The sequence below is a fragment of the Bos indicus x Bos taurus genome, chromosome 20, assembly GCF_003369695.1.
Source record: "Bos indicus x Bos taurus breed Angus x Brahman F1 hybrid chromosome 20, Bos_hybrid_MaternalHap_v2.0, whole genome shotgun sequence".
In the NCBI taxonomy this organism is placed as follows: Eukaryota; Metazoa; Chordata; class Mammalia; order Artiodactyla; family Bovidae; genus Bos; species Bos indicus x Bos taurus.
This window is the reverse complement of record NC_040095.1, coordinates 67,317,694-67,461,263: the sequence shown is the minus strand read 5'-3', so window position 1 is coordinate 67,461,263 and position 143,570 is coordinate 67,317,694. Positions and strand designations below refer to the sequence as shown.

The 143,570-nt window shown below is 48.2% G+C and overlaps 1 protein-coding gene across 2 annotated transcripts; it reads left to right on the top strand.

The window, feature by feature from the left end:
• Nucleotides 1–45,416: 45,416 nt before the first annotated feature.
• On the top strand, nt 45,417–108,623 carry ICE1 (interactor of little elongation complex ELL subunit 1). 2 transcript variants are annotated; one of them, XM_027519914.1, is made up of 19 exons: nt 45,419–45,746; nt 59,740–59,798; nt 60,483–60,517; nt 62,928–62,946; nt 63,721–63,832; nt 66,007–66,083; nt 67,033–67,070; nt 69,769–69,851; nt 70,063–70,102; nt 70,180–70,236; nt 77,292–77,378; nt 79,531–79,904; nt 81,922–86,484; nt 87,724–87,892; nt 93,179–93,339; nt 96,117–96,307; nt 98,124–98,230; nt 104,972–105,070; nt 107,350–108,623. In XM_027519914.1, the coding sequence occupies exons 1-19, from the start codon at nt 45,663–45,665 to the stop codon at nt 107,529–107,531; spliced, it is 6,537 nt and encodes a 2,178-aa protein (XP_027375715.1). In that variant the 5' UTR covers nt 45,419–45,662; the 3' UTR covers nt 107,532–108,623. The 2 variants fall into 2 exon arrangements, with proteins under 2 accessions (XP_027375716.1, XP_027375715.1); XM_027519915.1 differs by lacking the exons at nt 96,117–96,307; nt 98,124–98,230; nt 104,972–105,070; nt 107,350–108,623 and having other exon boundaries at nt 45,417–45,746; nt 81,922–86,483; nt 87,722–87,892.
• Nucleotides 108,624–143,570: the final 34,947 nt, after the last annotated feature.

The window sequence follows — 143,570 nt, the reverse complement described above, 5'->3', positions numbered from 1 at the left end:
TACACAATGGAATATTACTCAGCTATTAAAAAGAATGCATTTGAATCAGTTCGAATGAGGTGGATGAAACTGGAGCCTGTTATACAGAGTGAAGTAAGTCAGAAAGAAAAACACTAATACAGTATATTAACACATATACATGGAATTTAGAAAGATAGTAACGATGACCCTATATGTGAGACGGCAAAAGAGACAGAGATGTAAAGTCTGTTCTTTAACAGACTTTTGGACTCTGTGGGAGAAGGCGAGGGTAAGGATGATTTGAGAGAACAGCACTGAAACATGTATATTACCATAAGTGAAACAGATCACCAGGCCAGGTTCGATGCATGAGACAGGGTGCTCGGGGCTGGTGCACCGGGATGACCCTGAGGAATGGGATGGGGAGGGAGGCGGGAGGGGGGTTCAGGATGGGGGACACATGTACACCCATGGCTGATTCATGCCAGTGTATGGCAAAAACCACCACAGTATTGTAAAGCAATTAGCTTCCAATTAAATCAATAAATTAATTATTTAAAAAATACTGTGTTTTTTATGCCCACCAGTTTGTTAGCAATAAATAGCATTTTCCAAAGAAAGAATTTCAAAGCAGTAACAAGTCTGTATTCTAAAAGGATGCCAGATGCGGGCGTCTGCGGTTCACCTTGTGAGAAGCCATGTAAAGCAGAGGTGGGTGGTATGAGGCAATGAGGGGGCACTTTGACGCAGGGCATAGGTGCCCCGTCCTTCCTACAGAGAGGTGGGGAAGGGCTGCTGCCCAGGGACCGTCCAGTGAAGTCACAAATACAGCTGGGGGCAGGAGTCCCACCAGCGGGGCTGGTGCGACGGGTGATAACATCATTGAGAAAGACGCCAAGCGCGTCCGTCCCAGGGAGTCCGTCCCAGAGAAACCCGTTCGAGCACCTGAGCGTCCTGTCCCGCCGCGCTCCTGTCCCCTTGCCACTTTGGTGCCGACTCACACATCTGCTTCCGTGAGACGCTGAGCCGAGTTCTGCTTCGCACTTGTTCCGAGGCAGGGATGCAGGCACTTAGGCCCCTCGTGCTGCAGTGGACAGTCGTCCGCGCAAGAGGCCGGGGGTTACTCAGCCGTGTCTCCTGGCTTCCAGATTCATCAAATTTGAAATAAAATAGAAACCAGTCACCTCTGCTGTCAGTTTTCAGTTTCTCAGTAAAGGGAATGGTTTTCCTGGTTAAATATGACAAATCAGAAAAACCTAAGCATTTTTAACGAACCCAAGGGGGGAAAACCCAGAGAGCTGGGCTAAGAGCTCTCTGACCCTGAGATGGCAGGAGCTGATGGCAACCCCAGTTGGAAATAAGATGATTTCAGCCTAAGTGAATTCTCCCAAGCAGGAAGAACCGGTTTGGGAAGAGACTTGCAAGCCTTCCACAAACTGCCCAGATGTATTTGAGTGGCTTCCACTGCTTTTGCTGCATGATAATGGGCCTCCCATTATAATGGGGTTTCCCAGGTGGCTCAGTGGTAAAGAATCCGCTTGCAAGGCAGGAGACCCAGGTTCAATCCCTGGGTTGGAAAGATCCCCTGGAGAAAGAAATGGCAACCTACTCCAGCATTCTTGCCTGGAGAGCCTGGCATGCTACGCTCCATGGGGTCTAAAAGAGTCAGAGACGACTGAGAGACTAACACACACACACACACACACACACACACACACACACACGTGCCTCATAGGTGAACTTTTACGAAACCAAAAGGCAGACTTGAAGAAACAAGGCTGCTTGTCCAGAGTGAGGTCAAATCTGAAACTGGATTCCGTCCAATTGGCACTGTTAATTTAAAAGACCCACTGGACTTGGGGGCTGGAATGGCAAGGGCTCCTCTCTCTCCATCCCCTTCTCTCCCACACCACAGTTCAGGGTCTTAAGAGGAAGCCAAATTCAATAGGGACAGACATTTAAGAGGAAAAACCAATTTTATTTAAAACTTCATTTTATTAAACTCCAGGAATTTGTCTCTAGGTTTAAAGAGAGTTGATCCGATGACTCAAAGTTTTCGTGTTGACCTCCTCGGAGGGTTGGGGAGACCTCCCAGGCCTGCAGAGGGTGCAGCTGACAAAACAGACAGCTGCTGAGTCCACATCAGTGGGCACTTTCTGTCGATGCAGACGGCTTAGAAATCGCCCCCTTGGCATGGAATTCTCTGGCGCAGGAAAACAGAGAGGAGAGACATCAGGCTCACCCGCGAAGCCAGGCAGCATGTCCTGCCCTTCCATCACCTCCGCCTGTGACTGCTTCTAAATTTGAGAAAGTTGTCCCGCTGCCCAGGTGGACAGATTTCTCGCCACACCTTCCTGCAGTGTCAGCTCTGCATGGATGACAGTAACGGATGTCAGAGTGGACAGAACAGATCACACACATGGACAGGGTGTTGCACATGGACACATAGACCATCGGCAGAGTACAGCCTCAGCAAGAGGCGAAGCCATGCACAGAAAGGCAGCTCCCAGACTCCTGAGAGTTCCTCTGATTGCAAGGAGATCAAACCAGTCAATCCTAAAGGAAATCAACCCTGAATATCCATTGGAAGGACTGAGGCTGAAGCTGAAGCTCCAATACTTTGGCCACCTGATGTGAAGAACTAACTCATTGGGAAAGACCCTGATGATGGGAAAGACTGAGGGCAGGAGGATGAGATGGCTGGATAACATCACCAGCCCAAGGGACATGAGTCTGAGCAAACTCCAGGAGATAGTGCAGGACAGGGAAGCCTGGCATGCTGCAGTCCATGGGGTCGAGGAATCGGACACAACTTTAGCGACTGAGCAACCATCTGCCCCAGCTATGGTTCACACAGTGCCCCCCACCCTCACAGTCCCAGGCATAAGATTCGGTGGGAAGTTCTGTCTGGCAGCTGTTTGTGATCACCAGGAGAAACACACTCCTCAAAGCAAACACTGAGAGCTGCTGCGTATCTGTGGAGAGATGAAGTGCAGATGTCGACTGTTGTACAATGAATTCAATTATTGGAATTTTTGTCATCCTTAATCCCATAAACCATCCTCAAAGAGCACTCTTTTCAACCCAGAAAAAGCCGAGTGATGCCCGGGTTAGAGGTGTAGTTGAGACCATTTGCCTCTGTGCAGTGGGGAAAAGGAAATGTCTTTCTCCCTAAAATGACCTCGTAAGAGTGACTAGAGGTCATTTTCTTAGAAAGTTTAGTGTGAAACAAAACAATCTATTTGCTCAACACACAGACACACACACACACAGGTATAAGCATCCCATGCAAATGTCTGTGTCTTTTAATTACCATAAGTAATTAGGAGAGTAGATTTTACTCCCAAGAGGTTAGTTGAGACATTTGTTTGTGATGAGCATTTTCCCCTCTATGGAGCTAGAAATATCACAGTAAATGTGGTGATTAACAATGTCTCTATCTCCAGCTCAGGAAGTGTTGACACAGATGTTTGGCTAATCATTGATAGCAAATAGCTATTCCCATAAAGGCGAAGATTAGTCGGAATTGGCATGCATTTTGTTCTTCTGTGAGCCTCATTTGATTATAGATGATGTTTTGTTAGAGTGTATCCATGCAACCTCATAGTGATGTAAAACCCAAGAAAACAGGGACTCTGTGCCAAAACCAAATTAAATACACGTTTGAAAAATGCAAACTTGATTCGAGTTCAGGTACCACGAAGTTTGCCTTCATGTCTATTGTTGCTAAATCCTTCAGGGAAGCTATAAAAAGCAACCCTGAACATTAATATCAATTTAAAGTTGGTGTCACTGCCAACATTTCCTCCCCACGAAGCCCAGCTGCCGTATCGTCTCCAGCCCAACACGGAGTGGCAGCAGAGCCGCTCCCACAGGGCTGGGAAAGCTGCCCATAGACTGGGCAAGGAGAAGCCCTCTGCTCTGCACAAGCCCGCTGCACTGCCCTGGTTTCCCTGTGGGCAGCACGGACCCCTCTGGGAGCTGGATACAGAGCCCGTTCTCCGGGAGACCAGCTTCAGCGTCTCTGAGCTGTCATGCCCCTTCCTCCTTCTTCAGCAGCTTCCAAGAAGCACCTACATTCAGATGGCTCCCACCCGCTTGCCACCCCACTCACATGTGTGTTAGGCTGTTTTCATCTTGTCTGACTCTTTGCCACTCCATGGACTACAGCACACCAGGCTTGCCTGTCCTTCACTATCTCCCAGAGCTTGCTCAGACTCGTGTCCATACAATCGGTGATGCCATCCAACCATCTCATCCTCTGTCGCCCCCTTCTCCTATCTACCAAACACAGCTTAGCCTAGCCTACCTTAAACGTGAGCAGATCACGTATGTTAAAAGATGGCTGTGAAAAATCATCTAACACAAAGGCTATTTTTTAATAAAGTGTGGACTGTCTCAAGTAATTATTGAGCTCTGTCCTGGAAGTTATCTGGGCACAGGATGGTTGTCAGTGTATCGATTGTTGACCATCATGATTTTGAGGCTGACTGGCAGCTATGACTTGCAGCCGCTGACCAGCATCACAAGAGAGTACTGCGATATAGATCACCAGCCAGGGAAGAGATCCAAGTTCAAAGTATGGTTCCTACTGAACATAGAGACATTTTGTGCCATCATACAGTCAAAAAAATCATAGGTCAAACCATCCATCATAAGTCAGGAACCATCTGAATACGTCGATCTCGCCAAAGAACAAAAGCATCCTGCTCTTTGCCTTTAAGGAAGTGGGGAGAGGACGAGAGGCAGCAAACACAGAAGTCAGGGCTTTGCACGCCCTCCTGAGGTCCTCGATGTTTCCATTTGCTTCCAGGACACTCGGTAGTGTTAGCCCCTCGTTTCCACACTCAGTCTTACCCGACGGCTCCTCCTCTTTCTTGAAAACTCGGCTCAGAGTCAGCAAGGGCAGGATTCTGTGAACTTTGTGTCCTCAGGATTCGGGCACAGCTCAAGTCCTCAGCACCTGTGCCCACGTCTCTCAGGGATAATTAGATGGCATCCAGCCATCTGTCCTTCCCTGGTAGACTCTGAACTTCTTGAAGAGGAATTCTCTTCCTCCTCTTGCTAAGTCATTTCAGTCGTGTCTGACTCTGTGCAACTGTCTGTAGATGGCAGCCCACCAGGCTCCCCCGTCCCTGGGATTCTCCAGGCAAGAACACTGGAGTGGGTTGCCGCTGCCTTCTCCAGTGCATGAAAGTGAAAAGGGAAAGTGAAGTCGCTCAGTCGTGTCTGACTCGTAGCGACCCCATGGACCGCAGCCTACCAGGCCCCTCGGTCCATGGGATTTTCCAGGCAGGAGTACTGGAGTGGGTTGCCATTGCCTTCTCCTCTTACAAGGACACTAATCCCATCACAGGGGCCCCACTCTCATGACCTCGTCTCTACCTAATCACCTCAAAATACCATCCCAGTGGGTTAGGACTTCAACATGTGAATGGAGGGGGTGTGTGCAGGGAGGAACAAAACCATTTAGTCCACAATAGGCCACCACTAGCCACACGTGACTGCAGAGCGTCTGAAATGTGCTCAGTGTGGTAGAGGAACTGAATATTTACCTGCCTCTGTGTGTGTGTGTGTGTGTGTGTGTGTGTGTGTGTGTGTTAGTCGCGCAGTCCTGTCCGACTCTTTGTGACCCCATGCACTGTAGCCCGCCAGGCTTCTCTGTCCATGGGATTCTCCAGACAAGAATACTGGAGTGGGTTGCCTTTTACTTCTCCAGGGAATCTTCCCAACCCAGAGATCGAACCCAGGTCTCCTCCTGCATTGCAGGCAGATTCTTTACCATCTGAGCCACCAGAGAAGCCCAAGAAGATGAGTGGAAATTGTATTTTATGTTAATTGATTTAAGTTTATGTTTCAATAGCCAAACATGGCCAGTGGCAACCACACTGGACAACACAGCTCCAGGATCTCTTGCGTGCATGGGTACTGGGGAATGAAAACCGACCTGAGTTCAGGCTTGAGTGGTTAAACTTCCTGACTGTATCAGGGAAGTGAAAAGGCTTCCCAGGTGGTGCGCGTGGTAAAGACTCTGCCTGCCAATGCAGAACACATGGGTTTTGTCCTTGGGTCGGGAAGATCCCCTGGAGGAGGGCATGGCACCTCACTCCAGTGTTCTTGCCTGGAGAATCCCACGGGCAGAGGAGTCTGGGGGGATACGGTCCATGGGGTCTCAAAGAGTTGGACACGACTGAGCGAGCACAGACACACACATCAGGGAAGTTACTTACCATTTTCTCACCAAACCTCTGCAGGACCACCTGTACCAGACTAGATGCCGCCTTCCCTGGGGGCCCCTGCAGGCTCCCCCCCACACACAGTCAATGGTGGGAAGGAGCCTCCCTGGAGAGGAAACACTTGAACAGACACCTGCGTCCTTGGGGTGATCTGGAGGAAGTAGCTGCAGGTGGGGGGACGCAACCCACACCAGCCTGTGAACAGAAAGGGAGCCTGTGCTCTCAGCAGACAGGAGTAGGAAGATACAGGCACCCAAGCACGCAGGCCCACCCGCCATCGGAATATTTAAGTTTCCTTTCAAGCATCATGGGGAGTCGTTGCAGGCCTATGAGCAGGGGTGTAACATGATATTATTTAGGTTTCAAGCTTCCTCCTTGGACACCTCTGAGGACACCAGGTCTCAGAGGGCAAGAAGGACAGCAGAGATGCTGGGGTTTCGGGGGCGGGGAGGAGAAGCAGCCTGGTCAGAAGAAGAGACAAAGAGGGGGAGCCGAGAGGCCGTCCTGTCATTGGCACTGAGGACACAAGTGACCCATGGACACCGCCTGGGGTGAGGTCTGCGGCGAGGGGAGCTGCCGGCCGAGAAGGGCAAGGTTCCAGCTGTGCTCGGGTTGCCTGGATGAGATGCCCCCGGGATACCCACGTGGGCAGCTAAAGGGTAAACAAGCAGGGAAGAGCCTGCGCTGACTGACTGCTGAGCCAGTACCCTCTCCTCTGGAATAAGAAGTCTGCGGATGGGACAAGACACCGCATCAGAGGTGGTCCAGGAACGCTTCTGCTTTCTGGTCAGCGAAGACTGGGCAAGTCCTTTGGGCCACTCAGCGGAGACCACAGCAGCCTGTCCCGCGGCTGGAACATTTCTTTAGCAGCAAGGGGATGGCTGAAGCCCCTTAAACCACCCCACACTCTGCTTCCCATGTTTCAAACTGCTAGATGAAGTTGTTGAGAAATCCTGGAATGCCCCCCAAGTTTCCCTAAACTATATTTCTCACGGTGGACTCTCAGCAACGAGATAAATTTAGATTCCCCCCATTAAGCAAGCCCAGCACCAGGGCGATTGTATAGGCTGATGTTTTCAATTCCACTTTTATTATCTTGTATTTCTCTTCCAGGCTTAGAATCCCTCTTTCTCATCACCCTGCAGTTCTTCCCTGTCTGTATTCCTTTCTCCTCCTCAGAAGATGATCATGATACTGCTTCCGTCATCAGTAAATGGCGTAAAGAATGAATGAGCTTGGCTTTTAACACTCCTAAACAGACAGTTGGGAGGTGGTGGAAAATTAAAACCAGGCAGCTCCATGACATTAGTGAGTCCTGCTTGAGCGGAAGATCCCGACTCCAGTCTCCAGTCTCGTCGTACCAATGACATCAGAGCAGAGGGGCTGGCCAGGACGGGGAGCCCTGGAGCAGAGGACACCATAGAGCCGGGCTTGTCTCATCTGCCCCACAGGAGCCCAGCTTGTCTCATGCTGAAGTGGGAAATGGCAGCTTCCTCCAGCCGACGAGGAAGTTGACGGTTCCTGAAGAGAGGAGCTTGGTGTGAAGGCGAAGGGAGCAGGGACAGTGCTGTAGCATCCTCGGGGGTCAGCACTTTCCCCGCTACCCTGGCTGAAAATGGGGAGCTCCTTCCAGCCGATCACCAACCCCATGGAGCCTGGTTTGACTAAAAGCTTTCACTTGCTGGATTTTGTGAAAACTTTACCAAGTGACTTTCACAAACTTGAGGTCCAGAACTCAGAAGAGGAGATCAGGTTATAGCCTGGGGAGAAAAGCAGGTTGGAGCATGGGATGCTTCTCAGGTTAGCAAGTCTCTGGCTGGGGGGTTGGGGTGGGTGCTTTCTTTCCAAGCATCACTGAGGGCAGACGAAACGTGAATTGCGTCAGCACCGCGTAAAGGACATCAGTGCCATGGCTGGTGATTATTTCATCAGCCTCAATATATTAAGCATGTTCATCAGCCACAAATAACAGTGAAGCTTAAAATAGACTCTGATTAAAGCGTTCAGAGAAAAGGCAACCTCAGGGCCCACACACAGATTCTTTCCATCCCCAGAACAACAGGGCCAAACAGCTGTGGGGAACGTGGCCTTGCCAGACACGGGCAGAACCCTGCCAGGTTGTCAGCATCAGTCTCTTGGGCGGCTCTCTGGGTTTCCTGTGTGTTCTACTACCCCTAGCCAAGAGCAAAGGCTTTCCATGTGGCTCAGTGGTAAAGAATCTTTCTGCCAGTGCCGGGGCCATGGACTCGATCCCTGGGTTGGGAAGATCCCCTAGAGGAGGGCATGACAACTACCTCTAGTATTCTTGCCTGGAGAATCCCATGGACAGAGGAGCCTGGTGGGATACAGTCCTTGGGGTCACATAGAGTAGGGCACAACTCAGCACACACAGGCACCCAGGTCTGTCCTGACTCATTTTTATCTTCCCGGTCACACGTGGGACATCTCAGCAGCACAGAAAATGTCTAAAGCCAGTGCAGTCCAGCTGTGCGCATGCTCAGTTGTGTCTGGCTCTTTGTGACCCCAGGGACTGTAGCCGAGGGCTTCTCTGTCCATGGGATTTCCCCGGCAAGAACACTAGAGTAGGTTGCCATTTCTTTCTCCAGGGATCTTCCTGACCCAGGGAGCAAGCCCATGTCTTTGCCGTCTCCTGCACCGGCAGGTGGATTCTTTACCACTGAGCCACCTGGGAAGCCCAAATTCTTGGTACCCCCAATAAAAGGCATGAGCGTGGAGGTAGCTCTGAAACAGCCCCAGGTTCCCACCACAGCCCCCCGACCCTGTGGTGGACACTCATAGGCTCCCAGTTACTCAAACAGTAACCTAGGTACTGCTGTGATTGGATCTTGTTGATGGGATTCAGGTCAAAATAAATTGACTTCAAGATCTGGAGATTATCCAGGGTGAGCCTGACCTAATCAGGTGAGCCCATACAAGGGATAAGGTTCTTCCTGAAGAAAGAGATTGGAAGCATCAGGGGGACTCACATGAGGGGGTCCCTCTGATGCTGGCTTTGAAGATGGAAGGGCATTTCAGATGGCAGGGAATATGAACGGCTTCTGGGACCCAGAGTCCTCAGTCCTACAGCCATAAGGAAACGAAATCCACCAACAGCCTGCATAACTTGGAATCATAATCTTCCTTGAGCCTCTGGAAAGGAAGGAAGCCTAGCCAACAGCCCAATTTCCCCAGGTGGGACCCTGAGCAGAGAATGGCCCTCTGACCTGCAAAATTATGAGCTAAGGCAGTAAAGAATCTGCCTGCAACGCAGGAGATCTGGGTTCAATCCCCGGGTCGGGAAGATCCCCTGGAATAGGAAATGGCAACCCACTCTGGTATTCTCAGCCGGAGAATCCCATGGACAGATGAGCCTGGCGGGCTACAGTCCATGAGGTTGCAGAGTTGGACACGACTGAGTGACTACATTTTCACTTTCTTTCCAGCAGCTTTTGGTGACTTTACACAGCAAAGGAAAACTGACGGAATCTGCTGGGTAATGTTCAGATGCCGACTCCTGAGCAGGCCCCCACTGCACAGCTGCAGGATGTCAACGACCTCAGCAGAGAAGGATGACAGCTCCTGTCCTCCAGCCCCCTTGGGGAGAGTGGGGGCTGCCCAGAGAATGCACAGAGCTTGCTCGGAAGACTGGAAACTGCCTCTAAGATAGAGCAGATCCTGTTGCCTTCTTGTCAATGAGCATCGTTAATTACACTTGTTTTCATTTTCACTCTTGGAGATATCATTTCATTTTTTTTTTTTTACAGTTTTGCTTGAAAAATTATGGTATCGGGAGACTAGCTTTGCCTGGGCTGCTGAGCTTAGATAGCTGGTGTTCACAGGCGTGCTGATGGCTGTTGCTTGGAGAAGGTGCCAACTCTGCTGACCATCATGCTCTCGGAGAGTCACAGGATGTTCGCAGATTAAAAGCCCTGAGAAGTCTGGCTATGAAGGAATTTGCTCGACGTGATTTATTTAACCAGGCATCTTCCAATCCTTCTGCTCCAGAAAGCCCTTTCCTCCAGCTACTCTGATAAATTAGGGGGAGGAGCCTAGTGTGAAAAAACTGGTTCAGAGATTAATAAAGGCAAATAAGTAATAGACAAAGATGCACAGAGCCTGTGTTGTGTGCAATCTGATCGTGCTGTGTGTGATCATGAATGTGTGAGGGGCCTTCACTTGGCCAGATTTTGGACATCCCCCTTGATCTTAAAACTTGGTGGCTCAGGCAATAAAGAACCTACCTGCAATTCAGGAGATCTGTGTTCGATCCCTGGGTTGAGAAGATCCTCTGGAGGAGGGCATAGCAACCCACTCCAGTATCCTTGCCTGGAAATTTTCATGGATGGAGTCTGGCCAGGCTACGTTTCATAAGGTTGCAAGAGCCAGACATGACTGAGTGACTGATCACACCATGACCTTGAACCTAAACATTCTCAGACAATAAGGCATAGGGAAGGGAGCTTTGGTAAGAATATTTAAGACAGGGTTCATTGCCTTATATTGCACAGGAAGAAATTTCACTAAGTGAAAATATCTTTTTAATGGGAAAATAGCTTGATAAGAAAATGAAAAATCACTGTCCTTAGAAAAAAACTAAAGAATGCTGTTTTACTTACCTAAATCCTATACAAGTAGACACTCTATCGTTTGCAAATAAATGTTTTGATATTTAAAATGAGACCTACTCTGCCAGATGAAGAAGTCTATTATATATCAACAGTGACTTACGTTTTATGGTCTGGGGCCAAGACACAGGCAAATCTAGAGGCCGGAACAGACAGTCCAGAAACAGGCCCTCCTGTACCGGGCCTTCACATATGAGCAATAGGACTTAAAAAAATGAACTACTACAGTTTCTAGAGTCAAGAATGGGACAGCAGAGGATGAGATGGTTAGATGGCATCACGGACTTGATGGACATGACTTTGAGTGAACTCCAGGAGTTGGTGATGGACAGGGAGGCCTGGTGTGCTGCAATCCATGGGGTTGCAAAGAGTCAGACACGACTGAGTGACTGAACTGAACTGGAGTCAAGAAATCTGGCTAACTCCTTGGGGAAGAAACCTTATATCTCCAACTCTCATCCTATTTTAAAATGAACTGTAAGTAGAATACAAATTTAAATATAAAATAATAACTGCTAGATGTTTTGAAAGAAAGCACAGATAAATACAGCTGTCCCGCTACGCCCTTTGGTTACTGGTTCCAGGACACCCCCTCATCCCACGCAAATCCTTCTGAGGGTAATTGTGAGAATATCTATGACGATACTTATGACAGTCCTTATGAAACGGAGTCAGATGAGCCATGATCTTATTCTTGGACTATTTTTTCTTGCTAGTAAACTTCACTGATGTTCAAGTCTTTTATGTGAAATTGGCACAGTATTTGTATTTAAATTTGCACAGTATTTGTATATAACCTAGGCACATGCCCTGGTGGCTCAGAAGGTAAAGAATGTACCTACAATGCGGGACACCCTGTGTGGGGAAGATCCAATGGAAAAGGGAAAGGCAACCCACTCCAGTATTCTTGCCTGGAGAATTCCATGGACAGGAGAGTCTGGCAGGGTACAGTTCATGGGTTTGCAAAGAGTCAAACACGACTGAGTGACTAACACTTTCTCTCTCAGGCGTATACACCCCTATACTTTAAATCATTTCTAGGTTACTTGTGTTACTTAATGCAATGTAAATTCTATGAAAATCGTTGCAAATACAACCAGATGCTATGTGAAGTGTTGCAGTCCATGTGTGGCAAATTCAAGTTTTGCTTTCAGGAGCTTTCTGGACTATTTGTCCCAAATATTTTTGATCCACTGTTGGTTGAATCCAGACACAGAGCCAGTGGGTACTAAGGGTAACTGTATTTTATCCACGTTTAAGAAAGGCTGTTTCAACATAATCCCAGAGTTCAATCATAAGAAAGATAATGATCAACCCACTTATACATACATCTCTTTATAATTTTTTTTTTCTTTACTTTTGTCTGCATGGGGTCTTGGTTCCTGCCAGGGCTTTTCTCCAGTTGCATGGAGCAGGGGCTACTCTCTCGTTGCAGGGCGTGGGCTTCCATTGCAGTGCAACACAGACTCCAGGGCACCCGGGCTTCAGAAGCCGCAGCTCCCCGCTCTGGAGACAGGCTCAGTAGTCTCGTCACACAGGATTAGCTGCTCTGAGGCCTGAGGGGTCTTCCTGGATCAGAGATCGAACTTGCGTCTCCTTCACTGGCAGGCGGATTCTTTACCACTGAACCACCAGGGAAGCCCCTACAGACATTTCTGCAATAAAGAAAAACTAAACAAAAAGGCAAAGGAACATTTAGAAACATATCTCTAACATTTAAAAGAGACACATAACTGATGGATTGCAAACGAACGAGAAAAAGTTGACTCCTCTAAAAGGAGAATGGACAAAGGACCTGAACAGACAAATAAATTAGATCGTGAACGGACAGTAGGTGGAACTATTTGGCCTCAAAGGCAGTGAAATAAAGGGGGGAAAAGTAACGAGATATTCATATGATTGAATACAGTAAAAAAAAAGATTGAGAACCTACCCATTCATGCTGGGTATGGTTATGGGAGCTGGGTCAACTGAGATGAGAGCACGCTTTACAAAACTGCAGGAAGGCAATGTCAGGGGAAGAACAGTCAGAATCAGAAATGGCCAGTAGCCAGGTAAGACCCACCTGATTCACTAGGAGTAAGTACCTTTGGTTTGCCTACTATTACCTGTAGACTGGGGCATCCCCTGTGGCTCAGTGGTGAAGAATCCACCTGCAATGCCACAGAAGACACAGGTTCTATCCCCAGGTGGGGAAGATCCCTGGAGGAGGAAATGGCAATGAACTCCAGTATTCCTTTTTTTTTTTGGTGAAAGTTTTCTTTTTCTTTTTTATTTTTATTTTTTAATATTGTATTGGTTTTGCCATAAATCAACATGTATCTGCCATGGGTGTATACATGTTCCCATCCTGAACCCCCCTCCCACCTCCCTCCCCATACCATCCCTCTGGGTCATCCCAGTGCACCAGCCCCACGCTTCCTGTATCCTGCATCGAACCTGGACTGGAGATTCATTTCTTATATGATATTATACATGTTTTAATGCCATTCTCCCAAATCATCCCCCCCTCCATCTCCCACAGCAAAAGAGACACAGATGTATAGAACAGTCTTTTGCACTCCAGTGTTCTTGCCTGGAGAATTCCATGGACAGAGGAGCCTGGAGGGCTGCAGTCCTGAGGGTCTCCAAGAGTAGGACGCGAATGAACTGACCTAGCACACACGAATCTGTTGATTATAGTATTTCACAGCCTTGGAAGAGTCCGCATCCACACAAAGCAATGAATGATGCTGGTAGACTTGGAAAGGATTACAGCCCAAGGTTAGAGCTCACTTGTGTGCGTGATTGAATAACCTCCCTCTCCAGCATTTTTGCGATGCTCTGGGGCACCGTTTCTTCACTTCCTTCTGAACCAGCCTCCCCAGCCTGCTGGTTGTCTCACTAAATGAGACAAAGAAATCTCTGACACAGGTTCACTGTGCGTTTGTCTGAGAGTTGTGTTTCTAACTTAAAAAAAAAATGATACTTTGACAGAAATTTGGCAAAAGGATATTAAAGTTCTCAGATGGATGTTTCTGCTCTGAGACAGTAATTTAGCATTGAGGAATTTACCCTCTGGATAGAATTGGATAGAGATGGAAAGACAGCTATAAGGAAGTTCAGGCAACTTTGTGTAATGAGAGCTGGGGGGAAAAAAAATACATACATCACTGGTTCTCTGTCCAGGGTGATTCTGCCTCTAACAGATTTTGGGCCATGTCTGAAGACAGTTTTAATTGTCACAACTCAAAGGGCCGCTACTGGCATCTGGTGGCCTGAGACCAGAGATCTGCTCAGTGTCCCACCACAGAGAACGATCCAGCCCCAAATGCCAGTGGTGGCAAGCCTGAGAAACCCTAACCAAACTGTGCAACTGCAGGGACGAGGCTGAATCAAAGTGCAGTGCTTTGCAAGCGTAGGGAAAAATTATGATATTGCAGGTCTAGATTCATATTTATATTTAGAACTCGTTGCTAAGTGAAAAAAATATTTATAAAAATATACTTGAATCATCATATGGTTAGGAAATATAAATGTATTAATAAGATATTTATATATTTATAGACTATTGTCTCTCATGTTTCCCACGGACAGAATAGATTCATTATATGGGTCCATAGAAAGTGGCATATGAGTGAATACGTGCGTGCGTGTGTGTGTGCATAGTCATGTCTGACTCTTTGTAACCCCGTGGACTGTAGCCCGTCAGGCTCCTCTGTCCATGGAATTCTCCAGGCAAGGATACTGGAGTGGGTAGCCACTCCCTTCTCCAGGGGATCTTCCTGACTCAGGCATTGAACCTGGGTCTTCTGTGGCTCCTGCCCTGGCAGGTAGATTCTTTGCTACTAAGCCACCTGGGAAGCCATGTGTACATATTATAGTATTTATTATTCTGTATCTTTTGTCAGTTGACTTCTATATTGATTGGCTTCCTCTGTGGTGTGATGATGCCCGAGAGTCCTTCACTAAGGAGTCCCGTCTCTAAGACAGTTCAAGCTGTTATTATGCATGTGTCTGGACAGATAGCACATTGACACTTATAAGCCATGAACCCTGCCTAGGAAGCTCTTGATTAAATCGGGTGGCCTGCCTGTCACTCAGCTGAGGAGCAGACAGCTCGGGTGTTGAGCTGCAAGACCGCTTCTTAGAAAGGTGGACCTCTGAGCAGCCCAGGGAAAGGACACAGATGGAGCGGACAAGGGTCCTGTCGCTTTCCCTTAGGCCAGCCTCTTCCATCCACTCACTGAGCCAGCCTGAGAGTCTCAGGCCCAGTGAGATGGGCCCATGCAGGACTGTCCATCCCAAACCTGGCCGCCAGCCCTGGCTCTGTCACTGACTCCGGGTTCCTTGTCTGTGAAATTAGTGCACTAACCAGCAGCCTCCTGCAGTTTTCCAGGGCTCTGGTCCTCTGGATTCCCCATCACACATCTGTCCCTGCGATTTCACAACGAGTGGTGTCCACCCTGAACACTGACGTGCCTGTTGAAATTGTTCCCTTGTCTTGACAACTTTCTTCTGTTACTTTGGCATGATCACAGACCTCAGGGAGGAGAGTTTAGGTAAACCTCTTTCCAAGTTCTGGGCCCCAAAAATGCCCCCAGAACTTCCTCTTTGTGAAGCCTTCTCAAGGTCCTGTGACCGCGGAGATCTGGAGGGTCGGCCAGCTCTGCTGCTCCCTGGGGAGGAGGCTGGCCGTGTCCTGTGTTCTCCAATTTTTTGTGGGTTGCGAATCTTCACTTGATAACGTAATTTTCCCTTTTTTCCTTGAAGCCCAATAAATCTTCTCCCACCCTCCAGCAGTTTATTCTGGGAGTATACAATTTCTGCCTGATCTATGAGTGCATGCGACTATCTCCCTGAGATTGTCGTGTGACTTAAAGAATGCTGAATTCTGCAAATGCGCTGAAACCAGGTGGCTTTCACTCCTTACTTCCACTGGGTAGAGCTGTGCAGTATGGTTGAGAGAGAAAGGGACACCTTTGAAAAGAAACAAAACCCTGATTGAGGTGAGTCGTTAACCAGCAAGTGATGACTGGTACAGGCAGCTTCCTCTCTTTTGTGAATATATGAACCAAATAACCTTTGTAAGAGGTTTATAAAGAAAGCTGAGTGCGAAGAATTGATGCTTTTGAACTGTGGTGTTGGGACTCTTGAGAGTCCCTTGGACTGCAAGGAGATCCAACCAATCCATCCTAAAAGAATTCAGTCCTGAATATTAATTGGAAGGACTGATGCTTAAGCTGAAACTCCAATTCTTTGGCCACCTGATAAGAAGAGCTGACTTACTTGAAAAGACGATGATGAAAAGAAAGATTGAAAAGAAAAATAAAAAGAAAGACTGAAGGTGGGAGGAGAAGGGAACGACAGAGGATGAGATGGCTGGATGGCATCACCGACTCGATGGACATGAGTTTGAGCAAACTCCGGCAGTTGGTGATGGACAGGGAGGCCTGGCGTGCTGCAGTCCATGGGATCGTGAAGAGTCGGACACGACTGAGCGACTGAACTGAACTAAACTGAACTGAAGAGGCTTATTATCTCCATCAGAGTGTTCCTAAAATAAAAGTAAAATGCAGGGCAACTTGTAGCTGGTGAAGTCAGCTACCTGTCAGTGCTTCCTATCATCACTGATGTTTGGAATGAAGTGGTCAGCTAAAATACGAAGCTAATGAACTTCAATGTCATCAAATATCAAAGAATCAGCCAATAAACTCTATCCACATAGCATATATGTGCTGTGTGTGCTCTGCTCAGTGGCTCAGTCGTGTCCGACTCTTTGTGACCACATGGACTGGAGCCCGCCTGGCTCCTCTGTCCATAGGGGTTCTCTAGGCAAGAATACAGGAGTGGGTGGCCATATCCTCCTCCAGGGGATCTTCCCAACCCAGGGATGGAACCCAGGTCTCCCACGTTGCAGGCGGATTCTTCACTGTCTGAGCCATGGGGGAAGCCCTTAGTATATATACTGTACATTATACGTATATTATAATTACTGTGGCATCCGGTCCCATTACTTCATGGGAAATAGATGGGGAAACAGTAGAAACAGTGTCAGACTTTATTTTTTGGGGCTTCAAAATCACTGCAGATGGTGACTGCCGCCATGAAATTAAAAGACACTTACTCCTTGGAAGGAAAGTTATGTCCAACCTAGATAGCATATTCAAAAGCAGGGACATTACTTTGCCAACAAAGGTCCATCTAGTCAAGGCTATGGTTTTTCCTGTGGTCATGTATGGATGTGAGAGTTGGACTGTGAAGAAGGCTGAGCACTGAAGAATTGACGCTTTTGAACTGTGGTGTTGGAGAAGACTCTTGAGAGTCCCCTGGACTGCAAGGAGATCCAACCAGTCCATTCTGAAGGAGATCAGCCCTGGGATTTCTTTGGAAGGAATGATGCTAAAGCTGAAACTCCAGTACTTTGGCCACCTCATGCGAAGAGTTGACTCATTGGAAAAGACTCTGATGCTGGGAGGGATTGGGGGCAGGAGGAGAAGGGGATGACAGAGGATGAGATGGCTGGATGGCATCACTAACTCGATGGACGTGAGTCTGAGTGAACTCCGGGAGTTGGTGATGGACAGGGAGGCCTGGCATGCTGAGATTCATGGGGTCGAAAAGAGTTGGACACGACTGAGCGACTGAACTGAACTGAACTGATTGCATAAAGTAGGGCTTCCCAGGAGGCACTAGTGGTAAAGAACCCACCTGCCAATGCAGGGACACGTCAGAGAAGCGGTTTTGATCCCTGGTTAGGGAAGATTCCCTAAAGGAGGGCATGGCAACCCACTCTAGTATTCTTGCCTGAGAATCTCATGCACAGAGGAGCCTGGTGGGCTGCAGTTCACGGGGCCTCACAGAGTCGGATGACTGAAGTGACTCGGCATGTATGCATGCACTGTGGAAAACAGGAAATTGTACTGTGTATTTTGGAAAGATTTGGGCTGTAAAAGGAGGAAAGGTAGAGGATTGTTATCACGATCGCCACTTGCCCAAACATGTTAGTATGTCAGGAACGTGGTGTCCTACACAGAAACTGTTCGTGGATTTTGGACCTCGGCTCCATCCATCATTTCCCACCTAAATTCTCTGCAGTGGCGACAACCAGCTGTGCCTAAATCTTCAGGCAAGAGGACCTTCTGTGGCTGCTTTGGGATGTTCCCTGTTCACACATTCCAGGGATTCCCCGAGGCCCCCTTCCCCTGGGCCAGCACTCCCGGGCTTCAAGGAACAGCCTTGCTCCCCACTGCCAAGTCCGAGCTGCCCCTCTGCTGTCTCGGCGTCAGTCATCACCACCCCCTCACTGGCTCCAGCTCCTCACACTGTCCGCACACCCTCCTCCCCGGCCTGGTCAGCCAGTGACGGGTGAGACTCGGGCCATCTCCAGCTCTGGCCTCCTGCTGTCCCAGTCCAGCTCACTCAGTGTTCCGTGTCTCTGTTGTTGACCGCTGTGCTTGGGGGAGGCTCAGAACTGCTCACCATCGGAAGAAAAGAGGTACCCAGGGAAGGAGCCTGTCTTGCCTGGGAAGATAAGGGCCTCACCCCTTCCCAGAGGCACGTCTTCGGGGGTGGGTGGCCACCCAGCCCAGGGCCGCCTGTAGCACTGACGGAAGACGTCCCCAGTAACTCCAAAGCACGCGTTCAGTAAAGATTTTAAAATGCTGGTTGTTCCTACAATGGTGGGAAGTCTCTGTCTTACTGAGTCGGAGAGGAGATGGGTCTTTTTACAACACCATAGGGAAATAGAATTCTGGAAGCCTGCTTTGGAGAATGTCTTTTTTTAATTAAACAATTTCAGTAATTAGCACAATGTACTCAAGCCTAGAAAAATTTAGATCTTCAGAAAATTTATCAAATTTTTCTAAAACTAAAAAAAAAAGTATAGGATCAAAATCAGATTGTATATAAATGACTCATTAGAGAGGATTTTGTGAAGAATTTTCTCAAGAAAGGAGAACTTTGTGATAGAAAAAATATAGCTATAAAATCCCATGATTCCATGCATCCTCAGAGATCATTTATAACTGCTGCTATGTTTGAGATAAATTTGAGGAACCGGGTGATATGTGGAGGAGGGTGTCAAGCACGGAAAATGTGAGCTAAAGGCCGGGCAGAGTCTTGTGAATGGCCACTGTCGTCAGACTGATGGCCAGTCAAGGCTAAGGTCCTATTTGGGGAAAGTCCTGCGGCGCTCACTGGCGTGGGGACAGAAGAGGGAGACTGCCTTCGCGGCTGACTCCAGGAAGTCACGCTGCCTTCATTCTGCCTGCGTTCCCCTCACCAGCAAACCTCCCTCTTATACGAATACCTGAGGTTACTAGGGCCCTCCTGGGTAATCGAGGAAAATCTTCTCTCCCCAAATCCTTAATCTTATCACATCTGCAAAGTCCATTTTGCCATGCGAAGTAACAAGGATGGGAGATGGATAACTCTAGGAGCCGTTATTCAGCACTCCGCACCAACACGATAGCCAGGGACCGGGAGCTTCGTCAAGGATGACGATGCTGGTGAGCAGTGCAGTTGGGACATGATGCAATGACCATGTTTACAGCTCCTAGTGGTCCTCGGAGACACACGTCTTCAACATAGAGCCCAGAGCAGTGAGGCGACCAGATGGACCTGGGCACAGGAGCATCCGTGCAGTTGAACCCCCGCTCCTTGAAAGTCCCGCCAGTGCAGGCTCTTGGCAGAGCAAGGCTGAGTTTGTGGCTTGCCAAAGAGCAGGAGGACTCTACTTATGTAACTGGAAATGGGGTCCGGCTGATCGCAGTTCACAAGCCAACAAGTCGCAAGTTACTGGAAAGGAAAATTTGCCTTATTCTGGATGCTGGAGGGTGGGGGCGGGGGGCGGGGAAGGGCAGACTGTAGTCCAAAGCCCGACAGAATGAAGGCAGCGTGGCTTCTGGAAGTCAGCCGTGAAGGCAGTCTCCCTCTTCTGTCCCCACACCAGTGAGTATCGCAGGACTTTCCTCAAGTAGGACTTTAGCCTTGATTGGCCATCAGTCTGAAGACAGTGGCCCTTTGCAAGACTCTACTGGGTCAACCCCAAAGCTTTAGCTCACATTTTCTGTGCCTGATATCCTCTTCCGCATATCACCTGGCTTCTCAAATCTGTCTCAGACATGATAATAGTTATAAATGATATCTAAGAAGTAGGCTAGAGCTTTTGTAGATGCAGTGAGGGGGCTACTTGCAGAAACAGCAGTCAGCTCTGACGGTCATCTTGAAGTTGGTCATCAGTGGTCTGACCAGCATCATCTTGATTGTTTTAGGTACAGTTTACCTTCAGTTCCAGAGTTGGTTTGTTCCAATTTCTCTGAGGCCAGTTTCCAGAACTGTGGCAACTCCTATCATGGCTGCAGTGTGGTCATCATGCAGTTAATTTCTCCACTTGGTGGGGTTTTCAGTATCTGTAAGACAGCTCACAGGATGTGGTCCAGAATAATTTTCTGGAATTACAAGTCTTTGACTTTGCTTAATGAGTAAGCAATTGCTATTTGGTCTCCTTTGACTGTGTTCCTCTGTTTCTGCATTTCTGCCAGAAGCAGAATTTTAATAAAGCATTCGGACAGTAATTCGAAGTAGAGGATTTATTTGGCAAAAACAGAACTATGTTCAGCAACATGGAACTGAACATTATTTTTCATACAAAGTTAAAAGCACATTGTGTCTCCTTCCTGACCACTTGTCCAGTCCCCATCTCTTCAAGAGAGATAATGTTCATCTAAATTATTTCATCTGATTGACGATTGTCATTTATAACTTTATTGCCGCTTCTGTCTCAGGTATTCCTTTGGAAAAGGTATATGAATTCTTTACCTATTCTAATGTATTGTCTATAGATTGTAAGATAAAATCAAGCATGTATCTGCTGATGCTTTTTAAGTTGATCTGTCTTTATACTTGGAAATGTCTCTTAATAGTAGGCTTCTCTGATGGCTCAGATGGTAAAGAATCTGCCTGCAATGCAGGAGACCCGTGCTGGATCCCTGGGTGGGGAGGAGTCCCTAGAGAAGGGAATAGTTACCCACTCCAGTGTTCTTGCCTGGAGAATCCCATGGACAGAGGAGCCTGCTGGGCTACATGGGCTACACGGAGTCGAAAAGAGTCAGCTATGACTGACTGACTCACTCACATTACAGTTGCTCTTTGCCTAAAGTTTTCCCACTGACAAAGGGCAGGCAGGGCACATGGGGGTGGGAAGGACCATGGGGCGCTGCTCTGTTTCACTGTGAAGGCCTTGGACTCGTCTTGGAGGCGGGTGGGGCAAAGCTGGGACATTTATGAGATTTCTGGTGTCTGGGTTAAGGCTGGTCTTTCAAAGCAGAGTGGAGTGGGATTGGGATGGCTTAAAGTTCATGATAAAATATCTTGGGAGAAGCAGATTCAGCAAGGCTTGAGGACATATACACTATGATCCATTCCAGATTGGGTACATGAGTGTTCATTTAAATTAATATTGTGGAAATTCCTGAGATTGGTAGTCAAATTATTTGCAAGTTTACTCCTATCTGGAGAGAAGAAGTCAGGTTGATGGAGACCATGGGGTGGTAATCTGTTACAATGTAGACAGTCAGTTCTGTGGGTATGCATTCCCACACTCAGTTCAGTTTCCCAACACTCAGCCCACCACAAATTCCTAAATGAACCAGATTCAAGCAGAGCATGCTTTTGAGGAGCCCCCACAAGATAGAAAACCCAGAAGGCACCCCTCGACACAGTCAGACCAGTGGTGAGGACAGGAGGCAGTCCCCTGGGTCATTGGCAGCAAGGCCAGGGGTCAGAGAAGAACATTCTTTCTGCATGAGTTCCCAAACCCGCAGCCAGACGGCTTCCAAGGCTGCGTGAAGACGACAGGAAGTGTGGACATGGGCATGACAAGGGGGAAGAATTCCTTATGTGACAGCCACACACGTTGAAAGTGATGAGCACAGAGCTGGACGCCCTGCTGGGTGCCTTTCTGCTCTGAGGAGTGAGCAGGTCAGCCCAACACCGGGGTGAATTCCAGATGAAGGCAAAGTGGGAGGCTTTTTTGCAAAATTCGAATAAAACAAGGAGTTTTATTTGAATTTTTTTTTGGTTAACAAAACAAGCATTTTGTTAACCAGGTAGATCTGCTCCCAATGAGAGCTCAGCTGTGTGGCAGAGGAGTAGAGAGAAATTACCAAGTTCTGGACCTGTGAACACGAGATCTCCATGTTATAGCATCTACCACATACTAAGCATCCACTTGTAGGTCAGGTCTTAGGCATGCTCCTACATCATGGACAAAAGGGAAGTCTCATTGCCCCAGCTTAGAGAAGCATGAAGAAAGGTCCTCTCTCAGAGCTCAAGCGGCCGGCCAAGGCATCTCAGTGAGGGACCACGTCCTAAGGCTGCGAGTCTGCATGACCCCACGCTGCCCCCGGCATTCCTCAGAAGCTGCTGTAGGGGTCGCTGTTGACTCTGCAGGGTTTTGCGCACTTTGTGCACCTGATGTGTGCTGAGGCACCTGTGCAGCTCGGCATCAAGCATCCGTGATGCTGTGCGTGCTTTTGTCTGTCCTGCAGAGGAGAGAAGAAATCCACCTGAGAAGTTCCTCCTTTCCCAGTCCAGCAAGTTAGACAAAACCCTTCTCCTCCCTGACTCTCGACAACACACAAAATCCTTGGGGCCCAGACCGGTTTTTGGTAACTTAAGCACCCCACCACCCACCTCTTGTTCCGTCTTCCTTCACTTGGCCCTACCCGCCTTCCCTCCGGCCACGTGCTATTACTCATCTCCGCTCAGAAAGCCGATACTCTCATACCCAGTGACTTGGCCAAAGCTGTTTCCTCCCCTGGAGATGCGCTGGCCCTAATGGTTCTGTTCTTGGTAAAATCCTTTTTTAACGTCCATCCCTGAATTCTAAGCTCATCTCCTCCGTGCTGGTTCTTGAATATCTAGTAAAAATCCTTGCCCCACCCCCAACGCTGCTCCTCCCTGTTCTGCTCCTGGGGTGCGGGGGACAGAGCATCCCAGCGCGCAGGGCGCTCACCTGGCCAGGTGTGCGCCCCAGCCACCCCCACACCCAGAGCCGGGCCCAGTCTGGAGCAGACATGCTCAGTCCATGCTTGATCAGCAGACCAAAGTGGGGCAAACGTGCTGTTTCCAACACGGACCCTCACTTTCCTGGGGAGATATTTAGATGAGGAAATCATGCAATCTATTCCTGTAAAAAGTGGGAGTTTCATCAAACCTAGTGTGAAAAAGGAATTCCCCTCAAAAAGAATGAGAGAGACTTTTGGATAAGGGAGTTGAAAACATATACGCTGGCAACAATAAGGATTCTTTTTTTTTTCTTTGCCAAATTAGCACCACTTGGTTCAAAGACAATGGATCATATTTGTCAAGTTTAAAATTTGTTGGAACACTTTTACTTTTCTCAAATTTCAGATCTATGACTTAAACACACTTCATAAAGTAAATGACACCATTCTTTTCATGTTGCTACTTAGCAATGAGAAACAAGGTACTTCACAAATAACACTGCATTTTGCAGGATTCCTGTTAAGTGAGTCCATATACATGCCTCCATTTGGGGGCAGAAAACCTAAAACACACATTGAAAAAAAAATGTTTTAAGCACACACGCAATGCATACCCGGGTTGCTATTAGAACATAAAGCATTTAACACCACCCTCCAAGTTTGATGGCAGGAGTCACGGTTCCCCATCCATTATCTTCAAGTGTTGAGGTCAGTTAAGTCATTATGGATTAGAGCCCATCTTATGAATGGATTGTGATGTGCTTTGTGGAAGGTGGTGATAGCACGGACTTCTAAGCAGGAGGACCCTCCTGTTAGAGGGTAGAGAGACCCAGGGTAAAACAAAAGCAGCACAGCGCACTGCGGGTGGGGGCATGGCCCAGCCGCACTCTAAGTCCTGTAGGAGTCACGGGACAGAGCCATTCCCCCGAGCTAGATAAATTAGGAATTCCTTGTGGAAGGGATGGGCTTGGCCGGGAGATCAAAGGTGGTGGCATTTGGGTGGATGAAATTATGGGCGGGCGGCACTCCCGTGAAGGAATTGTGTGGCATGCAGGTACAAAGCGTGGCTGGGAGACCTGGGGGGGATTAAACGTACCAACTGGTAATAAAGCTTCAAGGAGGTGAGGGAAATGTGTGGGGAGGGGGAGGGAGCAGGCTTGAATCCCGTTCTATGACACCTAGACTTTGTCTTGTAGGTGACCTTAGCGACAGAGTTCTTAGGGAAAGAGAATAATTTGATTAAAAAAAAAAAACAAAAAAAAACGCTTTAAGAGAACAAAAGCGTCAATGTTGTTAAAGATGAGTGGAAGGAGATGTCTGAGGCTGTGTGAGTCGGCAGTAATCTGGGTGTAGATGTGTGATGATGGAGCCTGCAGGAGCCAGGCCGTGAGGAGGCGGTGAGGAGGCGTGGAGCAAGTGGGAGGGACTCAAGCCGGTGGGGGGGGGACAAGGGATCTTTGAGGAAAATAAGAAAGATGGCTGAGAAACCAGCTCAGGAATTAGGAGTCCAGGTGCCGTTTGCATTTCTGCCTCCAAAGTCAACCCTCATGCTAACAAACCAGACACCAGAACCACTCGGTATTTCTTTTAAATATATTTATTTTTATTTATTTATACGGTTGCGACTTCCCAGGTGGCTCAGGGGTAAAGAATCCACCTGCCAACGCAGGAGACACAAGTTCCATCCCTGAGTCAAGAAGATCCCCTGGAGGAGGAAAAGGTACCCCGCTCCAGTATTCTTGCCTGGGAAATCCCATGGACAGAGGAGCCTGAAGGGCTATATAGTCCATGGGGTCACAGAGAATCAGACATGACTTAGCAACTGAGAACCACGTATATGGTTGCACTGGATCTTAGCTGAAGCCCGTGGGATGTCATTGCAGCATGCGGGATCTATTTCCTTGCATGCATGATAAACGCGTGCATGCTCACTCAGTTGTATCTGACTCTTTGCGATCCTGTGGACTGTAGCCTACCAGGCTCTTCTGTCCTGGGATTTCTCAGGCAGAAGTACTGGAGTAAGTTGTTCTTTTATCCTCCAGGGGATCTTCCCAACCCAAGGATCACACCTGCATCTCTTGCCTTGCAGGTGGATTTTTACCCGCTGAGCCACCAGGGAAGATCTATATCCCTGACCAAGGACTAAACCCCGGCCCCCTGCATTGGGAGTGTGGAGTCTTAGCCACTGGACCATCAGGAAGTCCCCAAGAATCACTAGGTATTTTAAATGAAAAGGGATTTAGTGCAATGAATCATGTGCTTCCAGTAGGGTCAAAAGGAGAAGGGGTCTGTTCACCAACTGGGCTTGGAGAATAACTCGAAGTCCTTTCTGGCTTGCACTTCTGCTACAAAGAGGACTGGGGGCATCGCGATGGAATCGTGACTTCAGGAACCTGTGGCCTTCTCTGTGTTCCAGGCACCAGAAGACTCACCCTGCAGGTGCAGGAAGTGAGCGTCTAGACAGTGGACCAAGGCTGCAGAAGCTAGCGTCTTGGTCCTGAGTGTCAGCTGATGTGGCCACGGCGGCAGCAAGTCAAGCTCTCTGCCCTTCTTGCCTGGCAGTGGTCCTGGGAAGACAGCTGCTTCTCAGAAGCCAGTTTCATCCAGACTGTAACTGGAGAGGACGCAGAGAAACTCTGTCCCAACCTCGGCCCTCTAGGAAGGCACAGCTGGGGTTCAGGATGGACGTTGAGAGCGGCACCCCGAAACGTGCCATAGCAACCCATTCTGGCAGCCCTGGACGTGTGCCCACCACCCACAAGGAATCTTCTCAGCCACTGGAAGGACAAGAAAGCTCCCTCCCAACATAATGGATTTATTCTTCATACAAATGAAAACTAACTCCATCTTCACTGCACAAGAGGAGAGATCCATACTCTTGTCCATCAGCGCGTCCGTCATCAGACCACGGCCTCAGCGGTCACAGTCTCCCCTTCTGCAACTGGAGACTACGGCACTGACCACGGCCAACACAGCACGTGTAAAATAAAAACAGAAGGGCAAGCAATGGAAAAGGGACTTGGCTAAGCCACCTTCACAGAGCAGAAAAGAAACATCGTCATTACTATGGTGCTCACTCCTGCAAGTGCACACAAAGCCATAGATATTATTTCTACTTATGAAATTATTTACAAATGACTTCCTTTTCTCCACTTGGAAAATACTGCAGCTATTTACCTGGTCAATCGCACCTTTCCTCTTAGCAGACTTGAGCTCTTTGGGGTCCTATTTCGGTCAGTCGATTGAATTTTCCGTTAGCCTTTGCCACTGGCTCGGCGGTTCTAAGAGCCGTCCCTGAGGATAACTGGGTTTCAGCATTTCCTACCCGGGAATGAAAACCTTTGAACAAGGAAACCTGAAAGTTGGGGCAGCAGGAAGCAGTTTTGTGCGATGGTCATTATGGGTAATAACAAAAGGACCCAGCCCTACCTCCAAGGGCCTGGGGTACATATATTTTTGCCTTTGGGGAAACAGCACCAAGTACCAGGCACCATTCAAAGCAAACAGTGCTTTCTACAGGGCATCACCCACTCTCACATTACTCCCACTTCAGTAATGCCCCCAATGGATGTCTTGTCTGGGTACTTGATAGCCTATTCCAGCATTTTGAACATCCAGCTGCATGTGGATGTTTGGGTAGGAAGGGAAGACCACATAACTCCACAGGGATGTTGAGGTCAAATCTCACCTCTGCACCCCGACACGGAAATAAATCTTGGAGACAGAGATTTGGGTGAAATAGAAAATACAGCTTTATTGCTTTACCAGGGCAAAGGGGGTCCCAGGGGACAAAGCCCTGAAAATGGCATGTCCCCACCAGAGGGGCGAGTGTGGGGTTTTATAGAAATGCTTCAAAGAGGACATGATCAGCTTGTGAGCATTCTTCTGGTTGGCTGATGGTGAGTGAGTATGAGTCAGCATCATCGACCTTCAGGTTCCAAGGGTCTGGGGTCTGTGTGCTTGTGGGCAGCATACCGCAGTTAACTGTTAACCTCTCCTGCCTGAAGGGGGTTTCCAGGTTATATAGAAGTTTTACAACAAGGGGCAGGCAGTCTGAACATCAAAAGCTTATTGTTAATTAAAGGAAGCCAGACATCTCAGGTTAAGGAATTCAGTGGTTTCCTACGTATGGCAAGATGCGAGTCTGGGCTCACTGAAGCCAGTCCTTTGATCTGCACCTCAGCTGTCTGGGGCCAAGATCCCGTGCTTTCTCATCCCGAGCCTCCGCGGGCCGCCCGGTGGGTGGGGGTTGGTGGTTGATTCAGTGTGACAGGACTGGCCGGCATTCCTCCTGAGTTTCCATCCTGAGTTCCCTCAAGGCTCCCCAGGGGGTGGCCTCAATCGCTGATGGCTCTCACATCCTTTGTTTTCTGATACAGCGGGCAACATTCCATTTCCCATTCCCCGTGGAATGACACTGTCTCTGACACTCAGCCCTGTCAGCTCTTGGCCGGGGAAGCCCGTGGCAGGCTGACAGATCAGCTTGGTGAAGGAAAGCCCGGGCTGTTACTCATCTTCATCCAAGATACCATGGCCAGCTTGCTGCTGGAAAACCAAGGTGGTGTGGGGAGAGGGTAAGTGAGCCACACAGATAGGTCATCTGGGCTACCTGGATACTGAAAACTTTTGGGAGCAAAGCTTTTGTAAGAAGCAGATTCCGTAGCCGTGCCTGTGCTCCCGACCCCTTGTCACCAGGCCTCCAATCTGATTCCTTCCAAGTCCCTGAGCAGCCAAACTCCCTCGACTTCCCATGGATCAGTTAAGGTCTACACCTGCAGCCACAGCTCCTTCCAATAAAACTGAGACGTTACATGAACTGCTTGGTTTCCACCCCGGAGAGAAACTCCCTTGGCTACACATCAACAGGAACAAACCTGAGAGGAGATGTCATTCTGCAAAGACCTACCCTAGGCTGTTCCTGGCACACTATGCCTGAGCCTCTATTAACTGGTTTAATGGTTTTGCAATTTTAATTGACCTTCTAGGCCTGCTAATGCTCAAGCTCTCCAATGTCATCTCCCTTTGACCCAGTGCTGTTCTGGAATCCACACTTCATGACCGAATCTGTTAGATCATAAGGACATACGATGTCCCACGATCTCTTCCGTGATCCTGTAGCAATGAAGAGATATTTTAGAAAAAACATTGTGCTGAAACTCCAATCCTTACCCTGATGCTGGGAAAGATTGAGGGTGGGAAGAGAAGGGGGTGACAGAGGATGAGATGGTTGGATGGCATCACCGACTCAATGGACATGTGTCTGAGCAAACTCCAGGAAACAGTGAGGGACAGGGAAGCCTGGCATGCTGCCGTCCTTGGGGTCACAAAGAGTCAGACACGACTTAGTGAGTGAACAACAATTTCCATAAAAGGCATTACCTTTTGTGCCGAAAGTCTAAGGGCCTCACCAGTTCCTCCAGGAAGGTCTGCAGGAGGTTTGACGGCACATCTGGTCAGTCCTTCTGCGTCTGCTAGGAAGCCAGGTACCAGAGCATCTTGCCGTCTGCTTTGTATTCCTAAAAAGTTGGCTGTCTTTCAGGTTACTCAAATAAACGGGTCAAGGCTGCATTGAGGGGCCAAGGGGTCTGCAGCAGAGGCCCTGACACCGAATATAAGGGAATCTACTTTCTACAAGTGCTCCCCAAAATACCCACACGTAGTGTATTCTTCCTCAAAACAAAAAAAGAGTCTGACCAAGCCCTGAGCTTCTTCTCCGTGGTAGAGCCTCAAACACCCACACATCATGCTCTGCCCTCCCATGTAGGCTGTGTGAGCACCTGCAGCGAGTCCACTGCTGGTGGTGACCCCTGAACTTTTCATCAGTTCTCTCTTGCCTGCTCCTACATGCGATAGGCTATTTCTGGCTCCCCAAGTTCAACGAGCACAGCCATCAACAAATTGAATAAATATGGTACCCTAAGGGATGATGGTGGTGGTGGTGGTTTAATTGCTAAGTCATGTCCAACTCATTGCGACCCCATGGACTGTAGCCTGCCAGGCTCCTCTGTCCCTACAGGATGGTAAGATACTCAAATTTCCTGTGATTAATTGTCAGAGAATGAAAATGTTGACACAGATCAAAAGTGAGAGACTAGAACATCTGATACACTTTGCCCGAACTAAAGATATATTCCTTTTACTCTAGTTTATGTAGCGTGTTGCCAGACTATTCCAAAACATATTACCCAGGCTTCTCATGTCATTAAATACAATCCTTCCTAGATGTCTAACCCTTCCCTTCCCTTTAAAGAATCTGCCCGAAATGCAGGAGACCCTGGGTTTGATCCCTGGGTCGGGAAGATGCCCTGGAAAAGGGAATGGCAGCCCACTCCAGTATTCTCGCCTGGGGAATTCCATGGACAAAGGAGCCTGGAGAGCTACAGTCCATGGGGTCGCAAAGAGTTGAACATGACCGAGTGACTAACACTTCCTAGATATCCAAGAGGGATTGGTTCCAAGACCCCTCCCAGGATACAGAAGCATCTATGGATATTCAAGTAAAATGGTAAATGTAAAATGGTCTAGTGTTTGCCATATAAGCTACAGACATCTTCCAGCATGCTTTAAATCATCTCTAGACCTAATACCTAATGCAATGTAAACAACTGTAAGTATAATGTAAATCCTACGCAAAGAGCTCTAAATACGATGCAGTACTATGTACACAGCTGCCAGTGAGCGACACAAGCTTTGCTTTTTGGTGATTTCTAGAATATTTTCCCAAATATTTTCATATCGTGGTTGCTTGAATGCATGGATATGAAACCCACGGATACAGAAGGCTGACTGTATAAACAAATGGTAATTCTTTTGATCAGTATGTCTTCTCTTCCTGAGTCAGATTCTGTTCTTTGCCTCTGAAGCATGTGGGGATCTGATTCTAATTACAGGTCTAGGGCTGATGAGGAAGTAGGAAGAGGCAGGGAGAGACCCAGCATTCCTTTCCAGGAAACTATGTCAGATGTTGCTAAGATTGACCTCGTCAGACAAAGAAGGAGAAAGTTCTCTTAGCAAGGAAATCTCTCAACCAAAGTTCTCCAGTTCTAACTCGTAACCAAACAATCTCCTGTATTTCAAAGGAGCCCTGACAAGGCTTTGAATTCAGCTGACTCTGCAATTCAGCAACGAGAGTGATCATTTCAGCCATGTCCATGACTACCAGGAAGAAGCTCTACCTGCCAGACTGAGGAGCTCCTTGTCCGACTGCAACCACAGCACAGAATGTAAAAACCCGGGCTTAACACTTTCTTTCCCTGAAATCTCCAGTTTAGCCACATGCTGCCAGCCCGCGCACCACCTTACGCTGCTCATTCTGCCACGCACGAGGTTGTAGCGGCCGCTTGGTCCGCCAGTGCGTTGCTTTCAACAGGCTCTTTACTCCCGGACCCTTTGGGTGAGAATTTATGTAGCTTTTCCTACTGTCGGCCACACAGGTCCAATTTCTGTCACAGTGACTGAATCCTCACTGCCCTCAAATTCCACTGACAGATCACCTCACCATCTGAGTCCTCCAGGGTCTGTTGCCTATGACGACTTTGATTGCCAACTTCTGGATGAGTGAGAATTAAACTGCAAGGAATAAAAGACACCGCAACTATTTTAAGCATGAAAGGATTTAAAACAAGAATCTATACAGCTGTTGCACACTAAATTGGAAAAGTGTCTCCAGGCTGGGTGGGCCTCCAGGAATAGCCCAGTGCACCACAGACCCAGACTCAGCAGGAGCGGCCACCTGTGCCCATTGGGGAAGGTGCGGGGTCAGAGGGACGGTGTCAACCTGGCGTATCCAGGGACCTCTTTTCCTAGCTGTCCAAAGATGTTCCCGCTGTCACTGCTGCAGAGGGTTCTCAACAGCTAAGAAACTAGTCATAGCATCTTGGAATACTGCTGGAGAAAAATAAAAAAAAAACAAACCTTACCCAGTCACAGCAACAGAAACATGACCTCCCCCTTGCTTCCTTCTTCTGTGGCCACTTTTAATTGGCAGATGCTAATTCACATCCATCAGCCTAGCTGCAAGGACATACACGTACAGTTGTGTTAGCTTTCTAGACCCTCTAATCTGCGAAAGACACACCAGGGAGATCACGAGAGGGTGTGATGGCCAATCTCCTCGTTCTACCACGTGAAGTCACCTTTAAACAAACAGCATCTACTCTCATTTTATGCAGTCCATTTCCTTGCATGTCATCTAAATTTATTTACTATAATGTATCATTTTTCTCTCGACTCCATATAAAGATTTCCAAATGCAGGACCACTGGGGAATTTTGCTGTTTTCTTCTCTACTACTGAGTCTACAATCTGATTAAATCGCCATGATGTAAGTTTTGGTGTCCTGGTTTATAGCTTCTTAATCTGAACAACTAATCATTGTTGGGCAGTCAGCTAAACAAGTGCTGAGCAAGCATTTTTGCCTATCCTTTAAAAATAATTGCCTGTAAAGGGCCAAGCCCTTGGTTTTTATTTGATGTTCATATAAGTCTCTTGAAATAAATATCCAGGTATAACTCAATTTCCCAATGCTATTTGACCATTGGGCTTCTTTAAGACATCCTTTTTCTTGTATGGTTTCAATGACAGACACTCTTACCTCCTCTCAATTATGTGACCCAGAGGTGAGCTCCTGGGACAAGGTAAGATGAGCCTGCATCTCCTTATCCCAGCATAGCACACAGTACCTGCCACAGAGGAGGGTGGTGCCCTCCAAGATATACCCAATAAATGAACAGATGAAAAAAATCTGCTTTCATAATCACCCTTTCAAATCTGGTTTCCTTTTACTAAAGCCCCTGCTACCGTTAGTCACCTGAGGAATAAAAGGAGTCATTGCCCACCCACGAGACTACATCTCAGTCCGGTCCACAAAGTGGGAACCCACAGAGGGCAGTGCAGTCCTGTGCTGGAGGGCTGGACAGCCAGTATCCAGTATTCTTACATGCGTAGAAGCATCTGAGTCCATTTCAATATCTGGCCCCACACACCATGGCCACTCACTGGAAAAGACCCTGATGCTGGGAAAGACTGAGGGCAGGAGGAGAAGAAGCAATAGAAGATGAGCTGGTTGGATGGCATCACCGACTCAGTGGATGTGAGTTTGAGCAAGCTCCTGGAGATGGTGAAGGACAGAGAAGTCTGGTGGGCTGCCATCCAGGGGGTCACTAAGAGTCGGATATGACTGAGCGATTGAACAACAACACACCCCAGGCAGGTGGGCCTGCCTGGCTGTCCAGCAAGGCGTGTGACCCAGACCCAAGCTTCTCCCAGCCGCAGAGGCTGGTTCAGGTGCGTGCACCTGGCCTTAGGTAGCCAAGGTTTTGTTTGTAGGAGGAGCAACTTCGTTCCTAGTGCAGGAGAATCCTGAGGACACAGCCTATCATGTGCCTGGGCGGGGAGGGTCTGTCTGATCACTGACAGAGTTAAAAGCTCAGATCTGCTAACCCTGGATCAGACCAGTTGACGGGAGCCAAGACATTCTTTAAAAGTCAAATGAGATTACATTTCCTGTTCCTTACAACTGAATCATTCCCAAGTGACAGAGCTACCTGGCTTTAGCAGGGCCTTGAATCATTTGGCTCAGATGGTAACAGACCTGCCTATGATGCAGGAGACCTGGGTTCGATCCCTGTGTTGGGAAGATCCTCTGGAAAAGGAAATGGCACCCCACTCCAGTATTGTTGCCTGGAGAATCCCATGGACAGAAGAGTCTGGCGGGCCACAGTCCATGCGGTTGGAAAGAGTCATACACGACTGAGTGACTAACACTTTCAACACTTTCACTGAATCACTTTGCCTACTTGAAAGGCCCGTGGTTGTTTGTTTGCTGTTGTTCAGTCGATAACTTGTGTCTGACTCTTTGTGACCCCATGGACTGCAGCACGCCAGGCCTCCATCTTTCACTATCTCTCAGAGTTTACTCAAACTCACGCCTACTGAGTCAGTGATGTCACCCAACCATATCGTCCTGTGTTGCCCCCCATCTCCTCCTGCCCTCAATCTTACCCAGCAATGGGGTCTTTCCCATGAGTCAGTTCTTCGTATCACGTGGCCAAAGTATTGGAGCTTCAGCTTCAACATCAGTCCTTCCAATGAACATTCAGGGTTGATTTCCTTTAGGGTTGACTGGTGCAAGCTCTGGGAGCTGGTGATGCACAGGGAAGCCTGGTGTGCTGCAGTCCATGGGGTCACAAAGAGTCACACACAGCTGAGCGACTGAACTGAACTGAACTGACTGGTTTGATCTCCTCGTAGTCCAAGGAATTGCTTATATTTTCTGCAAAGAAAAAGGAAGCACCATCCCTCTCCTTGCCTCTTGCCTTCCACAAAAAATGGATGTCCTAGTTCTTGAGAACAAGGGTGGACTTGACAGCCTGCAACTTCTACTTCCAGAGTTAGATAGGCTGTAATCTGTCTTCATAACAGCACTTCTCAGGTTTTACTTCTGAATTTTCAAAGAAATTTCAACCTGTGCTTAAACAGATTTAAAATTTTTTTCCTCAGAAGCTATAAAGTTCCTTACTGGCTACAAAAGTTCTTTTTTAACTAGGAATTCAAAATGTAACAACAAATTCAATAGGATATGTCCTAGAGGCATTTGGAGTTCACACTTTCCTAGTTTTTAAGGAAGAACATGTAGCTATTTTTTCACTCTAGTATATGTTGAATGATTATCTCCAAGACTTGGAGCGTCTACCATGTATCTGGAATGTATTGTTAGAGTTTAGCACCATTTTTCCTTATGTCAGGGCTTGAGGATGAGGCCAAAGGAAAGTTTCTGGCCAAAGATGTTTGGTATCATTTTATCTAAAATTCAAACAATTGCTCAACATTTATTCTAAATGAAAGATATATATTTTTCCCTCCTTGGCAATCCTTTCCTGCCTGGATAAATTACAGAATGTGCTATATTCTCATGATCTTAGAATAAAACCATCCCAACTCACAATCTGGACCTTCAGGTTCAGAAATAAGAAAGTTTTGAGAATCACGGCTTCTTAGGGCCAGTTTGTTGTAGCTGTTTAGTCGCTAAGTCGTGTTTGACTCTTTTTATGGACTGTAGCCCACCAGGCTCCTCTGTCCATGGGATTTCCCAGACAAGAATACTGGAGTGGGTAGGCATTTCCTTCTCCAGATCTTCCTAACCCAGGGATTGAACCCATGTCTCCTGCATTGGCAGGCGGATTCTTTATTGCTCAGCCACCAGGGAAGCCACGTAAAGGCCTCAAAAAGGCCACATAAGGAACTCAAGATATTACTTTTCAAAATCTTTTTGTCATTCAGGGGCCCAGATAATTTTATCGTGTGATCTCTCTTGTGAAAGCCATAAACAACTTCTTAAGTTACATGCGTCTTTACAGGAACACATACTTGATTCTCTGCCCAAAGCTGATTACTCTATCCCAACTCAGGAAAGGACACCCAGTCTCCTAAGCTATTTCTATTTGACAGCCAGAATGAAATGTTTTTAATGTAAATCTTATCAGGCCACTCCATTTCTTAAAACCTTTAATGGCTGCCTACTCAAAGCTATGGTTTTTCCAATAGTCATGTATGGATGTGAGAGTTGGACCATAAAGAAAGCTGAGTGCTGAAGAATTGATGCTTTTGAACTGTGGTGTTGGAGAAGGCTCTTGAGAGTCCCTTGGACTGAAAGGAGATCAAACCAGTCCATCCTAAAGGAAAATAGTCCTGAATATTCATTGGAAGAACTGATGCTGAAGCTGAAGCTCCAATACTTTGGCCACCTAATGTGAAGAACTGACTCACCGGAAAAGACCCTGATGCTGGGAAAGATTGAAGGCAGGAGGAGAAGGGGACAACAGAGGATGAGATGGTTGGATGGCATCACTGACTTGATGGACATGAGTTTGAGCAGGCTCCTGGAGCTGGTGATGGACAGGGTGGCCTGGCATGCAGCAGTCCATGGGGTTGCAAGAGTCAGACACAACTGAACTGAATGACTTCCCATGGAATGGGCTGCCATTCCCCACCCAGAGATTGAATACGTCTCCTGAATTCCAGGCAGACTCTTTACCATCTGTGTTTTCATCAGGCTTCTCAGGTGGGACTAGAGGTAAAGAGGCTGCCTGCCAACGCAGGGGACCTAAGAGATGCAGGTGTGATCCCTGGGTGGGGAAAATCCCCTGGAGGAGGGCATGGCAATCCACTCCAATATTCTTGCCTGGAGAATCCCATGGACAGAGGAGCCTGGCAAGCTATAGTCCATGGGGTCACAAAGGGTCAGACTCGACTGAAGCCACTTGACATCTTTACCATCTGAGCCATCAGGGAAGCCCAGTGGCTGACCATTGCACTTCAAATCTAAAGCATTTCTACCCTGGCTTACCAGACTCTGTATGGTCTGTCTGTGCCCCTACCATCACTTCAATTAATCAGTATTGCTGGTCCCTGGCTCACTGCACTCCAGAGGCCCTGACTCGGAGACTTATTGTGAGTCCTACTGAAACTTCTTGCATATATGTATCACACACACACACATATATATATTAAACTTTAATTTTTAGACATTTTAGGTTCTCTGCAAAATAGAGTGGTAAGTACAGATGTATCCCCTGTCCCGCCCCACCTCCACACAGCCTCCCCCGTTGCCAACACCTCCCTCCATGTGGTACATTTGTTATAACTGAGGAAGCCACACCGATGAGTCATCATCACCGAAAGTCCGTACTTTATGTGAGTGTTCACTCTTGGTGATGAACGGCCTACGGATTTGGACAAACATAAGACATCTGACCGTTATTATCCTCTAACACATAAAAATATTTTAACTGCTCTAAAAATCCTCTGTGCTCCACCTGTTCACCTCCCCTCTCCCCAAGCCCTGGAAACCACAATCTTTTCACTGTCTCCATGCATGCGTGCTAAGTCACTTCAGTATTGTCTGACTCTTTGTGAGCCTATGGACCATAACCAGCTGGCTTCCTCTGTCACTGGAATTCTCCAGGCAAGAATACTGGAGTGGGTTGCCATTTCCTCCTCTAGCGGATCTTCCCGACCCAGGGATGGAAGCATGTCTTAAGCCTCCTGTATTGGCAGGCTGGTTCTTTGCCACTAGCACCACCCGGGAAGCCTTTATTGTCTGCATAGTTTGCCTTTTCCAGAATGTCTTAAGAGTCAGAATCATACAGGATGTAGCTCACTAACACTGGCTTATTTCACTTTGTAATGGGCACTTAAGTCTCCTCCATGTCTTTTCATAGACCCTGATGCTGGGAAGATTGAGGGCAGGAGGAGAAGGGGACGGCAGAGGATGAGATGGTTGGATGGCATCACTGACTCAGTGGACATGAGTTTGAGCAAGCTCCGGGAGTTGGTGATGGACAGGGAAGCCTGGAGTGCTGCAGTCCATGGGGTGGCAAAGAGTCAGACAGGACTGAGCGACTGAACTGAACTTTTCATGGCTTAACACACATTTTTTAGTACTGAATAGTATTCCACTGACTGGATGGACCACAGTTTATCTATTTATGCACCTACTGAGGGTCATCTGAGTTGCTTTCAAGTCTCAGCAATTACGAACAAAGCTGTTACGAATACCCACATGGTGACATGCATTTTTCAGCTCATTCAGCTGAGTGTCACGGGGCACAACTGTGGAGTTCCTGGTTTTTAATCTAACCTATATTTTTAAATCCAGGTATTTGTTAATTAATCACTCATTTGTTAATTAGTGATTAGTTAATTGTTAATTGATCACTCATTAATTCTTTCCACAGTGAGACCTGTTGAATAACAGGCATGTTAGGCACGTGAGGCAAGCTCTAGGTACTGGGGACCCAGAATGAATACAAAGTGCTTCTCCAGGAAGTGCCAGTTCCAGCCGAGTGAAGTTATCAGCACACAGGCAGGTCATGTCGGGTGGTGATGAGAGCTCAAAAGACTGACAGCCAAGCTGGTCTGGACAGACTCCCCTGGCAGACCCTCTGCTTGGGGGAGCGGGGGGCTGCAGCAGAGAAGTGAATGAGGTGGGGGAGGGGGCCCACAGATGTTGAGGGGAAGGAAGAGCCTCTCGAAGTGGGTCAGAGGTGCCTGGAGCCTCTCAGGGCATGTCTGGGAGGGGCGGGGGACAGTGAGAACACAGAGGCAGCAAGGTCGGCTGTGACTTCACTCTTTACCCGTCCGCTGGGGAATCTGAGATGACTCATCTGTCAAAGCTCTGCTGGGATGAGTAAAGGGGGACAGGCGCGGGGGAGGACGGTGGGCACGATGGGAGCCTGGGATGCATGCGCTTGGACTGCCCGGCTGCCCGCGAGCTGGACGTGCAGGAGAGAGGAGAGGAGGGAAGGGGCCTCCTCAGCTCTGGGCCTGTAAGTGGAGAACACGTGGCAGCTAACCCGGCCAGATGGTCAGGACGCCCCTTCCCCGCTGCGGGAGAGCGCACCGAGGCAGGGGACCTGCTCCTGTAGAGTTCAGGCCAGCGGACCAGGCTGCGTGGTGTCAGCTGGGACTGGAAGCCGGGCAGATGGAGGAGTTCACCGCACAGGGAGTGAATGTGGAGGGAGGGGAGGAGGCAGACCACTCCAGGTCTGCCCACACTGACACCCTGTAAGGGGCAGTCTGGGGGGCCAGTAAGAGAGACTGACGAGGAGCAGCCTGTGGGATGGGGGGTGTCCAGGGGAGAGGGTGTCTGGACCCCAGTAAGACCCCAGGGAAGGGGGAAAGGGTGACCAGCAGCTACGACAAAGGAAAGCGGTGCAGGCTGAGATGCGCATCCTCCGTCTTTAAGAAATCGCTCCCTCATCTCCACGTTTTCCCTTCCAGCCACCAAGAAAATTAAAGACACAACTTCCGTGAGGTAGTGCAGTGGTTCTCAAGGAGGGGTGGTTTTGTACCCCCCCCCACCTCCGCCCCGGGGATGTGAGCAAGGTCTGGAGGGAGTTTTGGTTTTCTCAAGGGTGACAGAGGGTGAGGGGCTCCTGGCTTCTGGTATACAGCCTGGGGGCTGCTGTTTAATAACCTGAGGCACAGGAAGGCCCCACCATCACAACTCTCCAGAATTACCCAGCCCCAGGGTTGCTGAAGCCGAAGCTCCAATACTTTGGCCACTTGATATGAAGAGCCGACTCACTGGAAAAGATCTTGATGCTGGGAAAAATTGAAGGCAGGAGGAGAAGGGGGCAACAGAGGATGAGATGGATGGAAGGCATCACCATCTCAATGGACATGAGTTTGAGCAAGCTCTGGAACATGGTGAAGGACAGGGAAGCTTGGAGGGCTGCAGTCCATGGGGTCACAGAGAGTTGGACATGACTCAGCAACTAAAGAAGAGAGCAGCTGGTGAGGCTGGGAAACTGACGTAGAGTGAGAATTTGCAGTGTGTGAAGCTGACACCCAGTGCCCCTCAGAGCAGGCTCCAGCTGGGACCCAGGCCCAGAGCAAGCTCACAGATGCGTAAAGACACTTCCCAGGATGGGACTGAGGCCACCAAGGGGCAGTGTCACGTCAAAGCTCTAGTGGGGCTCACCGGACCTTATAGTTAATAACCACGAAAAGATGATGGTGAAACATCGTTGAACACACATGCCAGTTTAGGAGAGGTTCGGGCTATGTTAGCAAGGATGGGCCCCTTTAAATAGTGATGAGGATGCTAAGAGCACAGGGGCCACGGGGATCCCAGGCATAACACGCCATTCCCAGAGTCGTTCCCCGATTGCTCAGGGATACCGGCCAGGCCAGCAGGGACTGTGAGGACCAAACCTCAGCTCAGAGCAGACTCTCAAGAGGGCGGGAGGGAAGTGAGGCCCTAGGGAAGGCACAGGAGGGAGTGGATCCCTCAGTCTCCATAAAACAGTGGGACACGGTATGACTTGCAGCAAAAATCGGGGCAGAGGGTTTCATGTGCCTGCTACGGAGGTGCCGGCAGGACTCCAGGGTGAGGACTGAGCCAGCAGTCGAGTGTGAAGGGCCAGGGGGAGAAGGGAGGCGCCCGCAGCATGTCCAGCTGGGAGGACAGCCTCCCAGGGCCTGGGGATGCTGCATCCGCATCAGCTTTGATTCCCATGAAATGGAAAAAGGAAGCCTGTCTCAAAGGAGCACCACTACCCTCAGACCGTGTCTGCCAGAGACCCTTCCTCCCTCTCATCTGCCCGAAAGGATCAGGGGTCAGAAGGCGCCACGGGTGGCCTGTGGTGACCTCTGTCTTCCCTCTCTCACCGTGCGTCCAGCCTTGCTGTCGTTGGTGCTGGGACCCACTGGCAGGCAGGCTTGAAGTGCTAACAGGGAAGGCTGTTCTCATTCAGAAATGCCCTGGTGGATTTGCCCTGGTAACTCAGGTGGTAAAGAATCTGCCTGCAATGCAGAAGACCCAGATTCGACCCCTGGGTCAGGAAGATCCCCGGGAGAAGGGAATGGCCACCCACTCCAGTATTCTTGCCTGAAGAATCCCATGGACAGAGGAGCCTGGCGGGCTACAGTCCACAGGGTCACAAAGAGTCGGACACGACTGAGCAACTAACATGACACGGAATGGCCTCAACAGAGCTCCCCTCGTTCTTGGGCTGAGTGGTGGCTCTGAGAGACAGGTCCCCAGGCTTCTTCCGGGAGAGAGCGCTTCGCTTCAGGTGACACGTGGAGGGGCGGGTGGAGCAGACCCCGGGAGCACGGCTGCTGCTGCCCACCAGGTCTCCCCTGCATAGGCCTCCTCCGAGCTGTCCTCTCAGTGTGGCCCTGACCCCCAGGCTTCAGGGCTCATCTCTGCCTGGTTGGATCTGAGCCAGAGTCTTGTTCAGTCACTTGGACCAGGAGGCCCCACCCTGGGCACAGGACCCGGAGACGTGTGATCACGTTCCCCATCTTCCACGTCCCCGACATGAGGTCTGACCACCCTGCCTGCCTGCAGCTAGAGTCCTGTCAGGAAGCTTTAGCCAGGATCCCTGTCCCCACTCCCCCACCCCCAGGCTGGATGTTTCTCTTAGAAATGCTCTGCCCCCTGCCCCACCCCCACCCCGCCCACCGCTCTGTGCTGCGGCTGCAAATCCCCACCTTCCCTCTTGGTCGCTGGCTCAGAGCCCAAGCCCTCTCTCCTGCCTCAAAAGCCCAGCAGGGCTCCCTATGGCTGTCACCAGGGCATAAATAAGGGCTTTGCTGTTCTTTGCCAAGTGTCGGAAATAACATGTTTTTTTCCTTCGACAGTTAGAACAACATTTTGAGCCCTCCTTCAGATTTTTCTTGGGGTCGCCCTGCAGTTATCCCAGGGCTCCGTGGAGTCTTACAATCACAGCCATAGGAGACAGGAGTGACCCACAACACGGGTGGCTGAGACCATGTGCAACCAGGATCATGAAGGGCCTGGACAGACGGACAGACAGGGAGGAGAGATGCGAGGCCTGGGATGAGAGCCTTCGGTGAAGCGAGAAGTCCACACACGATGTCTCTGGACTGGTCGGACTCTGTTGTCTCTTAGGACAGGAAGGGAGGACCACCTGGTGGGCTGAGTGTGGGAGCAGGGAGGACACAGCTCTGTGCTCCAAGGGTGGGAGGGTGGACCATGGCGGGAGGCGAGGGGAGCTGGGGGCAGGTCTGGTTCCAGACAGGGAGGCAGCGGGGCCACTTTCTCAGTGCGCTACCCATTGTCAAGACGGACCCTCGCTCACAAGAGGCCCGCCCCTGTTTGAGGCTTTGTTGTTGCATCTTAAAATTCATCAGAAGTTCTGAACACGGTGTCTGGCATTTTCATCTTATATCTGGCCCCCAAAACTGTGTAGATGATCCTGGTGCTGGAAGGGGCCAGAAGTTACTGGGTCTGTAGGGTGGGAACTTTCAGGAAGCAAATCCTGGAGACCACAGAAGAGTCCTAGGTGACCAGGAGTTACAGCTGCCAGATGTTCACAAAACACCTCACACTCCCCTGCAGAGGGCTTTAGCAACCAGGAAAGTCCTTTAAATTGCGCTTCATCTGTATCAGCTGTATCAGTTCTGCCTTCTATTCCAAATCACGCTTGTTTTAAAGCAAAAACTGGTTCTTCAGGTTTCCAGGTTGTTGTTCAGTCGCTCAGTCATGTGTGACTCTTTGTGACTCCATGGACTGCAGAGGCTCTCAGTCCTTCACCAACTCCCAGAGACTGCTCAAACTCATGTCTATCCCATCTTGTCCTCTGTCCCTTTCTCCTCCCGCCTTCAATCTTTCCCAGCCTCAGGGTGTCTTCCAAAAACTGGTTCTTCAGGTTTCTGAGTAAACTCAATCTTTCAGGTAAGACCCCTTGACTTAAGATGTAAAACTCATTCTTACCTGGCAGGCTGTGCAAAAACAAGTGTAGTTGTAGTTCATAATGGAAACTGGTGTTGGCCGATGGTTAGGGAATGCTGGAAATGACATTTTTCTCTCCTGTAAGAATGGCCACCCCTACTGTGTCATACTGTAGCTCCTGATGTGAAGAGCCCATTCATTGGAAAAGACCCCAGTGCTGGGAAAGAGACTTCCTGGTAGTCCAAAGGTTAAGAATCTGCCTCACAATGCAGGGGACACAGGTCTGATCCCTGGTCAGGGAACTATGACCCCCATGTGCTGCAAAGCAAACTAAATCTGCACACCAAAGCTGAAGAATGTCTGTTTGCAACGAAAGATCTTGCATAATGTGACGAAGATCTCGTGTGCTGCGATTAAGACCCACTGCTGCCGAATAGATAAATAGTTTTTAAAAAAGCAGCAAAGGCATAGAGCCCACCACTGATCCCCGGAGAAAACTCAAACTTCCCTCCCCACCCAGAAGGGACTGTTGCTTTGTTCAACCTCGGTCATGTTTGATTCGCTACAACCCCATGGACTGCAGAACTGCTGCCCTTCCTTCACCGTCTCCCCGAGTTGCTCAACTCATGTCCATTGAGTCCCTGATGCCATCCAACCATCTCATCCTCTGTCATCCCCTTTTCATCCTGCCTTCAATCTTTCCCAGCATCAGGGTCTTTTCCAATGAGTTGCCTCTTTGCATCAAGTGGCCAAAGTACTGCTGCTGCTAGTTAAGTCATAAACATGGTTGGAAATTCCATTTGGGTCTAAACCACAGACAGGGAAAGACAGCCATCTTGTGGGCTTATGGTAGCATTACATTGCAGATGCAGAAACTGGCACAACTTAGATAATACCACTGAACTGCAGACTGCTAGAGTTGCCATTATTCCCTAACACACCTCTCAGGAATTTAGAAGAAGGAAGAAACACAGTTTATTTTGCTTATGGGCAAATGCAGCAGGTGAAAGAATAGCTCTCCATAAAGCAAAATATCAGAACATTCAAAGAACAAACAGCTTTGCACTTTGAATTCTTGTGATATAAGCCTTGACTTCTAGACAAAACCTATTAGCCATTTCAGTGGAATCATGTTAATAAATTAAATAATCAATTCAATTAAACTTTATTTTGTTATTCTTCAAAGCATTAACTTTGAGAAGCTACCAAGGATATGGGGGGTGATGAGGAGGGTGTGGGCCAAGAACTGAGACTATTATACTTGGATTCTCTAAGTAGCTTCCTGGACTCCAGGCACAGGGGTCCCCAAAATCAGAACCAGAATCTAGACATCCTCCAGGTCTTAGGACAGTCTGACAGAAAAACAGTTTTCCTTGGAAGCTTGATCAAAATTTTAAAAATTGAAAAAAAAAAAAAAAAAAAAACCCAAAAACACACCTAAACCAAACCTCTTTTTTCCCTTTTCTATTATTTTTTTTACGTGAGTTGGATGGAGATATTATCTATTTTCCAAACTAGATGACACCATCAATAAACTGTGAATGCCTCTTCACTGTATGGTAGAGCCTATGGGCTTGGCCCTGCCCTTTTCATTTTACCCTTAAATTACAGCTACTCCTCTGTAAGGAAATAGCAGCTCAAAGAGATCACTTGCTTCAGAGTTTAAAGCCAGGTGCATGGTTCCAAAGCCTTTGCTTGCAGTTTTCTGCAATGTAGACATATGCTTGTTTGCTTCCATCACAATGACACAATGTTGCTGTCTCTCAGTTGCTAAGTTCTGTTGGACTCTTTGTGACCCCATGGACTGCATTATGCCAGGCTTCCCTGTCTTTCAGCATCTCCCAGAGTTTGTTCAAACTCGTGTCCATTGAGTCAGTGATTCTTTCCAACCATCTCATCCTCTGTGGTCCCCTTATCCTCCTGCCCTCAATCTTTCCCAGCATTGGGGGCTTTTCCAAGGAGTGGGCTCTTCACATCAGGGGCTACAGTATGACACAGTACGGGTGGCCATTCTTACAGGAGAGGAAAAATGTCATTTCCAGCATTCCCTAACCAGTGGCCAACACCAATTTCCATTATGAACTACAACTACACTTGTTTATGCACAGCCTGCCAGGTAAGAATGATTTTTACACCTGTAGACGGTTCCTCAAAAACAAACAAACAAAAAAAATGACATATGCAGTAAAGACCAGTATGTTCCCCAAATCCTAACATATTTACTGTGTGGCCGTTTATGGAAAGTTTGCCCACACGACATTACACAAAACGGACTGCTGCTATTGGGTTTTTTCCCCCTTTGAATATCTTATGAGAAATGTAGAAGATGGAGCAAATGCACTTTCACTTCTGAGCAGAAGTGCTTATTATTTTTCACTTTCAATTAGCTGCAGCAAATCTGACTCACTCTGACATTCATGGAGCACCTACTGTGTACAGCACTTTGCAGAGTTTCAAAGGAAAATTCACCTCTAAGACATAAAGACCACCATTATCCAAGTCAAAATGTGGTATTAATTTCAAAAAAAAATTAGTGCTAAGGGACAAAAACGGGCTTCCCTGACGGCTCAGCGATAAAGAATCTGCTTGCCAAGGCAGGAGACACAGTTTCAATTCCTGGGTCAGAAAGATCCCCTGGAGAAGGAAACGACAACCCATTCCAGTTTTCTTGCCTGGGAAACGCCGTGGACAGAGGAGCCTGGTGGGCTATAGTCCATGGGGTCACATATGTTAGGATATGACATAGTAAGTAAACAACAACAAGCGGACAAAAAAGGACATACATATTGTGGTCGTGGAGGTAAAACATGCGGCCTGGAAGGACAGGAGGGTTACAGAATGCCAAGCTGGCAGGAAGGGCGTTCCAGGCAGGTGCAGGGGACAGGAAGGCAGCAGTGAATTCCCAGTTCCTGCAGGGGTAGGGATGTCGTGTAGGCGGGTGGACAGTGCAGAGGGAGCCAATGCTGGAGTATAAGCTGGTGCCTCCCTAACTAAGATACCCTGGGGGGTAGGGGGGGGGGACTACATTTGGGGAACCTTAGATAAAAAGGAAGTTACTGTTAAGACCTGTTTGTCCGAGGTTGGAAGGCAGACATGGAAAGTCATCAGGACCACAGGGGTTCCTCTGCTCTTTCTCGCTTCTCCTTTCACTTTTAACCCTACTCCTGTTTTCTGCACATCCCACAGTAGCCCCTCGTGTACAGACGTGTCTTCAGTGCCAAGGACAGGCGATCTAAGCGACTGCTGGACACCTGGTCCCTCCACTTCACAGCCAGCTTCAACCGCAGAGCGTGTACAAGCAAGGACAGGGATGCCGGCGTTTGGAGAGGAGCACAGACTGCTTTCTTGGAAGGCGCGGGGGGGGGGGGGGGGACGGGGGGACGGGGAGGGGACGTGTTTTCAGTTGCAATTTCCATCCTGAAGATTTTAGGAAGGAGCTGATAGGGTCTGGGACGCCTCCTTAATGCATGCAGTTCTTGTATGGGACGCTAAGAATTCGGAGTTCCTAACCAGACGTCGAGAAGCGACGTCTGAGGCTTCCGAGCAAGGTAACCGATGGCAAGCTGGGATTATCAAAAAGATTCTGGTGGCAGCGGATATTGGGGAAAACTTCGATTCAAACAAGAGGATGAGGACTTCAGGGTATCCGGGAATTGCTGTAAAGTGAAGATTTTCTCTTTTTTCCCCTTTGAAGAGATTTTAAAAAGATTTGGTAGCAGCCGGCCACTGACGGGAGGCGGGGTCGCTCAGGATTCGGCCAGGCGCTGTGCTTGGCAGGACTTCCGGGGGGTGGAGGGGAAAGAGGCCGAGGAGCGCGGGGCCGGAAGGCAAGTGGACACGGAAGGAGAAGGAGCTGCGGAGAAGAAAGACGTCTGAGAAGAAGGGCTGGTCAGCGGCGACGACGACAACGCCTCAGGAGGCGAACCGCCCCCTCAGGCGCGCCCGCGGCGGCCGGAAGAACTGCTCGGGGTCCGCCCGGCGCGCGGGGACCGCCGGGAGATGTAGTCCTCGGGTCTCCGCCTGGGCCCGGCCGCAGTCTGACGGAGCGCGCCGCTCCAGTTAAAACTCGCGCACCAGCCCGTCAGCGTGCGGGGTCCTTCAGGGCCAGGAGGCGCCTGCAGTGACGTCACCTCAGGTCACCTCCCCCCCTCGGCGAAGGTTTTTGGTGTCTATCGAAAGCCGTCTACAAAGCAAGCCGGCAAAGGAAGACTAAACCCTACACGGCGAAAGAGGGGACCCGTCCGACGCCTCTCCGCCCTGTGCCGTTTCTTCGGGCGGTGTACCCCCGCCGCCGAGGCGCAGCCCCGCGCCCCGTTTTTCCTCAGGCGGCGCGGCGGGCAGCCCCGAGCCGCGGCATGGGGGCGGAACGAGCCGGGGCGGGGCGGGGTCCTGGCTGAGCGGCGTCGCACGCTCGGGGGGCCGCGCCGGGTGTATCGTTTCTGTCTGCAGCGCCTGAGGTGGCTCTGGCTCGGAGAGCCGTTCTCCCGGCTCCACGGGGACCTCGGTGCACGGATGGACCCGCCCGGACCCGGCGGGAAGCGGCCCGGTAGGGCCGGACGGCCCCGACGGCGTCAGCAGAGGCAGGACGGGGCCGAGGCCGCCGGCCCCTGAGGCGCGCGGGCTCCGCGGGCCCGGCGGCGGCACCATGATGCCGGGCGAGACCCACTCGGCGGCGCCGGGGACGGCGGCGGACCTCTCGCGTTGTCAGGGCTGCGCCTCTCTGCAGCAGGTGAGGCGTCTGCCCCTCAGGCCGAGGGCGCGGAGAGGTTGGGCAGGGCCGTGCGGGGCGCGGGGCGGGGGCGGGGGCGGGTCGGGGGTGGGAGTGAGGGTCGGGCGGAAGCCCCCCCCCCCCTCCCCGTATTGGGAATGGCTACGGCTTCCCTGGTGGCTCAGCTGTTGAAGAATCCGCCTGCAATGCAGGGGAGAGATTCTGGTTCGATTCCTGGGTCGGGAAGATCCGCTGGAGGAGGGAGAGTCTACCCACTCCAGTATTCTTGGACTGCCCTGGTGGCTCAGCTGGTAAAGAATCTGCCTGCAATGCGGGAGACCTGGGTTCGATCCCTGGGTCGGGAAGATCCCTTGGCGAAGGGAAAGGCTACCCATTACAGTATTCTGGTCTGGAGAATCCCATGGACACAGGAGCCTGGCAGGGTACAGTCCATGGGCTTGCAGGAACTGGGCATGTCTTAGCGACTTTCCGCTGCGTTCTTCAGGCTTAGAATCCGGGATTCATTTCCTAGATGCAGCGCTGGTGGAGGGTTGGGGGGCCCCCCGAGATTCCCTTCTCCAATCCCGGTGTTTCCCCCAAGGCTGACTCCGAGGGAGATGAGTGGTGGTCAGAATGCCAAGGGAAGCTAATCTCTCCCAGGAGAAGGTGGTTGATTTTTTACTGTGCCGGGCCGTCCTTCCGTATTTCTTGCTTGTGGGGGTGGTGGGGGCGGGTGCTCATGTGGCCTGCGGGTTGGCCAGGAGGGTCATTCGTTCCCCGAAGGCAGGCGGACAATGCAGGTCTCTGAAGTGTAGCGTGGAGTGTGCGTGCCCCTGGCAGAAGAGGAGCCGCTGCCAGCGTCTGCCTCAGGTCCTGCGGAGTGCTCCTCCCCAGCTGGACTTCTCGCAGCTGTCTGATATCAGGAGTCTCTCTTTTTGCTGCTGTCATCAATATTTTTCAGTGGTAAAGCAGTGCTGTGCACCGCCTGTGCCTGTGTCCTCAGTCGCGTCCAGCTCTTTGTGACCCCATGGGCTGTGTGTGTAGTCCTCCAGGCTCCTCTCTCTGTCCGTGGGGTTTTTTTTTCCAGGCAGGAATATACTGGAGGGGGTTGCCATTTCCTTCTCCAGGGGATCTTCCCAACCCAGGGATCGAATTTGTGTCTCCTGCATTTGGCAGGTGGATTCTTTACCATCTGAAGGTCGTAGTCCAGCACGGTATTGACATGTAATTAAATTACTCCTGTTCTACCTGGTGTTCTAGGCACTAGGGACATAGTGGTGAATAAAATAGTGGTGAACAGTAATCTTGTAGATAAGGTGTATGTGTGGACGAAAGAAGGTTTGAAGAGTTAGGAAAATAGAGGAGGAGTTGGAGTGGTGGTTTTTCCTCCGCTGGGGGCTGCCCGGAGGGCAGGTTGCTCTTGAGCTGGTGACATTCGGACACGTGAATGATGAGAAGCAGACTGGAAAAGGTGTGGGAGGAGCTTCCTAGGTAGAAGGTTTGACAGGTGATCGAGTTTTGGGGTGAAAAGGAGCGAGGTGTCAGGAACTGGAGGAGCTCTGGTTGGGGCAGAGGCAGAGCTCTGTGAAGGCAGGAAGGAGTGTAGGCCCCGAGGCTATCAGAGAAGCTGAGGGTTTGGGGTTTTATTTTTCTAACAGCATCATCTATGAGCTAATACCAGACATTTTAAGGGCTGGGAGCAGGGAGGGAGAGAAGAAAGTCCTGCCCTGGCACTCGGAAATAGAGGAGGAACTAATGGGAAAGTCACTGTCTGAGCTGAGATGTCTCATGGAGGCATTCATAATGTGCTTCTGTTTTTCCCTCAAAACCCAGGTCCATGAGGGAAGTTCTCTTGAATCTTTTGTAAGTTGTATTTGTTCTTTGGGCTCTTTACTCACTCAGCAAATGTTTTTTGATTCCCTCCTGTGTTTTAGGAAGTACAGGTTCAGCAGTGGGTGAAAAGGCAAATATTCTTTATCTCTTAGAGCCTGTATGTTAGGAGGTAGGGGGAGGAGATAGTCAACAAGTTATGTGAGAAGGTAATAAACATGTTGGAAATAAATTGAGCAGAGAAAGGAGGCAGAGGAATAAAAGGCTGAAGAAAGGGCCAGTATCTGGTAGAATTTAAGTAGGGAGTCCTGGAGGCCTCAGGGAGGTTGTCTTTGGGCAGAGAGGGTGAGGATAAGCTCTGGAGATGTCTTTGGAGAGGAGCACCCCAGACGGCAGAGAGGTCGCTGTGGTGGCCATTCACTCACGTGCTTGGGAAGACGTGGAGGCACGGCAGCTGGGGTGGAGCGCGTGCTGGGCTCTTGGTCGGTTTGGGGCCGCCCTGGCCAGGTGACTTCCAAGCGACAGGGATTCACTCCTCACAGTCACGGTGGCCGCCAAGTCCAGGATCCAGGGACTGGCGGATCTGCTCTCTGATTCCTTCCTGCTGTGCCCTCACTTGGCAGTGCTCTGGGGTCTCCTTCGTAAGAGCACAGGTTCCATCCCCAAAGGCTGTGCCGTTCTGACCTGTTTACCCAGCAGGGGACCACCCTGCTGTGCCCGTCCTATTGCTGATTATTCGTCAGTATATGAATTTGGTGGGGGCGCGATGACCTACAGAATTTGATGAAGTTAGAACAGAGGCTGACCGGGGACGCCCTTCGAGACTGTCATAAGGATGTTGGCTCTTCTTCTAAGAGGACAGTGAGTCACAGGCTTTTCTGTAGGAGGACGATGAATGTAAATAACCCACTGTCCAGTTGTGGGTTCGAATCTCCTTCAAAGACCCGGTCTTCATTCAGAGTAGCAACTGCATCCTCCTGGTGGCTCGGGCAGAAACTAGATGTCCCCCTTGGTTCCTCACTTTTCTCTCACACCTTGTGTCCAGCCTATCAGCTTACTGTCAGTTCTTCTCCTGGTCCACCCGTTTCTCCCTTTCCCCACTGCTTCCCCTCTCATGTGAACCCCTGTGATCTCTGGCCCAGAAGCTGTTGCAGTCGCCTCCTGGGCACCTCCCTCCTTCCTGCTGCGCCACATTCTTCTGTTGGTTCTCAAGCCAGCCAGCAGCCGTAGGGGTCGTCCTCTGAGGTCTCTAAGTATAGGAGTCTGCAGGACTTTTCCAAAAGGGGCAGGATTGTAAATAGTTAGGTGTTGTGGTCTCCTTCACCGACACTCAGCTCAGCCTGTGTAGTGTAGAGACACCCACGGGTAGCACTGGAGGGATGGGTGTGGTTATGCTCGGGGGAACCCTTGTTTGTGGGATGGGACAGGCACTGAAAGTGTGGACTGAAGCCCCAAGGGGTTTCAGCTGTGTTCGTGTCTGGATGTGGAGCCTCCAGGTACCACGATCCCCTCCGGGGAAAAAGCAAAGCGGCTAGGTCAGATGGGCTCTGAGCTCACTGTGAGAACCGCAGTTGGGGAGAAGTGGGGACAGGAGAGTGGAGGAGTGTGTTCTGTCCATGCCTGCTGGCCTCTAAGGTGGATATGGGGTCATGAGGCCAGGAGCAGCAAACAGACGGAGGTAAAGAGGACGCGTGTGGGAGATCAGGATGGGGGAGCCCCGAGGGTGAGAACAGGCGTTTGCCAGTCAGCAGGCCTGCGGTCGGCCCCGCAGCAAAGACATTTCTGCAGGATTGCGTAGCACCACAGCTCGTTGTGTGTCTCAGAGAGAGAGGGTATGTAGAGAGCACACTTTGCTGTGAGCTCTGGTGCACCGAGACTCCTGGGTCTTGCAGAAGTTTACCTCGCACGTCAGGGGTGTCTGCCTGCAGGAGCCCCCGAGCCAGCGCTGTGGCTCCCTCCTGAGCCCCGTGGAGGCCGGTTGTCCCCATGGAGCGGTGCTCTGTGTGGGCTGCGCGGCTTCCTCCCCGTCTCACTCCTCCCGGCCCTCTTCTCTCTCTCTCTCTCTCTTTCTTACTTTTGTCATGCCTCTGGGTTGCAGGATCTTAGTTCCCTGACCAGGGATTGACCCCGAGCCCTCAGAACTGAAACCCTGGAGTCTTAACCACTAGACTGCCAGGGAATTCCCTGCCCTCTTTTTCTTTAGCAGGTGCAGAGATACTGCTTTTGTGGCTTGATGTAGAAGTTTATAGATGGACCACGTTTTTCCCTAGCCTCTGACATCACGTCATCTGTTTTCTCACCCTTACTGGTTACGATGGTTGATCACTGACCTGTAGCCCAGTGTCCGTATGGGTTGCCACACTTTGGAAATCCTAAACCTGTGTGGATCCTCACACTGGTGATATTATGTACCGTTAAACAGATCTTACGCTGAGAGGTTTTAACTCAAGCTGGCGGAAGCCCCTTTTTTCTGGTGAAGGAGAGGGCCTCTCCACCCACCTCCCTGCCTTTTTTTTTTTTTTTTTTTTAACCAGTTTTGGTTATTGCAGAGCAAAACATTTTAATTCTCTGGAGAATCCAGATGAGAGTTTGAAGCACATAGTTATACTGTTTAGCTTATGTAACCAGAATAGATTCAGAATAAATGGTGTTTGGCTGTCCTTGGAGCAGGTTTGAGCCAATTGTTTATATAAATTTGTGTTGGACTTCCATTGATAATCACCAGTGCTTTCAACTTCCATTATTTGCAACTTGAAACATACTTGCCCCTATACATACCGATATGTAAGTGGTTATAGCAAATTCTCACAGAGTTGAGATTCAGTCAGTGAATGTTTTTCGAGCGTCACCATGTTTGTGAGACTGTGGTGTGTGTTGGAATTGAGTGTGAACAGAGGAGGCGTAGAGTGTGTGTTGTGGTTGAGGTTACAGATGAATGAAACAGCGTCCACAGCGTACGTGTCTTGTAATGAGTACTTACTGAGAAAATCTGAGTAAAAGGTGGGACCCACGCAGTTCAGACCGTGTTGGTCAGAGGTCAACTGTTCTCTTCCAGGGGACGTTCAGGGTAGGTGCTCTGGGAGCATCCAGGAGGGGCAGCTGAAGGCTTCATGGAGGAAGTGAGTCTAGGCCTGAAGAACCATTTGTGGTAAATGAGAGGGAAGAGATGGAAGGGGAGTGGCGTGGGCAGAGGAGGCATCCTGGGCAGAGACTAGGAGGGGAACGGCGGAGTCTCTGAATGATCAAGCCCCAAGAAGAGGCCCGCGAGGCTGAAGCCTGCCCTCCCCAGAGCCAGAGCCGCTCAGCGGCCCCCGCGGATGGGTGCAGGTGGAGGGGTAGGTGTTCCCACTGTGCCAGGGGGCATCACCTGGGGCCCTGGCTGACCGCTCAGGGGACAGGCTCAGCCCTCATGAAGCTCGACCAGACTCCATTCAGCCGCAGTTGGTAAAAAGGTAGCAAACAGGAGGAGGAAACACAGCTCATTGGAGAGGATTCAAGCTGGTCATTTAGCGAAGTCACCCACAGCACAGCAATCAGAGATTTGTGGTTTTTAAAAAGAGTTTATTTTGAAATAGTTTAGAACTTCCAGGAAAGTTGCCAGAAGAGTACAGAGAAGGCTGATATTCTGTTCATCCTATTCACAGGTGGTCAGGATGTTTGTGTTCAGGTCCTCGTTGGTCTACACACACACACACACACACACACACACTCCTACACACACACACTTTGTCCCCGCTCCACGTTCTCGTTGGTCTGTACACGCACACACTCCTACATACACACACACTTTGTCCCCACTCCACATTCTCGTTGGTCTACATACACACACACACACTCCCTCGCACATACACTTTCTCCCCGCTCTTCATTCTTGTTGGTCTACACACACTCACACTCCCTCACACACACACACATGTGCACACACACATACACTTTCTCCCCGCTCCACATTCTCATTGGTCTACACATACACACACACTCCCTCGAACACACACTTTGTCCCTGCTCCACATTCTCGTTGGTCCGTACACACACACACACCCACACCCACACATATACATACACACACACTTTCTCCCCGCTCCACATTCTCGTTGATCTACACACACACACACACACATACACTCCCTTGCGCACACACTTTGTCCCTGCTCCACATTCTCGTTGGTCTACACACACAAACACACACACAAACACGCACACACACACACTTTGTCCCCGCTCCACATTCTCGTTGGTCTACACACACACACACTCACTCCCCACACACACACTTTCTCCCCGCTCCTCATTCTCGTTGGTCTACGCACACACACTCCCTCACACACATACACATGTGCACACACACATACACTTGTCCCCGCTCCACATTCTCGTTGGTCTACACACACACACACACTCCCTCACACACACGCACGTGCACACACACACACACACTTTCTCCCCGCTCCACACTCAGTGTGCTTCCTCAAGATCTGAGCGCTTTCCAGCAGAGCCTCAGCTCTCCCATCGGGCCAGAAGCCTTCATGCCCACTTCCCTCTGGCCTCTCCATGTAGCTGTGATTTCCCTCAGGTCACTATCTGTAGACCCTTCCGAGGGGCCTGCATTACGGCCAGGTGTGGCTTCCCCTCCTGGTGCTAGAGCCCATCAGGGAGGTGTATTGTTATGTTGTCGTGTCTTCTGCCTTTTTCCGTCAGTCTCTCTCTCATGTGCGGGGAAGTTCCAGTACAGCCTTGTCTTCTCTGCGAAACACTTGGCCGGGTCTGGAGACGTTTGGGCGGTTACCCTGTATTAGCGAGCTCCACAACTGCCCCGAGTTTGGTGACGCCCATAAGGGGCTGATCCAGGGTTAGGTTAGTGGTTTATTGCGGTGAAAGCAGACCCAGGAAAGGCGAGCGAGATGCCAGTGGAGGAAGCCAGCTGAGCGCTTGATTCAAGGGTTGTGCAGCTGTGTGTTGTGACGCATGTCAAGTATTGTCCGGCAGGGCTGCTCATTAGAGACTCCGAACCCAGAGGCTGCTGTGGTCACATGGCCACGTGGTCGTGCCTGCCTACGTGCCCAGGTGCCGGTCTCCCGGGAGGAAAGCAGTTTTCAGCAGCAGCCATGTCGCATCGTTGGGCCACTAGGTACCACTCTTAACGGTTTGGGGAATGGTGGGAGCCCTTCAGAAAGCTAGGTTCCCAGATGCCAGCCAAGGCCCCCCTCCTCGCAAGCAGGCCTTTCTGAGGACCGCAGTCTCAGGCCTGCCCTGTGGGCTCTGGTCTGCACCAGCCCTGGGGGGTGGACAGCCTCTGGCCATGGGGTGAGGAGTGACCGCGAAGGTGGCAGGCCTCCCACGGTGGGAAGGGCACTCCAGAGTCAGCTGAGAACCTTCCCTCCCCGAGCATCAGTGCTCACAGGCTGACTCAGGCAATTTACTTAGCCCGCTGTCAACTGTGTGTTTCCTTATTTGCTTGATGTCTACGTGTTGTAACACCACTTGCCTAACTCGAGGGCCATCCCCCGCCCGCCTCTCAGCCCCGGGCCCTCGGTGCCCCCCGCCCCGCGTGCACAGCTGCTGTGTTGAGGGAAGACGGGAATTGGAGAGGATTGCTTCTCTCCCCTTTCCCTTGGCTCTCTGTGTCCTCACTGACTCTCAGGGCTGGGACCTGGCTGATGGGAACCGCTCACTGTGGAGCAGGCGGCAGGACCCAGGGGGCTGCTCTGGGGGCTGGGTCAGCGAGCACGGGAGTGAGCACGATGGAGCCGGAGGAGCGCGCGCTGGAGGCCGAGGAAAGCCGAAGGAGGGAGTTAGGACAGCAGAGGGGACTGCGGGGACGTGAGGTTTCCAGGGGACGCTGGGGCAGCAGTCCCCGAAGGAGAGGAAGCTGTGTTAGCACAGAGACAGCGGGAATGGGGTTCCAGAAGGAGAGCACGGGCCGCGGAAGGAGAGTGGTCTCAGGACACCCCGCCTTCACCTTGGACCGCGTCCGCCCTGGAGGCTGGGCACTGGGAGGGTGCGGCGTGCGCACGCGGGCGATCGGTCAGCGGGGCCTGCCGCCCTCTGCTTCACGCGCGGTCATGCTTCCCAGACGCATCACTCGCGGCCTTGACCGCGGGCGGGGTTGGAGAAGCACCGGAGACTGTTCCATGAGGTCAGGGCAGCGGCAGACCCGCCGGCCGGGCAGAGAACGAGGTAGGGGCTGGGGCGCGGCGGCCACCACGGTGCACTTCTCACCCGCTGTGTGCTGCTTTCCTGGGTAGTGCTGTGCTTTGTGATTTTAAGCTTTTAAAATTTTAAGTTTTTAAAATCTGTGTGAGCATAGTTTAGAAAGACAGGTAGACGCACCATATTTGTTAAGCCCCCAGCCAGCCTGTCCGTGTTCTCAAGAGACACCAGTTTTGTTTGCACTCTTGCATATTGTTGAATAAAAGAGGTATGTGGCTACTTCTTGTTTTTCAGTTTCAGACATATTTTTCCATTTCTGCCTTTGGAGGGTGAGGCTGGAGCTGCACCCATCACCCCCCGCACCCCCAGTGGAAAAAACAATCCTCTCAGTGTAGTTGTGATGCCCCTTAGGTCACTATTCAGAGTTGACATCATTATGACTGTTTGTTAGAGCCAAATATGGGGTAAATTGCAGTTATTTTTCCTCATTTGTGTGTTTTCTAGTGTTTTCCCTGATTAATAGCTATATCCTTAATTCAGTGGATTAATCTTGAAAATGTTAATATAGCAGAGATGAAGTTAAATGCTTTATATGACTCCTTCTGTTTAATCCTGATAGCAAGCCAGGTACATTACCTGCCCCACCCCCAAACACACACACAAACCAGGGTTTCAGTCTCCTTGTCTGTAAAATTGGAGATAGTACTGAGGCAGGGCAAGTTAAGTTGGTTTGCCCAATGCACCCTTCTAGAAAGTGGCGGAAGAGGAATTTAAGCCCAGCTGTGTGTAACCACAGAGCCTGAGGTTTCTGGAATGTGTCTGGCACAGTTCTGGACATTACAGAATGGCCCCCGGAAGAAAGGCTGGGAAGATGAGATTGACTTGCAAAGAACTTGAAAGAGAATTGGGGGTGGGTGGGAAGAGGTTATTTTAAAAAGTAATCCATCTCAGTGCGCAATGACACCGTGTTCCCTTGCAGCTCTCTGTCAGTCAGAACAGCTTAATGCCTTTGTTCTACCGGGTCTTCTGTCGTTTTATCCTTAAGGAGAAACATCCCCTCTGAGCCCTTGGGCCTGCCCCAGACTGGTGCACAGCTGCCCTGTGGGGTTCTCCGGACCTCTCTTTTGTGCCTGCCTCGTCCTCTCTTCTTTTATCTCATGATTAGGGTGGGCTCCGTTCACATCCTTGGGTACCTCCTGAGCAGGGGCGCCTGGGGAGTGAGTTTGCGGAGACTGCAAGTGTTAGAATGTCTGTTTTCCATCGTGATTGATTGATAGCTCGTGTGGAATTTTACCTTGGAATTCGTTTTCCCCCAACATGCTAAAGGCTTGCTTTCTCAGGTCTCTAGTTGATTTTTGGAGTCGGAAGATATTCTGATTCCAGGTTCTTTGTATGTGACTTGTGTGATTGTATTGTTTGCAGCCAAAGATGGAGAAGCTTTATACAGTCAGCAAAAATGATACCAGAAGCTGACTGTGGTTCAGATCATGAACTCCTTATTGCCAAATTCAGACTTAAATTGAAGAAAGTAGGGAAAACCACTAGACCATTCAGGTATGACCTAAATCAAATCCCTTATGATAATACAGTGGAAGTGAGAAATAGATTTAAGGGCCTAGATCTGATAGAGTGCCTGATGAACTATGGACTGAGGTTCGTGACACTGTACAGGAGACAGGGATCAAGACCATCCCCGTGGAAAAGAAATGCAAAAAAGCAAAATGGCTGTCTGGGAAGGCCTTACAAATAGCTGTGAAAAGAAGAGAAGAGAAAAGCAAAGGAGAAAAGGAAAGATATAAGCAACTGAATGCAGAGTTCTAAAGAATAGCAAGGAGAGATAAGAAAGCCTTCCTCAGCGATCAATGCAAAGAAATAGAGGAAAACACCAGAATGGGAAAGACTAGAGATCTCTTCAAGAAAATTAGAGATACTAAGGGAACATTTCATGCAAAGATGGGCTCGATAAAGGACAGAAATGATATGGACCTAACAGAAGCAGAAGATATTAAGAAGAGGTGGCAAGAATACACAGAAGAACTGTACAAAAAAGATCCTCATGACTAAGATAATCACAATGGTGTGATCACTCACCTAGAGCCAGACATCTGAAATGTGAAGTCAAGTGGGCCTTAGAAAGCATCACTATGAACAAAGCTAGTGGAGGTGATGAAATTCCAGTTGAGCTATTTCAAATCCTGAAAGATGATGCTGTGAAAGTGCTGCACTCAATATGCCAGCAAATTTGAAAAACTCAGCAGTGGCCACAGGACCGGAAAAGGTCAGTTTTCATTCCAATGCCAAAGAATGCTCAAACTACTGCACAATTGCACTCATCTCAGACGCTAGTAAGGTAATGCTCAAAATTCTCTAAGCCAGGCTTCAGCAATATGTGAACCGTGAACTTCCAGATGTTCAAGCTGGTTTTAGAAAAGGCAGAGGAGCCAGAGATCAAACTGCCAACATCCGCTGGATCATGGAAAAAGCAAGAGAGTTCCAGAAAAACATCTATTTCTGCTTTATTGACTATGCCAAAGCCTTTGACTGTGTGGATCACAATAAACTGTGGAAAATTCTGCAAGAGATGGGAATACCAGACCACCTGACCTGCCTCTTGAGAAACCTATATGCAGGTCAGGAAGCAACAGTTAGAACTGGACATGGAACAACAGACTGGTTCCAAATAGGAAAAGGAGTACGTCAAGGCTGTGGATTGTCACCCTGCTTATTTGATTTCTATGCAGAGTACATGAGAAACGCTGGGCTGGAAGAAGCACAAGCTGGAATCAAGATTGCCTGGAGAAATATCAATAACCTCAGATATGCAGATGATACCACCCTTATGGCAGAAAGTGAAGAGGAACTAAAGAGCCTCTTGATGAAAGTGGAAGTGGAGAGTGAAAAAGTTGACTTAAAGCTTAACATTCAGAAAAGTAAGATCATGGCATCCGGTCCCATCACTTCATGGCAAATAGATGGGGAAACAGTGAAAACAGTGTCAGACTTTATTTTTGGGGGCTCCAAAATCACTGCAGATGGTGATTGTAGCCATGAAATTAAAAGTCGCTTACTCCTTGGAAGAAAAGTTATGACCAACCTAGATAGCATATTAAAAAGCAGAGATGTTACTTTGCCAACAAAGGTCCGTCTAGTCAAGGCTATGGTTTTTCCTGTGGTCATGTATGGATGTGAGAGTTGGACTGGTGAAGAAAGCTGAGTACCGAAGAATTGATACTTTTTAACTGTGGTGTTGGAGAAGACTATTGAGAGTCCCTTGGACTGCAAGGAGTCCAGCCAGTCTGTTCTAAAGGAGATCAGTCCTGGGTGTTCATTGGAAGGACTGATGCTAAAGCTGAAACTCCAATACTTTGGCCACCTCATGCAAAGAGTTGACTCATTGGAAAAGACTCTGCTGTTGGGAGGGATTGGAGGCAGGAGGAGAAGGGGACAACAGAGGATGAGATGGCCGGATGGCATCACCGACTTGATGGACACGAGTTTGAGTGAACTCCGGGAGTTGGTGATGGACAGGGAGGCCTGGCATGCTGGGATTCATGGAGTCGCAAAGAGTCGGACACGACTGAGGACTGAACTGAACTGCACTGTGTTCTGAAAGCGTGTGCTTCTGTTTCCTGGTTTGGATCCGGTTGGAATCCGTGTGCTGGACCCTTTCAGTTTGGCAACTGTGGCTGCAGTTCTGGGTTTTTCTTGACTTTCAGTGTTTAATGATCTCCCTATCTTTTCCATTCTTCCCTGAGACTCTTATCAGGCAGGTGACATTTCTTGCACTGACACACCGATTGCTTTTATTTTTCTGAATTCTTTCCTATGTGTCTGCTTTTTTGGGGGGGAGGGGTTTGGAGGACATTTTTTTTTTTTCCAGTTTTACCACCAAATTTTTTGAGTCTTTTATTTTGTTTTCCTGTTTTTAATTTAGCTGTAACAGTTTTGTTGAAGTATAATTCACATACCATAAAATTCATCCTTTTAATATGTACAGTTAGGTGGTTTATAGTATATTCACAGTTATGGAAACCGGTTACCACTTGTTAAACATGTCTTTCCTGCCCGTGTGTCCTCTCCAAGAACCCGTTAAGCACTAGCAGTCATCCCGCTTCCCCAGCCCAAGCCCCTGGTGGTCTCTAGTCTGCTCTCTGTCTCTCTGGCTTTGCCTGTTATGGGCAGTTCACATGAATGAAGCATACCGCGTTAGCCTTTTGTAACTGGCTTCTTCCACTTAGCAGGTTTTCAGTGTTCATCCATGATGTAGCATGGGCCATTCATTTCTGCTCATTGTCAGATATTGACATTGTGTGGCTGTACCACATTTTATTTTTTCCTTCATCAGATGATGATTCATCCATTTATCAATTGATGTTTAGTTTATTTCTACTTATTGGCTAGTGAATAAATGCTGCTTTAAATGCCACCTTGTTTCAGTGGTGTCTGACTCTTTTGTGACCCCATGGCCTGTAACCTGCCAGGCTCCTCTGTCTGTGGGATTCTCCAGGCAAGGACACTGGAGTGGGTTGCCATGCCCTCCTCCAGGATACGTTGTCTATCCAGGGATTAAACCATCAAACCCATGTCTCCTGCATTAGTAGGCAAGTTCTTTACCCCTAGCGCCACCTGGGAGGCGCTTTAAATAAGAGTGTACAAACTGGCCTGGACATATATTTTCACTTCTGGGTGTATACCTTGGAGTGGAATTGCTAAATCATATAGTCAGCTGTTCAACATTTTGAGGAGCTGTGAAGTTATTTTCCAGAGCAGCTGTACATTTCCTGTTCCACCAGCAGTGTTAGGAGAATCCCAGCTTCTCTGTGTGCTCGCCAGCACTTGTTATTTTCTGTAATTTTGATTTTAGCCGTCCTAGTAGCTATCTGTTTTTGATTTTTAAGAGCTTCTAAAATTTTTTCTAAGAATGGCCACAAGAGACAAGGGTGATTTCTCAGTTTCACTCGTGAGGAAATATAAATGAAAAACACGGCTCTGAGATGATCGCGCTTCCAGCTATCACTAATGCAGGGAGCCTGTTTGGATTTGAAAATAGATGTGTCTACCAGAAGACTGGGCAAGAAATATATTGCCCAGTGTGTTATTAACAATACGGTGAAGACTGAAAAGGACCCAGCCTGGTCTTCAGTAGGAAAATGGTGAATTGAATACATCCAAACATGTTTTAAATATACAGTGACAGTTCTGAAAAGATATATGCAAAAAGTAAGAGTGACTTTCAACAGGTGTTGAGATTATCAGAAGGTACATACTTTTTAATGTGTCGATTTCTTATTTCAGTAAATGTTACATGTATGATTGCAAAGAAAATGCACATGTTAGTGTAAAGGGAAGTTGTCCTGTAATTCTCAAAATAAGTTAGTAAAGACATTTTGGGGATAATTAATGAAAAATAAGTTCTTATTTCTGAAATGTTAATGAGAAAAGGAGACATTAAAGGAAAAAGTGACTTAAAAAATACCTGTTCAATTTTAAGTATTAGAAACATTTTGAACAGTCAATTAATTTTTTCCATCAAATTGGTAGCAATAATTTAGAGCCAAATTTGTAGTTGTCCCAAAAGTATAAAGTAGATCCTTGTAAAAAGAAACTTCACTGACTCTTGACCCTATTTTAATATTCCTATTCATCTTTTCCATGTTATTTTTCATTGTTTGCTGTTTTTAAGAATTTATGTGTATTTTTGGATTAAGTCCTTTTGGAAATAATGCAGACTGAAGTGTGTGAGTGAACTAAAACTGACTACTTATTGAGCTCTCGCAGTGAAAAAGCACACCCAGTCAGAGCATCTTGCTGTTGGTGTGTGGTCGTTCAGGTAAAGAAGGAGCTTCTAAGCGATGCAGCAAGGGCCCAGGGTCATACAGAATATCCCTGGGGGGTTATGTGCAACGTGGATAATAGACTCACATATTTCTGAGTTTGTAGAATATAGTGAGCTGTATGTGTATTTTATCATAAATGTTACAGAAAAGTTTAAATTATAAAAACAAATGGCTAACTGCAGCTTTTTTTCTTGCAGAATTTGAATGAATACGTTGACGCATTAATTACCTTGAAGCAAAAAATTATTAACACAGAGTGAGTATGTTTCGTGTGTTTGGCTGAACTCCATGAACCTGCCATACAAACTGGAGCGGGTGCTGGTGGTAGCGCCCTGGCCTGAGGGTAGACCTGGGGTTGCTCGCCCGGGGCCTGCGTGGCCTGTGGGGCAGTGCAGCTCCTCAGGGCCTGGCCTGGCCTCGGGGAGGCCTCTGGTCTTACGGGTGTGCACACTTCTCTGCTGTGTGGCCACACCGTGTGACTTGCAGGGTCTTAGCTCCCTGGACCACCAGGGAACTCCCAGTGCTCTCAGACCTTTACAGCAAAGCTCAGGGGCTAGGACATAATTTCTGCTCAGCTGGAAATGTTAAAAATTCTAAGAACTTTAAAAATTCTTTAAAGCCTTCTTAGCTTTAGGACTGGATAGATTTCCTGTGGTAGTTCATGGTCATGGTGTGAGATTGTTTTTTTAATCCTTTAAAAATCACAGGAATTTATGGGCAAAGATAGTATTTAGATCAAAGGAATTTTAAATTAAAAACTCATATATGTGCAGAGCTTCATAAGGAATTTAAGGTGGTGTATATGCGTGTGCACATATATTTAATGAATTAAATATGTTGCAGGAAACCTAGGAAGAAGAGTGCTTTGTATATTTTGAAATATGCTTGAAACGTATGTTTTTTAGATTGAAAACTAACATAACTCTTTTCTTTGTTGCAGTAATTTGTTAACAGAATATCAGAAGAAATGTGATGATATCCTTTTACTGGCTTTTTCCTTTGAATTTTTAAGAATAAACAAATGTGATAATTTTCATGGTTATCCTTTGGGAAGCGGTTGTTTACAGATTCAAAGTAGAAAGTGCCTCTAATAAGCTCAGTGAGCAGCTGTCTTCTACTCTAGACACATGCTAAATCAAGGCTGCTCATCTCCTCCTTACAGAATGTTTTGGTTTTGTCATTAATGCTGATTTTCTCAGATTTTGTAAGCTTTTTAAAGAGTCGGTCTTTTTCATTTGCACTGAGGACATCACATATATTCTTTAGGTTTAGGAGTAATGTGAAGCTGAGATGATGCTGCGAGAAGATTTGGGAGTTTCTGTAAGAAATATACTGTAGGAGTATCAGAATGTTGGGAGGTTAACTTTTGTTCATTAGCTTTGTGATTTGTAGAGAGTAATAAATACTGCCAAGTCATAGTACTCTTGCCTGGAAAATCCCATGGACGGAGGAGCCTGGTGGGCTGCAGTCCATGGGGTCGCTAAGAGTTGGACACGACTAAGCGACTTCACTTTCACGCATTGGAGAAGGAAATGGCAACCCACTCCAGTGTTCTTGCCTGGAGAATCCCAGGGACGGGGGGCCTGGTGGGCTGCCGTCTGTGGGGTCGCACAGGGTCGGGCACGACTGAAGCGACTCAGCAGCAGCAGCAGCAGCAGTGGACTTCCACTACTTGTCTCCTCCCCTCTCCCCATGTCCGTAAGTCTATTCTCTGTCTCGTTCTTCTTTGTTGCCCCGTAAATAAATTCTTCAGTACCATTTTTCTAGATTCCACATATACGTGTTAGAATACAGTATTTATCTTTCTTTTTCTGACTCACTTCACTCTCTATAATAGGTTCTAGGTTCATCCACCTCATTAGAACTGACTCAAATGTGTTCCTTTTTGTGGCTGAGTACTATCCCCTTGTGTATATATACCACAGCTTCTTTACCCAGTCACTGTCGATGGGCATCTAGGTTGCTTCGACGTTCTAGCTATTGTCAGTAGTGCTGCAGTGAACAATGGGATACATGTGTTTCTTTCGATTTTGGTTTCCTCAGGGTATATGCCTAGGAGTGGGATTGCTGGGTCATATCATCGTATGACCTAGTTTTTATTCCTAGTTTTTTAAGGAATCTCCATACCGTCTTCCACAGTGGCTGTATCAGTTCACATTCCCACCCACAGTGCAAGAGTGTTCCCTCTTCTCCACACCCTCTTAAGCATTTATTGTTTGTAGACTTTTTGATGATGGCCCCTCTGACCAGTGTGAGGTGATAGCTCATAGAAGTTTTGATTTGCATTTCTCTGATAATGAGCGATGTTGAGCTTTCCATGTGTATGTTAGCCACTTGTATGTCTTTGGAGAAATGTCTGTTTAGGTCTTTCCCACTTTTTGATTGGCTTGGTTGTTTTTCTGGCATTGAGTTCTATGAGCTGCTTGTATATTTTGGAAATGAATCCTCTGTCCGTTGTTTCATTCGCTGTTATTTCCTCCCATGCTGAGGGTTGTCTTTTCACCTCGCTTAGTTTCTTTTCTGTACTCTTTTGTGTCATTCTGGCCATCTTCTTGTTTATCAGTTTCTCTTTCTATAGGACAGAGAGTATATTTTATTTCATCAGAAATTTTTGTGAATTTGTCTATCTTGCAAAGACTGCAGTAATTTAGGATGAAAAACATATACTCCATTAGAAGTTTATGTTCTAATAGAGGAGGATACAGACATGTTATGACCCATAGGCATTTCTATATTGTGATATGAGAGTAGGGTTCTACAGAAATGAAACTTAAAGATGAAACTGCTGTCTTCGGTAATATTTTACTGGCAGCATGATGGGAAATGATGTTATCAAATTGTGCAGATTGTAAAAGTGAAAGGTTTTTCAGATTTTATGTTCTGCCTGTATTTCTTTTCTCAGATCTCCCACATTGCAGGCTAATTCTTTACCATCTGAGCCAACTGTATTCATTAAACATATAGATACATATATGTATACGATTTTAGTAAGTACAGAACGCTTGTTTGCTGGAACTGTGCTCTGGACTCTGAGAAAGGAAAGGCAGGACATGCAGGGATTCAGGGTCGTTTTTGTTAGTTGTTTATTCCTTTGTCTTTGCTTTTGTCTGGAGTTTCATATTAATCATACAATTAATCAAGAATCTTTTAATTTAGAGAAATATATATTTCGACTTACTGTAATGCTGTAAATTAGGAGTAGCTCAGTGAAAAGCTTTTTATCATATGTTATAGGTGGAACTTTGAATGTTGTTTTCTAGAAATTATGATCACCTGTATGTATATTGAACACAGATTATTACAGTTTTAAAGGGAGTTTTATCTTCAGACCCGCTACCTGGTACCTGTAGATAAAGTGGTCACAGTTTTCTTTAACCAGTTTTACAGCTGCAGTTTGCAAGAAGGTAAGCTACCTGTTTTCACAGTCAATGCAGGGTAGACATTTACTGAACTGGATTTCTACACAAATTCAGCAAAGTGCCACATAGCATTGACCCATCATGTAGGCTTTTTTGAGTGCTCATAATAAAAGATGTACATTTTCCTTCCTGTTAAATTGTCTAAATGAATTCTTACTGAGGTCTTAAATTACAGCCTAGGGTTTGGCTTTTCAGTTACTTTTACTGACCATGTGGCTTGAATTGAAGCTTATTGCTATCAGTTATTGTCTCTGAATTGACAGTTTAATGTGGTTCACTGTGTATATTCTAAACAATTTAAAATAATCTTACTTAGAATTTAGTAGTGTTGTATACAATGCTACTGATTACACTTACCAATTAGAAGAAGGCAAAGTGTAGTTATAAAATGAATCAAAAAGTTGCCTGTCGTTTAATTTAAATCAGTGGTGATGAGTTTTTTATTGGAAAAGCCACATCACTTGATAGACAGTCCCAGTATTCTTATGTTCTCCAGTGGATTGAGAGCCTGTGGTGTTTGCTTCTCAGATGGCTTTTGATGTACTTTTATTAGAAATAGAGTCATGTCAAAGAAATAAAAAGTGATATGTAAATAATTTTGGTATTTAAAAATACCAAAATAAATAGAATGTGTTTAAAAAGAGATTCTTATTTTCTTTTTTGTTTTTAGAAAAAAAAATTGAAACTCACCAGTAGATATATTTAATAATTCATCATAGATACTTCTCATAATAACGTTAATGCTTTGTCCATTTTTAGAGAGAATAGTACTTTGCATCACCAAGTGGAGCAGATGCTTCAGAAAATATCTCCTCTACAGAAATGTCAGGAAGAACTGGGATTTTTAAAAGCTGAATTAGAAGAGAAAAAGGTACCTAAAGTAATTTTCCTATAAAGGTTTATCTTTGGTAAAGTAAGATCTGCTTATTTCCTGTCACTGGGATAAGGGGACTTTGTGTATCTTACTTAACAAGGAGAGAGAGGTGCTAGGACTCTTAAGTGTGCTGCTATCCTTAGAGAACACTGAACTAGTTGACTGATGGCTCAGTCCTTAACAGTAGTTATTAGTGATTAATGTAATGCTGTATTAGTTGCTTTTGGAGAAGGCAATGGCGCCCCACTCCGGTACTCTTGCCTGGAAAATCCCAGGGACGGAGGAGCCTGGTAGGCTGCAGTCCATGGGATCCCAAAGAGTCGAACACGACAGAGCGACTTCACTTTCACTTTTCACTTTCTTGCATTGGAGAAGCAACCCACTCCAGTGTTCTTGCCTGGAGAATCCCAGGGACGGGGGAGCCTGGTGGGCTGCAGTCCATGGGGTCACATAGAGTCGGACACGACTGAAGCGACTTAGCAGCAGCAGTATTAGTTGCTTATGCTTTTTGAGAGATTTAGTAGAACCACCTTTTAGCTGTGAATTTGTATGACTTTGTGTCCTGCATAGCTTGCTTTCTCTGTTTTTCTTTCTGCCATTGGGGTGGCTCAGACGGTAAACAGTCTGCCTGCAATGTGGGAGACCTGGGTTCTATCCCTGGTTTGGTAAGATCCCCTGGAGGAGGGCATGGCAGCCCATTCCAGTATTCTTGCCTGGAGAATCCCATGGACAGAGGAGCCTGGCAGGCTACAGTCCATGGAGTCACAAAGAATAGGACACAACTGAGCAACTAAGCACAGCACATAAGTGTAAAATAACATGCAAAAGTTCAAACTTTATTAAACTTAGGGAAAAAATTAGGTTCTCTGTTTCAAAAACCCGGTTTCAATAAAACAGTTTTAAGTGCTGTAAACTTATTTTTTAATATAAAATTCATGTTACTCTTATTGGAGCTCTAGAAGAGAATTCATGGCTTTTCCACATTACAAACTCTGAAGCCGATAGGTAGGTGTTTAGCGTGAGACGAGTGGTAGCCACGCTGCTGCCTGTCTCCTTGACCTGGTAGCACTTGTGCCTCTTAGTCTGCAAGTCGTGCCGTAAGGTCATGCCGTGTGCCTCCTTGAGGTTTTTCTACTTTAACAGTGCTTGATTTTCCTGTTCGTTTAGAAAGTATTATGTATTTATCTACGTGGTGAAAGATAAACAATCGTGCTGAATTTTGTCTGCCCCTGATGACAAAGTAATGTCATCAATCATACCTGAGAGGAAACATTAATACTGGAGTCAGAGTTGAATAATAAACCCTCAACAGTCAATCCCTTAGTTTGTCTTTCAAAGAATTCCTCAGCTTCTGAATCCTCAGGCCCCTCATCTGTAAAAAGGGGTCATGAAGACCGTCTGTCCGAGCTCTGGCCGTTGAAGAACCGTGTGCACAGGAGGACTATGTGACCAGGCTCAGTATGTTCCTTTCCCATCCCATGATGCCTGTAGCTGTGCCTGTGGTTGGTGTGAACATACCCCCTTGGTTACCAGGAACGGTAATGATTGATATTTCTGCATGGTGGTAATAATTGTTGTGTAGTTGCTCAGTTGTATCTGACTTACTGCAACCCCATAGACTGTTGCCAGGTTCCTCTGTCCCTGGGATTTTACAGGCAAAAATACTAGAGTGTATTGTCATTTCCTACTCCAGGGGATCATCCTGACCTAGGGATTGAACCTGCATCTCCTGCATTGGCAGGTGGATTTTTTTTACCACTGAGCCACCTGGGGAAGCCCAGTGGCAATAGTAACTTACATTTATTAAGCTCAAAAATTGCCCTAGGGTTGTTGAATTCTAATTGGTTGAGACAAAAATACTAGCTATTCAAATTTACGAAGATTTGGATTTACCTTAAAATTAGCATATTTAAAATTTTATAGCTCTGTTTGACTAGACTGTTAATCATGATATCTCTATTGAGAGTTTGGCTATATCTGTTAAAGTGTTCAATGAATTGTACTTTGGTTTCCTGCCTAAACATTTTATTCATTTGGTTAATTTCATACTATTAAATGATAGTGCTTTAGCTTATCAAGGTCAAAATCAGTTATCACTCATGGTCAGTGACTTTCACATTGGTGAATGTCAATCAATATGTACATTTCAATATATAAAATTTCTTTTCCAGAGTTCTCTAAAGTTGTATCAGGACACTCATCAGGAATATGCTCGTGTGAAAGAAGAATGCTTAAAAACTGATGCTCAGTACGTATTTAAAAATTACTGTGAAAATAAGGCGTCCAAACTGGAAACTGTGTAGTGCTTATATGAGTAGTGTTGTCTTCTCTCTGTCTTTGGGTTTATTCGCCATAATTAATGGGGTGATCTTGAACTAGTCTCGCAACCTTGATTTCCGCATGTCTGGAAATTCTGTGTTAAAGGATTAATAGGATAAAATACCCTGTCGTATGTTGAGGGCTTACACAAAGAAGGAACTCCATAAAAGTTTTTATGTCTATATGTGTGTGTGTGTCTGTGTTACGTTTTCATAGAGAAAACAATTGGCATCTCCTTTTTTTTTAACCAGTCCTTTAACATGTATTATGTGGAATGGGTCTCTTTGTCCCATTAAGGCAAAGGGCTCTTCCAAAATGTCAGTTAACTGTTTTAAAGTCTAATACTATGTTCACATCATTTACAAAGCTTGTGAACTACATGTACAGTTATTTCACAGTAACTCAGGAGACTTTCTCAGAGGGTTTCCTACCTTCTCTGACTCAGGAATCTTTCCTAAAACTGAAAAATTGTAGTTTTCTAGCCACTGTCTCCTATAAAATGGTGGTGTGACTGTTTCCATCAGACATGCTTCTTAAAGTAACCTCACCTGATCAGTGCATCACCTGGACACACGAGCGTGACTTAGATGAACCACGCTCACCTAAGTTCGAGGCGTGGCATGCCTGATAAACAGAGAATTTTAAATCCATTTTCCAAACACTGCGTGAAAACAGCATACCTTTGTTTCTGTGGTTTGCTCTGCCTTCTGAACAGTTGGTGGTGGTAGTGGTGGGTGTGTGATGCTTGTCGTGGCTAACGTTTTGTTACATAAATCTCAGTACTTTAAAAAAACATGTATCACAGATTGTGAGGCTGTAATACGTTTTTTCTGTTAATACTTCCCTAACCCTGTTAATATGTACAATTGTGTTATCAGGAAGAAGAAGCTAGAAGCCAAAGTGAAGAAGCTGGAAGGTAATTGGCACCCTGTTACCCCGCTGGTGGGAGCCATCACCCTTGTGCGAGCGATTGGTGTCTGTCTGTGCAGGGCTGCAGTTCTCAGTCAGCCGGTCCCGTCCTGGTTGTGACGGCGTATCCCTGGGAGAGCACATTTAGGGTACCCTTAGGCAGAAGGGTGAGCACCACGCTCCTCTCAGTTCCTGAACAGACGTGCAGGTCCTTGTCGTGTTCACTCAGAACACAGCTCACAAGTTCCATGTAAGAAGCAGCAGTCATTCAAAGGAGTTAATTTTGAAAGCTGAATCTCATGGGGCCTTCTCATTTTTTCGTGATGAAATCAGTGGTTAGTAGGAAAAGATACTCCTTTTAATACTCAGAAACTCAAGAGTATTTGGATGTTCATGACTCCCGTGATGGAGAGATCTCTGTGAGGTTCCCTGCATCGGGGCTTTCCACTTTGTCCCTGACAGTCCACCCACCCACCCCTGCCCCGCCCCACCACCACATGGTCAGGGCCGTGTGTCTGCACTGAGCAGGTGGGGTGCGGACGCCACACAGGGGGGTCTGCTCTGTCCTCCTGTGGCAGCCAAGAGCCCTTTCAGGAGTCGAGTTTGAGATCTTCCCTTCTGTTTTTCCCCATTCACTCAGTGGCTGTGATGTGGAGACAGCATCAAGTAGAGACGAGGGGGCCCTGCAGACCCTCCCTGGCCCTGGTCCCCTGCGCGCTCAGCCCGGTGTGGGCCGGGCTGCCCTCTTACTGTTGGCCCTCCCGAGCCTGCCCTGCCCTGTTTCCACACCACTAGTGCTCTGCTTCAGAGGACGGTGTACTTTTTGTAGTTAATTTTTTATTGAAGTATAGTTGATGTATAGCATTGTGTTAATCTCTGCCATACAGCATAGTGACTCACATAATATAAACATTCTTTTTAAAATAAGCATCCTTTTTTATCTTTTCCATTACGGCTCACACAGCAGATTGAGTTTAGTCCCTGTGCTGTGTGGTAGGACCTTGCTGGTGTCCGTTCTGTGAATACTGCTTGGCATCTGCTAACCCCACACTCACACCGCCTCTCTCTCCATCCCCTTTGGCAACCAGGAGTCCGTCAGAGAGCAGCTTAGTTTAGAGTGTGAATTGAGAATTTGAATAGACGTTGCTGAATATGTTTCCAGTTATTAACTTGCCTAAATTGAGCCCAGTTTTTCAGATTTAAGCTCTAAATATTTTGGTAACAACTTTTCCCCTGATTTGGTTGTTGCAAAAGCATTGTGGCAGTAAGTACAACATCACTGTGTTCCTTCCCAGATGACCTCTCGCTAGTGTGTGGGGATAACTGTCTGTTTAAAGACATGTTTTAAAGGGATCCAAAGTGCCTGTGAGAGTGTATGAAGCTATTACAACAAACTTCCTTTGAATCAAAAATATATTTTTCATGTGACAAAAACATGTTTCTAGTAAGTGATGAAAGGTTGTTGTTGAATCGTGAAGACACCGGGATTCTTGGCCCCCGGAGGAGAAGAATTCAATCCAGGGCCAGTGATGAGGCTTGATCGCTCAGAGCTTTTGTGTAATAAAGTTTTATTAAAATATAAAGGAGATAGAAAAGGCTTCTGATATAGGCATCAGAAGGGGGCAGAAAGAGTACCCGCTTGCTAGTGTTAGCAATGAAGTTATATACTCTGCAATGAATCCAAAGAATGTCTGGAGGTTATAAAGACCTCACCAGACCTACTCCCATAATTTACATTTTAAGATAACAGAATTAGCCAAAAGGTTTAATCCAGAGACTGTCCTCAGGCAGGATACATTATTGTTATATAATCCTAAGAAATGTAGAGAAGGAAAAAAAGGTTTGTCCTTTCTTCCTCCTTGAGAATTCCAGACCCCTCTCTCCTTGGGGACCCCTAGACTCCTTATCAACCTGCCTAGGAAATGACTCTCTCAGTGATAGGACATAGAAATCAGGTGAAGAAATAGACAAGTTTGTTAGAGGAATCAGGAGGGGACTGTCTCTATGGTGTTTATAGGATTTTATTTCTCATAGCAATTGTCTGTGAACATACTTGGATGCAGTCAGTACTGGTCAGGTTCTTCATAGTGTAGTTGAACCCTTCAGTGCTCAGAGCCAAAAACTTGAGTGAAGAGTTTGCTCTTGGTCCACAGGGGAGCTACACAAACGTGTTAGAAGTGCCTCTGTGATAAAGTTACGGGACTTGGGGTGAGTTGACTTGAGGCAGGGTAACTCCGAGCAGGCAGGCACAGCAGTGTAGTAAACACCAGGAAGGCTGTCCCTCCCCTGGACGAAGAGCAGGGTCTGAACCTCTGCTGAGCAAATCACACCCCTGAGTCTGGCTCCAGAGTGCTGCTGGTTGTTGAAGAGTGTGCACATCAAGCCTCTCCTCTGCAGGTCTTGCGTGTGGGCCTTTTGCCTGACTGAAGGGATTGGGTTGGCTTGTTTGGGGATTGGAAAGGTTTCTTAAGGCCTATGACAGTTCTTCATTTCTGTAGATAATAATAGTTCAATCAAAAGTGTTTCTGCCTTTATTCCTGATTCTGACAGAATACTGAAAGAATGACAACTTTACAAAATCTGTTTCAAATTTGAAAAAAAAATGAGAAAAGCTCTCAGTAGGTTTTTTGAGTATTTTATCAATGGTACTTATAAATTTGGTAAATAATTTTTTTCTTTTACTTCACTGTACTCTTTAAATAAAGAGGCTGCTGTCAAGCAAACTCAGGACTTCAAGCAACTAAGGAATGAAAAGAAAATACTTGAAAAGGAATTTAAGAAGACACAGGTAATAGATCACAGCAGTGCCGCCTGTGTTCGGGTCTTCTCTCCAGGCCTGCTCGTGTCCTCTCTCAGCACAGGGGGTCCCCATCATGCAGAGTCAGAGGCCCCACAGATGCAAGGGCAGTAAGGGGTGCCCCGGGCTGCCCCTGTGCATCCCATCCAAAACAGCTGCCCTCCCATCCACCGCATACACTGCTTCTGTTTTGTTTTCACAGGAAAGACTTGATGAATTTTCTAAACAGAAAAATGAAAGGGGTGAGTATTCAGTTAATGCTTACTTAAAAATGCTGTTTCAACACACATTATTCTAACTCTTTTCCCCCACATTTTAGAACTGAGACATATTGGAACACAAATTTCAAGTGATTCTTACGGAAGCATCGATAAAAGTGAGTATATTACAAATTTGGTTTTAATCTCTGTGCATTTCTTTCAGTGGTTTGGGAGGTTGATTGTTACTGTCACCTATAATGATGGGGATTCTAGGGCTCATAGATGATTTTTGTTAGAAGAGACCCCTCCTGTTTCCTGTCATGATTAGATCTGTAACCTTGCTGTCGGATAAAACAGTCCAGTGAATGAAAGAGCCAAAAAGCTGGGAGAGGTATAACTTCCACACTTGGCAACAGTTTATCCAGTTAACGCTCGATTTCTTAGGTGCCAGGTATATGGAAGTGGCCAAAGGCAGGCAGGGAGACCGTGGAGTCCGAGCCCTCCAGGGTGTTTTGGCAGACAGAAGACCTGGGGAAGGCCGGGCGTCCCACGGAGGGTGCGGCTGTCCTCTGGGAGAAGGGTTGCCCCACGCCCTACTCGTTGCCTGCTGTGCCCACCGCCACGTGGGTGGAGGCACGATGCGAGGAGTGGAGACCTGGGGCTCACATCACCACTCCCACCTTCCGTGGGACCTTTGGTCGTGTACTTCCTGTCTGTGTGTTTTCATTCTCAGTTTTGAAAAAGGTATGAATTTCTGCTGTGCTAGCTCATACTTTTTTGATAGAGATAAGTTCAAAATGATTAATAAGTAATGGTATTTTCATGTCATCCATCCATGTTTTTTCCAAATGGAAATTATTAAAAACACGTTTTGTGCAGGTATGTAGTGTGTCTTCAGAAGTCTCCTCTACCTTTTTTCCTTCCTTTATTTTTTTTAGTCTGCAGTTCAAGGCTTCAGCTTAGACTAACAGTTGGCACATTTCAGCTGCCTGGGCCCCAATTCCCCGTTTGTCATCATCATTGATACATGGTTCCATGTGTCTGTGGCTCTTCCTGCTCCGAGGTGTGGAGACTCTTGCGTACTGGTGCTGCTGAGAGAAAGCGAAGGCTGGGTAGTGCTTGGCTTTGCCAGCTGACAGCCAGCTCTTGGGTTTGGTCGTCTCAGTTTTAGGAGTCAGCCGTTATCAGGCCTCCTGTTTAAAACAGAACCCTCACCCCCTTCCACAGTTGCTCACTAGCCTCACGTTCTGATTTTTTGTCAAAGAACTACTTAATAGTTTTACTAGAACTAGTAAAATCTTTTTTTTAACATATCTTCTCTGTAAGGGAAAGGATCTTCTTTATTTTACTTTTTACAAATGAAGTCTTTAGGAATCTGCTGATTATTTAGCTTGGAGCTTGATGGGTTTAATTCCCAATGCTTAAGTATATCTTTTAACAGTTTCCTCTGTTAATACTGGACTTCTGAAGGACATTATGAGTTAGAAAGAGCATTGGGCCGGCTTCACTTTTGAAAAGACTGCCTGAGTCCTGTGTTGGCCTGTCTTTCTTTCATGTTCCTTATCTAAAGATGGCAGAAGATTAAAAAAAAAAAAAGAATAGTTAAAAAGTGCTAACAATTATTGAGGAAGGTATAAAGCAGATGGTGGCAATTGGTGATGAAATCCCCAGTCACAGAGAAAATCGCAGCCCTCCAAAAGCAGGCTTTGACTGCGGGAGCCTGGCATCCCCAGACTGGGGGTGGTGTGGGGGCGAGGAGGAGCAGTGTGACTGATGGGGTGGGAGGGCTGCTGCTGTCTAGCTGCACGTTGTCACAGGCTGTGACCCAGACTGGCTGCAGGCCACGGCCCAAGTTTAGTCTTCTGATGAGTTAGGACACAGGGTGGCTGTGGGTGTCAGAAAATTGGGTTAATGGTGCTGCTTTGAAGGATAGCTCCCCCTGTTTCCAGAGAGAGAGGTATGTGTGCGCCTTGTGGCTCCTCACTGTTCTCGCTCGCTTGCCCTCCTGATGAAGGCATGTCCTGCAGGTTCATGGCACAAGGACCTGCGTTTATTGCCAGAGGAGTAGCACTGTGGATGGAGGCTGAGGAGATGTGCTCTGGCTGTGCACGGTGCTCCTGTCCTGGGGAAGGGCAGGGACAGGAGAGAAAACCACCAGGAGCGAGCAGGCCCCGAGGGAACAGTGGTCAGTCGTGAGCAGGGAGAAATGTCTCCAGCCCAAGTTGTGTCCTTAGAGAGCATCTGAGGGCATAGCCATGGGCCACTGCTGTGACGTCTGAGTCAGTTCTCTGATACTAAAAACATGATTGTAGAGGTGAACCCCCTGGAAAGGCTGGATTGCTGAGTGGGCAAGTATAAGATTGCTTTGATGAGCCAAGGGATTTAATTGTGGATATCTCTCAATATGTGGTATAAAAAGATAAGGAAATAAAAGGTGTTAGGGAAAATCTGAGATGTTGGAGTATAGAGCCAGGTGCTGTGATGGTCACCTAGGACTTCCCAGAGCAGAGAACAGAGCTACTGTTTGCAGAGAGAGTGTGATCAAGAAATGACAGAAAATTTCCCAGATCAAGACCCTGATGTGATAGTTACATTAGAAAAGCCTGTCAACTGTAGAGCATGATTTTTATGTACAGTCTCCATCCCTGACTTGTTCAAAGGAAATAAATTTAAAAACAAATGACACAGAAAGATTGAATAGAGGGGGATGGATATAGAAATTGCAGTTCAAGCAAATTCTAACTTGAAAGCAGTCATATAACACAAAGGGCTTCCCTTGTATTTCAGTTGGTAAAGAATCTGCCTGCAATGCAGGGGTCCTGGGTTCGATCCCTGGGTTGGGAAGATCCCCTGGAGGAGGAAATGGCAACCCACTCCAGTATTCTTGCTTGGAGAATCCCATGGACACAGGAGCCTGGCACTATGGGGTCACAAGAGTTGGACACGACTTAGCAATTAAACCAACTGTATAATGCAAAAGAATAATTCATGCCTAGGAATGAATTTGCCTGGATTAAAAGGAACTGTTTAGAATGGTCAGCAGTACAGTTCATCAAGAAGATCCTGCTCTTGTGACCTTCAGGCATAAAAGTGCACTAGGTGAAGTGCCTGGGCATTCTAGGGGAAAGAGCCACATCTGACTTCACGAAAGACTTCAGTGTGTTTGTTAGAAACAGAGAGTAAAAGCAAACAAATGGGAGATGGAATGGGAATAATGACTGCAGGATGGGTGATTTACATTGACTCTCAAAGCCCGGGGATTCTGTAAACTACTTGTCAAACATGCCTAAAAGCTGACTACTAAATAAAAAGCTGCAATCTGAGATTAGGTTATAGATATTTCAAAAGATATTAATAAAAACCTCTCCTATCTCCTTCCTGAAAAACTGGTAACCGAACACACATAATAAACTGCTCTTGGATAACAGAAAAGATAAAAGCTGAAATACTAAGCAGTTTTGGAAATTAACAAAAATAAGGCAGCATTTTGGAGAAGGCAATGGCACTCCACTCCAGTACTCTTGCCTGGAAAATCCCATGGACGGAGGAGCCTGGTGGGCTGCAGTCCATGGGGTCTCGAAGAGCGGGACACGACTGAACGACTTCACTTTCACTTCTCATTTTCATGCACTGGAGAAGGAAATGGCAACCCACTCCAGTATTCTTGCCTGGAGAATCCCAGGGACGGGGGAGCCTGGTGGGCTGCCGTTTATGGGGTCGCACAGAGTCAGACACAACTGAAGTGACTTAGCAGCAGTGGAAAGGCAGCATTTATTAAAATCTTTGAGATATTGCCAGTATTCAGTGAGTGATCCATGGTTGTAAGCGATGTTGTGAGGATATGTGAGGATAGACACAGGGCAGCCTCGGAGGAAGGGTCCCGGAGACACACCCTGTGTGCCAAGTGGCTTCGGTCACATACGACTCCTTGTGACCCCATGGACTGTAGCTCGCCAGGCTCCTCTGTCTGTGGAATTCTCCAGGCAGGAATACTGGAGTGGGTTGGCTTGCCCTTTTTCAGGGGATATTCCTAAGACAGGGATCGAACCCAGAGTCTCTTTAGGTCTCCTACATTCACAGGTAAATTCTTTACCGCTAGCAGTACCTGGTAAGCCATGCTAGGACGCAGGAATTACCGTAAATGAAGCGAGAATTCCAGAAAATGAATGACTTAAGAAGGTAGCAAAATACAACAGAAACCCAAGGAAAATAGGAGGAAGGAACTGATGAAGAAGGAAACATAAATGAATGAAATAGGAAACAGAGCAGTTAACTTAGGGCCGTTGAAATGAACAGCTGGATCTCTGCAGTGCTGGTGAAGCTGACCAAGAAAGGAAGGCAGAAAAGCTTCGTAGCACTAGGACTGAGGACGCTGTCAAACTACATCTTGAGAATTTCTGAATTTCACAAATTTCAGATTTTATCATGTTTGTAAAATGGACTGTTTTGTAGGAAAACACGCTCAGATTGACATAGAGCAGTTGTTGGAATATCCTGAACAGAGAAATAACTCGTAAGAAAGTTAAAAATTAAAGATAATACTATGGAAGCTCTGGATGGCTTGCAGGTGAGCAGATCTTCAGTGAAAACCTGATGTCTTTATCATTGTTTTTGCTTTAGGACTGCTCCTGTCTTGTTCTTCTGACTAGCAGAACCGTGTGCCAAAACTAACTGTGTGCGTGAAAATGCGCACACGTGTCTTCAGCACTTAGAACTGTCACTTAGCAGTGAAGCTGTGAAAATACTAAAACTGTAAGAACTCACATCTGTTAGTAATATAGAATATGGACAAAGTATGACTGAGGATTTATCTCAGGACTACGACAACAGCTGGTTAAGAGGGACATGATAGGGTCATCTCAATTCAGCATCCATTCCTCATTAAAAAAAAAGACGAGATAATAATAGGAAAAAGCACTTCGCACTTGAGAAACGTGAAGCACTGAGAGCCTAGTCGTTGCATCAGAGACGAGGCGAGCCTGCTCCTCCACCCTTCTGTGTCTGCTGGGGACCTGAGCCATGCGCCCGAGTGGACTCACAGCGCAGGAGCTGTCAGATTGCTGTCATTGGAAATGAGGGCACTGACGAGGTGGAGAAAGGAAGATAGCAGTGTTGGAGCTCGGGCGAGCGCTGGTGCTTACAGTGAGGACGCACGGTGGGTCTTCACTAGTCTGTCAGAACAGATGGCATAAGAACAGTCCGTTCTCAGGTGGCCGCAGATCGGTTAGACACCCAGGGAAGTACCTGAAGGCAGCGTGCCTGCCTCTGTGAAGACAGCTCTAAAACCACTGAACATGCACACAAATGCTGTGTTCCTGGATGTAAACAGTGAAGGCATAGAGATGGGAATTTTACCCCCATGTATGTATAAATATATATTCTTAAGACTGGATGGGGAAGGCTTATCAGAAGCAATAGACCCGTAATAACAATTTAATCCTGAGCCAGGGTCATGCTAGCACAGATACTAAAATATAGTTACAAGGTTGTTGTGATTAAGGATGCGTGCCATTCATGTGGACACTGACAAGTCAGTGGAGTAGGCAAGTCTAGAAACGCTGTCCTCGGAGATGCCTGGCGTTTGATAAAGGAGGCGTCTATCACAGGGTCAGGGGAAGGCGTGTGGTTCAGCCGAAAGGTTTTCACGACCAAGTCCCGAAAGTGCCAGGATGCAGGCTGTTTTCTGCTTGCTGGTATCGGATAGTTCTCGTGTCAGACTGGAAGTAATGAAGGCGCTTAGCTGGAATAGGCATAGCTCTGGTTAATAGCCTCTGTAAGAACAGAGAAGGAACTTTCTTGTGTATTTTTTTTCAGGTTCCTTGTTTGCTGCTTTGGGTATTTGTAATAAGCAGAGATCCTGGTCAGGTCATTTAAGCAAAGGGTGTCATGGTATTTGGAAGCAGGCTTTGGGTGGGTTAACTACAGTGTAGATAAACTACTTGATCATAGAACTTTGCAGCTTGAATATGGATGCACCTCACCAGCGACTGGCTAATGTGGGTCAGGAGAGGCTGGAAATGCCCACATTTCCCAAGTTCTGTACGTTTGCCCAGTTTGTCCTGGTCCTTTTTCTGTGGAATTAATTTATTCATTATGGAATTCTACTATAGATGTAGTTTGCCATTAAATAGGGCTGTCCTGTTCCAAAATTTGTGATTCCTTGGAGATATTTTAGTTTAGAAGATTGATCTTTTTAACTTCTCTAGAACTGGATTAAAGATTTCAGTGTTTTCAAGAAATGATTCTGTTTAATAACCTCAAGTGAGCTACAACAGAATTTTGAGGTGACTTGAAATTACCAGGTACTTAATAATTATTTTCAGTTAAATATTAAGTAATGTGGCTTGTCTTTTTATATGTATTTGACACGAACTATTCATATTTATATTTTGATGAATGTTTTTTGCTTGGAACATTTTGAGGAATTTGTATTTTTAATGTTAAATTTACTTTAAAACCACAGTGTGATATTCTTAATGTTATATGACTTTCATTTAGTTACAATTGTCCTTTGCCTTTCAACTTGAACCAGTGATTCTTAACCACTTTAGAAATTCAGACCCATTTGAAAAAAATTTTCAAAAATTACAAAGCTCTCACTTTGCTTATATAGACGTAGATGCTTCCTTCTGTGTGCTCACGTGGGTGACTCTCTCTCCCTCTCCATATGTCTATACCCGCACGTTGATCTCCTCTCATTTCCCCTTAAGGCCATAAAAGAATTTCCCAAGACCCACGAAGCCCCTAAGTTAACTACCGCCTGGTCACCTCTGGTGGCATTTCTGATGACCTCATGGAACTGAGCTGATACTGTTTCTTCTGTGTAGAATCTGTGGAGCGGTGATCTATACCGGTCCCTCTAGCTGGGCTTCCTCCCTGCGCTCCCCAGTCACGTCACTGTCTGTGGAAAATGCAGAGACCAGAGATTTGTTTGTCATGTGCGTGCATAATGGAGGTGAAGACCTTTCCCAACAAGCACGCTGGGTTTTCTGAGTCCTACCCTGTGTGCTCTGCACCCTCCAAGCAAAACCCAGGCTTGTGTTCAGCCTTCAGTCAACATGCTTTCACATTAGTAGCCAGCTGAATTGTGTTCAGTGATGGAAGGAGGGGAAGGGGGTTTAAGTTACCTAGTTTTCTAATTCCCTGATAAATCCCGATTTCCCAGGAGTGTGTTTTGGCCTTGGGCTGAATGAGCCAAATGACATGACTAACACTTGCCTCTCTTCCACAGGGAAGGTAAAACTGCTTCTGAAGGAGCTCTGGCTGTGCATCAACACCACACACAGACTCCCGGGTGAGGGTGGCAGATACATCCCAGGTGAGGGGGAAGCTTCCAGAGCTTCATTTCATACAGCAGCAGCGGTGTTTACTGTGGACGTTGTACGTCTTTAGTTTTTTTTTTTTTTCGTCTTTAGTTTTTAATTTCTCGAATCTCTCATTGAAAGAGTGAAATAAACTGAGATGGGCGCTTGCCATCATCCAAAACCCTGTTCCTTCTAGCATGATTTCTAGTCTCGTTGAATGCGTCTGGTTTTGAATTTTGTAATAGCTGCTTCATCAGGGAACATCCACTGGGAAACCAGAAGGACTCGTAGAGGGAGTGTGTGTGGCTGGTGCAGGTGGAGACCGGGTTTCACCGTTTCTCCGCCCATGTCACTTTCCCTGGATTCCTTTAATTCTGGTGGCTCAGATGGTAAGGAATCTGTCTGCAATGTGGGAGACCTGGGTTCGATCCCTGGGTCAGGAAGATCCCCAGGAGAAGGGATTGGCTATGCACTCCAGAATTCTTGCCTGGAGAATTCCATGGACAGAGGAGCCTGGCGGGCCCCAGTCCATGGGGTTGCAAAGAGCTGGACCATGACTGAGCGACTCATGCTTCCACTCTCATTTTTTTCTGCCTTTAGTTGCCCCTGCTCTGGCAGTTACGGATCTTTCCTTGTCTCCTGACCCTTTTGGAGAGTACAGATCATTGGGTAGAAACCCTGTGGGTTGTGGCATGTTTTCTTGTATTAGAGTGAGGCTGTGTATTTTCCACTAGAGCTCCTAGTGTGTTCTGGGGAGAGAGCGTGTGGTCGGCCTTGTCCTGGGGGCTGTTAACCTTGATCTCTGTGGAAGGTGATGTCGGCCCGGTTCCTCCTGTGAAACTGCTGTTGCTTCTTGACTCAGTGGCCACCCCGAGGGAGGCGCTGTGACATGGCACATATCTGTTTCTCTCTAGCCCTGGCCCACTGATTTTAGCTCTGCTGGTATATCTTGTAGGCTGCGATTACTACTTTGTCAAATAGTGGCTTTTGCAATTCCCTTGTTTTCCTAAAGGTATTAACTGCAATTCTTCTGTAAGGAAGAACTGTCATTTTTCTCCACTCACTCATTCATTCACTTTGCATTCACTTCTGTCAGTGTGGTCTCATAGACACTTGTTTTATTCTGTGCATCATAATCCGGTACTTTCACTAGTCATCTTACCGCTCAGGTTGCCCCAGGTGCAGTCACTGGGACCATCTGGGCCTCTTAGGCATGTCCGTCTTTACATCTGGTTCTGCAAACTGTCTCGGGCTCAGCTTGTATTTTTCCCTCCCCAGCCCTGTAATCAGCCACTGCTCCAGGGAGCCCTGAGGCCTTCTACGAAAGGTGTTTTTGTAGCTTTCATATGTTTTTATAGCTTTCAAATATGACAAGTGGTTGTTTCCAGTTAATTGCCAGGACACAGTATTTTTACTAACAATTAGCATTGCTGTTGCTCACCAAAATCAAAACCCAAAGAGAACCGGCATTTCATAGTAGCTTTCAGTTGTGTTATAGTGCAAAGTATTTCTGTGACGTAGTCAGGTTCCTTAGAGTATTGTACAAATACTTTCATGGGGTGGAGGTGAGAGTTGCTCAGTTGTGTCCGACTCTTTGTGACCCCATCGACTATACAGTCCATGGAATTCTCCAGGCCAGAATACTGGAGTGGGTAGCCTTTCCTTTCTCCAGGGGATCTTCCCAACTCAGGGATTGAACCCAGGTCTCCTGCATTGTAGGCAGATCTTTACCAGCTGAGCCACAAGGGAAGCCCTACATGGAGTAGGCCTGGTATAAGTTGATTTTAGAAGGAGAAATTTGTTTCTTGTCGCCTTGTGGCAGAAGGCTGTTTCTCCCCAATACTGCTGACTTCCCAAGAGAACGAGTGTGTCATCGAGGCCTGTCACCTTGGCCACGGACGGAAGCCTTGGCAGGCATACCCTGCTGCCCGTGGACAAAGGCATCTCACCCTTTCCCCCGGCCGTCTTCTCGTTTACTTGTTGAGGGAAGCGTACTTTGTGGAATGTGTTTAAGTTTTATAGGCTATTCTTTAGGAAGGGATTGTTGGCTTTTAAAAATGTTTCTACTTGGATTTAATACAAGCATTTTGAAGTGTTAAAATAGGTGGTTTTTTTTTTTAATTGATAACTGTAAATAATTTGATATTCACTTTTTTCCCCTTGCAGAAAAACCTGCCCGAGAATACTGCAGATCCATAGAGTTCGGGGAAGATGGGGTGCCCCCTGCAGCAGGTGGCAGTCCCATCCGCACCTCGGCAGTGCAGACGTGCCTGGCAGAACTGTCCATGGAGATTGAGGGTGACTTCTCTGCCTGTGAGGATGTGGGTGGAGCAGCAGGTCGCGACAACGGCCTCTCTCAAGAGGACACGAGTCCCAAGGCTGTGGCGTGGAGGAGCGAGGCTCAGGGCCCTGGTTTTGACGAGGACCTCCAGGCTGCGGTCGACTTCTTCAGGCTGCCCCCGCCTCTGCTGTCCCCAGTGCCCTCCCCGCCGCTGGCATCGCCGCCTCACCTGGGTGTCTCACCCTCTCTGTTTGCACCTGTGAGTGGACACTTTGCACTGGCCTCCCCAGGTGGCCACCTTGTCCACCCTAACGTGTGAGCGCGTTCTGCATAGTGTCAGGGAGGAAGCCGGGAGTTCGTGAGGCACGCCACTGCCCCGGGGTCCGTATCTTGTACTCACACAAGCGCGCACACACGTGCGCACATGTCGTGGCCTTCGTTGTGTGCTGGGGGTGCATTATTACTGTCTTCATCTGCAGTGTGTTTTAAGTCTCCTGTGGAGGACTGTGTCTTAGTTGTTTACTCTTATCTTTAGACACGTAACAGGGATGGAATGAGTGAGTTACACAGGTGTTTGTCTGCCTGGAGTGTTTCAGAGACAGAAGGTCCGTGTATGGCATGCACGCCTGTTAACTTAGGTTGCTGCGTTCTCCACCTTCATGCAATGAATTCATCATCTCTGTATTTGCAGAATGGTTTATGTAATTTCTTAGGAAGTTAGTCTTTTTTTCTCTTTCCTTTTTATTGTTTAAATTGTGAAAATGATAGGGGTCACAAAGAGTTGGACACAAATTAGCAACTTTCACTTCACAACACACTTACTAGGAGACTTGGAAAACACAGAACCAAATTACATATAGGGGAAGTTAGTCTTGACAGAGCAGATTTGCATGCTTTTTGACTTAAGGAAGAAAGAAATTAATGGCTCCTTTGAATCACTTCATTTAGGAACCGTAATGCATATCTGTTATGTTCTGGACATGATGCTGGACACTGCGGGCACAGAGGTGACAGGACCTGGTCACTCTTGCTTGGGTCCTGGGTGCTTGCCCATGAGGGCGCCGTGGTGGCGTCTGCGTTGCCGGGGGCTGGGTTAGGGGCTCACCCTGGTGGGAGGCCGGCGCACACCTAGTGGGAGAGGCCCCCGGATGCTGGCGTCTGGCTGGCCGTGGAGGAGGTGCCGGGTGTCTGGTGCTGTTTACAGAGGTGTGGCACTCTGGACACGGGGAGCGTGCACCCAGACCAGACCCAAGCCCATGTGAGTCTTCAGGGCTTGGCGTTTTCTCCTGACAGCATGGGGAGCTGTCAGTGGGTCCAGAGAAGTGGACCTAAAGGTCGGGTTCCACGTGAGAGTTTCCGTTGAGTTGCGGTGGGGATGGGAAGAAAGTGGGAGACTCCGGGGAGAGGCAGGACCGTTGACTGGAATCTTGGGATCACCAGTGTCCTGCGCTCTTGACCCCTGGACCCAGTAGCCGCACTGGAGTTAACTGATAGACACTGGTTTGGAAAAGGTCTCCAGGCTGAGAGAGCAGCGAGCCTGGTGAGATTTGCAGTGTGGCTGTGAGAGGAGGGGTCGGCCAGGGACGCTGGAGACAACACAGAGAAGAGCCTCTCTGGGTGGGAAATGGTCCACCTTAGGGGTGGGCAGGCCTTCCCTGGGGGTGCCGGGGGGCAGCGGGGGCCTGGGGCCGGCGGTGTCACGGAAGGTCTCCGGAAGAGAGGGGCTGGTTGGGAGTCGAGGAGGGCTTTTGGAGCAGACATGAAGGTCACGGGCCATGGGGAAGGGGAGTAGTCCGTACACGGAGGGGAACTTGAAGGGTCCAGGGATAACTGCAGCTGGGGTGCAGCCTCGGTGAGAGGTATGGGCAGAGGGGCTCACAGGGCAGCCCCTAGAGCACGGGTCGGGCTGGGGGGACCGGGAGGGGCGAGTGGAGGTTGAGAGGACAGCTGGGCGGCTGCCTGCAGTGGGTCTTCTGAGTTGAGGAGGACGGTTCACAGTCAGGACAGAGCAAGCCCTGGGCTGCGAGTGCAGCAGCACCTGGACGCCTCTTGGGGAGCAGCAGTGAGCGTGTGTGGAGCCCTGGGGGGTTTCTCTGAGGAGAGAGGGGGAGGGCCCTGGCTCCCCGACCCCCGCCCACCTACCCATGGGGCGCCTGGGGTGGCCTGCCTTTCTCAGACGCTTCCAGAGCGTGTCCGTGTTCAGTGCATTGAATCAGTAACTGTGTAGTTGGTTTAAGTGGTATTTAACTGATGGATACAATTCCTTTGTTTTTAAGGAACCCTTTGGAGAGGGTGCCAACTCCAGTGATTATGAGTCAGCCCCATGTAGGAACTCGGAGCCTGTGTCCAAAGAAGATCCGCCTGAGGCCCAGGACCGCTGTGGCTTATCTGGAGAGAAGAAAGGAGCTGGAGCCTGGGAGGAGCAGCCCCACACCCGCGAGGCCGCCCTGGCTCTCAGTGCAGGGACCACGCTCGGCTTTGGCACCTTCGCAGCAAACCTGCAGGAGCCCGCAGCTTCATTCGCCTTTGCTCGGGAGCAGCTCTGGACCGTGTCCTCTGAGCTCGGGAGTGGGAGAGAGAAGGGCGTTGTGGACAAGCTGGGCAGACACAGAGAGGTCGGGCAGAAGGACAGGTTGGTGCCCACAGTGTGGACACGTCCCAGAGCCCCGGGTGGCAAGCCTGCTGAGACGCTGTTGGGCGGCCTAGCTCGAGAGGAGGGCACGGCTCATGGTCAGTCAGACCCTCGTCCCCCTCCCCTGGGCCTGCAGCCGCTCAGGGAGCCCAGGGCACCTGATGGGAAGACCCTGCTGTCCCCATGGATCGAATCACCCAAGTTAGAGCTGGCCAGGTGGACACTCATTGATGGAACTGCTTCTGAATCGGGGCGGCAGTCAGCCTCTGGTCATTTCCAGGGACAGCCTAGAGCCTTGGAGAAGGAAAGAGGAGCCACGCAGGGGTGTGTTTCAGAAGGGCCCCCCACCCCGGGAACCGCGGGGCTCAGCCTGGGAGATGCCTGGTCTTGCTCCTCGGCCTCAGGCGCCTCCCCTTGCTGTGGCCACCCCCCGTCTCCCTCGGGGCTGGAGGATGGCGGTGGTCCCGCCATTCCCCCTGCAGTTGGCCCTCCCCGCCCTTGTGGCTCAGAGCAGACCACGCCCGCTGCCGGGGTGACTGCGGTGGAGGTGCCCCCCGAGCCCCCGGGGTGCTCCTCAGGAGGGGCCCGTCTCGAGAGCAGCTTCCCGACTCTGAGCCCCATGTCGGGCACGTCCGATCCTTTTGGTCAGAGGAGCGGCCCGCTGGGATGCGCAGCCTTTGTGAAGGACTTGAGTGATGCCTGCTTGCTCCCGCAGCCTCCGTTCCCTTCACGCTCATCGTTCCCCCCTCGCTCAGCGTTCCCAGGAGCCGCTGGCATTGGGCTGGCTGCTGGGCAGGCACTGAGAGTGGAGCTCGCGCCGGCTCGGACAGGTTTCAGAGCGTCGCCGGGGCCTCTGTCCAGCTTGGTCAGGAGCGGCTTCGGCTTTGGCAGGAGCGCTTCCTGGCACCACAGTGACCTCTTGCGGCGGGGCAGTGAGGCGAGGCCCCGGGCCGTATGGTCCTCAGAGGGCGGTGGGTCGGCGTGCGTGTTCACCAGTGAGGACCGTGGTCCTGCTGCTCCCCGGGCCCCCACGTCCGTGCTGCCCAATCAAGTATCAGTGATCACCAGGCAGGCGCGGCCTGGCCCCGCGCAGCCTGCCCGCCCGGAGACCCCAGCGCCCCACGGCGACGCCCGGGCCAGCTGGCTGGCGTGTGGAGCGCAGCATGGCGGGGAGAGGAGGGACACGAAGAGCAGTGCCCGGAGCCCTGCCTCAGGAGCCCCCGCCTCCTGGGGAAGGTTAGATTTTGATGCTCCAAGTGGTTCTTTCCCAGTAGAAAATTCCCATCATCCTACAGACTGTAAATCCTCATTCTTTTCTGAGAACATCCCGGTCCCAAACCGGGATGCTGTGATGGGCGCCGCGGTGCAGGAAGAGGCGCAGAAGCAGAGCCCTGGTCTCCTGGCCACAGGCGTGGACACGGCCAGCTTGGATGTGGATAAATGTCCAGACACGGACCTGACTCTCTCCGGAGGTTTTCCTGCTGGAGACGCAGTCAGGTGCCCTGGGGCGGCTCTGGCGGTTTCACAGGCCCCACCTGCCCTACAGCGTGGCCTGAAGGAGCGCCTGCTCCTGGAGTCTGAGAGTCCTGGCTGCGCGCCTCTTGAAGGCCTGGGTGCTGCCGAGACCGCATCTCCACGCCCTGCCCCGTGCTGTTACAGCGGCATCCGGGAGGCAGGCGGAGGCGACACCGAGGTAGAGGAGAGCGAGGCGCCCAGCAGCAGCGAGGGGGAGCCCGAGCCCGACCCCGCTCTGGAGCCGGACCTGCACAGCGCCCCCAGGGCCCGCGGGTGGGGTGCAGGGCCTGCAGAGGCTGGGCCATCCGTCGAGGTGGGCTCCCTGACCTCAGCTCTGCAGGACTTCAACATCAGCACGCTGTCTGAGATGGACAGACTGTCCACGTCCGAGGTCGTCATGTTTCTTGAAAGCTGTCAGCTGAGAGATTATAGTTCAGCGGACTCCGTTTCAGAATGTTCTAGCAAAGGAACACTGAATAGAGGAATGAAAGAGGAATTGAAGCCCAGTGGACCATCAGGAGAAGGGTATGGAAGTCAGCTCTGTGAAGAGGAAGCACTGGAGACCTCTGAAGAGTGGGTGGAGTCGGAGGAAGACGACTGTACTTTGCGGGGTCAGCTCCCTCGCTGCTCCCTGGAGACGCTGTCCGAGGTGCTCACCAGGCTCGGGCAGGAGCTGCAGGCCAGCCAGGAGGACAGCGAGGCGGAGGAGGCCGAGGGGCTGCTCCTCTTCAGAGGGCCTGAGAGCGCGACGGCAGAGCACCTCCAGCAGCAACTTCCACCTCTGGACACAGCCATCACCGCCTCACCCACTCCGAGGGCCAGCGCGCACACTCAGGGCGGGTCTCCCACCTGTGCTGAACCTGGCCGCGAAAACACGCAAAGCACTCCTGAGGGCCGCGTGGACGCGGTAAGGCCGGCGGGCAATCGGGAAGAGATCCAGTCAGAACCCGAAGAGCCCTCGGTCCCCAACGCTGACCCGGGGGCGGGGCCTGGAGAGGTGAGGCTCCAATGTCAGATCTCCACGGTGACCTCTGAGGTCATCAATGTGCTCATCAACAAGGATCAGAACCTAGTCATTGAGAAAGGGGACAACTGGACCATCATCAACGGGGTGACGCTCATGCCGGAGCTGGGCCAGGTGATCCTGTGTGACGCCCCGGAGGCCGCCCCCCTTTCCACCCATTCGGAAGAGCTGGCAGCTGGTTTCCTTTTGGTTCCTCCCGTGGAGAGGTCTCCAGAGGCTGGTCGCCCCAGCTCACCTCTTCAGGAGCCCCCATGTGGCCGCAGTGCGGCTGGAACCCAGGAGGATATCTCAAGCAGCGGGCAGAGTGGTAACTTTGATAAAAGTCGTTTGCGAAACAGACCCGTTAAACCCAGCGTGAGGATCAGCTCCGAGATATATGATCAGAACTTCGAGTCACAGGCTGCTCCGTTCGATCACACTTACTGTAACTCGAAACTGGAGCCACTGGGCAAAAATAAGAATCGATCAAAGGTTTCAAACAGAGACCAGTCCAACAAGCCAGTCAGGACTCCGGCATCAGGCCGCGTTGAGACCATTGAGCGCGAAGTCTCTCCGTCGTTCTCAGGGGACAGAGGTCATGGAAGACCCCAAAGAAGTCACACGCACACCATCCTGGCCACCGCCGACACGTCCACACCCGCAGACTGCTGCGTGGACACGCTGAGCAAGATCCGGCAGGAGGTGGGGCCCCCGCTGCCCCCACTGCTGGCCCCCCTGATCGCCACGCCGCCAAGGACGTCCCGCCTGGCATCTCCCCTCATCTCCAGCTCCAGCCCCTCCTCTCCACTGTCCCCGCTCTGCCCAACGTCCCCGTCGTCCGAGCCCCCGGCGCCTCCTGTGACATCCCCGCTGCCGGAGGAGCCGAGGCCCTGCTCTCCTCTGTGTGCCTCCCCGTCGCCGTCATCTGCGCCAGCCGGGAACAGGGTCTTGTCGTCCCCGCTGCAGTTCTGCGCAGCGACCCCAAAGCACGCCCTCCCAGTGCCCGGCCGCCTGCCCCCACTTGCACCCGCCCATCCTGCGGTGGCAGCGCCCCCGGAGAACTCTGTGAAGATCCTGGACACCATGTACCCAGAGCTGTCCGCCCGGGCCCGCACCCTCAACATCCTCAAAGGGAACATCCAGCTCACCCGTGGCCCTCCGGCGAACCGTAAGGGCCTGCCGGGGCCCGTGGGTGCCCTCGCAGGCTTCCAAGCCATCGCTTCCAGCTCCACCGCCTTTGTGAAGGCAGGGGGCAGCTCTGGCAGTGATGGCAAGCAGGACAAGGTGGGCGGCCTGGGGCCTCCGCAGGACCCGGCTGGGAAACGGACACTGTCTGCCAGTGCACCGAGGAGCGCCAAGAGGCTGCGCCTGGACAACGGGTCCCCAGAGCCAGAGCCCACCCCAGAGGGCATGGGCTGCAGCCCCTGGACGGACCTCCCCCAGGCTGCAGCCCCAAGCACAGAGGACAACAGGCATCCTCTCCCGGCCTCGCAGTCCCCCTCCAGCCCTGAAGAAACCGCGGATTCCCCCGACAGAGCCATCACAGAGGCCCTGAGAAAGATCGGGGAGGCGACCTTTGACCTGTTACCTGTCATCCGGAGTCACGTGTACGTGGGAAACGTCTCCACAAAGCCGGTGATGCGAGACCAGGAGAAGGACGTTGTCTACGAGTTCAGCACCACAAAAAAGGTACGCGGCTCCGCTCAGAGAGCGCTGGGATTGCCCGTCCCCCGACCCAGGCTGCCTGCCACCAGCGAGGGGGGCCCTGAACAGAAGGTCCTGTCCCCAGACACAGGCTGCCTCCTGCCAGCGAGGGGGACCCTGAATAGAAGGTTATTGTCCAGGATGGACAGTCACCCCTGTAAGCGTCAGGACCTGTGCTCTATTTCTAGCCAGGAGTTTGTGCATCTGAGAAGCGGTCAGACATTGGAGACTTGGTAGTCTGTATTCACTAGATGAGTTAAAATTTTAAAGGGAAAAAAAGGTGCCCGTCAGGACTTAAAGTGCACAGTTCCTGTTGGTTCTGGCATGTTTAATGGCTCAAAATGGTTTGCCTCAGAGCATCAGTTGCTCTGTAATAGAGCCCTTTTGTCAGTAGTGTTACATACACATTTGAGAATTTTGAGAGAGGGTTAGTGTGTGGGTCTCCCCCTCGCCCCCCACACTTAATGCAGGTCACCAGTCAAATAGGAACACACGCTTAGTTTCAAGAGGAGGTGGAGAGAGAAGTGTGTAGGTTTGCATACAAGGTTTCTTAGGACTTTGCTAGGTTATTATCTTTTCCATGTTCATGTTGATAGTGGGTGGGTGACTTCCAGTGTCCCTGGATTAACATTATTGGTTGTCTGTATATGCCTGGAATCACAGTGGTATACATGTTTATTGTTCATTTCAGAAAGCATAAAGAGCAATGCAGGTAACTTTGGAAGGATGTTTATTTTCACGTGATTGAATATATCAGGTTATTTAGTACTTCTTTACCTGAGTAAGGAAACTGTTACCCAGTATTCTAAGATCTAAACAGGATAAATGTGTAGAGTGTATTGCAGTTCAGAAAACAAGAATGGCAGTAGAATTAGAGTGGATTTCATACACAGAGATTATTTTAGTAAAAGCCAAAAAATAGCAGCTTGTTGGAGTGGCGATAGTGACGAGCATCAAGAGTTGGACCAGCCATAGGCCCTGTGCCCTGCTGACCTCTGCTGAACTGCCCGTCTGCTCGCTGGGGGCCCCCTTCTCCGCAGAGCCTCCCGGCTTCCCTGCTGAGGGGTTACTGCAGTGGCAGCTGGCCTCTGTCCGAGACAGTGCCCCTTTTATTTTTCCAGCTTTCCCAAGGACTTGATTTTGTAACTTGTAGCTGTTCCATAGTAGGCTAACGATAAATATGAATGTACATTGCCTTTTTGTTTTTTTTTCCCCCCAATTCAGCATTTAGCAGAGAGCTTGCTTCACTCTATCCTCTCAGAGCTGAAGAGTCAGAAGATGTCCGTGGAGCACAATTACATCCACGCGCTCTGCAGGGTGTACGTGGGGGTCTGCCGGCAGCTGGGTGATCTGGAGAGGGCGCGCCTCTTCTGCTACGGCCTGCTCAAGGAAGGTACTTGTGGGTGGTGGCGGTCTAGCCTCAGAAGCAGGGGCTTGCTCTTTTACCTGCTTACACATGCCTCTGGATTTCCAGCTGAGTTGCTGCTGTGTGTCTTTTGTGCATCTCCCTGGTTTGCAGTGGGAGGATTTACGTGACTGACGCTTGCCTCGGTCAGCACGTACATCCCTGCTGTGTGGGAGGGCCTCTCCCCACTGCCTCTTGGTGGTATTCCTTGTGCAGCTGCTTTGGAGTCAGACGTGGTCGACACAGAGGAGGGAGTCATTGTGACGCAGCAACTGCTCTGCTGTGTTCCTGGCTGGAAATGGCAGAAACTGGTGGAGTCACAGGCTCACGAGCAGTTTCAGGGAGATGTGGGGAGGAGTGCTGCCCTTCGAGTCTTTCCCTTCAGTGCTGTGTCTTCAGTCTGCTGATGGGGAGCAGACGGGCCTCGTTCTTTACATCAGGTCGTCAGGGAAACATTTAAATAGCAACGTGATACGAAATGCAACTGAGTATCGCATCCATCCTATCTAGATCGCAGAGGCTGATAACCTTGTGTCACCACAATGTTTATGGGACTTTTGAATCGGGATGAACCTGCCGCGTGTAGACTTGTGCGTGAGGCTGCTGTGTTGGTTGCCCACTTTGTTTTTCTTTATTTTTTCAGTCACTGACTTATTAGCAAATAGTTACAGGGTGTACATAAGTGTGAAGGCTTTGATGGTGACCCGGCCCAGGTATCGGTACGGCCTTGCAGTGGTGCACGCATGACCATGACCTCACGGGAGTACCCAGCAAGTTTACCGGTGAGGGCGGCAGGGAGGAGAGCCCTGTGGGGCGGCCAGGACCACCTGGGTCTCTGTTTCTTCCTCAGACGCACCCAGCACACTCTCCATTCCGGATCTTTGTAACCGTTTCTCTTTTGGGAAGTGTTTCTCTCTCTCCACTAGATGCTGGTCAGACTGTTCCTTTCCCTTTGTTGTCTCTTCTCTGCTAGATCCCGTCAGAGTACCGGTTTTGTTTTTCTTGTTCCTGTTACATCCTCTCCCTGGAAAAACATGTTGTGTGCTCCCACTCAGTGTCTACTGAATGAACGAGAGGTACAGTGGAAGGTGGCTTTGAGCGAGTCTCAGGCCTGGGACACTTTCTTTGTCAAAGTGACTTGTGAGCTTTGATGTGAAGACAGAAGCAAGGGAGAGAATTCCAGGCGGAGGGAACAACCTGTGATGTCTTGGGACAAGAGGAAGTGTGACCGGATAAGCAGTTTACCGAATAACACGTCAAAGTAGCCTAGAGAGTGTATGCTTTGGGTTACTCTCCTTCCAAACACGTTGCAGCATTAGATAAAATAGAACAGAGAAAAATGAAAAAGATATGGCTTCATGCCAAACAGGATACAGATATTTGTGTTGACTGGTATAACCACTTGAAAACACTTAGTTTCTTATAAAATTAAACATTAATTTATCATCGTCATTGTTCAGTTGCTAGGTCATGTCCGACACTCTGGGACCCCATGGGCTTCAGCACACCAGGCTTCCCTGTCCTTGACTATTGCCTGGAGTTGGCTCAAATTCATGTTCATTGAGTTGGTGATGCTATCTAATCATCTTGTGCTCTGTCATCCCCTTCTCCTTTTGCCTTCAGTCTTTCCCAGCATCAGAGTCTTTTCCGGTGAGTCACTTTTTCCCTTCAGGTGGCCAAAGAATTGGAACTTGAGCTTTAGCATCAGTCCTTCCATTGAATATTCAGGACTGATTTCCTTTAGGATGGACTGGTTGGATCTCCTTGCAGTCCAAAGGACTCTCAAGAGTCTTCTCCAGCACCACGGTTTGAAAGCATCAATTCTTTGGTGCTCAGCCTTCTTTATGGTCCAGCTCTCACATCCATACATGACTATTGGAAAAAATATAGCTTTGACGATACTAACCTTTGTTGTGTCTGAGTGATGTCTCTGCTTTTTAATACAGTCTAGGTTTGTTAGGAGCAGGTGTCTTTTAATTTCATGGCTACAGTCACCATCTGCACTGATTTTGAAGCCCAAGAAAATAAAGTCTGTCACTGTTTCCACTTTTTCCCCATCTATTTGCCATCAGTGATGGGACCAGATGCCACAATGTTAGTTTTTTGAATGTTGAGTTTTAAGCAAACTTTTTCACTCTCCTCTTTCACCCTCATCAAGAGGCTCTTTCGTTCCTCTTTACTTGCTGCCACTAAAGTGGTATCATATGCATATCTGAGGTTGTTGATATTTCTCCTGGCAGTGTTGACTCCATACTGTGATGAATCCAGATGGGCATTCTGTATGATGTACTCTGCATAGAGTTTAAATAATCATGGTGACACTATACAGATTTCTCCTACCCCTTTCCCAATTGTGAACCAGTCCATTGTTCCATGTAAGGTTCAAATTGGTGCTTCTTCACCCACATAACATATTTCTCAGGAGGCAGATAAGGTGATCTGATATTCCCATCTCTTAAAGAATTTTCCAGTTTGTTGCAGTCCCCATAGTCAAAGGCTTTAGTGTAGTAAGTGAAGCAGAAGTAGATGTTTTTCTGGAATTCCATTTCTCTAGAATCCAGTGAATGTAGACAATTGGATTTGTGTTTCCTCTGCCTTTTCTCAACCCAGCTTGTACCTCTGAAAGTTCACCATTCAGTTCACTTCAGTTCAGTCACTCAGTCATGTCTGACTCTCCCACCCCATGGACTGCAGCACACCAGGCCTCCCTGTCCATCAAGAACTCTTGAGCTTGCTCAAACTCATGTCCATGGAGTCCATCCAACCGTCTCATCCTCTGTCGTCCCCTTTTCCTCCTGCCTTCAATCTTTCCCAGCATCAGGATCTTTTCCAGTGAGTCAGTTCTTTGCATCAGGTGGCCAAATTATTGGAGTTTTCAGCTTCAGCATCCAATCCTTCCAATGAATATTCAGGACTGATTTCCTTTTGGATTGACTTGTTTAGACTGGTTGTAAAGCCTAGCTTGAAGGATGTTGAGGGTAATCTTGCTAGCCTGCTAAATGAGCACAGTTGTGTGGTAGTTTGACCGTTGTTTGGCATTGCCCTTCTTTGGGATTGGAATGAAAGCTGATCTTTTCTAGTCCTGTGGCCACTGCTGAGTTTTCCAAATTGGCTGACATATTGAGTACAGCACATCACTTTTTAGGATTTGCAATAGTTCAGCTGGAATTCCATCACCTCCACTAGCTTTGTTCATAGTGATGCTTCCTAAGGCCCACTTGACTTCACGCTCCAGGATGTCTGGTTATAGGTCAGTGACCACACCATCGTGGTTATCCAGGTCATTAAGGTCTTTTTGTAGAGTTCCTCTGCGTATTCTGTCCACCTTGTCTTAATCTCTTTTGCTTCTGTGAGGTCCTTACCGTTTCTGTTCTTTATCGTACCCATCCTTGCATGAAATGTTGGTATCTCTAATATTTTTGAAGAGATCTCTAGTCTTTCCCATTCTGTTGTTTTCCTCTTCTTCTTTGCATTGTTTGTTAAAGATGATCTCTTTATCTCTCCTTGCTATTCTCTGGAAGTCTGTATTCAGTTGAGTATATTTTTCCCTTTTGTCCTCTGCCTTTCTCTTCTCCTCTTTACTTAGCTGTTTGTAAAGCTTCCTCAGGCAACCCCTTTGCCTTCTTGAGTTTCTTTCTTTCCCTTTGGGATGGTTTTGGTCACCGCCTCCTGTACAGTGTTCCAAACCGCCTTCTGTAGTTCTTCAGGCACTCCTGTCTACCAGATCTAATCTCTTGCATCTGTTTGTCACCGCTACTATATAATCATAAGGGATTTTATTTAGATCATACCTGAATGGCCTGCTGGTTTTCCCTGCTGTCTTCAATTTGATCCTGAATTTTGCAATATAAAGCTGATGGTCTGAGCCACAGTCATTTTCAGGTCTTGTTTTTGCTGACCGTATAGAGTTTCTCCATCTTTGGCTGCAATATAATCAATCTGATTTCGGTGTCGACCATCTGGTGATGTCCATGTGTAGAGTCACCTCTTATGTTGTTGGAAGAGGGTGTTTGCTCTGACCGGTGCTTTCTCTTGGCAAAACTCTGTTAGCCTTTGTGCTCCTTCATTTTGTACTCCAAGGCCAAACTTTCCTGTTACTCCAGGTATCTCTTGACTTCCTACTTTTTCATTCCAATCCCCTGTGATGGAAAGGACATCTTCTTTGGTGTTAGTTCTAGAAGGTCTTGTAGGTCATCATAGAACCGTTCAACTTCAGTTTCTTTGGCATTAGTGGTTGGGGCATAGACTTGGATTACTACGATGTTGAATGGTTTGCCTTAGAAATGAACTGAGATCGTTCTGTAGTTTTTGAGATTGCACCAAAGTACTGCATTTCGGATTCTTGTTGACTCTGAGAGCTGCTCCATTTCTTCTAAGGGATTCTTGCCCACAGAAGTAGATATAATGGTCATCTGAGTTGAATTTCCCCATTCTGGTACATCTTTGTTCATTGATTCCTAAGATGTCCATGTTCAGTCTTGCCATCTCCTGTTAAACATGTCCAATTTACTTTGATTCATGGACCTAACACTCCAGGTTCCTATGCAATATCGTTCTTTACAGCATCGGACTTTCCTTTCACCACCAGACGCTTCCGCAGCTGAGCGCCATTTCTGCTGGCCCAGCCCCTTCATCCTTTCTGGAACTATCAGTAATTGCCCTTCACTTTTCCCCAGTAGCATATTGGACACCTTCTGACCTAGGGGACTCATCTTCCGGTGTCATATCTTTGTGCTTTTTCATACTGGTTACGGGACTCTCGTGGTAAGAATACTGGAGTGGATTGCCCTTCCTTTGTCCAGTGGACCGTGGTTTGTCCATAGTCTACATTATGACCCATCCATCTTGGTGGCCCTGCACCCTCGCCACAACGAGGCTGTGATCCATCAAGGGGATGGCCTGAAAGGACACTCATCTAGTAGCAGGGTTCTGGGTGCGGACTCTTGAGACAAGGCGTCTGCTTTCTCTGCTTGTTTTAGAGTTTATTGCTCTTCTCTATAGTGGTGTATACTTATGCTGGGTTTCAAATTTGATTAAACAAACTATGCCGAAGGGTAAAGTTGGCTGGAGGCTGGGGGAGAGGACGGGAGGGGCAGGCGGGAGGGACAGAGTGGATTTGAGGCAGCTGGGGCTGTGGCCTCACGGGGGCCACCTCTTCTTCAGGTGTAGGCGGCCTTGCTGCGCACATGTGGCATTGTTTAAATATGTTCTTGCTTTGTAATTTACTCACTTAATCAGACATGAAGGTTTATTATCTTGTTTTCTTTCTCATAGATTTTCCAGAGTCTGAGAAATTGACTTTGTTCATTGCAAACATGTGGCATGATGTATTTATCTCTCAGTCGGTGATTAATAAGGCGATGCAGTTGGTAGCCAGGCAGCGCGCCAAGGGAGAAGTTCTGAACTGTTTGCGTGCCTTCCTCAATTGGGAGAAGGTGAGGTTTCTTTTTATTTTGTGCAATAATGTACACATAGACCTTATATAAATGTTTTATTTGGTTTTGTGTTCGTGAGCATTTTAGAGCTATTATTCTTCATATTAGATCCTTCAGAATACCATTTTAGTCTAAGCTTGTGCATTTTGTTCATTAAGTATGTCCACTGAGCAGAGTTTATCTTGGGTACTAATTTGCCGCTGGTGAAATCCATACGCGTGCTTAACATATGTAGGGGCCCCGAGAAGATGCAGACCGCTGCTTCTACACGTGGTACTTAGGTGAGAAAATTGAGATCCCAACTCCTTCCTTTGATGATTTTTCTGAATGTAATCTGTGTTCTTCTTCCCAATTGATGAAATTTGTAGTTTTTGGAGTATTATGTGCTTTCTTTTATTTTCTTTAGTGACTGATGTGTTAATATAATATGTAGATTGGTGTTCTTTTCATAGATTTTCTCTAATGAGAATCCCTGGGTGCTGAATTGATAGTGATACACTATAAGAAGAGGTATTGAAGAGGCACTGAAGTCAGTGACAGGTTGATTTTCACTCTGTTCTGCCTTTTTTAGGACTGTATTACTGTCCTTTTTAGAAGGAGGCTGGCTCACGCCTGTGGATGGTGCTTGTGTGCCATCATGCTTTCCTTTTCAGCGCTTTCTGGTGTTACTGTCAACTAGACTTCAGTTTCCTTAGAAAAGGGAAGGGCTTGGTGGATAAAAAGTTAGGCAAGTCTTAAACAGCGGGTCTGCAGTCAGCCCTCCATCAGCCCACTTCCACAGTCTAGAGTGTGTTGTGTGAGGTCCCATCTGATTGTGCTCCCTTGGCGGCTAGCAGAGCCCTCCAGGGTGCGTCCCGCCCTCTGTGGTTACCTGTGCACCCTCCCCTGCTGAATCCTCCCGCTTGTGCCCTGGGGGTCTCCTCCTCCAGCCTTCAGGGTGAAGCTAGATAGGATAGGGTGGTAAAAGCCATGATTAACGAAGAAGGGAGAATTTTAATAAGTGTATTTTATCTGTATCATATCAAATAAAAATATAAACTCAAAGTTATTTTAAAAAGAGAGAGAAATACCTGGGGGGGAAATACCATTATAGTCTAAGACGTCCATATTCTCTTACAGAACTCCACAGGTGTGATACTCAAAAGTAAGTAGAGAGATAGCACAATCAACAACAAAAAAGTAAACTGGATGAAGGCTATTTTTCGTGTCTGTGACATTTGCAAAAGCAGTCATAGATTTGGCCACACAAGAACCTTAATTTTTAAAAAGTAAATATTCTACACTCAAAATTGTCTGGTAATGATTTGGTAAAATTAGACATAAATAATTGTATAAAAATTTCCCAGAGATTGAGATGCACAGTCTCTGGACAGTCTGTGAACAAACAGAAACTCAAAGTAAAATCGCAGTATCTGGAACCCTGCATTAGCAGAGACCTCTCGTTTTTGGAAGACTCACACTCACTGCGGTAGTTTAAATGTCTTCAGTATTAAACACAGAAACAAAGTTCTTTGATAACCATCTTGAAAATTAAAAATTTGAGAAGGAATCTAGGGAAGAAAGAATGTGATAAAGGAACAGTAGTAAAGTTGAGAATGAAAAAAAAACCACTGCCTTTAAAAAAATGCTAATAAAACAGATAACTCAGTTCAGATGACTATAAAAAGAGCAAAGCAAAAAATATTCAAGATTTCAGGATGAGAGGAGTTGTGAGTAGAGACAGAGGGTGAAAAATGAGAAGATTGCTGCCTGCAGCGTCACAGAGGCAGCCCTAGACCCGGGCAGCCGCTTAGCGGTATACACACGTCACAGTTGGCTTCAGGGTCGAACACTGCAGTAAGCCAGTTTTCAGTTACAAAAGGCTGAAAAGATAATTGGAAACTTAGTATACAAGAAGGGTGTATAGATGTCACCCGAACAGTAAATCTTATCTTTAAAGAACCAATTAATTCCAGTCTTTTTCAGGCATCAGAGATTGAAAGCTCCTTGTTCAGTTTAAATCACAAAACCCAATAAAAAAAAAAAAAAACTGAAGAAAGAGAAGAACATTATAAATCCACGGCTGGGTATGAACCCAAGGGAATTCAAGTTTATGTCCACAAAAAGGCTTCTACAGAAATGTCCAAAGCAGCGTTATTAACTGTAGCCTAAAGCTGCAAGTGACCCACACATCTTCAGTAGGTGAAAGGACAAACCGTGGTGTATCCGTGCTTTGGTGTATCCAGACCGTGGTGTGACCCTGCTCAGCAGCGAGAGGCAAGCTGAAAGTCTCTCTGCACTCAGAACGTGGAAAGACACCCGGACAGCGCACAGCTGTAAAAGGAGGCAGACGAAAGACTCTAGTGCAGTCTTGTTCGGTTTTTTTAATTTCTGGAAAAAGCAGGTTGATACATACGGTCAGAGAGATGGCCAAATGAGTTTATTAAAGAACTTTTTAAATATTAAAACCTTTTTTTATTTGTGACTTTAATTCTCTGATTTGAGTTAATGAAACTGGGCGTTCCTCTGTGGATTGCGGAGTCTTTTCTAGCCCGGCTGGCTTCCGCATTGTGCCTGGAGCTCTTTATCTGGCCTCTCTGCCGCTGTTGCATAATCATTTAGGACAGGTGCTATGCCTAGGTAAGCACAGTTCCCTCTTCAAAATCCAGCTTTCAAAGGGTGTCTTTTAAAGTTACATGAGGATTCATCTGATGCTCCTTACGTGCTTTAAGATCACCCAGAGAAGATGCATTGCATTTGAAATTCTAAATTCCCTTTTTTTTCCCTTTATTTGCCAGAATGCACCTGTAGATGTTGGCTTCATGGTTTCTAAGCTGCTTTTGACCATACAGTTATGTCCAAAAACAGAATTTCAGCCCAGTGTGAGGTTTGGGGAAGACCTGAGTGACAGCACTTGGGAGTACGTATGTGCCATCGACCTGCTCTGCTGCCATCAGAAGTGGGTCTGGACGCATGACAACATCATCAGGTACGGCTGCTTTCCTGACTCAGGCTGGACTATTTGTATTGTCAAGCAGTCCTTTCAGCGATTGCCGAGTTGTGGTTTGAATCATTTTTGCTTTTAAGGCAGCTGAACTGTTTAGAACGCACATTTTGATTTGGATAGGAATTAATAAAACTGCTCGTAAAATGCCAGTGTAGCTGTGACATCCCCTCACTTTATTTTTTTACGATACCTTTCACTACTTTTCATTGTATTCTCTCATTACTGTCTCTCTCCCAATGGGAAATGTCTCATGAGTGGGGGGCCTTTGGTTTCCTGGCCTCCCCAGCATGTGGAGACCTGTGCCTACACAACCGAGGCGCTCAGCGAGTACGTGTAGGTGGAATGCTGTGATCACTGTCTTAACGTTCAGGTGCTATGGAAGGGCCATAGGAACAAGGCTGTTCAGGATTCTACATTGGCGGCTCTTCTCACTGGGGTTGCAGGAGAGAACAGAGTCTGATACGCTCAGGCATCTGTCTTGCGTAATGAGCTAACTTTTCTCTGTGCATCAACTATGCAGCATATTTGGAGAATGGAAAAATAGTCAAGTATTTATAATTGTTCCATGGTTAAATATAACCTTAATTTTCTTACAACCCTGACTGAGAAAGGCTGGTTTAAAGGGGCTTATGACATTGAAAAGGAGTCCCCAAAGGATTGATAGTATGTATCTTGATATCCTGTGGAAACTTGTTCTTGTTTTCTCCTAATACTGGAAAAAGATGATATATCTAAATGTCAAGCAACAGATCACTAATTCTGGGATGTCTGTATAATGAGGTACAGCCATTGTAGAATTCAGAGCCGTACTACATAGATCTGTACGTGTTGAGATGAAAGTTGTTTTGTAGTCTGTTACTAAGAAAGTGCCAGGGCCATCTGTTCCGTGCTGTGTGATGACAAGCGAGAGGCCACCCCCGGTCCCCTCTTCCTAGGAGCTGGGGGCAGGGCCCTCCTCCCAGGGAAAGGTGAGACCACTGCGGGCGGTGCCAGGGAGAGGCGCTTCATCCAGGGTTCCCCACTAGTGGAGTGGACAGAGGGTCGAATAGCAGGATCTCTGCCTAAGCTACTTGTGACCCTGATTCCTGAGCTCTGTGGTCACTCTGTCCGTGTTTTTTATATAAATGTAGGCATAGACGTGTGTGGAAGGCAAAGCCCCAAAATAAAAGAATGATAGTTACCTGACAGTGTATTATTTGGGGTGCTTTTAATTTACATTTTCCTTTCATTTGTCTGTATTAAACTTTTCTAATGTTATAAATGCTATGTAAGAAGTTAATACATTTTTGAAACGAGAAAGCAAAGAGAAATTGCCACTGATCAGTAGAAAGTTTCTTTAATCCCTGTTAACTGTGGTTCATTTCCTCTGGTTTAGTTCTTTTTATGAAATACAGCCTGTCCTTGTTCCTAACTGGGAAACAAGGCTTCTAGAACACAGGTCCTCCTGATGTCTAGATGGTCCACATAAAAATCCAGACTCTGCTGCTTCCAGTTCTGCAGCTTGGGGACGATACTGGGTACTTTGCCTTGTGAAAAGGGTTTACACAGAATAAAGATGCCAGCACGGGTGTTTGCAGCTTTTTTAAAGCCACTTTGCACACTGAGATCCTGAATAGTTGGAAAGTCTCAGTTTTCAGAGTCTGTTCTATTGTTAGCCAAAAATGCTACATCTTTAGAAGTTCCTCTTCTTCACGGATTGTCACTTATGCACCATTTTTAGATAGGTTCTTAATATTTGAGCCATGGTGGGCATGCATACTTACATACATACATGTCTATATTTGTTTTTATTTTGCAGCAAGGAGCTGTGGCCTGTAATGGATAAGTGGATAAAGTATAGGAAAGGACATGCGAACGTCGCCTACACTCCCGATATCATCGTAGCGTCAGTACTGAGGCTCATCGGTGAGCTGTCTCTTGTACTGAATTTGTTCTTGTTATTGATGCTATCTTGGCGGGAGAGTACGTGTGGAATAATGATAAATGTTGACTGAAACTTCACTATGACTGACCTTATAGCCATTAGAGTAGGTACTTTTGCACTAAATTAATTTTCATTACTCATTCTCTTTATAAGTTAACATTTTATTCAACTTTGTCAGAGAGTCAAGATTTTTCTTGTTAGTACATTTTATTTATAATTGAACTCTTGATTCTCAGATACTAATTTTAATATACAGACAGATATACACATATACATAGCAGGATACATAAATTGCTATAAGTTGTAGTCTAATTTGATTTATAAAATAAGTGTATCTTCCCTACTTTCACCCTTTTTTTTGGAACTTGCTCAGTAAGGATGACGATGTGCTTCCATGATTGGAACTAGTTTTATTTTGTTTCTACAATTCTAAGCTGAATATACACAAATTAAATCATTGCTTAAAAATATTTTAAATGAAACATTGTTTTTAATCTCAGGTCTAAAGAGGACCTCAGTGACCCTTTAGTTCTGCTGCTTCCTTTGCACCTTACAAGTCTTTATTTTTCACTTTGACTTATTTTCTTCCTTTTTATGCCACATCTCTGACAAACTGCTCTCCATTCCTTATGTTATTTCATTATCATTGATACGATATATTCATTATTAGAAGGCTGTCTTTACTATGAACTGACTCTCTGCCATGTATTCATCTCCTGGGAGCAAACAAAACTGGGTTCACCCAATTGCTGTGTCAGGGCCCTTCAGGTCGTTGAAGGTAGTTATCATGACTATACAGACATCATGGAGTGTGAAGTCACGTGGGCCTTACGAAACATCACTGTGAACAAAGCTAGTGGAGGTCATGGAATTCCAGTTGAGCTATTTCAAATCCTAAAAGATGATGCTGTGAAAGTGCTGCACTCAATATGTCAGCAAATTCGGAGAACTCAACAGTGGCTACAGGACTGGAAAAAGTCAGTTTTCATTCCAATCCCAAAGAAAGGCAATGCCAAAGAATGTACAAACTACCACACAATTGCACTCATTTCACACGCTAGCAAAATAATGCTCAAAATTCTCCAAGCTAGGCTTCAATAGTACGTGAACCGAGAATTTCCAGATGGTCAGGCTGGACTTAGAAAAGGCAGAAGAACCAGGGATCAAATTGCCAACATTTTTGGATCGTAGAAAAAGCAAGAGAAAAAACATCTACTTCTGCTTCATTGACTATACTAAATCCTTTGTGTGGATCACAACAAACTGAAAAATTATTAAAGAGATGGGAATACCAGATCACCTTAACCTGCCTCCTGAGATATCTGTATGCAGGTCAAGAAGCACCAGTTAGAACTGGTCATGGAACAACAGACTGGTTCCAAATAGGAAAAGGAGTAAATCAAGGCTGTATATTGTCACCCTGCTTATTTAACTTATATGCAGAGTACATAATGCAAATTACTGGGCTAGATGAAGCACAAGCTGGAATCAAGATTGCAGGGAGAAATATCAATAAATAACCTCAGATATGCAGCAGAGAAGGCAGTGGCACCCCACGCCAGTGCTCTTGCCTGGAAAATCCCATGGGCAAAGGAGCCTGGTAGGCTGCAGTCGATGGGGTCGCTGAGAGTTGGACACGACTGAGTGACTTCATTTTCACTTTTCACTTTCATGCACTGGAGAAGGAAATGGCAACCCACTCTAGTATTCTTGCCTGAAGAATCCCAGGGACGGAGGAGCCTGGTGGGCTGCCGTCTATGGGGTTGCACAGAGTCAAACACGACTGAAGCAACTTAGCAGCAGCAGCAGATACACAGATGATACCACCCTATGGCAGAAAGTGAAGAGGAACTAAAAAGACTCTTGATGAAGGTGAAAGAGGAGAGTAAAAAAGTTGGCTTAAAACATTAAAAAAACTAAGATCATGGCATCGGGTCTCATCACTTCATGGCAAATAGATGGAGAAACAGTGGAAACAGTGACAGATTTATTTTCCTGGTCTCCAAAGTCCCTGCAGATGGTGACTACAGCCATGAAATTAAAAGACTCTTGCTCCTTGGAAGAAAAGCTATAACCAACCTAGACAGCATATTAAAAAGCAGAGACATTACATTGCCGACAAAGGTCCGTCTAGTCAAGGATATGGTTTTTCCAGTGGTCATGTATGGATGTGAGAGTCGGTCTGTGAAGAAAGCTGAGCACTAAAGAATTGATGCTTTTGAACTGTGGTGTTGGAGACGACTCTTGAGAGTTCCTTGGACTGCACTGAGATCCAACCAGTAAATTCTAAAGGGAGTCAGTCCTGAATATTCTTTGGAAGGATTGATGCTGAAGCTGAAGCTCCAATACTTTGGCCACCTGATGTGAAGAACTGACTCATTGGAAAAGACCCTGATGCTGGAAAAGATTGAAGGCAGGAGGAGAAGGGGACAACAGAGGAGGAAACGGCTGGATGGCATTACTGGTTCAATGGACATGAGTTTGGACAAGCTCAGTTAGATGGTGAAGGACAGGGAGGCCTGGCGTGCTGCAGTCCATGGGGTCACAAAGAGTTGAAGAAGTCTCATTCTCTGTATCTTTGGCATTTAATTAAAACTCAAAGATAATACCATTTGAAATGAGGTTTAAGAATTTTTAAGTCATGTAAATCAGTCTTGTAAGTGGATCACAGTAAGAAATATAATAGCTCCGACTGATTTTGTTGCTGTGTCTGCTAACATGCACTGTGCATATTCACCTGCAAACATAGGAACGTTGTAAATGGATATATAAGCTGAGTCCTGACAACAGCCTGGTTTCAACATGGACATCTACTAATTTTCACTGGAGATAACCCAACATATACTTGGAGTTAAGATTCCGAATAGGAAAGCATGGAGGTGTGGGAGTGGAGATGGCTTCTTAGGGCACGGCTCTCCTGAGCTTGTGAGATCAGTGTCCCAGGCGGGGCCACCAGAACACGGACAGGCCAGTAGCTGCATTTCTAGCCGTCACATGACGGCATCAGTGTGTCTGGAAACCCTGGTTGCAGTAGCAGCTTCTCTTACGGATTCAAGAAGAATTGTTCATACCTCTTGAGAATTCTCCTCCGTGCCTAGAGAATCCCATGCACAGAGGAGGCTGGCGGACTATAGTCCTTGGGGTTAAAGAGTTGGACATGACTGAGCAACTAACACTTGAGAAGATAGTTCATAAGATTTGATGATATATTAGAGTAATATATGTACATTTATATAATTAAAAGTGACGTATAATGCAATTGTGTATCTTATAGGAATAATTCATGTCCGTCTCTTTGTGACCCCATGGACTGTAGCCAACCCGGCTCCTCTGTCCATGCAAGAATACTCTCTCCAGGCAAGAATACTGGGGTGGGTTGACATGCCCTGCTCCAGGGGATCTTCCAAACCCAGGGATCGAACCCCGGTCTCCCACACTGCAGGTAGATTCTTTACTGTCTGAGCACAGGGAAGCCCAGAGGAGTAATTAATAATGTATAATTAATATGTAGTTAACAGTACTGTATAATAAAACGATAACGTAGAAGTAAATGTAGTTCAAAGGGAGGGTAATGAGGAAGCAAGTGTCATGTGGAAAATAAGAGAGTCCAGCCTACCTGCGAACACTGTGAACGCTGCGTGTCTCAGGAGGACCAGCGCAGGTAGAGCTCACGTGCCTGAAAGGCTGGTGTGCAGAGGGCAGGGGGCCGCCGGGCCGTTCCAGGAGGACCTCAGTGAGCTTCGCTCGGTGTCTGTTGGCACTGAAGGCTCTCCTGACCCCCGTGCACAGCGGGTGCTGGGGGCTTCCTTAGCTTGGGGGCTGGGGCTGGGCACCGGTGAGGCCCAGTCTGGGGATGGGGCGGAATCCTGCGAGAGCTTGAGGGCGGGACAGGTGCTGTCCTTCCCGTGCACTCATCTCAGGTGGAGTTTGAGCCGTTTCTTGAGAAGAAAGCATTGGAAAAGCATCTTAACAGTTTCTGAAGCTGACATTTACTAAAGAATTTACCGAATAATTAAGTTGGTTAGTATGACTTCATAATAATAAATGAAGTCACACAGCAGGCGTTCATGAAACAGGAATCGTCTGTATTCTTAACTCTAAATGTGTAAATCCCAGTGGGTTTTCTGCTCCTTGGGAAATAAAGCAGGACGATCCAGAGCCATCGGTGCAGGGTTGGGGTGTAAGCACCACCGTGAGCACACGCCGTGGGCATGCCTGGTTATTAACCTGCCTGAATGCCAGTGGAGCCCAGGGCTCTGGAGGACCAGAGAGCCTGGCAGAGCTGGGGTGTGGGGAGAGGTGAGCGTGTCTGAGGTCCTGAGTCGAAAGGGAGTGGAGCGAGGCCGGAAGTCGGCCTCCGCTGGACACAGGGGCGTATAGAGCCACGTGATACCACTTGCTGCCCCCAGAGTGTTCTGACTCTTAAACGGCCTGGCTGGGGTCAGCGGAGCCCCGAGCTCAGACGGCCCTGTTCCTCCTGCCAGGGTTGCACGTTTCCTGCAGTAGGCAGTCCCGCTTGATTTCTGTCCAGGGTCTCGCCACGTCGTTCAGCTTTTCTGTGGAACTGTCTTAACGAATGCATCCTTTCCTTACCATACCTGCGTATAAAACCGTGACAGAGAGCCCTGGGTGACTCTCCAGCTCTGAGCCCTGCCCTTTAGACTAGGCCACATTCCCTGTGACCGTCAGCTCTCCTCAGGCCTCCCTGAGTGTGGAAAATGTTGTCTTTGATCTGAGATCACCTCCATGTTTCTTACTTGAATTTCATTGTGGCCCAGTTGCCTTGGACTCACCCACATTCCTTCCATGGGGGTACTTTTCTTCCTATCTCTTAGTAGATCTGTCCATCGTCTTTGTCAGGTCATCATATGTGCAAGTGTTAAGTCCTAAACCATATACCTCAGACTCATGAGTTCCTCTTACTGTATCTCTGATTTACTCTGATAGATAGCTTCTAAAACCCAATTCATTAAGCATCTTTAATTAAAAGAAAAGGATCCAATATAATGCAGTCAGGTGTTATCTGGTGGTGATGGTGTAGTTGCTCAGTCGTGGTCAACTCTTTGCGACCCCATAGACGGTAGCCCACAAGGCTCCTCTGTCCATGGGATTCTCCAGGCAAGAACACTGGAGCGGGTTGCCATTCTTTTCTTCAGGGAGTTTTCCCAACCCAGGGATTGAACCCACATTTCCTGCATTGGCAGGCGGATTCTTTACCACTGAGCCACCAGGGAAGCCAATGTGTTTCCTGGGGACACAGCCACATGGTCCCACAGCGGTGGAGGCATGCACCCTACCCCTTTCTCTGCTGTGAGTCGTGCACCGAACACTCCTCATAGATGGCCTCAGAGGACAGGGCTGGGGACGGGCGCTTAGCACTTTGACCTCATGCAAGGAGGTATTTAAGAGTGACGGTGCCTTGACCTTTCTCATCTCTGAAGTCCGTTACTTTTCAGCCTCAGTGAAAGACTGCCTGAGACATGATCCAGATGTTTACAGTTTCACCCCGGGTTAGGCCTTATCCGGGGAGTCCCTGGTAGAAGGAATTTCCTGGAGGGCTGTGTCTGTCGCAGTGCTCAGGGTGCATGTGACCAGCACTGCGAGCCCCTACAGGGGATACAGAGTGACAGAGCTCCTGTGGTGCCCCGTGCTTCAGTTTCTCCGTGTCTAACACAGAGGGGCAGGTAGACTGGTTCACGTACAAGCCTGCGGGCTGTCTGTAGTACTGAGAAAGCAGGTGGGCACAGCGGTGCCCGCACAGGGTAACATAGCCACAAGAGCGCGGGAAGGGGCCCTGGGCCCAGCGACATCCAGGGCTCGCCCCAGAACCCCCTCCCGTGCACCAGAACCCCCTCCCGTGCACCAGAACCCCCTCCCGTGCACCAGAACCCCCTCCCGTGCAAGGGGTCAGGCCATGCAGCCTGGCCCTGGGTGAGGGAGGTGTCCCGCTCTGGAGCAGGCTGGTGCCCCCAGTTGAGTCGCGGCCCAGCGAGGAGCATTGTCCTGGTGAGACCCCCAAAGAGCTGTTGTCAGCCCAGGTTTTGTGTGTCAGTGACTGTAGTTGAAATTAGAACTCATGCTCAGACTTTAAAAAAATTCTGGCTATTCATTGGAAATTAATAAAATGATACTAGTAGTTGTAAATGGCATTTTTAATGAAAAACAGCTGTTTCCAAACAAAAATAGAATGGAACCTTATCTTGTCGAGAGGCTCTTCACTGTCTGGTTTCCCATAGCTGCTTTGCGTTCTCTTGTGGCTGTATGTTATTTTGGTTGAGGTATTTGGAAAAAATCCAGTCTCATACAGATCTGTAGTTGATGAGAGGAGTACTTTAATAGCCTGTTGGAGTAATTGTGGGTGTACTTCTTTGACACTGGGCTTTCTGGTGGCTCGGCGGTAAAGACCCCACCTGCAATGCAGGAGACCCGGGTTCCATCCCTGGGTTAGGAAGACCCCCTGGAGAAGGGAATGGCAGCCCACTCCAGTGTTCTTGCCTCAAGAAGCCCATGGACAGAGGAACCTGGCGGGCTACAGTCCATGGGGTCTCAAAAGAGTCAGACACGACTAAGTGACTAAACCAACAGCAGCAGCAACCACCCGGTTTCAGATCCTGAAGCTCAGTGCACATAATGTTGAACAAAAGAAAACATAAGTTTTAAGTTCTTATGAAAAGTTAGCATTTAACCGAAGGTTGTTTACCGTTTTTTTTTTTCCCCTCTAGGTCGTTTAGGTCAGTTGGGTTTGAAGGAAGGGTTCCCGTCTGCGGTGAAGAACATTAGTACGGTGATTGGTATGTTTATCCAGCATGCCCAGGATGAAGGTACAGCTTCTGTCTATCACGCTTACTTTCAGATCATTTGCATTCCTCTCATCCAGTCTCTCTCGTGTTCTTAACCATGTGCCGTGCTCTGCGCGTCTCCCACTGCTCGGGCATGAGTTTGGCGAAGCCAGCCTCTGCCCGTGCTCCCAGCACCGGGATGAGAGCCTGTGTGGGTCTCCTGCAGTCTGCATGTTCGCCGCTCATGCCCTTGGCAGTGAACCCCTAGGGAGGAAGGGGCTCTTCCTGACCTGGTGCTGGCATTCTGTCTCGGCAGCCGTCGGCTCTGGCTTCATGCCGCCCCGTGACCCCCGCTGCCCCCACGTGCCCGGCTGAAGGTGTGTCCTGACGATAAGTGGGGTCCCCCGTGTGAAGCAGCAGCTCCACTGTGGCCTGGGTGTCCGTCCAGAGCACCCGGGATAGCTCGGAGACTGGAAACCGCTGAGCCAGTCTTCACGCTCCCTAATTCCCTTAATGTGCATGCCGCAGAGCATGTAAGTTTATAGTCTTATTTGGGAAGAGCTTAAAACTCAAAAAGTGACCCTTTGAAGCAGTGAGTCCCTCTCGTTTTTATTTGAATGCTGTGCCATCAAGGGGTGATGCCACTTCCATCAGGATTCCATCAGGAGCGCACAGTGACATCTGAAATCTGTGTCCCAGATGAGCTTAACCTGTAGATTGTCCTCTTTCAGGGTGAGGCTCGGCAGGTTGAGCTGCTGAGAACTTCTCTTTGATCTGCTGAGATAATGCCCATGAGAGTGTTCCCTTTGCGCTAGATGGTGCTCCCCTCCCATCTGGACCATGTTCCCCTCCCGTCTGGACCGTGTTCCCTTCCCATCTAGACGGGGTGTTGTCATCTTAGAGTTGCTGGAGAGTGGCTGAGGGACTGTCCCCAGAGCCGCCAGCTCAGACATTTCCTAGCAGAAGGAGGCTCGAGGGGACTCACTCGGGCCTGCTGCCAGTGCAGCACGGGGTCCCTGGACGGCCCTCCCAGGCGGCGCTGACTGCATTATGCTCAGGAAGCTGACGCCCCAGGAGAAACCTCGAGCTGGATAGTGCTGCCAGCTCACAGCCAGGCCTGAGGCCAGAGCCACAGCCGTGCACGCACTCCTGCTCATCACAGTGGCTTTCACACCCTGTGTGACTCCTCTGTTAGGCCTTTTGTTTTAGTCTTGTGTCCCCTTCTCAACGGGAAAGTGACTCTTAAGCTGGTGCAGCGCTACCTGCATCCGCAGCATCACCATCTGAACCTGTGGGTTTTGTGATGTTTATTTGTAAACACTTGTTGTTTGCCTTGTTGAACACACTGCATCACTAACAGTGTATAGTTAATAAGTTTAAAGAAATGACTCCTAAATTTCTTAAACTAAATAATTTAAGTGAATTTAACTAAAATTGGAAAAGGAAATGGCAACCCACTCCAGTATCCTTGCCTGGAGAATTGCATGGACAGAGGAGGCCGGCAGACTACCGTCCATGGGGTCGCAGGAGTCGGGAACAACTTAGCGACTAAAATTGAACTGAATTAAACTTTAATTAAATAACTACTAAATAAACGCAGGCTAAATGAGAACTCTTACATACCATAATCTAAGCTAGCTCTAGCCTACAGTTAAATGCCGTGTCTGTGATCGTGCACTGTGCTCTAGTGTGTAAGAGTGTTTGCTGTACTATATTGGGCTTTGGCTGGTGGCTCAGACAGTAAAGAGCATGCAGACAAAGCAGGAGATCCAGGTTTGATCCCTGGGTCGGGAAGATCCCCTGAAGATCATACTAAAGAAGATCAAACTAAAAACTGAAACTACGACCTAAAAAGAAGGTCATACTAAAAACCAGTTTCTCATTTGCTCTCATTTCATTGTTTTTCCTCTCCAAAGTCCATGTGTCAGTACTCGCAGTGGGTATAATGGAGTCGTTTATTTGACGGATGCTTTGGGATCCACATTCTATCGAACCTTAAGTGCCAGTGTGGTCCTTCCGGAGCTGCCACTGGAGAGCTCGCTGCGGTCCGGAGGAGGGGCACTCCTTGTGTGCCCTCTGCTCCGCACACCCTCCTGGGGTGCCAGCATCACCAGGGGCCTGTCGAGACTGGGCTCCGTTTTGCTTCTTCCATTCCTAGGAGGACTTAAATGAGCTTTTTTTTCATTGTCGGTTTTGTTTTTGTTATTAGTTTTCATTGCTGGCAGAAAGTAAATGAATAGTGATTCACCAGATTAACAACATTAAGATTGTGAATAGCAGAGCTTTTCTCATGTGATGACTGATGTGGAAATGCTTTTCAGATATCCCGTGGGGGGTCCAGCTGGCCGCCGTGTATGCCTTGTGCGACCTGAGCCCCAGCAACCCAGCGGAGATCTCCAAGATCCTGGAGGCCTGGCGCAGGGAAACAGCGCGCAGCGTCCCCGCTGCGGTACTTGGCGCCCTGGACGAGGTGGGCGCGCTGTGCGCGGAGGGGCGAGGCTGAACACCAACGCGGCGCCCAAGTGCCTTCACGTGTTTCGGGGCCGCGGGGCAGCTGGCCTCCAGGATGCACCCCGGGCCCCGGGGAGAGGCCGGGCTGCGCCCCCTGGGCCGAGGCCGAGACACCGGGGCTGGCCCCGAGCTGCGCACGTCTCCCTTCCAGCTGTGGTGAGCACGGACGTTTGGACTGGAGTTTGTGTGTCTTGGTCAAACAACAGAAACTTGAACTTAGCCCTTTTTTGCTGCAGAAAGTGTCGTGGTTTTTTTTGTTTTTTTTTGGTCGCTTTTTGAAACTGAGTGGCTTTTTGTAATGAGTTTAATATAAAAACATTAATTTGGTTCCTGAGCCAGTTTTGGACCTTGTGCCCAAACGACTGACTGGGAGGAAGCGCGGCTGAGGCGGAGGCTGAAGACGCTGCCAGCGTCCTCGCCGGTAGGGGCCGCCGCTGCTCAGGGTGGAGACCCGGGGCGCCTCTCCCGCTGCTCAGCCCCGGGAGGAGAGAGAGTCCAGGCTCCCAGGGTCCGCACCCAGCCCAGCGCAGGCAGGCCCCCGCGTGTGCCCTGTATATACGGACAGCCGACAGTGTGTCTCACATTTGATGATATTCCACTTTTCGGAATTTTAGTATTTGTACAGAGAAAAATGGGTTTAATAATTCACCCTGGTCCTGATTTGTCCGCTAGTCATCATTTCTTAAAATTCTTGTATGTGTTTTTATAATAAAAAGTGAAAGTAAGCCATGCACATGAGTCCTGGTGAGTACAGAGTGACCCTTGCCCACCTTCTACTCCAGCCAAAGATGAAGTGAGCGCCCAGTGCTGACCAAAGACGGGAGCCGCCGCCTGGGAGCCTCCTCTGCAGACATGGGCAGGGACGCCGGGGGGTGCTCGCTGCCTCATCCTCCAAGGCTTTCGGGGATGGCAGACCCCATGCCAGCGCTACCTGGCCCTCAGTGTTGGATGTCTTCGTTTAGCTAGAGATGCTCCCCTTAAAAAATTACCTCTGACAACTATTTTGTTATTCCTTCCCCCTGTTTTTAAAGGAATTATAACAGACGGAGATTTATAAAAAGAAACCTCTGCCTTGCCCTTTGGATGCTTTTTGTCTGTGTGTTCCTTCTTTCTCCCTCTGTCTCCGGAGCGCGTGGTCCGGGCCAGAGCCTGGCTGGGAGGAGCTGGTAAAGAAAGTGGCCAGGTTTTCAAAGACTTCTGTGATCTGTCACCCCAGACTTTGGTTGCATACAGTGAGGGGGACACGGGGACTTGGAGCAGGGTAGCAGGCCCAGGAGGGTCCCCCCGAGGAGGTCACTCGTGAGTTAAGCCCTGAGAGGAGGGACCTTGGAATGGTCCTGGTGGACAGGTGTGCTGGCTCTGAGAGCGGAAGGGCCTGCCCTGTGTCAGCAGGATGCCCCGCCCCTCCCTGGGACCTGGGCAGCCCTGGGCTCAGTCACACTCCGAGGGACGTTTGAGCAGGTGTGACGGGGCAGGGGGCTGACGCTGGTGGGCACAGACCATCAGCAGGGGCAGGGGGCGGATGTCACACGGATCTTGCGGCTGAAAACAGTGCTGAGTTGGATAAAGGACAGAAAGGAGTCGGGGGTCCCACAGTTTTGAGTTGGGGACGGGGGTTCCGAGTTGGTGATAGGAGCCACAAACCCTGGGCGCGTGCTGGGATGCAGACATCCACGTGGAGGCAGCCGGGAGCCTGTAGCAGCAGGAGTCGAGCTGGGACGAGCTGGGTCGGAGGTCAGAAAGGTGACAGAGCTCAGAGGGTGTTTAAAGCGAGCGGTCACCTAGGACAAGTCACTTCCCTCTCTCAGCGTTTCCTGTGATTTGAAGATGCCTGGGAGGGGGCGGAGGAGGAAGCACCAGGTGGGACAGGAGGGGCTGGCTGAGAATCGCGTTGGTGCATGCGCCCTGGCCCAAGTTGGGAGCAGGAGGGCAGGCAGCAGCCTCTGAGCTGCTGGATGCCGTGAGGTCCATGGTCCCGGAGAAGCAGCCAGGGTGGGTGGATTCTGCTGCTTGTAGGGGCGTGCTGAGCCTGGAGGGTTGCAGAGTAAAAGGGGGTAAGGAGGAGAGGGCAGATCTGGGGACACAGTGGGGGTTGAACTTGTCTGGCGTCACATGGTTTGTCATATGGCTCACAGCAAAGAGGGCTTCCCTGGTAGTTCAGCTGGTAAAGAATCCGCCTGCAATGCAGGAGACCCAGGTTCTATCCCTGGGTTGGGAAGATCCCCTGGAGAAGGGAACTGCTACCCACTCCAGTATACTTGGGCTTCCCTGGTGGCTCAGCTGGTAAAGAATCTGCCTGCAATGCAGGAAACCTGGGTTCAATTCCTGTGTTGGGAAGATCCCCTGGAGGAGGGCATGGCAATCCACCTCAGTATTCTGAAGAATTCCATAGACTGTACAGTCTATGGGGTCGCGAAGAGTCAGACAGGACTGAGCGACTTTTACTTTCACAGTAAAGAACCTTCCCACCAATGCAGGAGACGCAGGTTCCATGCCTGGGTTGAGAAGATCCCCTGGAGAAGGCAATGGCAACCTGCTCCAGTATCCTTGCCTGGAGAGTCCCATGGATGGAGGACCCTGGTGGGCTGTAGTCCATGGGGTGCAAAGAGTCGGACATGGCTGAGTGACTGGACTACCACGGTTCAGGTCATGTTCTGAGCTCCGCAGTCCCATGTGCGCTCAGCTGGTGGGGAGCAGATGGTGCTGACGGGGCTGCCCGTCTGCCCACAGGAGGCTGGCATCATTCCTGAGAACATACATGCCTGAGCAGGCCCATCCTACTGTGACCCCCTCAGAGGGGGAAGCAGTTTTAAACTGTTGGTAAACTGATCGTTTCTGGTCCCCCGGCAGAACACAGTTGTAGAGTTTCATCACTAAAAAAAAAGGATGCAGGCAAAAATGCAGGTAAACATTTGAACCTGGAGTGGGATGGGGCTCTGGGCCGGACTAGATCAGGGCATCCGGGAGGCACAGGGGTGCTGGGCGCCCCCTTGGAAGCAGGCACCCAGCCCTCTGCCTGCAGCCACACACTTGACTCCGGAGCCCGAGGGGCAGGCGGTGGGGCAAGGAGGATGTGCAGCAGTGTGGCCAGTGGTCTTGTTTTTTACTTTTTTTTTTTTTTAATTTTATTTTATTTTTAAACTTTACATAATTGTATTAGTTTTGCAAATATCAAAATGAATCCATCACAGGTATACATGTGCTCCCCATCCTGAACCCTCCTCCCTCCTCCTTCCCCGTACCATCCCTCTGGGTCATCCCAGTGCACTAGCCCCAAGCATCCAGTATCGTGCATTGAACCTGGACTGGCATCTCGTTTCATACATGATATTTTACATGTTTCAATGCCATTCTCCCAAATCTTCCCACCCTCTCCCTCTCCCACAGAGTCCATAAGACTGTTCCATACATCAGCGTCACTTTTGCTGTCTCGTACACAGGGTTATTGTTATCATCTTTCTAAATTCCATATATATGCGTTAGTATACTGTATTGGTGTTTTTCTTTCTGGCTTACTTCACTCTGTATAATAGGCTCCAGTTTCATCCACCTCATTAGAACCGATTCAAATGTATTCTTTTTAATGGCTGAGTAATACTCCATTGTGTATATGTACCACAGCTTTCTTATCCATTCATCTGCTGATGGACATCTAAGTTGCTTCCATGTCCTGGCTATTATAAACAGTGCTGCGATGAACACTGGGGTACACGTGTCTCTTTCCCTTCTGGTTTCCTCAGTGTGTATGCCCAGCAGTGGGATTGCTGGATCATAAGGCAGTTCTATTTCCAGTTTTTTAAGGAATCTCCACACTGTTCTCCATAGTGGCTGTACTAGTTTGCATTCCCACCAACAGTGTAAGAGGGTTCCCTTTCCTCCACACCCTCTCCAACATTTATTATTTGTAGACTTTTGGATCGCAGCCATTCTGACTGGTGTGAAATGGTACCTCATAGTGGTCTTGATTTGCATTTCTCTGATAATGAGTGATGTTGAGCATCTTTTCATGTGTTTGTTAGCCATCTGTATGTCTTCTTTGGAGAAATGTCTATTTAGTTCTTTGGCCCATTTTTTGATTGGGTCATTTATTTTTCTGGAGTTGAGCTGGAGGAGTTGCTTGTATATTTTTGAGATTAGTTGTTTGTCAGTTGCTTCATTTGCTATTATTTTCTCCCATTCTGAAGGCTGCCTTTTCACCTTGCTGATAGTTTCCTTTGATGTGCAGAAGCTTTTAAGTTTAATTAGGTCCCATTTGTTTATTTTTGCTTTTATTTCTGATATTCTGGGAGGCGGGTCATAGAGGATCCTGCTGTGATGTATGTCAGAGAGTGTTTTGCCTATGTTCTCCTCTAGGAGTTTTATAGTTTCTGGTCTTATGTTTAGATCTTTAATCCATTTTGAGTTTATTTTTGTGTATGGTGTCAGAAAGTGTTCTAGTTGACAAAATTCAACACCCATTTATGATAAAAACTCTCCAGAAAGCAGGAATAGAAGGAACATACCTCAACATAATAAAAGCTATATATGACAAACCGACAGCAAACATTATCCTCAATGGTGAAAAATTGAAAGCATTTCCTCTAAAGTCAGGAACAAGACAAGGGTGCCCACTTTCACCATTACTATTCAACATAGTTTTGGAAGTTTTGGCCACAGCAATCAGAGCAGAAAAAGAAATAAAAGTAATCCAAATTGGAAAAGAAGAAGTAAAACTCTCACTATTTGCAGATGACATGATCCTCTACATAGAAAACCCTAAAGACTCCGCCAGAAAATTACTAGAACTAATCAATGACTATAGTAAAGTTGCAGGATATAAAATCAACACACAGAAATCCCTTGCATTCCTATATACTAATAATGAGAAAACAGAAAGAGAAATTAAGGAAACAATTCCATTCACCATTGCAACAGAAAGAATAAAATACTTAGGAATATATCTACCTAAAGAAACTAAAGACCTATATATAGAAAACTATAAAACACTGGTGAAAGAAATCAAAGAGGACACTAATAGATGGAGAAATATACCATGTTCATGGATTGGAAGAATCAATACAGTGAAAATGAGTATACTACCCAAAGCAATTTATAGATTCAATGCAATCCCTATCAAGCTACCAACAGTATTCTTCACAGAGCTAGAACAAATAATTTCACAGTTTGTATGGAAATGCAAAAAACCTCGAATAGCCAAAGCGATCTTGAGAAAGAAGAATGGAACTGGAGGAATCAACCTACCTGACTTCAGGCTCTACTACAAAGCCACAGTTATCAAGACAGTATGGTACTGGCACAAAGACAGAAATATAGATCAATGGAACAAAATAGAAAGCCCAGAGATAAATCCACGCACATATGGACACCTTATCTTTGACAAAGGAGGCAAGAATATACAGTGGATTAAAGACAATCTCTTTAACAAGTGGTGCTGGGAAAACTGGTCAACCACTTGTAAAAGAATGAAACTAGAATACTTTTTAATTACAGTTACTCTACGATACTGTGATGGTTTCTGCCATATATCAGCGTGAATCAGCCATAGGTACACATGTGTCTCCTCTCTCTTGAACCCCCTCCCACCTCCCTCTCCATCCCACCCCGCCTACAGGTGGCCAGCACTCTTACTGTACTTGTCCCCAGAACTCCTAGGGAAGCCCCAGCTTTTCATTCAGAGCTCAGAATCAGCCTGGAGGTGACACTTGAGGCTGTAATCCCCCCGCCAAGGAATGCTTGGTCACATTGCCTACTTGGGTTTTTTAAATAGGATGAGACAGCATATCTCACAAATTTCCTGTAGAAACTTGAAAGGGGCTTTGTTCCTGGCCGGGAAGGAGCAGTGTGGTGCCACTAGAGGGCGCTGTGGCCCCCACCGCGAACCGCAGGGCCCCAGACACAGAGGGCTCCTTGGGCTGCGTTGAGCTCTCCTGAAGACGGCTGCCCACATCTGCGGCCTTGAAAGGAGGTGGTTTTACTGCCTGGACCCTTTTCTCCAGGAGTTAAGTGGGGAAAACGTGTGGAAAGGATAACTTGTAAAATAGATGGTATTCAAGAGCATCAAACGGATGTTGAAGCGGAAGCTCCAATCCTTTGGCCACCTCATGCAAAGAGCTGGCTCATTGGAAAAGACCCTGATGCTGGGAAAGATTGAGTGCAGGAGGAGAAGGGGACGACAGAGGATGAGATGGTTGGATGGCATCACCAACTCAATGGACGTGTGATGATGGACAGGGAGGCCTGGCATGCTGCAGTCCATGGGGTCGCAAAGAGTAGGACACGACTTGTCTACTGAATAACAGCAAGATCACAGTAATTCCTTCCTCCTCCCACCACCACAACCAAAAAAGAAGCAAATATTTGCCAGTTTGGTCAGATTCTTGGATATTTTATAATGATCCTAAACCAAAATACTTTGACAAAAATAAAATGTGCCAGATGGGCGGTGCTGATGATGGGTGTGGTGGAGGGTCGTGTGATGCGGCCCGAATCCGTGAATAAAGGTGGATAACTCCCCCTGCCCCCCCCCCCCCCCGGGATGCATTCCGTTCTCCAGGAGCATGTCCTCTCGTGAAGAACCACGGTACAGAGAGCCGTGACCCAGAATCTGGTCAACCTGCCTGATTAAGGCCAATGATGCCACACAAGTCTCCCTGAGGAACGCTCTAGGAATTGAGGGGACTTTGGAAAGGAAGAGTCGTCCAGCTAAACACCTCCCACTTGCATCTCCTTCACTCACCCGACGCTTTCTCAGAGAAATTGAGCATGCTTGTTTCATGGTGGAACAGGCAGGAAGTTCCTTTTCTTGCCTCTTTTAAGGAAGGGTTTTAAGGAAGCCCTATTTTCATAGCAGGACGTTTCTGTCCTTACGTGCTCGGATTGTTTTCATGAATCAGCCGTCACGGTGTTGCAGCCAGTGTGTTCAGCACAGGAAGGGTTCTAACAATGTCAACAGAGACAGAATTAGCAGTGAAGAGTGGTGGTGAGGGATGCTTCAGTTCAGTTTTATGAAAAATTTGTTCAGCACAGAAAAAGTGCTTCTAACAATGTCGACAGAGACAGAATTACCAGTAAAGAGTGGTGGTGAGGGATGCTTCAGTTTATGAAAATGGCAGCCTCTTGCTTTTACGAAGGACTCTGGGCTTTTGTGCCCGACTTGAGGACCAGGGCTCCCTGCCTGTGCTTGGATCCAGCCCTCGAGGGAGGCTCTGCTTCTCCAGCCGGGAAGGGTGATACCTCGCATCTGTGAGGGTCTGTGCCCAGGGGGATGGGAGAGGGGATGCCTGGCGGGCTGGTCCCCAGACCAACGGTTCTCAGATGGTACAGCCTCACCCGGGACACACTGGGCACCAGACTGGGCTGTCCCATGTGCACCAGCCTCTGGAGAGGCATGTGGTCCGCAGCCCAGGAGCCCAACCTGCCCTGGACACCCACAGCTCAGACTCCAGGCGCAACCTCTGCTGCCCCATCCATGCTGCCTTCAGCTCAGAGCTCCACTCTCCAGGCAGCCTCGCCTTGGCCCCCTTGTGACCCATTCAGTGGGGACTTGGGAGGAAGAGGAGGTGAGCACGTTGATCGCCTTCTACCATCAGGAGATGAGTCTTTGTTGTTGTTCAGTTGCTGTGTCTGACTCTCTGACCCCATAGACTGCAGCACGCCAGGCTTCCTTGTCCTTCATTCACTATCTCCCGGAGCTTGCTCAAACCCACGCCCATTGAGTCGGTGATGCCATTCAATCATCTCATCCTCTGTCATCCCCTTCTCCTGCCCTCAGTCTTTCCCAGCATCAGTGTCTTTTCAAATAAGTCAGCTCTTCACATCAGGTGGCCAAAGTATTGGAGTTTCAGCTTCAACATCAGTCCTTCCAATGAACACCCAGGACTGATCTCCTTTGAGATGGACTGGTTGGATCTCTTTGCAGTCTAAGGGACTCTCAAGAGTCTTCTCCAACACCACAGTTCAAAAGCATATCCAACTCACATCTATACATGACCACTGGAAAAACCATAGCCTTGACTAGATGGACCTTTGTTAGCAAAGTGATGTCTGCTTTTTAATATACTGTCTAGGTTTGCCATAGCTTTTCTTCCAAGGAGCAAGCATCTTTTAATTTTGTGGCTGCAGTAACCATCAGCATTGATATTGATGCCCAAGAAAATGAAATCTGACACTGTTTCCACATTTTCCCCATCTGTTTGCCATGAAGTAATGGGAATGGATGCCATAATCTTCGCTGTTTTGAATGTTGTTTTAAGCCAGCTTTTTCACTTTCCTCTTTCACCTTCATCAAGAGGCTCTTTAGTTCTCTTCACTTTCTGCCATTGAGTGGTATCATCTGCATGTCTAAGGTTGTTGATATTTCTCCCAGCAATCTTGAGTCCAGCTTGAGAGGAATCTGCTGAATCTAGTCCCTGCCCATTTTTCTTTTTTTCAGACTCGGGCTTTTTTGTTTTCATTTTTTGGGGGGTGGTCCCAGGCTCCAGGGCACAGGCTCAGTAGTTGTGACACATGGGTTAGCTGCTCCCTGGCCTGTGGGTTCCTCCTGGACCGAGGCTCGAACCTGTGTCTCCTGCATTGGCAGGTGGATTCTTTGCCCCTGAGCCACCAGCAAAACCCTTGTTTTTCATTCTTTATGTTGTTTTTAAGAACATTATTTTTTCTAACTAAAAATTTGTTCCTAACAAATCATCATTGATTGCTACTCAGAGACTATCTCACCCTAAACTGTGAGTGTTCAGATGACAAAAATGAAGAGGAAAAAAACAGTGGCTGAAGAAGTGAGCCCTGACCCCACCATACCCTCAGTGTTCACAGGAGGCCCCCTCTTGATTGCCATGGTTTTATAAGTAAATTAGCATTATTAAACGTCCACCTTGATAGTTTAAATGGTAATCCAGTGTGTTTTGGTTGTGTCTCATCTTTCCACGCTAGTTTTGTAGTGTAGAGTTAGAGTTGTAACCTACAACTACAGTTGAATTAACCATTGAAACAGCTGATACACTGTCTACCCCGTCACCCAGGTCCTGCAGTTCCAGGCAGCCCTGTGAGCAGGCTCTGGATTTCCTTCCAGAGACCCCCAGCTCGGCTCCGGTGGAGGACTAGGGATGCCAGGGACCTTCCCTGCTCTGCTCTGCTCCATCTGATGGCCTCGGGGTTAGCAGCTGACTAGGCACTGGCTGTCTCCAGAGTGCATTTCTGCCTGGGGAAGTGGTCCTGGAGGGCCCTGGGGCTGCTGCCCGCTGGCCCCCTGAATGGTCTCCGCGGGGCCCTGCTCTCCACTGACTCCCCTGAGCCTGCAGCTTGCTGGGGGTGCACCTGGGGCCAGCCCAGTGTTGTCAGGTCTCCACCCAGCTGTCACCCCAGGCGGCCTGCACACCTCAGCTCCCAACTCGGTAGGTGTTTGCTTTATGGTTCCCTACAGTCCAAGCCCACACCAGTCGTTAACAGATCCTTAAAACCATCGTTAGTAAAAAATGCAGCAAAACCAGAAAGGAGGTGAAAAAGTGAAGTCACTCAGTCGTCTCCAACTCTGTGACCCCCTGGACTGCAGCCCACCAGGCTCCTCCGTCCATGGAATTTTCCAGGCAAGAGTCCTGGAGTGGGTTGCCAGGACTTCTCCAGGAGATCTTCCCAACCCAGGGATCGAACCCAGGTCTCCTACATTGCAGGCAGACTCTTTACCATCTGAGCCACCAGGGAAGAAAGGAGGTAACACTTGGGATTTTTGAGTAACAACCACATTTAAAGTTTGGGGACAGGTCTTTACGGAAAAGCTCCCTGTGAGGTTTCCGGGGTTAGGGCATACAGGCAATCACTGCGTCCTTGGTGGGGTCACCTTATTTGTGGGGATGCTGAGATGCTGTCTGTCCATTTACACCCATCTGCTCCCCCTGTACTGAAGTCACCTTAGTCATGTGGATTCTGGAGGGACTTGGGGGTGGGGGGCAACTGACAAGACAAGGCCCATCACAGGAGTGCCAGGCAGTCAGCCCCACCCCAGGCACCTCACCCAATTTGTCCCTCAGAGGTCAAGGACCTGCCCCACATGCAATGGGCAAAGCCCCGGCTCGGCCTGCCAGAAAACAGCAGTCCTTTGCAAGTGTTTGGACTTGGAACCCATGACTGACCTCCAGAAGCATCCTTCGTAGGGAACCATGGTAAGTGTCTGTGTGTTTCTGCAGGAGAAAGGTCTCCTGACCCGTCCGTAGCCCTGTATGTTTTTCAACCTTTACTTCAACTTTGCGGGGGTGGGGTGTGGGGACCGGGGATGTGGGGGACGGGGGGGTGCGGGGAAGTTTTCACAAGGAGGCATTTTGTTTTGTTAAGTGAAGCAAGCTGCTGGCTCTCACTCCCGACCAGACAGAGGAAGGTCCAAGGGGCCTGGATCTCCAGCCCTGTCACTGAGATGCTTCCCCTCAGTCATCCCGAGGCCGGCAGGTCTTCTGTTCTCCCGTCACCCTCAGATATTGGAGAGAACCTGCCCATGTAGGGTGTCTGCTTCCTCCAGAGTCTTGTTACTGTGGAAACATCTAAAAAAGCAGGGTTGGGTTCTGCAGTGCAATCAGCCTGCTCCAGGGTGATGGTATCTGCTCTGGAGCTGTGTCATCGGCCGAGGGAGAAAACCAGAGTGGACCGTGTCCTGCCTTAAAATCCTGCAGGAGTGCTTGATGAAGTGTGGTCCACGCCTCCTGCAGGTCGGGTCATAGCTGTTCTTCCTGCCTGAGACTCAGGGAACCTGGGTTGAACCGAAGGGCAGCTTGCAGGGTCAAGCCTTCGCCCTGAATATCTGCAACTGGGAAGCAGCCTTGATGTGCACATTGAAAATCTGTCTATTAAATCAGCAGTGGAGCAGAAAATAGAATTTTTAAAGCACTCACTCTTGACCTTTCCTATTCTGTATTTTTAAAGAAACTGAAATTTAGCTCCTATGATCTTGCCAGATCATCCAGAATATTTTTAATGTGTCTTCTCCTCATAAAACTATTTGATTAGTGACAGGGAAATGAATTTTCTGGATTTGGATGCAATTTTGCAGTTCATGACTTTAATTTCTAAATAGGGATATTGGCATAGGAAAAACTAAGGTAAAATGAAAAATAATACAATTTCAGAAACTAGGTTTGCTTCCTTTTTTTCTGGCTTGCTTTAGCTAAATATCACATTCTTAAAAGCTTTTCTATTTTATATTGGAGTATCATGGCATCTGGTCCCATCACTTCATGGCAAAGGGGAAAAGGTAGAAACAGTGACAGTTTTTTCTTTTCTTGGGCTCCAAAATTACCACAGACAGTGACCACAGCCATGAAATTAAAAGACACTTGCTCCTTGGAAGTAAAGCTATGACAAACCTAGACAGTGTATTGAAAAGCAGAGACGTCACTTTGCCGACAAAGGTATAGTCAAAGCTATGGTTTTTCCAGTAGTCATGTACGTATGTGAGACTTGGACCATAAAGAAGGCTGAGCACTGAAGAATTGATGCTTTTGAACTGTGGTGCTGGAGGACTCTTGAAAGTCCCTTGGACTTCAAGAAGAACAAACCAGTCAATCCTAAAGGAAATCAACCCTGAATATTCATTGGAAGGACTGATGGTGAAGCTGTAGCTCCAATACTTTGTCTACCTATTTCAAAGAGCGGACTCATTGGAAAAGACCCAAATGCTGAGAAAGATTGAAAGCAAAAGGAGAAGGGGGTGGCAGAGGATGAAATGGTTAGTGGGCATCACTGACTCAATGGACATGAATCTGAGCAAACACCGGGAAATAGTGAAGGACAAAGGAACCTGGCATGCAGCAGTCCATGGGGTCAAAAAGAGTTGGATATAATTTAGCGACTGAAAAACAACAATAGCTGGTTAATAGGGCTTCCCTGATGGCTCAGTGGTAAAGAATCCACCTGCAATGCAAGAGACACAGGTTTGATCCCTGGGTCAGGAAGATCCCCTGGAGAAGGAAATGGCAACCCACTCCAGTATTCTTGCCTGGGAAATTCCATGGACAGAGGAGCCTGGTGGGCACCAGTCCATGGGGTTGCACAGAGTCAGACATGACTGAGGGACTAAATAGCAACATCACTGATTAACGATGTTGTGATAGTTTCAGGTGGACAGCAGACACAAGTATCCTTGTATCCATTGTCCCCCAAACTCCCCTCCCATCCAGGCTGCCATGTAACATTGAGCAGAGTTCCCTGTGCTGTACAGTAGGTCCTTGTTGGTGATCCATGTTAAATATAGCACTGTGCATATCCCCCTTTCAATGAACTTAAGAAAAGGGACATGTTATGAATGATTTTTTTTTCACAGGTCGAGTGTTGCATTTTGTCCTTACCTGGCGTTCCTTCCCATTCAAATTCCACAATCTGACCAAGGGGAGAGAAAGGAGAGAGAGAACTGAACCTAAAGATAATAAAACCCTTGTGCCCGGCTCGAGTTGATACATACCTATTTTTCTTTTTCATTCCATGCCAGAGTTTTCAATGGAAAACACGTTGACCTTACCGGTTCCCTTGCTCTACTTCAAGCTGGGGTCTGCATCCGCCTAACCTTCCCAGCAGGTGGCGCTCTAAACCTTGGTCTTGAGCTCAGAACCACCCACGCATCCACTCAGACACAGAAACACAGGTTTAGGAGAGGAAAAAACCCGGAGGGTATCAAGGCATATTTCACATGCTCCCGGTGTCTTGCAAGGAAGAAGTTTCCACGAGGCAAAGGCTGCGTCTGTTGGTGGTGGCCAGGCTTCCGAGGGGCCTTGGAAGGGGTCCCCAGCTCCCAGGTTTTAGGGGAGCACTGGGCAAGTCCACCCTCGCCTGTTACCCGATCGCAGGGCAGCTCACCCGGGATCGCTGACCCGGAGTCTCTCGGGTGGAGGCTGAGTGGGGAACATCTGCCTTCCTTTTGTGGCTTCGCGTGGCTCCTTGCACCCCTGGGCCTTGTCTCCTGTCTCAGGGTAGCAATGATGAAACAAGCCAGGTATCCCATAGATGGTATTTTAAAGTCAACCAAGAAATGTCGGTGAGGTTTCAAAATTTTTTTTTTCCCCCTATAGAAAATACAGACAGATGCCCCTAGGAATGCTAGCGGAACCACTGATTGAAATTGCCTGCCCTGACCAGGCACCGTAGTTACCACTTGCGTGAGTTATCTTAAAGGGGAGGTCCTGGTAAGGAACACAGAACTAACGAGCTACCACCATCCGGAAGAAGCCAGGGAAGGTCAAAAGAAGAGAGTCGTTGCCAGTCCACACGTCCTACCGCCGCCCAGAATCCTCCTCGCTGGCAGCCATCTTGGCTGAGCGATGCCTGCGCCACCAGGAAGGACCCCAAGTCGGAATGATTGGCCAGAGACAGGCCAGAAACTAACCCCCTCGGCATAAAATCCGAGGCAGCGAGCCACGTGGCAGAGCCGTCCTCCTGGGTCCCCTTCGCCAGCTGCTCTCTGCCCCGGCGCCCCTTCCCGATAGAGCCTCTTGCTTTGTCAGCTCATGTGTCTCCTCTTTTAATTCATTCCTGAGTGTTAGACAAGAGCCCACTCTCAGGCCGGAAGGGATGGGTCCCCCTTCCTGCAGCATGAATGCCCACGCAGGTGATGAGGATCTGAGCTCAGGAGACATAAGCCTGTGGAGACATCTTAGCTGAGAGCGCGTTCCACTCAGTAATTCAGTAGTGGCCCTGCTGCTCTCTTGGTTGACACCGAAGCTCACCTATGAAGTAAAATCATTTTGATCCCTTTCTTTCACCTTTATTATGTTCTTGTTTCTGAAGGGTATTTTTTAGCTAGAGTGAGGGGAGAGAAGGAATTTGCTTTAAGTGTTCAAGTTCCTACACAAATAATCACAATACTCTTTGTTAACTATCGAAGCAATGATGGGCTGCTAACTTCACCTGGCTAGCTTTAAAAGTTTTACTTGGTAGTTTGTCGAGAAAAACTTCTACTAGAGAGGCATGCTCTATCTCTGTCTTCCTGGGAGCCTGCTTGAAACTCAGGCAGTGCTGCATACCTAGGCACAGGAGGGCACGGCGACCTCAGCACCATGGCGTATGGGCTTGCAGGGAGCCCTGAGTGGGACCCTAGAAACCCGAGGCTGCTCTTCGCATCCCGAGAGGTCTCTAACGTCCAGGGATGAAGTGTGTTTTCCGCATCCCAGATCGAGCATTTCACCTTGAGCAGAGAGCAGATTTGACGAAAGATGGCAGAAAGGTTAGAACTGGTGTAAAGGCACTTCACTGTCTCTTGGCTAGAGAAGAAGGAGGCTGGCATAGCCCCTGCCATTAGAGCAAGACAGCCAGCTGACCGACCACACGAGGCAGAGGAGCCAGGGCAGCAAGAGCCAGGCCAGGGCACCATCCCCTCAGCGGCCCTCTGCAGTGGCTTCTCCATGACCCGTCTCACCTGGTCCACAGCGTCGGGGACCCTGCAGGACAGAGCTGATGGCAGCAGCAGGAGGGTGCAAACCAGTCTCTGGCTTCAATCTAGAGCCTGCCTGGCTTCACTGTCCTGGAGTGAGTCTAATCAAAGCTAGGTTTTTCCAGTAGTCTTGTCCGGATGTAAGAGTTGGACCGTAATGGAGGCCAAAAGCCAAAGAATCGATGCTTTCGAACTGTGGTGCTGGAGAAGACTCGTAAGAGTCTCTTGGACTGCAAGGAGGTTAAAACAGTCAATCCTAAAAGAGATCAACCCTGAATATTCATTGGAAGGACTGATGCTGAAGCTGAAGCTCCAATACTTTGGCCACCTGATGCGAAGAGCTGACTCATTGGAAAAGACCCTGGTGCTGGGAAGGATAGAAGGCAAAAGGAGAAGGGGGCAGCAGAGGATGAGATGGTTGAGTGGCATCACTGACTTGATGGACATGAATTTGAGCAAACTGGGAGATCGTGGAGGACAGAGGAGCCAGGAGTGCTGCAGTCCCTGGGATCTCAAAGAGTCAGACATGACTGAGCGACTGAACAACATGTGAGATTACTTATCTGCAGAAATGGAAAACAGAACGTTTTAAGAATGTCACAGTTACTTCCACTTTATCAGATACATTTTACCCCAGACTATCTCAAAACATTTCTGTGTAATTCCAGCTTGATTATATGCTTCCCTTCTAAGTTAAGCTTGCACAGACTTATTCAACCTTTTACAAAAAATATGCAAGCACAGTTAACACCAGACAATGTCTAGTCATTATTTAAGTGTATATTTCTGCCCAACAAGTAATGTAAAATTAGAAATAGTTGTTAAGCATTGTTCTTTAAAACATACAGTCTTGTTTGAAATTTAAAACAGTAAGTTTGTAGTAATGGAATGTAGTTCATAATTTCAGCAAACACAAAGAAACTACAAAAATGAATCAAGTAGAAATGCTAGAAATGAGATATGCACTATAAGAAATAAAAAATTAAATTTGTTTTAATAGCATAATGATTCAGCATAGGAAATAATGAGTGAACCTGAGGACAGGTGAATTCAGAAAAAAATAGCAAATCAAAAATAAATGAACAAAAGAAAACATAACAAAACAAAAAACCAGAATAAATAAGAGTCTCTTAATTTATGGGACAATATCAATTACTCCAGTACTTTGGCCACCTCATGTGAAGAGCTGACTCATTGGAAAAGACTCTGATGCTTGGAGAGATTGGGGACAGGAGGAGAAGGGGACAACAGAGGATGAGATGGCTGGATGGCATCACTGACTCGATGGACGTGAGTCTGAGTGAACTCCGAGAGTTGGTGATGGACAGGGAGGCCTGGCATGCTGCGATTCGTGGGGTTGCAAAGAGTCGGACACGACTGAGCGACTGAACTGAACTGATCAATTGGTCCAACATATCCATAATTGGAGCCCAAGAAAGAGAAAAAAGAACAAGAAGAAATATTTAATATTTGCTGAGAATGGTATGAAATTGTTGATGATGTCAACCCACACATCCAAAGAGCTCAGAAAACACCAATCAGGAAAAATAAAGCAGACACACACACATACCCCTCACTCATACACAAACAAATGCCAACCTAGAAGTCCATATCTTACAAAAATAGCCTTAAAAATAAAGGTAAATCAGTCTCAAACTGGGCTTCTCTGGTGGCTCAGCTGGTAAAGAATCTGCCTGTAAAGCAGATCTGGGTTTGATTCCTGGATTGAGAACATCCCCTGGGGAAGGGAACAGCTACCCACTCCAGTATTCTGGCCACGGACTATATAGTCCATGGGGTTGCAAAGAGTTGGACATGACTGAGCGACTTTCACTTATTAGGCTTCCCTGATAGCTCAGTTGGTAAAGAATCTGCCTGCAATGCAGGAAACCCAGGTTTGATTCCTGGGTCAGGAAGATCTGCTGGAGAAGAGATAGACCACCCACTCCAGTATTCTTGGGCTTCCCTTGTGGCTCAGCTGTCTTCTTCTTATTGATTTTCAGGAGTTCTTTGTAGGTGCTGGATAGAAATATTTTGTTGTATGAACACATGAGGATGTGTTCCTTCTGAAAATCAATAACGAGAAGACAGCTCAATTTTAAGAGGCAAAGGCATGTAGACACCTCATGAAAGAAAATATGAAGTTGTCAATAAGCACATGAAAAACTCTTCAGCTTCATTATTTACCAGGACAGTGCACACTAAGAACCCAGTGAGACGTTATACATGCTCTGCTAGGAAGTCTAAGACACAGGAGATTGGCCATAGCAAATCTGAAAGAACTCTGAGGAAGCCGGAGCCTGCATACGCTGTTGGCAGAAGAGTGAGACAGTACAGCCACTTTGGCAAAGTGTCAGTTTCTTGAAGTGTTCAATCTACTGTGTGTGTGCGCGCACGTGTGTGCTAAGTCTCCTCAGTCACGTGCAGCTCTTTGTGACCCTATGAACTGTAGCCCACGAGGCTTCTCTGTCCACGGGATTCTTCGGGCAAGAATGCCACGAGCAGCACCTGGGAAGCCTCCCCAGTAACTCCACTCCGAGGTGTGTGTGCAAAAGAAATGTGTGTGTGTATCCATGCAAAGCACTTTATCAGACTTTTATAATAGTGAAATCTTGACTATTGATCAACACAATGAATTGTTGTTGTTCAGTTGCTCAGTCGTGTCTGACTCTTTGTGACCCCGTGGACTGCAGCACACCTGGCTCTTCTGTCCTCCACTATCTCCTAGAGTTAGCTCAAACTCATGTCCATTGAGTTGGTGATGCCATCCAATCATCGCACCCTCTGTCGTCCCCTTCTCCTCTTGCCCTCCATCTGATAGAAATGCATCAGAGTCTTTTCCAATGGACTTGCACTTTGCATCAGGTGGCCAGAGTATTAGAGTTTCAGCTTCAGCGATATTGCTTCCAATGAATATTCAGGATTAATTTCTTTTAGGATTAACTGGTTTGATATCCTTGCTATCCAAGGGACACTCAAGAGTCTTCTCCAGCACCACGATTCAAAAGCATCAATTCTTCAGCACTCAGCCTCCTTTGTGGTCCAACTCTCACACCCCTACATGACTACTGGAAAAACCATAGGTTTGAATATACAGTCCTTAGTCGGCAAAGTGATGTCTCTGCTTTTTACTATGTTGTCTAGGTTTGTCATAGCTTTTTGTCCCAAGAGAAAGCATCTTTTAATGGATAAGCTGTGCTTGTTCAAAATGAAGCAGGACAAAGGCTAGCAGAGTTTTGCTAAGAGAACTCACTGGTCATAGCAAACACCATGTTCCAACAACACAAGAGAAGACTCTACACGTGGACATCACCAGAGAGTCGACACTGAAATCAGATTGATTATATTCTTTGCCGCCAAAGATGGAGAAGTTCTATATAGACAGCAAAAACAAGACAAGGAGCTGACTGTGGCTCACATCATGAACTCCTATAAACCAGATAGATTTAAATTGAAGAAAGTAGGGAAAACCACTAGACCATTCAGATATGACCTAAATCAAATCCCTTACAATTATTCAGTGGAAGCGAGAAATAGATTCAAGGGACTAGATCTGATAGAGTGCCTGAAGAACTATGGGTGGAGGTTCACGGCACTGCAACGGGAGGCAGTGATCAAGACCATCCCCAAGAAAAAGAAATGCAAAAAGGCAAAATGGCTGTCTGAGGAGGCCTTACAAATAGCTGAGAAAAGAAGAGAAGCAAAAGGCAAAGGAGAAAAGGAAAGATATACCCATTTGAATGCAGAGTGCCAAAGAACAGCAAGGAGAGATAAGAAATCCTTCCTCAGTGATCAATGCAAAGAAATAGAGGAAAACAATAGAATTGGAAAGACTAGAGATCTCTTCAAGAAAATTAGAGATACCTAGGGAACATCTCATGCAAAGATGGGCACAATAAAGGACAGAAATGGTATAGACGTAACAGAAGCAGAAGATATTAAGAAGAGGTGGCAAGAATACACAGAGGAACTATACAAAAAAGATCTTCATAACCACGATGGTGTGATCACCACAATGGTGTGATCACCACAATGGTGTGATCACTCACCTAGAGCCAGACATCCTGGAATGCAAAGGCAAGTGGGCCATAGGAAGGATCTCTATGAACAAAGCTGGACGAACAAAGCTGGCGAAGGTGATGGGATTCTAGTTGAGCCATTTCAAACCCTAAAAGATGATGCTGTGAAAGTGCTACACTCAATATGCCAGCAAACATGGAAAACTCAGCAGTAGCCACAGGACTGGGAAAGATCAGTTTTCATTCCAGTCCCAAAGAAGGGCCATGCCAAGGATGTTCAAACGACTGTACAATTGCACTCATCTCACACACCAGCAATGTAATGCTCAAAATTCTCCAAACCAGGCTTCAACAGTATATAAACCATGAGCTTCCAGATGTTCAAGCTGGACTTGGAAAAGGCAGAGGGACCAGAAGTCAAATTACAACATCCATTGGATCATAGGAAAAGCAAGAGAGCTCCAGAAAAACATCTACTTCTGTTTTATTGATTACACCAAAGCCTTTGACTTTGTGGATCACAACAAACTGGAAAATTCTTAAAGAGATGGGAATAACAGACCACCTTACCTGCCTCCTGAGAAACCTGTATGCAGGTCAAGAAGCAACAGTTAGAATGGGACAGGGAACAATGGACTGGTTCCAAATTGGGAAATGAGTAAATCAAGGCTGTATACTGTCACCCTGCTTATTTAACATATATGCAGAGTACGTCATGCAAAATCCCAGGCTGAATGAAGGACAAGCTGGAATCAAGATTGCTGGGAGAAATATCTATAACCTCAGATACCCAGATGACACCACCCTTATGGCAGAAAGCAAAGAGGAACTGAAGAGCATCTTGATGAAAGTGAAAGAGGAGAGTGAAAAAGCTAGCCTAAATCTCAACATTCAAAAAACTAAGATCATGGCATCTGGTCCCATTACTTCATGGCAAATAGATGAGGAAACAATGGAAATGGTGAGAGAATTTATTCCTTGGGCTCCAAAATCACTGGAGATGGTGACTTCAGCCATGAAATTAAAAGATGCTTACTCCTTGGAAGAAAAACTATGACCAACCTAGACAGCATATTATAAAGCAGAGAGATTACTTTGCCAATGGAGGTCTGTCTAGTCAAAGCTATGGTTTTTCCAATAGTCATGTATGGATGTGAAAGTTGGACTATAAAGAAAGCTGAGTGCCAAAGTATTAATAGTTTTGAACTGTGGTGCTCGGGAAGACTCTTGAGAGTCCCTTGGACTTGAAGGAGATCCAATCAGTCCATCCTAAAGGAAATGAGTCCCGAATATTCATTGGATGTACTGATGCTGAAGCTGAAACTCCAATACTTTGGCCAACTGATGCGAAGAGCTGACTCATTTGAAAAGACCCTGATGCTGGGAAAGATTGAAGGTTGGAAGAGAAGGGGACGACAGACAGAGGATGAGATGGTTGGATAGCATCACAGACTCGATGGACATGAGTTTGAGCAAGTTCTGGGAGTTGGTGATGGACAGGGAAGCCTGGCGTGCTGAAGTCCACTGGGTGACAAAGAGTTGGACACGACTGAGTGGCTGAACTGAATTGAACTGTGCTTGTTCATACAAAAAAAAAAAAAAAGGAATCAATTACTGATAGACAAACAATAGATACAAGTCTCAGAATAATAGGCTGACTGGAATAAACCAAACACAGACATACATATTATATAATTCAATAGGTAAAAAGTCAAGAATAAGCAACAGAGACCCACGGTTTCTGGGTGGGAGGGAGGCGCTGAGAAGGGAGTGTGGGTGCTGGTGAAAGTGTTATGTGCCTTCATAATATTCATAGAAATCTTGTCAAATAGTTCACCTGATGTCTGAGCACATCAATGTGTGTAAATTATATTCAAAAGCATTTTACTTGTGTGACTTTGGGGCATTTTGCCATGCCTAGAGAGAGCAGACCTGGTGCCTGAAGTTGCCTTCACAAGGAAATTGCTGCTGCTGCTGCTGCTGCTGCTGCTGCTGCTGCTAAGTCGCTTCAGTCATGTCCAACTCTGTGCGACCCATAGACAGCAGCCCACTAGGCACCTCTGTCCCTGGGATTCTCTCTAGAGGGGGACAAAAGCTGGTCTTGAGAGCATCACAGAGCACCCAACTCCTTCTGCTCCTCCCTGTGTGATCTCCTGTCACCCTAGTTCTCTCTGGTCCCTGGACGGCCAGGTAGCTGATCCAAGAGCACAGCTGGCCTCTGGGAAAAGATGACTGTTCATCCCAAGGGAGTTCCAGAAAGAAGGAAGCTGATACCATCTGGGGTGGTTCGCTTTAGGGGTCAATGTGGCTCTGCTGTGCTGCCCTGTTCTTTGATCAACCATCAGTCCACGTGTTGCTGTGAAAGTCCTTTCTAGATGTGATTAATATCTGCAATTAATTGACTTTAAAGCTGGTTACACTTAATAGTGTGAGTAGGCCTCATCCAATCAGTTGAAGTTCCCAAGGCCAAAGGCTGAAATTTCCCAAAGAAGAAGCAATTCTGCCTCAAGACAGCCTTAGAAACTCTTCCTTACGTTCCAGCTGGTGGCCCTGCGGGACTCAGCCTGGAGGTTGCAGTGTTAGCTCTTCCCTGAACTCCCAGCCTGCTCCATGGGTTTCAGACTTCCTGGCCACATAATCACATGAGACAATTGCTTAAAATAAATCCCTGTTTCTATATAGCTATATCTATACCCAGAGATGAAGAGAACTGAATCTGTATCAAGCATCTTTGCTGACCACAGCACTAAGAGATTAAGTATCAATTAATCAATTAAGAAAAAAAAACAACTAAAAAACACATAGACATGGAGGCTAAGCAATGAGTTATAAATAACCAAGAGATCACTGAAGAAATCAAAGAGGAAATTTTAAAAATGCCTAGAAACAAATGGCAATGAAAACATGGCGACCCAGAAACTGGGGGACATAGCAAAAGCAGCTCTAAGAAAGCAAATTTGCAGCAATACAACCCTACCTCAAGAAACAAGAAAATCCTGAAATAAACAACCTAACTTTACACATAGAGCAATTTATAAAAAGACAGCAACAGCGACAAAAAGCGCCCAAAGTTAGTAGAAGGAAAGGAATCATAAAGATTAGAGCTGGAATAAATGAAAAAGAAGAAACCAATAGCAGAGATCACATACACACAGAGAGGCATAGATCACACATGGTGGTGGTTTGGTCGCCTAGTCGTGTCTGACTCGTGCAACCCCAAGGACTATAGCCTGTCAGTCTCCTCTGTCCCCGATATTCTCTAGGCAAGATACTGGAGTGGGTTGCCATCTCCTTCTGCAAGGGATCTTCCTGACCTAGGGATCAAACCTGCAGCTCCTGCATTGCAGGTGGATTCTTTACCATTGAGCCACCAGAGATTCCCATAGATTATATAGATATATGTGGATAGGGGCTTCCCAGGCGGTGCTAGTGGTAAAAAAGCAAACAAACAAACACCTGCCTGCCAATGCAGGCATAAGAGACATAAGAGATACAGGTTCAATCCTTGATTTGGGAAGAGCCCCTGGAGGAGGGCATGGGAACCCACTCCACTATTCTTGCCTGGTGAATCCCATGCACAGAGGAGCCTGGTGGGTTACATCTAAAGGTTTGCAAGGAGTCGGACATGAGTGAAGCAACTTAGCACATGTGCATGCATATATAGATATTTGATATAGAGATCTATACATATATCTATGTATCCAGAAATATATATATAAATATAAAGAGAGAGAGATCATATTTATAATCCTACTTATCAATCTGTCCATCCATCCATCCATCATCCATCATCCATCCATCCATCATCCATCATCCATCCATCCATCATCCATCATCCATCCATCATCCACCCATCATCCATCATCCATCCATCATCCACCCATCATCCACCCATCATCCATCCATCATCCATCATCCATCATCCATCATCCATCCATCATCCATCCATTCATCCATCATCCATCCATCCATCCACCATCCATCCATCATCCATCCATCATCCATCCATCATCCATCATCCATCATCCACCCATCATCCACCCATCATCTATCCATCATCCATCCATCATCCATCATCCATCCATCCATCCACCATCCATCCATCATCCATCCATCATCTATCATCCATCCATCCACCCATCATCCACCCATCATCCACCCATCATCCATCCATCATCCACCCATCATCCACCCATCATCCACCCATCATCCATCATCCATCCATCATCCATCCATTCATCCATCATCCATCCATCCATCCATCCATCCATCATCCATCCATCCATCATCCATCCATCGATCCATCATCCATCATCCATCCACCATCCATCCATCACCATAGCATGGTCTTCCAGAGACTCAGAACCACATTCCATGACAAATGTGTCCTATACTGAGTGTCCCTGGAGAACCCAGACTAACTCCTGGCTGTATTTCCCTCCATACCAGCCCCACAACCTGAGTCAGAGGAAGCAGGTGGCCCAGGGTGAAAGGTCATTTATTTAGAAGAAAACATTACTGGAGAGATGGATGAGGGTGTCTGCCAGCTGGCATGTTTGGGGACAAGGACATTCATATTTCTGAATCCAGATTTCCTAGAACGGGGTGCTGAGTGCTCATCACATAATTCTTCCTGATGTACCTGTTCATTATTTCCCCCATGAAAAATAGTGGTCAGGTGCAAAATTGTTACACCACAATCTATTCTCCAGGGGTTTGTGGGCTTTTTAATCAAAACGTGCCTCTTTCTGCTGACTGTTACGCTGTTGAGGGCTCCACCATGAACTCAGCAGTGGGTGAAGGTCAGCTTCTCAGAGTCACTGTGGGATTAACTGCTTGAATGTGACTGGGACCCCAGAGTGAAGGCGGTGAGGGGGCAGGGGACTTTGTCCACCCCTCCTGGACCATACCCATAGGACCACACAATGCTGGAAGGAGGCATCCCCACCCCACCCACTGCTTGGGGTGTACTAAGCCCTTTGCTTCTCTGTCCCAGGATCAGCTTCCTTCTGTAGTTACCTAACCATGTAATTTTGAAACCATGGCACCCTCTGTCTCGTATGTGGTGTGCGGTGCAGACCCTAGGACCCCACCTTGGGTCTCAGCGGCAGTCTGTGATCCTCAGTGTATCAGAGGGGGCGGCTTCCAAGCTAGGATAGGATGCAGGCTGCAGAGCAGAAGCCTGAGGCGGGGGCTTGAGGAGGAGGCTGCCCTCATCAGGACACTCCTGCAGACTTTGATGTCCACTCCCCGCTCTCACCTCCACTGCTGACCACTAGGCAGAGGCGCCAGTGCTCCTGCCCTGTGCCCCCCTGCCACCTCTTCTCTCTCCTCCCTCTTCACAGGCATGGAGGGACCCAAGTGGGACTGACACCCTGGCCTCAGAGCTGCTGTTCAGGGAGCCCGCAGCCTCATTCTGGACCTGGATAACTGTGTTTAGTTGGCTGCCTCCACCATCACCTGCTCTGTCTTACCTGTCATTCTGGATGACTGGAAGGCCCAGGGGAAGGCTATGTCACTTGCCCATTACATCCCCAGCCTCGTCCTTCCAGCTCCCATCCCCACTCACCTGTCCTAAACACCCTGCTGGGTGTGCTCCAACCGGATTTATCACCCAGGGAGTCCCTTCCCCCTCTGTCTCTCGGACAAGCACTAAGATTTCCCCATCCACTGCTGAAATGTGCCCTCTTTGCTGCTTACTTCTCTCCCTGCCCCGAGGAGGCTGTCTCCTGCCCTGCCCCAGACCCTGCACTTGGGCCCCCAGCTCTGGCCTGGAGGGCTCACCTGCTCCCCTCCCAGACCTGCTACTCTCCTGCAGCCTCAGCTGGACTGTGCACCAGGTGTGCACCTGAGCAGGCCCAGGACCTGAGTAGAGCACTGCTTTCTCCAATAACGGTTCCAAATTTTCTGCAAGATGCGCACCATGGCTGGCTTCCTTTCAGAGAAGATGACATCCTCTAATGCCAAAAAAGAAAGTGGTCGGTGGACTGCACACCTCGTGCGGCACTTCTGCTGCACGTGAACCTTATGGGGAGACAAGGTGAGGGGCTCCAAACTCAAGTGTGGTTTGTGCCAAACCCAGAGCCAGCTTTCATCTGGGTTTTTTTTTTTTTTTTTGGTGAGGGGGGAGGGTGGATCAGAAAGTTGCTTGCACAATCACCATCACAAAGAACCTAATATAATACAGTTGAATAACTTTTCAGTATTGTATCACAAATCAAAACACTGCAAGTGTTTCAGAAACAGCCACCAGCTTCCAAGGATAAGTGATTATCAGGATGGGTGCTCATGCATTTTTAAGGATCTTGCAGGACAACGTTACGGTGTATGCTCTACAGTCCATTCATTTTGTTGTTTCTGAACCTCAGTTCCCAGTGCGGTCCAAGTGCTTGTAGGGGATGTCATAGGACTAATTCTCCCCACAGCTGGAAACATGCATTTTGGGGTTACCAGCAATGGCACTCCACTCCAGTACTCTTGCCTGGAAAATCCCATGGATGGAGGAGCCTGGTGGGCTGCAGTCCGTGGGGTCGCTAAGAGTCAGACACGACTGAGCGACTTCATTTTCATTTTTCACTTTCACGCATTGGAGAAGGAAATGGCAACCCACTCCAGTATTCTTGCCTGGAGAATCCCAGGGATGGGGGAGCCTGGTGGGCTGCTGTCTATGGGGTCGCACAGAGTCGGACACGACTGAAGCGACTTAGCAACAGCAGCAGCAGCATGTTACAAAACTATGCTGAAATAACGACATTTATGTTACACGCTGATTGTAAAGACAGATGGAGGGAAAGAGAGGCTGCCGTCTGTAAACCCCTTCCCTGTGCTGGTCTGTCTTCCTAGTGTCACTAACCATGCGGAGCAGGTAAGGAGGTGCCACCCCCAGGCCGGATCTCCAAGTACGAAGTCCCTCACAGTTCCTGACCTCACTGCAATGTTGACCTTGGATAAACCTCTTCAAATCACTCTGTCTCCCTCTCCTTATCTGGGTAACAGGTGACCACAGGGCTTCTCTCATAGGTCGTTTGAAGACCAGAGGTTGTGACTGTGAAAGTCTTAGCACAATCTCTGTCAACGGTTAATGCCCAATCAATGACTATGCAGGTGGTGTAATTTCATTCTCCATATGTTTGATTTTGTGCTCACAACAAGCGTGCGAAATAGATCTTTCAATCTCCATCTTAAAAACTGAACACTTGAAACCAACACTCCATCCTCCTGAAATCAGAGCCTGGGGAAAGGATCACATGCTGTTGCTATATGGGGCACAAGGCCCCAGGGCTGCCTTTTGCTCCTTTACACCACAGCCTGGGCAGTTTAAGCACAGACCTTAATTTCTCACAGTTCTGGAGATCAAAGTGTCTGCAGACTGGGCAAGGGCAACTTCCTTCCTGGTTTGCAGATGGTGGTCTTCTCGCTGTGTCCTCACGTGGCAGAGAAAGTGAAAGAGACAGGAAGCGAGGTCTGGGGTCTCTTCTTTGAAGGACACTAACCCCATCGCAAAGACCTGGATGCTGGGAAAGACTGAAGGCAAAAGGAGAAGGAGGAGCAGAGGATGAGATGGCTGGATGGCATCATCGACTCAATGGACATGAATTTGAGCAAGCTCTGGGAGATAGTGGAGGACAGAGGAGCCTGGTGTGCTGCAGTCCATGGGGTCACAAGGAGTCGGACACGACTGAGCAACTGAACAACTTCAATTGACATGAAAACAGCTGTACATACTTAGTGTGCACAACTTGATGAGTTTGGAGTATACAAACACCCATGGAGCCATCATCGCCATCTGTGTGTAAAGATAGCCATCGCCTCCCAGAGTTTGCTCTTCTCCTTGCCTCTTCCCCTCCTCCTCCTCCTCCTTCCTAACATAATTTGTATGTGTATGATAAGAGCACTTAACATGAGATCTATCCTTCTGGCAAATTTCTAAGTACATAGTACAGTAGGGCTAACTCTAGCCAGCTATGCCGTACAGTACATCACTGGGACTCATTCATCTTATAACTGAAACTTTGTACTTTTTGATCAATTTCTCTCCATTTCTCACTTCTCCCAGCCCCTGGCAACCAGCTACCTACTCTCTGTCTCGATGAATTTGACCTCTTTAGGTTCTCAATATCAGTGATACCACATGATACTTGTTTTTCTGTGCCTGCCTTATTGCATTGAATGTAATGTCCTCTGGGTGCACGCGTATTGTCGCGAACGGCATCTCCTCAGCTTGCGTTCTATAACTGGACAAAGTGCTGCATGTTTGGTTTCCGAGTGTGAAATGGAACAGGACGGAGATCAGGAATGGCAGACACAGCTCATTTAATCAGGATTTTACAGGATGAGAAGAGAGGAAGCACTTGGGCCGTCACAGCAAAGGTGGCAGACAGCACCAGCCACGCAACGCTCGGAGGCTGGGGGTCTCTGGTTCTCCCTTTCCGCTCCTGGGGTGGGTGCCTGAGGTCAGGAAATTGAGGCACAGGGTGGCTAAGTAGCCTGCCAGAGGCCACATCACCCTAAAACCACGGTCACTTACCCAGGACACTAGGCCTCAGGGGCCCAGGCTTGGTCACTCACTGTGTTGACGTATATGAGGTTTCCCCCTTGGGCCCTGGGCAGGGCTTTTAGGATCCCAGTTCTGTGGATAATACAGCTACTTACATGCTGCTCCTCTGAGCACCGTGTCATAAACCTCTGGTCTGCAGAACTGTGGATCCCCACCAGCGATGCTGGCAGAGGCTGCGGGCAGGGCCTGGCCAGCACCAGTCGTCCACCAGCCCTTCTCCAGCTGGAAGCTGGCACTCGGCTGGTAGAAGCACTGGTGTTTCCTGCAGCTATTCAGGGCCAGAGCATCGGTTCTGTAGGACCTGCATCCGTTCTCATTGGTGATGTCTGCATTACAGTCACGGAGCTTCTCCAATACGACATCTCTCGTCGTGAAGGTGACCTGGTGGCCAACCTCACACATAGCCTGTCCTCGGTAGCTGCAGATTCTGTGTTTGTGCATTCACCCACTTGCTAACATTCATCTGTGGCCCCAGGTCAATTGTCTTGGTGCTTTCATGCATTTATCCGTCTAACCCCAGAGCAGTGGGGAATTTGAGTTCCTGACACACACACAGTCCCAGCAGAGGGGGATCCAAGGCACTCTGCCTCCTGGTCTCGGCTCCCATACTAAACAAGTGGCCTTTTCACAGTCTATTTAGTGACACATTTTCCCCATTTTTAGGCTTCTGGTTGGTGACTTTACTGTTTAAAATTTCCCTCAAGCATCATGCTGAAACACTGCCCAGGATCCTAAGAACAAGAGGTTCTGAAAATACACGTGCTAGATGAGCCTCACTCAGACACAGGCTCCAGAGATGGTGGCTTGAACTCAATGCTCATAACTCAACCGCGTGTTAAACAAGTGTCTTTAAACAGAAACACACACAATACAGGTTCGGTTTTGATCTGCTGACAAAGTCGTGTTGGTGAGAGGCTCTCAGGACCTGGCCATGTATTTCCTCAGGTGCACTGACCTGGCATGAACCCGGGGTTCAAACACAAACCAGAGCACCAAGGATATCATTGCCTGGACCAGGGCTTGCTGAACTGGGCTACTGAGCCCAGTCAGCATAGAGCACACACTGCAGTCCATGGGGTTGCAGAGTCGAACACGACTGAGGTGACTTAATGCACAGATGTAACACGGGAGTGGTCGGTTACATCCTGTGAAACAGGATAGAGTAGGTGCCCTCGTACCGAGGTCTTCAAAGAATGGCGTTAAATGTGCGTGGTCGCTCGCGCCTATGAGTGCATGTGCAGTTCGCTTCAGCCGTGTCTGACTCTTTGTGAGCCCGAGGACTCTAGCCCGCCAGACTCCTCTGTCCATGGGATTCTCCAGGCAAGAATACGGGATTGGGTGGCCACGCCCTCCTCCAGGGGATCTTCCCAACCCAGGGATTGAACTCATATCTCCTGCATTGGCAGGCGAGTTCTTTACCACTGAGACACCTGGAGAGCCCCTTCTGTCTGTGAGCCAGTATCAGAGTGAACGTGGGCGCCAGAGGCTCACCCCACACGGAGCTGACCAGGCTGCAGGTATCTGCTTCCCTTCCTGGTTCTCCCTGCTCCCGCCCCGGCGTAAGGCAGGGCCATGTCATAATCAATAAGGATTGTCTCCAATCCTCCCAGCTAGCTGCTCCTGTATTTTAGAGGAGGAAACAGGCTCTTGTGCAAGAGACATGTAGACACAGGCCCTAATACCGGCCCAGGGCCAGGCTCTGTCACCGGCAGTATGACCACCTCTCTATGCACAGGTTGCCCCTCTGTGAAGTCAGGACAGTGGGGATTGTCAGGAGGGCAAAGGGAATCCACTCAGGAACAGTGCTGGCAGCAAATGTTAGTGTTAGCCACTCAGTCGTGTCCCACTCGTTGCGACCCTATGAACTGTAGCCCGCCAGGCTCCTCTGTCCTTGGGATTCTCCAGGCAAGAACACTGGAGTGGGTTGCCATGCCCTCCTCCAGGGGAATCTTCCCAGCCCAGGGATTGAACCCAGGTCTCCTGCATCGAAGGTGGATTCTTTACCGCCTGAGCCACCAGGGAAGCCCGAGTATTAAGCAATTAAATACCTGTTACCTGAGGAGGTCGATGCTGGTGCTTGATTCAAAAGCCCTCAGGTCCCTCCTGCCTTTGCACCCACCTCCCCAGTGGAGCTGTGGCTCTTCTGTGGGGCGCTGACCTTGACCCCTCCTTCACCTGCACAGACAGAAAGTGCCCAGAGGTTAGGTCCTGCCATCCTGCCCCCCACCACCACGACCCTGGAGACGTGGCCAGGTTCTGGGTCTGAAGCTTCCTGGCTCTGGGCTGCAACTGCGCTGGGGGATAACTCAAACCTGGGGCCCCTCAGGGTCAGGCCAGAGCCGCGCCCGCCTCATGGCTTCCTACTTCTCCTCCAGCCGGGACCTCACACCATTCATTTCCCGCCCACACCCCATCCCATCACATGCCTCTGTCCCTCGTCTCGGGTCTGCTTCTACGGACCCTGCTGACCGAGAGCATCACTGAAGCCCTTGGGCTCCCAGCTGAGACCCCAGGATGGACCCACCCTGCCTGCTGGCCTGGGTCCAGCTCCCCCTCCTGCCACATCGCATTTCCCAGCCTCGTCTGTGAAGACTGACTGAGCTGCAGAGACTGGGACCCACTGCAGGGCCCCTGGGGGCCGCCCCGGGCCCCCACCTCATAAGCAGCACCCTACAGCTGTGAGAAAAGCCACCTGCTGTGCTTTCCCAAGGCCCTCAGGAGAAACCCTCGTTTCCCAAGAGGGGGTGTCAGCCGCGTGGCGGGAAAGCAGGTTGGAGAACAGCAGGCCTCTCTTCAAAGAGCCTCTGGACATGAGAGGGAGGCCTTACTGCTCCTGTGGAGTGCTGGTGTAAGCAGGAGGGGCTTCTCCAGAAAGTGGTGTTCCAGGCAGTCCCCGGACCCGGAGGCCCTGCAGACACAGGGCCTTCTGCCCGTCACTGGCCTGTGGTAGGTCTGCTCCTGGAAAGGCAGGTGGTAGAGCTCATGGGGAGGGGCGCCTGGTAACTGTAGTGGACACTGTGAGAGGGAAATGGCAGCCCCCTCCAGGGTTCATGCCTGGAGAATCTCCTGGACAGAGGAGCCTGGTGGGTCACAGTCCGTGGGGTCACACAGAGTCGCACAGAGTGAGCCGTGCAGAGCAGGGCAGGGCAGCTGGCACCTGGTGGGTCCTCAGGCAGGGCCCAGACCCCGCTCTGAGGTGGGAGGTGAGGTCGGCGTGGGCTGGTGGTATGAGGGCCCAGGTGTGGTGGGTTTTGAGGATCCAGATGTGGTGTGTTCAGGTGTGATTAGGATCTGAGGGCCCAGGTGTGGTGGGATCTGGGGACTCAAGTGTGGTGGGATCTGAGGGTCCAGGTGTGTGGGGGGTCTGAGGGCCCAAGTGTGATGAGGTCTGAGGGCCCAGGTGTGTCAAGGGTCTGAGGGCCCCGGTGTGGTGAGATCTGAGGGCCCAGGTGTGGTGGGGTCTGAACACCCAGGTGTGTGGGGGGTCTGAGGGCCCAAGTGTGATGAGGTCTGAGGGCCCAGGTGTGTCAAGGGTCTGAGGGCCCCAGTGTGGTGAGATCTGAGGGCCCAGGTGTGGTGGGGTCTGAACACCCAGGTGTGTAGGGGTCTGAGGGTCCAGGTATGGTGAGGTCTGAGGGCCCAGGTGTGGTGGGGTCTGAACACCTAGGTGTGGTGGGTCTGAACACCCAGGTGTTGGTGGGTCTGAGGGCCCAGGTGTGGTGGGGTCTGAGGGCCCAGGTGTGGTGGGGTCTGAACACCCAGGTGTTGGTGGGTCTGAGGGCCCAGGTGTGGTGGGGTCTGAGGGCCCAGGTGTGGTGGGGTCTGAACACCCAGGTGTGGTGGGTCTGAGGGCCCAGGTGTGGTGGGGTCTGAGGGCCCAGGTGTGGTGGGGTCTGAACACCCAGGTGTTGGTGGGTCTGAGGGCCCAGGTGTGGTGGGGTCTGAGGGCCCAGGTGTGGTGGGGTCTGAACACCCAGGTGTGGTGGGGTCTGAGGGCCCAGGTGTGGTGGGGTCTGAGGGCCCAGGTGTGGTGGGGTCTGAACACCCAGGTGTTGGTGGGTCTGAGGGCCCAGGTGTGGTGGGGTCTGAACACCCAGGTGTTGGTGGGTCTGAGGGCCCAGGTGTGGTGGGGTCTGAACACCCAGGTGTGGTGGGTCTGAGGGCCCAGGTGTGGTGGGGTCTGAACACCCAGGTGTTGGTGGGTCTGAGGGCCCAGGTGTGGTGGGGTCTGAACACCCAGGTGTGGTGGGGTCTGAACACCCAGGTGTGGTGGGTCTGAACACCCAGGTGTGGTGGGGTCTGAACACCCAGGTGTGGTGGGTCTGAGGGCCCAGGTGTGGTGGGGTCTGAGGGCCCAGGTGTGGTGGGGTCTGAACACCCATGTGTTGGTGGGTCTGAGGGCCCAGGTGTGGTGGGGTCTGAACACCCAGGTGTTGGTGGGTCTGAGGGCCCAGGTGTGGTGGGGTCTGAACACCCAGGTGTGGTGGGTCTGAGGGCCCAGGTGTGGTGGGATCTGAGGGCCCAGGTGTGGTGGGGTCTGAACACCCAGGTGTGGTGGGTCTGAGGGCCCAGGTGTGGTGGGGTCTGAACGCCCAGGTGTGGTGGGGTCTGAACACCCGGGTGTGGTGGGTCTGCGGGCCCAGGTACAACAGGAAACATTGGTTTTAAGTTGCATCAAATGGCAGTTGTATAGTTTCTCCCCTCAGCACTGAGCTCCCCACATGTAGGGAAGCAGCTGGATTTATTTAGCACCAGTTTTTGAAAAAAAGTGGGGATACTAATAGCTTTTTGTTAGAATTGCTGTGATAATGTAATGGGATATAACAAGGGAATCACCTTAGCGTGTTGTAGGTCAGTGTACAAATATAAGCGATCACACCTGACATGTAAATATCACTTATACTATGAAGTAGTGTTCAGCTTACCTATTTCCTGGCTCAGCAGGAAATAAAATATTGATTTGCTTGCACATGTGAGGTGTCTGTGCCAAGCCCTTGAGTGTGGTCTGGGGGAAAGATGTTTCTTTCTGCAAGTCCAGCAGCCTGCAGTGTCCTGAGTCACACAGGTCCTAATGCCAGTCCAGAGCAGAGCTTGAATGAAACCGACTATTTTAACTGTCACTCTCCTTGTTTAGAAGACTTAATTGTGGTTTATCTCATATTGTTCTTAGAAAACTGGGTAGCTGATGATATCAGTTGCAATTGTGTGATGCATTTTTAAGCAGATATTTATTTACATAATATGCTGCTGCCAAAAACAGGCTCACAGACCAGACGTTTTTATCACCAGCCTTGGTATCTGGGAAGAAATAAATAAAACTGTGCAACAAGCTGACCATTAAACAGCACGATTTCAAAAAATACACTCTTTGAAAAGACTGTTTGGAATTTTCTTATACATTTCTTAGTTCAAGGAACTGCATTTAACTGGGAGAAGATGGATTGTTAGTTGTTTCAGAAAATAACAGTAAGGGTATTTGAATTAAATTCACTCCCATTCCAAATACTATCTGGAATATTTTGAGTATTGAAACATTTTTCCTATTGCTGTTTATCTAAAGCTAGTGTTCTATCCTCTTGCTTCTCTCTGATGAAAGTGTGCGGTGATAAACAAGTGGACATTTTATCATAACGACCCTGCTGATCAGAATTTTTTTTCTTATTCTCTAAAAGACTCTGCATCTGGGTCTCTCCAATACCTTGGTCTGATTCTCAGACACAGCTGAAAACCCCTGGAGACCTGTCTACTACCTGACCCCCAGGGAGCTCTGACCCACAAAGTGACCCACACAGCTGCTTGGAATTCATCTTTCTTTTTGGTTTCCTCTTTCTTCATGCATCTGGTCTTGCCATGGTCTGAGGGTCCCTTCTGCTACCTTCTTCCATCTCCTCTTGTACCATCTTTTTCTCTCTCTGCCCCACCTTGGGCTCAGCAATCATTCCTTTTGCTTTTTCTCTTCTAAACCATATTCTGTCTGTTTTTGTATCTCGTGCTGTGACGTACCTATGATTCTAGCTGCCCTTGTCATCCCACCTCTAAATAAATTTGTGAGATAACAAAACCATGAATTTTACACTTCAAATTAGTGTTTTCTTAATTATAAAGCTTAATTTAACTGGAGAGGGCAGAGCAGCACAGACATGCTCATAGATTATTGGTGTCACTCTAAATTGTTATAATTCTGAAAATAAATTTGCCAGTATGTCTCCAGAGCCTAAAGTCTTTAATCCTCTTTAACCCAGTAATTGAACTTCTGAAAATCTACCCTTCAAAACAAATCTGAAACTCAAGCATAAAATCACATACAAAGATGTTTATGATGGCGTATTTATAATGGAAAAGAATGAAAACATCCCATGATAGTAAAATGGTTTTACAAATATGTTTTGGAAATAAATACAAAAAAATATTATGATGAGAAGAATATTAGTGTAAAGTTGGGTGAGTGTTAAGATGGAAAGTTTGTATTAGGACTGGCAGAGAATTCATAGTTGGGTTGTGTGTATGTATGTATGTATGCATGTGTACTCAGTCATGTCTGACTCTTTGCAACCCTACAGACTGTACCCTGCCAGGCTCCATGGGATTCTCCAGACAAGAACACTGGAGTGGGTTGCCATTTCCTCCTCCAGGGGAATCTTCCTGACCGAGGAATCGAACCCACGTCTCCTGTGTCTCCTGCACTGGCAGGGGGATTCTTTACCACTGAGCCACTGGGGAAGCCCGTAGTCAGGATAGAAGTAGATTGAGAGGTGAACTCAGGACAAGTTTGAGCCACATGGGCAGAAGTAATGGTGGGCGTTCTGGTTGAATGCTGCGTAACAAATGACCCCAGGCTTTGTGGGGGTAAGATAGCAACCATGTTATTATGTTCACAAATGCTGTGGGTCAGGAAACAGTATGGAACACAGAAAGGAGATCTGGGGTCTCATTTGGAAAGATTTGAATGGCTGGGCTGGCCCGAGGCTGGGGGCTGGAACCATCTGGTTGCTTCCTCACCCAGACATGTGTTACCTGGGCTGGACGGCTTGAAGCACGGGCTCCCCAGGACGGTTGAGCGGTGTGTCCACATGTGGCTTCCCCCCTGCTTGGGCTTCTCACTGCATGGGACTGGCTTCAGGGGACCACATAGAGGCAGCATGACTTTTAAGACCTTGTTCCAGAAGACACAGGGTCTCTTCCACCATACTGCTTGACCGAAGCTATCTCAAGCCTGCCCTGACTTGAGGGGAGAGGACACAGTCTCAGTCCCTTTAATGGGGCAAAAGTCAAAGAAGTTGGGACCTTTTTTCTTTTGCCCACAAGGACCTGAGCACCAAGGCATAGCAGATAGAGGAGATGTCACTCCTAAGAGTGTCCATGATCAGAGACTTTAGGAATTAATAACATAGAAGACCCTCACCCTCTGCCTGGAGGGGACTAGCTCAGCCTCCAGATAAGCAGAGGGTCTCTCATTTCCAGGAGAGTTAAGGAATAGGACGGGTCATAGCCCCTGTTGGATAGTTTAAAAACATTTCTATTTAATGGTGAAAGGAATTACATCACATTCTTGATTTCTGTGTTCATTTGTAGAAGCTCTATTTGCTCTTTTACTAACCTTTGAAAATTTATAAGCGGAAATTAAAATCCATGTCACGAGTCCCAAGCTAAATTGGTTTATTATCAAATGCTCATTATATATGATCCTAGAAAGGTTTCAGGAAATGGACTTGAATACATTATAGACTGGGTTTGTTCATACCCACCTCCTCATCCAGGAAAAAGAAAACCACAGAGAGTCAGAGTTAATCCATAAAACTGAGAGAGACGCTCTTTTTAGTTTCTTAAATTTGAAAGTAAAGTTTATATACTTATAAAAATTCATTCAGTAATCATGCTGAATGTTTACCTCCATATCTCCTGACTCAATGATCTCCCATTGTATTTTCTCTGTGTCTCTCCAATGGCGAGTATCATACCCTGTCTTGGATTTTAGTTATTTATACATTAATCTAATGGGCTTCCCTGGAGGCTCAGTGGTAAAGAGTCCACCTACAATTTAGGAGCCACAGGAGATGTAGGTTCAATCCCTGGGATGGGAAGATCCCCTGGAGGACGGCATGGCCACCTATTCCAGTGTTCTTGCCTGAATCCTATGGACAGAGGAACCTGGCAGGCTGAAGCCCATAGGATCACAAAGAGTCGGACATGACTGAAGTGACTTAGCACGTACACATGCGTACATTAATCTAACACATACTAGATTATGTTCTAGCATATTCTATGCATTTAGCATGTGACTCAAATATATACCCTTAATTTAGTTTAACTGCTCTTTTCCAGCCTTGTTTTTGGGCATGCACAGAAATTAGCAGTCAGGATTTTCAATCTCTTTTATATTTCCTTTCATGTTGGGGCATCAGCTTCAGTTGACCTTTATTTATTTATTTAATTGAAGGGTAATTGCTTTACAGAATTTTCTGTCAAACGTCAACATAAATGAACCCTACAGTTGACATTTGAATAACATGGGGGTTGGGGCATCGGCCCCCAGTGCAGTAAACAATTCACATATAACTTTGCAGTTGGCCCTCTGTATATACAGTTCTACATCAGTGAATTCAGCCAACCGTGGGTTGTGTAGTACTGCAGTCCATATTTACTGAAAAAAAATCTGTGTATAAGTTCAAATACTATTTCATTTGCAAAGAAGTTCATACTCATGATCATTCATAAGTTTTATCCCTTAATTATGTTTTGCCTCACGTCTTAACATGAATGGACAGGAGAGCTTGCTGTTCTTTAGGGAGTATTGATTGTGCTTTCCGAGAGCAATGCTATAAATATTGTCGCATCACCCACGTCTTAACCTGCTCACCAGACGCTCAACTGTCTTCCTAGCAGCAGAGAGAAAATCACATAAAAATGGGAGCGATGTGTCGGATCCTGTTACCTTCTAAAATGCTGCTTTCTCACCTGAACAATAGGATTGGTACTGCCTGTCTTGCCTCCATCATGAGGTTGTTTTAGGAACAAGTGAGAAAACGCTGATGTTCCCTGACATGCGGGGAAATG

What these genes read in the sequence shown, in the direction of transcription:
- ICE1 (XM_027519914.1), top strand. Translation starts at nt 45,663, where the DNA reads ATGATGCCGGGCGAGACCCACTCGGCGGCGCCGGGGACGGCGGCGGAC. An exon ending in CAAAAAATTATTAACACAGA is followed by an intron (nt 59,799 to 60,482) that starts GTGAGTATGTTT and finishes TCTTTGTTGCAG; the next exon opens with TAATTTGTTAACAGAATATC. An exon ending in CTGAATTAGAAGAGAAAAAG is followed by an intron (nt 63,833 to 66,006) that starts GTACCTAAAGTA and finishes TTTCTTTTCCAG; the next exon opens with AGTTCTCTAAAGTTGTATCA.